This window comes from Stegostoma tigrinum, chromosome 38, assembly GCF_030684315.1.
Source record: "Stegostoma tigrinum isolate sSteTig4 chromosome 38, sSteTig4.hap1, whole genome shotgun sequence".
NCBI lineage: Eukaryota > Metazoa > Chordata > Chondrichthyes > Orectolobiformes > Stegostomatidae > Stegostoma > Stegostoma tigrinum.
In genome coordinates, this window is record NC_081391.1 from 16,485,841 (window position 1) to 16,630,019 (window position 144,179).

Consider the following 144,179-nt stretch of genomic DNA (forward strand, 5'->3'; position numbering starts at 1 on the left):
ATAACTGATGACCGAACTTCAAAATTGGCTTTGTTGATTGCAAAGCATTTAAAGAGGCCCTGAAAACATGATGCAGCTTTAGATAAACCCAAATTCTTTATTCCTCCTGGCGTAAAATATGTGGGATTTCTGCTTCATATATGCTCAGCTTTTTCATTGTGTTTTGCAGACCTTGAAAGGGCTGAAGTTGTAACTTCGCTCAATTCAGGTCAAAGAACTGCATTAACCTCCCATAAAGGGTTCATGACAGAATGAGTCTGACTAAGAAGAATCTGATCTGAGGCTGAGGTGCATCATCAGGCTAATGAAGAAAGAATGATGAAAACGGCTGGTCTGTCTACTTAGCAAAGCCAAGAGACGCATTTGTATTGTGTCTGTCAACTTTACTAACCATTTGATTGAGCCTAAAGGACAGTGAGTGTTGTCACCAGTTTATTTCTTATGGAGTGCCAATTTACCATGAGACAAATTGCACTTAGGCCAGTGCACATCTTGTGAGATGTTCTTAATTTGCCACTTCAAATAGCTTTGTTAATAGCATCGGTAGCAGACCTGAACAAGCCCAGCAGTGCTGCGCATTTCTCTTATTCTGCTTTCTTGTATAACCCCAGTCCATCATTCCAAGCTGTGCCCAAGCTAAATAAAACCCATGCTATGAAATTGCCTCCCTCAACCCTCACACTTCTTCACTTCCCTCCCTTCCCCCTTCAAGATCTTCCTTCAGAACTCCTTTTTCTCCTGTTTTAAAAATCGATACCTAGTGCTGCCAACATTCTCATAGAAGCCCACAGCACAGAAAAAGGCCCTTCAGTCCTTCGAGTCTGCGCCAGTCTAAAACAAATACCTAACCGTTCTAATCCCGTTTTCCCAGCACTTGGATCCATCGTGTGCTTATTTTTCAGTAACAGTAGTGAGGGGCCTTGCCTCTATCTGGCTTTCTCAATGAAAGAAAATACTACGTACATCTGTTGTGGACGTCACTTTGCAGTTGACACAGTGGCAAAGAGATATCATAATTACAGTTCTCTACTCCTGTACATTTGGAATCCTTGGGGCAAGTCTGCACAATCCACGCACTGTTGAAAGTTCAGAAACTATTATTTTCTTGAAGACGTAATGCTTCTGGCTCAAGATCTGATTGGCTCATCCTCAGTCGTTTGGTAAGTTCATTTCTCAGCTCCATATGGCCTCCCAGAAGGTAAGATGCTTTAAAATACAGAGATCAACAAACAGTAGAGTCTGACATTTACAATAACCCTCTGAGCAGGAGGGTTTAGCACCATGCTTATGAGGATTAGAGATTATTTTGCAAGTATTTTTAAGTAAATCATACAGGCTGCTTGTTTAAGATGCCTCTGAGGGTGGATTCTATGGTCCATATGACTGTTTCTCTGTAGAAAAGGCCCAGTGTCGCTCTCCCAGGCTGCAGATGAAATTGGATGCACATTCCTGAGCTAATTCAGCACTCCGTACTGCTGTGACCTTCACCTCCTCTGTGTAGGCTTTTAATTAGCGCGGATTAATTTCATGACTAATTCAGAGTTATTTAAATGATTGATGGGGAAAGGAATCATCTAAGTGTTCTGATATTTAACTCTCTGGCAACTAAGCATCCTTAATAGCCCTGGCCATGCTTCCTACTGTGATGACAAAGCAATCAGTTTGTACCCTGTTATTCAAGACCTAGTGTGAGTACATACATTTAAAAAATCTGAGCATGGACCCACAATGTTCAGGGTTATTTTAAACATAACATATGTGGAGAAGAACAGGCTACTCAGCCCATCTAGCCCAGGCTGTCATTTCTTCTCTTCTTGGTCTGTTGCTATTTCCTCCCACAGCCTATATTTTCTAATGAACCTGTTCAGAGACGTTATTATACACCGCTGGGGAAGCTGGCATTTGAACTCAGACATCCCAGCTCAGAAATATTGGCACTACCACCACACCGCAGAGAGCTCCAAAATTACATTAATTTTTAGCTAACAAGTGGGGACAATGGACCTTGTCCGGATAATAAGACAGTAGTGCCATTTCTCCCTGGTTTTGAACCAGGGACCTTTCATGTGTAAAATCTACATGATAACCCCTCCCACAGTCTATTTAGGTTATGTGGATTGCCCATTGTGTCCAGGGATATGCAGCTTAGGTGGGTCAGCCATGTTAAATTGCCCATTAGTGTCCAGGGCTGTGCAAATTAGGTGGGTTAGCCGTGTTAAATTGCCTATTAGTATCCAGGGATGTGCAGCTTTGGTGGGTTAGCTGTGTTAAATTGCCTATTAGTATCCAGGGCTGTGCAGATTAGGTGGGTTAGCCGTGTTAAATTGCCCATTAGTGTCCAGGGATGTGAGCGTTAGGTGGGTTAGCCGTGTTAAATTGCCCATTAGTGTCCAGGGATGTGAGCGTTAGGTGGGTTAGCTGTGTTAAATTGCCCATTAGTGTCCAGGGATGTGAGCGTTAGGTGGGTTAGCCATGCTAAATACAGGGTTATGGGGATAGGATAGGTTTGGTGGCCTGGGTGGCATGCTCTTCAGACGGTTGGTGCAGACTCAATGGGCTGAATAGTCTCCTATTCGGGGTTCTGTGATTCATGCAATTGAGAGCAGTTGGTCTTACTCCATGTCAGCGGTTTTTGAGGTGTCTGAGAGTTCAAAGCACAATTTGCAGACTCTGTGAGAGGTGGGGCAAAAGGATGCGTGAGAGGTTGGATTGAACAGCAATTGGGAGGTTGTATGCACGCTTCACTGGTCTGACTTTGCCTTTCCATTTTCTCAATGTGTTCAGTGCCTTCCTGAATGAGTCAACAAGTTAGGGATTCATGTGAGTGACCTCTTCAGCGATGGTTTGAGGACATCCCTAAAGCATCTCCTTTCTCCTCCTGGGAGTCTTCTACCATGATTGAGTTCCAATTAGGGTAGATCCTTTGGGATAATAAAAGCAAAATACTGCAGATGCAAGAAATCTGATGTAAAAGCAGGAAATGCTGGAGAAACTCAGCATGTCTGACAGCATCTGTGGAAAGAGAAATGGAGTTGACATTTCAAATTCGATATGACTGGACTAGATCTGGTAATGTGCATCAAAACAGAACTTTTGAATGATCTTGTGGTAAAGGTTCCTCCAGGTAACACTGATCATAGCATGATTGCATCTCACTTTCAGTGTGAGATCTAAGACTAGTGTTTTAAACTTTTATAAGGACAATATTTAAGGGCATGCAGATAGAGCTGGCCAACGTGAACAGAAAAGTTAGATCCAGGGATAGTTTAGTAGAGATGCAGTAGCAGACGTTTAAGGAGATATTTCATAACACGCAACAAAAATACATTCCACTGAGAAAGAAAGGCTCTAGGTGAAGGATATAACATTGATGTGTTTAGAAAGAAGCTGAAGAGAATATCAACTCGAAAGATAAAACATACAATTCCACAAAGATTAGGGGAAGGTCAGAGATCGAAAAGAATATAAAAACACAGCAAAACAAAACACAAAATGGAAGAAATTACAGTATGAGAAAAATCTGTCTAGAAATATAAAAACAGATAAGAGTTTCTATATGTATTTAAAAGCAAATCAGTAAATAAAATGAATGTTGTTTATTTACAAAGTAAGTGGAGGGAATGAATAATGAAAAATTAGGAAATGATGGATGAATTGAACAGATACTTAGCAATTAAAAACAGAAAGCGCTGGAGATATTTTTTGCCTGTCTTGATTTTAGAAGATGCAAATAACCGACCACAGAATTAGTTGTAAATCAAGAGAAAAAGGGAGGGAAGAACTTACAACACTTATAATCACTGGGGAATGGATACTTAGAATATTATTAGAACCAAAACCTGAGAAGTCCCTAGCTCCTGAAAGATTTCACCCCCAAAGTCCCAGTTCTCTAAAATAAGTGGCTGCTGGGATAGTAGGTGCAGTGGTTTTAATTCTCCAAACAAAAATCCTTAGATCTATCAGATTGGAAGGCAGTGAATACAATGCCTCTGTTCAAGAAATGAAGGAGAGAAAGTAGGAAATTATAGGCCAATCAGCCTAACATCTATCAAAGGCAAAATAGCAGTATCCATTGTCATAGCAGGGCATAGAAAATCTCGGTATAATCAGACAAAGTCAACATAGTTTTGCAAAAGGGAAATTATGTTTGATGAATGTGTTAAAGTTCTTTGAGGAAGTAAGAAACAATGTGGATCGAGAGAAGCCTGTAGACGTGGTGTAGTTGGATTTCCAGAAGGTATTTGACAAAGAGCTATGTCAAAGATTATTGCACAAAATAAAAAGCTCATTGTGCAGAGGTACAATATTGACTTACCTAGTGGATTAGTTAGCTAACAGGAAGCAGTGAGTAGGCATAAATGGGCTATTTTTAGATTGGCAAACTTTAACTATTGGAGTGCCAAAGAGATTAATGTAGAGACCTTAGCTAATTACAACTTATATCAATGATGTAGATGAAGGGACTGAATATATGACCGCTATATTTCTTGCTGATGCTGAGATAGACCGGAAAGTAAGTTGTGAAAACGACGTAAGGCACTGGTCATGACAATTTTTAAGCCTTGATTTCTTTTTATTCAGTCATGGGATGAAAGCCTCAGCATTTATTGCCCATCTCCAATTGCCCAGTGGGCATTTAAGAGTCAACCATTTTGCTTTGGGTCTAAAGTCACATTGTAGGTCAGACCAGGTAAGAATGGCAGTTTCTTCCCTAAAGGTCATTAGTAAACCAGATGGGTTTTTCCAACAATCAGCAATGGATTCTTGGTCATCATTAGATTCTTATTCCAGATATTTAAAAAAATTGGATTCAAATTCCTCCATCTGCCGTGGAAGGATCTGAACCCAAGTCGACAGAACATTATCTGGGTCTCTGGATTAACAGTCCAGCAACAACAATACTAGACCATCACCTCCCTGTGGTATAAGGACATAGTGGAAAAATATTTGGGAATTCTTCAGTGTTGCTGGATTACTCTCTCCAACGGCATTATGCGTCTAGCTACAGCATATGGTCTGCAGTGGTCTAAGGTAACAGCTCACCACCACCTTAGAATCCCTATAGTGTGGAAACAGGTCCTTTGGCCCAACAAGTCCACACTGAACCTCAGAGCATCCAACCTCATCTACACACCCCTGAACATTATGGGCAATTTAGCATATCCATCCACCTAATCTGCACATCTTTGGACTGTGGGAGGAACCCCATGCAGACACAGGGAGAATGTGCAAACTCCACACAGATAGTTGCCTGAGGCTGGAATTGGACTTGGGTCCCTGGTGCTCTGAGGCAGCAGTGCTAGACACAGAGCCACTGTGCCACCCAATTCTCAAGGGCAACTGGGGCAGGACAGTAAATGCTGGCTCAGCCAGTGAGGCCCACATCCAATGAGTGGAAAGAAAACACTGACATAAGGATGCTGCAATGTGATGGGATAGATAGAGCAAAAAAAAAATAAAGGGAATGTAATGCAGGAAAATGTGAACTTTTATGCTTTGGCAGGAAGAAGAGAAAAGCAGTATATTATTTGAGTAATGAGAGCTTGCGGATCTTGAAGGTACGGGGGATCGCCTGGTACATGAATTACAGAATGTTAGTATGCAGATACAGCAAGTCAATTGGAAGGTAAATGGAATGTTGTCATTTATTGCAAGGAGAATGGAATATAAAAGTAGAATGTTTTACGACAGTATATAGATTAGACCACATCTAGCGTACTGCATAGAGTTTCAGTCTCCTCAACTAAGAAAGGGAATCATTGTGCTAGAAGGATTCAGAGAAGGCTACTGGATTGATCCCTGGCATGACATTCATACAAAGCATATGGTAAAAGGGCAGAAACATAATTAGATTTGTCAATAATACCATGATCATGGCTGACCTCCATGTCTCAAATTCCACATTCCCATCTACCCCCAATAACCCTTCGAGTATGAGGAAAGGTTCAACACGTTGAGTTTGTGTCCATTGGAGTTTAGAAGAATGAGAAGCGATCTTATAGAGATGTGTAAGACGCAGGGGGGACTTTGCCGAAAGGTTGCTGAAAGGATATTTCCCCTTTTGGGAGAGACTAAGGGCCACAGGTTAAAAGTAAAGCGACTTTCATTTAGGATTGGGATGAGGAGAAAGATCTTCTCTCAGAAAGTCATGAATTTGTGGAATTCTCTGGAGATCACTGAAGGCGGGGTCATTGAATATTTTTAAGACAGAGGTAGATAGATTCTTGACTTACATGGGAGTCAAAGGGTTTAGAAAGGTAAGGATGCAGAGACATGGGAGTAACACCATCGGAGAGCTCCCCTTCCAGACACACAACATACCGATATGGGAATATATCACTGTTCCTTCACTGTTGCTGGGTCAAAATCCAAACAGCATTGTGGGTGTATCTACACAACAGGGGCTGCAGTGATTCGAGAAGGCAGCTCACCACCACCTTCTCTTCAGCAACCAGGATGGGCAGCAAAAGCTGACCTTGCCACTAATGTTCACGTCCTACAAAAGAAAAGAAACAAAAAGGCATCTTTTCAAATTGGTTTTCAGATGACCCCACTATTTGGAAGGTGTGCACAGTTTTTATTTAAGACCAGAAGATGTAGGAGCAGAAGTATGCCATTCAGTCCATCAAGTCTGCTCTACCATTCAATGAGATCATGGCTGATTGATAATCCTCAACTCCACTTTCCTGCCTCTTCCCCATAATCCCTGTTTCTCTTCCCAGTTTACTATCTAACTATCACAGCCTTGAATATACTTAATGACCCCACCTCAGCAGCCCTCTGTGGCAAAGAATTCCATGGATTCTCTACCCTCTGAAAGAAGAAATTCCTCCTCATCTTTATGTTAAATGTGTAACCCCTTATTCTGAGATTATGCCCTCTGGCCCTAGGCTCTCTTACAAGGGGAAATAACTTCTTTGCATCAATTCTTCTAAGAAGCTTGTATGTTTCGATTAGGCTGCCTCTCATTCTTCCAATCTCGAATGAGGACAGGTCCAAACTACTCCAACCTCCCCTTATAAGACAGCCCATACCCAGAATCAACCAAGTGAACCTTCTCTGGATTGCCTCCAATGTATATTTTTCCTTAGATAAGGGGCCCATAAATGTTCACAGAATTTCAGCTATGGTCTGACCGTGCTTTGTGTTGTCTTAGCAAAACCTCTCTATTTTTATGCTCTATTCCTTCGAAATAAAGGCTGACAGTACATTTGCCTTCCTTAGTACTTGGATGTAGGCTTTTTGTGATGCATGGTTAAGAAGCCTCAAATTTCACTGTTCTGTAGCTTTCCGTAGTCTTTCTCCATTTAAGTAACATTCAGCTGTTTTATTCTTCCTGCCGAAGTTAAGCATAACCTGACAATTTTCCATATTATATTCCATGTGCCATGCTTTTGCCCATCCACTTAACCAGCCTACGTCCCTCTGCAGACTCCCTGACTCACCACTTGCCTTCCCACCTGCTTTTGTACATGCACTTTCCTCATCTAAGTCACTGAGATGTATCGTAAATAATTGTCTTGTAGGAGCCGTGATCTCGCCTAGCGCATGCCCCGTGCAATGTAACCTGTATGCCTCTGCCTAAGTTATTTTGAACTGTACAACTTTGCTTGCTGTGATCTGCTTCTACCGCTCATAAACAATGCTTTTCACTCTATTTCAGTACATGTGACAATAAATTAATTAATCAATCAATCAATCAATGATAGAAAGGCCTGCATTTGGTCACTGCCTGTCACAACCTCGGGTCACCCCAGTGTACTTTCTACCCCAGCCAATGCAATGTGTCACAGAGACCAATACTGTCAGCCAGCTTGTGCACAGCAAGATCCCACTTGGGCTACTGTCCAGATGCTTTGCTTCTAAAATGTCAGTTGAACAAAAGCCGTTGGCTAGGATGCCAAAGAAACTTGGTGTCCTTCTCTGGTTTGTGGTTTGGTTTGGGTTTCTTGTCTTTGCATTTGTGAAAGAGACCTCATTTTCCACCCAAAAACCTGCACTTCTGACAGTGCAGCACTTTCATGGTGGTGCCTCTGGCCTGAATTAATGACTGACTATCTCTGGAGTGGCCTTTGGACCCATTACATCCTAATTGAGAGGTGGAAGCGCTGTCAACTGAGCCACGGCTGAATCCTAAGGCTCTGGGCACAGCCACCCTAAAATTGTTTCTTTTTGCTTGTGGTCCTAGATTGCTAAACTGACAGCATTCTTCTGGGATTGAGGCCAACGCCATAACCACAGGCGCTATGAGCTTCACCAGATTCTGCAAATTTGTAATTATGAATTGCATGACCCCAATAGCTGATACGAAGTACCTCATAATCTGTCAGAAATCAGTTCGTTTCTGACAGCTCTGAATGGATTGGGTTTGAACATCGCCTCAGGGAGAACAGAACACCTAAACAGCGCAGTGGAATTCGATAAACACAAAAGTAATTTGTTAAAATATTTTATGGTTGGATAAGGTTTCCTGCAAACCTCAGATTAAAACTAACCAGTTGTTAAATCTTTGACCCATAGAAGCCCTGCTCTAATCTAAAGAGAAATCAGAGATGCCAGATAGATTGGTGCGAAAAGGGACGTTTTTTTTGTAGAGATGTAAAGTCAAGTTGACATTTTGCAGTGCAGCAGTTATATTTACAAAACAAATGGTTTAAAAATGTAATCAGTGTTGTTTTACAGCTGTACCAGGAGTACATTGTAATTAAACCATAATTGGGAAGGGCTTCCAACCATTGGACCTGATGAGTGAAAGGAGATGGGAAGAAAGTCAAATCTATCAGAACCTTTTACAAAAGCAATAAATTGAAATGGCTTTGGCAGCTAAAAATCTGTATGATGTCAATGAAAGATTTCCATTGGAATTTTAAACAATAGCTAACAGGGGTGGCACGGTGGATCAATGGTTAGCACTACTGCCTTACAGTATCAGGGATTTGATTCTACACTTGGGTGGTGGTGTGGAGTTTTCACATTCTCCCTGTATCTATATGGGTTTCCTCCCGTAGTCCAAAGATATGCACCTTAGCTGGATTGGCCTCGTTAAATTGCTCATAATGTCTAGGGATGTGTTGGCCATGGGAAATGTTGGGTTGCAAGGACAGGATTAGGGGAGGTGAGTCTGGTAGGATACACTTTGGAGGATTGGTGTAGACTCAATGGGTCAAATGGCCTGCTTCTGTACTGTAGGGATTCTATGATTCTATTCTATGAATAATTGGTTACATGTCAACTGAAATTTTTTGCTGTATAGTCAATTATTAACAAACTTACATTTATATAGCATCTTTCTCAGTCTAAGGATGTCCCAAAGTGTACAATGAAATACATGATGTGTTCTCCCTGTTGCAGTCCCTTTAACTTCCACTTGGCCCATTTTGCCTGTGTTGGCCAAGAAAAGAGCTGCCCAGCCTAATCTCACTTTTCAAACTTTCACCCCATTTTCCTGGGGGGTTGTGGCACTCAAGATACAGATCGTGACCTCTTTGAAATGAATTGAGGGTTTTTGCCTCTCTGGCAGTGAGTTCTAAACACTGACCAATCTCTGGGTGGAAAACCTTTTCTGCATCTCCCCTCTAATCTTTCCACCAATCACTTGAAATCTAGCCTTCCTATGTGGCTGATTCTCAATTAAGATAAATGGACCCCACCCTTCCACTCTATTTCGAACCCTTACACATGCCAAGCAAATCTCTTCTCAGCCTCTTCAACTTCATGGTCTACAGATACCTTCCTACATGGATCTAAGGTATGGATTATGGATAATAGGCATCTCACTACCCTGGGGATATACCACCAGCACTGTCTCTGTGAGCCCAGTTGGCAAAGCACACACACACCAAAGTTAGCTCTCTTGCTCAGGCCAAAACCCCCCAGCATCAAAGCCATGTCCACATTAAGGCAGCTCTGTTGGCTATTGTCTGCACACCTGACAAGGGACGCTCAAAACTAACACTCAACTCAGAGCTTTGATGGGCCAAGTGATCACAGAAGTGCAGTGGAAACTCACTAAGGTAATCCTCAAGGCACCATCCAGCATCCATTAGGGTGGGCTAGTGGGACAGTGGCTCAGTGCTTAGCACTGCTGCCTGGCAGCACCAGGGACCTGGGTTCAATTCCACCCTTGGGCAACTGTGTGGAGTTTGCGCATTCGTCCCGTGTCTGCATGGGTTTCTTCCCACAGTCCAAAGATGCACAGATTGGGTGTACTGGCTGAGCTAAATTGCCCTATTTGGGCTCATGTTTGAAGAATGACTCATTGACCCAAAGTGCTGCAAGGCGTACAAAATGATCAGAGATGTAGACAGCCAGCGACTTTTTCCTAAGGTGGAGGTACATGTTACGAGGGGGCATAGTTTTAAAGTGAGTGAAGGTAGATAGAGGGGAGATGTCAGAGAAAGGTTTCCTAATCAGAGAGTGGTAGGGGTGTGGAATGCATTGCCAGAGAGGGTAGTGGAGTCAGCCTCATTAGGGACATTTAAACCACTATTTGATAGGCATATGGATGATAGTATAAGGTAGGGGTGGAGATTAAATAGACCTCAGGATTAGTGTAAAGCACAACATTGTGGCCCAAAGGGCCTGTACTGTGCTGTACTGTTCTATGTTCTATATTTCCAGGGATGTCCAAACTAGATGGGTTAGCAATGGAAGATGTGGGATTATAGAGATAGAATAGGATGTTGGATCTGGGTGGGATGCTCTTCAGAGGATCAGTGTGGACTCGATGGGCCAAATGGTCTATTTCCACAATGTAGGGATTCTGGTCTATTCTGTTCTATCCCCATCAATACCTGGAAAACTCTGATTCAAGATGAGCCAAAGTGGAGGGAGAACATTTGGGAAATATCTGAACACCTTAAGTTCATTGCCAACAGGCAAGCTGCAATCAAGAAGCAACAGAGAAAGGAGGTAGTGGAAAAGCTGGCCTTCCCCATCCTCTGTTACCTCTTACTTCCCAAACCCCCATCTGTACAACCTGTGACTGAGGTTATAGGTTATGCCTTGGACTCATCATTTATTTCAGAAAAAGTAGAAAGAAGACAATGTTGACCATGCAGGATTGTCTGAGAAAGAGAAATAGAGAAGACAACAGCAATCGTCTTCAGTATCAACCATGCAGTTAGTATTTGTATGTTCTGCAGCCCCCTTGATAACGTCCCTTCATTTATATCAAAACAATTGAAATACAAGACAAAAACTGAGGACCTAGTCCTGAGCCATGTGGAGCACAGCTATTAATAGCCTTCCAGTCACAAAGTACCTATTAACAACTACCTTCGTTTCCGGATACAGAGACAATTTTGTATCTATTTTGTATCCATTTCTGGAAAAGGATCCCGACCCAAAACGTCGGCTTTCCCGCTCCCCTGATGCTGCTTGGCCTGCTGTGTTCATCCAGCTCTACACCTTGCTATCTCAGATTATCCAGCATTGGCAGTTCCTACGATCTCTTTGTATCTAGCTTGCTAAATTCCCCTGGGTCCCATGGGCTTTTATTTTTTTAACCAGCCTGCCTTATGGGACCTTGTCCAAAACCTTATTAAACTCCATACAGACCACATTGTCTGCATTCCCCCCATCAACCCTCCTTGGTACAATGGGACTAAAGTAAGAGAAGTGTATAAAATCCGCAGTATGTTGGCTGGGAGTGAGCACGGTGGCAATGAAAAGAACTTATTGAGAATTAGCACACCCTAACTGCTTGACAGCTAAAATATGCACATTAATTGCATAATAAAGCAGTACATTAATGCAAGAGCAAATAACAAATGTTATAAAGTTAATTAATTAATTTAATTAATGGGATAAGAAAAACCAAATTTCCATCTAATTCACCATAAAAGGGATGACCGCAGTGTGGTCAGTGCTGAGAAGGAACAGAATAAATCAGGTGGACACCCTGACAAGGGGCTGGGTTTGTCATGTACCAGTGAGTTGAGGGAAGTGCAGGGTGATCTCAATGTGAGAAAATAGAGATCGCCGCATTTAGAAGTTGGAAAGGCAGGCTTGTTAATCTTCACAATCCTCCAGAGTCATTTTAAAATCCTTAATTTGGAGTATTTTCAACTCTACAAAGCTTCTCCGTCTGTTAAGCCAGAGCACCATTTGGTTGAAGAATGTTCTAATTAGGTTCTTATAACAAATTGTTGGCAGGGTTTGTAATTACTGGAGCTTAGTTCTGATCTTCAACAACTTGTGTTTTATATGCCCTTACCTTCAAGTTAGTCTCCAGGGGCATTGCAGGAGCATAATGGATTAAACCTGACATCTGACCAAAGAAGGGAATCGGGGGGCTGTGAATGAGGTCCCTCAAAACAAACATAGAAAATAGGAGGAGGCCATTCAGCTCTTCGAACCTGCTCTGCCATTCAAGGTGATCATGACTGATAGGATCCAATTCAGTATTTGTTCCTGCTTTCTCCCCATACCCTTTGATCCCTTTCACCCTAAGAACGATATCTACCTTACACTTGAAAACATTCAATGTTTTGGCTTCAAATCCTTTTGTGGCAGAGAATTCCACAGGCTCACTACTCCCTGGGCGAAGAAATTTTACCTCCTTTCAGACCTCAGTCCCCATCTCCTTACACTCTGACGGCAGCTGACTAGGGAAGGGAATGTCAGAGAAGCAGTCTGATAGCATCGAAGCCAATGGGAAAGTTGAGTGTGGTGAAGGGTGTCACTGTAGTACCATGTTGTGAGGCTCTCCATGGGTTTTGATGCTGTACCACAGGTGATGTGGCTAGGAAAAACATTGAGATGCAAACTTGGATGCACCAAGGATAAACCCCTTGAGAAATTCACTGTGTCCTATTGTAAGGGAGAAGGGACACAACAACACAAGTCATTGCAGGTTTTTCTGTGGCTCTGTCTGTGTTAGTTGTAGATGCATAGAGTCATCGAGCCATACAGCATGGAAACAGACCCATTGGTCCAAGCAGTCCGTGCCAACCATTATCCCAACGAAGCTTGTCCCACCTGCCTGCACTTGGCCCATATCTCTCCAAACATTTCTTCTTTATGAACTTACCTAAATATCTGTTAAATGTTGTAACTGCACTCTCATCCGCCATTTCCTCTGGGAGCTCATTCTACACACAAATCACTCTCTGTGTAAAAAAAGTTGCCCCTCATGTCTTTTTCTCCTCTCGCCTTAAAAGTATGCCACCCCCTTGTCTTGAAAACCCACACCTTAGGGTTAAAAACACTTGCCACTCACTTTATATATACCGTTCATGATTTTATAAACCTCAATAAGGTCACCCCTAAACCTATTATGCTCTAGTGATAAAAGTCCCAGTCTATCTGGCCTCTCTTTACAACTCACACCCTTATTCCTTAGACACAGCCAATGCATCCAACTGGCCAAGAGAGGTACTGGGGGAGGATGGCATAGACAACTGTATGAAATGCTACAAAAAAGATCAGGAGGGAGAGTGCATTATATTACCATGACAAAAGAAGGTAGTTTAGATTTTGATTCCGACTCTTTCAGTGCTGTGGAAACCTTGGGAACCTGACGGGGACTATTTGGCCCAGATTTGCCCTTTTTGGTGAATTGAGTAACTAGAGAACAAACACAAAGGCATTAACCTTTGGTAACAAAGGTATTGTGCTTAATGAAGCCTTCTCTAAGAATAGCTAAGATAGTGGTGTAAAGATGAAAAGTGTTGGGTTGGTTTTCTAGAATGACTCAGTGTTAAATTACGAGAAGTTGAACAATCTGGTGTTGCGTTCCCTGGAGTCTATAAAATTTCAATCGAAGTTTTCAATATTTTAAGAAGAACAAATAGAATAGACAGTGAGGAACTATTTTTGCTGGTTAGGATGAAGGGTAATAGTCTGAAAGTGAAAGCCACCTCTGTCAGGAGAGAGACTAGAAAACAGTTCTACACACAAAGGGTGTTAAGAATTTAAAATATGATTGATGCTAGATTAATTGTTTTTGAAACTGATATTTTGTTATCAAAGATCTTTGGGGATGGGAATAAAGAAGAGCAGGTCATAGATCTGTCATGGTATGAGTTCATCATATGGCCACTCAACTCCTGACCTCATTACAGCCTTGGTTCAAACACGGATGGAAGAGCTAAACTCCAGAGGTGGGTTTAGAGTGACTGCCCTTGATAGCAAGGCGACATTTGACTGAGTGCGGTATTGAGGAACCCTGGCAAAACTGGAAGCAAAGGCAATCAAATGGAAAATTCTCTGCTGTTTGGAGTCATACCTGGCACAACGGAAGATGATTGTGGTTGTTGGAGAGCAGTCATTAACAGGTACCTTACCTTCTGATTCTGCAAAACCTGTACAACATCTACAAGGCACAAGTCAGGAGTGTGGTGGAATACTCCCCACTTGCCTGGGTGTGTGCAGCCCCAACAACACTAGGAAGCTAGGTGGTGTGTAACGTCTATAAGATGAATTACAGGAATTCACCAAGATTCCTTAGACAGCAGGGAATGGCAATAAATGTTGGCTTGGCCTGAGATGCCTACATCCCATGAATGAATGTCAGATTGATTTGAAGGGTTGAACTGTTCCCTTCTGTTTCTATGTTAGTAAGTTCAAATAGATCCTTCAGTTCAACCAGTCCATGCCAACCATAATCCCAAACTAAACTAGTCCCACCTGCCATCTATCACTTGTGTTTCCCCTCGTGTCTTTTTTAAAGCTTTCTCCTCTCACTTTAAACGTATACCAAGCTATATGATTTTATTTTTCTTGTCTCCTTTTTAGTTTTAAGCATAAGGTTAAAACCTTTGAGGTTATGGTACAGCATTCCTGAGGCAAAGAGTGCAGAATACATTGCCAGGCCTTTGGTAATTCACCCAGGGTCACCCCCAGCCGAGAGCTAGCGCTTCCCACTTGGATCATTACAGCCCAAATCCCCATCTCTTTCCAGGGGCACCCAGGTATAGCTGCAACCAAATGATGTGATAAACACTGCAATAGGATGATTTGCTCTTCTGACTTTGTTTGATGTTTCACCTTCGATCCTTCAGCCATGAAGGGAGAGGCTGAATAATCTGGGACTTTTTTTTTCCCTGGAACTTTGGAGGTTTATAAAATCTCGAGGGCCATGGGTAGGATGAATAGGCAAGGTCTTTTTCCTAGGAGTGGAGGAGTCCAAAACCAGAGGGCATAGGTTTAAGATAAGAGGAGAAAGATTTAAAAGGAACCTGGGGAGAAACTTATTTATGCAGAGGGTGGTGCGTGTGTGGTATGAGCTGTCAGAGGAAGAGGTGGAGGCTGCTACAATTACAACATTTAAAAGACATTTAGATGGGTATCTGGATAGAAAGGGTTTAGCAGGATATGGGCCAAATGCTGGTAAGTGGGACTAGATCAGTTCAGTATACCTGGTCAGCATAAACGAGTTGGACAGCAGGGTCTGTTTCCGTGCTGTATAACTCTATAACTATGTTCCTCAATTCTGAGGCAGTGACTATACAGTAGCAATTGTCACAGACAGATAGCGCTGTTCTCTCTTTAGAGACAACTGGTGATGGTTTAACCTGAGATTCACCTTGCCTCAGATGAGGGGCACCATTTGAAGAACAGGAAGAATTCTTGGCTAACTTGGCATCATTTACCATCCAGCTGTATCCATCAGAGCTGGGTGTTTTTCTCCACGTCCTTTGGGAGCCTGTGTTTCCCTCTACAGCAATATAGGGACATGTTGTTAATTTTTTGGAGGGTGCGTAATTTTTTGGAGGGTGCGTGGTTTATGAGTGCAGTCGACCCTTTGTAAGCAATTTTCCAAAGGTTTATTGAGTTTGTGAAGAAGCAGCAGCTTAGATACGATGCACTATTCAATTAGACACAGAAAGGAAATATATGGCCCGTGACTGGCAAGAATGCTGTACCAATCCGAAAGCTGTTCAGTACAAAGCATGTGTGCTGGGCCCCTACAGTTTGGGAGTGCTGGAGTGCCATCCCTGATGTTTCAGAATCTTTAGTGTTCGCCTTAAATAGTAACAGTCTTTGTCCCTCCCTTGGGGTGATATAGGGGAACTCCTGGCCTTTCCCCGAGAAGATGATGTTTCATTCCCCTGTCTGAGTCTCTCTCTCTCTCTCTCTCTCTCTCTCTCTCACACACACACACACACACACACACACACACACACACACACACACACACACACACACACACACACACAGACACACACACACACACACACCCTGTTGGTGTACATTATATTGCAGACTGGCAATCTCTGCTGTGTCAATCTCCCGTTTAAACTCTCTTGGCCAATGACCGTAGGCAGCTACTCATGGTGCGAGGATGACCATTAACCCCTTGTCTGCCATCATCTGTTGATTAGTTTCTAAGAACAAATAGTTCTTAGTTTCCCAAATAATACACTGATAATCGGGTACATGTGTGCACCCACTTAATGAAGGGAGGTGGTCGTGTCATTAGATTTGTAATCAGAAACTTCAGCCTAATATTCTGATGATATAAGTGGAAATCCCAACATGGCAGTTGGTGAAATTTGAATTTCATGATTTTAAAAAACTTTCTGGAATTAAAAGCCAGTCTAGTGATAACTGCTGTTAGTTGTTTTGAAATTTCCATCTTGTTCACTAAGGTCCAATAAGGAAGGAGATTGACCATCCTTACCCAGTCTGGCTTCCATGTGACTCCAGACCTACAGCAATATAGTCAGTCCTTAATTGCCCTCCGAGTAATGAGGAGTTGTCAATAAATGCTGACCCAGCTAGTGATGCCCAAAGTACATGAATGAATATATTTTTTAAAACAAAGGTTGGCTTTATCTCAATGAGACTTTGACTTTTGTTTCCATGTGCTAGAAATTTGGAAAGCTAATTCCCGCTGTTGTAGCAGTTAAATAAAATCTCATGGTACATGATGAATGCAGTTCTAAAGGGATCCCAATTTCTAACAAGGCAGAGGGTATTCAGACATAGATCATAGAATCCCTACAGTGTGTGGAAACCGGCCCTTCGGCCCAACAAGTCCACACTGAACCTCAGAACAACCCACCCAGACCCTTCCACTGATGTCACCTAATCTACACATCCCTGAACACTATGGACAATTTTAGCACAGCCAATCCACCTAGCCTGCACATCTTTAGACCGTGGCAGGAAACCAGAGCACCTAAGAGGAAACCCACACAGACATGGATAGAATGTGCAAACTCCGTACCGACAGTTGCCCAAGGGTGGAATTGAACCTGGGTCCCTGGTGCTATGAGGCAGCAGTGCTAACCACTGAGCCATTATGCCACACCCACATTCTTCTTTGATCAATTAGATCTGCTGTGTGTTAGAATCATACAGTGTGGAAACAGACCCTTTAGCCCAACTCATCCATGCTCACCAGGTTTTCTAAACTGAACTAGTCCCATTTATTAGACAACATGGTTTTGTGCAGGGATGGTCATGTCTTACCAACTTAATTGAATTCTTTGAGGATGTGACAAAGTTAATTGATGAGGGAAAGGCTGTAGATGTCATATACATGGACTTCAGCAAGGCGTTTGATAAGGTTCCCCATGGCAGGCTGATGGAGAAAGTGAAGTCGCATGGGGTCCAGGGTGTGCTAGCTAGATGGATAAAAAAACTGGCTAGGCAACAGGAGACAGAGAGTAGTAGTGGAAGGGAGTTTCTCAAATTGGAGACCTGTGACCAGTGGTGTTCCACGGGGATCTGTGCTGGAACCACTGTTGTTTGTGATATACATAAATGATTTGGAGGAAGGTATATGTGATCTGATTAGCAAGTTTGCAGATGACACAAAGATTGGTGGAATAGCAGATAGTGAAGGGACTGTCAGAGATTCCAGCAGAATACAGTGGGATTGGAGAGTTGGACAGATAAATAGCAGTTGGAGTTCAATCCAGGCAAATGCGAGGTGATGCATTTTAGAAGATCTAATTCATGAGCAAACTATACAGTAAATGGAAAAGTCCTGGGGAAAATTGATGTTCAGAGAGATCTGGGTGTTCAGGTCCATTGTTCCCTGAAGGTGACAATGCTGGTCAATAGAGTGGTCAAGAAGGCATACGGCATGCTTTCCTTCATATACAGTTGTATAAGACTTTGGTTCGGCCACATTTAGAGTGCTGCGTACAGTTCTGGTCGTTACGTTACCAAAAGGATGTGGATGCTTTGGAGAGGGTGCAGAGGCGGTTCACCAGGATGTTGCCTGGTATGGAGGACAATAGCTATGAAAGAAAGGTTGAGTAGATTAGGATTATTTTCATTAGAAAGACAGAGATTGTCGGGGAACCTGATTGAGGTCTATAAAATCATGAGGAGTATAGACAAAGTGGATAGCAAGAAGCTTTTTCCCAGAGTGGGGGACTCAATTATTAGGGGTCATGAGTTCAAAGTGAAGAGGAGGAAAGTTTAGGGGAGATATGCGTGGAGTGTTCTTCACGCAGAGGGTGGTGGGTTCCTGGAACGCGTTGCCAGCAGAGGTGGTAGACACAGACACGTTAGTGTCTTTTAAGATGTATCTGGACAGGTACATGGATGGGCAGGGATCAAAGGGATACAGACCCTTAGAAAATAGATGACAGGTTTAGACAGAGGATCTCAATCAGCGCAGGCTTGGAGGGCCAAAGGGCCTGCTCCTGTGCTGTAATTTTCTTAGTTCTTTGTTCTTTGTTTGCGTTTGGCCCATATCCCTCTGTCACTGTGACCCAGCCGGTCCTCTCCAGTAAGAGAGACAAAAAAAAGCACAGGGCCAAAATTTCTTTTGCAGTTAAACTTCAACGTTTCAGTTTCTTGGGATGCTTGTTCTCAGTTCATGCTTATCTAACGATACTACGATTGTCACGTTCCTGACAGTGGCTTCTACAAAGTACGTTTCTGTTCTTCAGACTTGCAGTTATTTCTCTAGAGAGGTTGTAGAAGCTGATTGTGGTTTGGAAACATGAAGATATCTTGTTTTGAGCAATGTTAGAATCTGGCCTGGTCCTGTGATAGGCTTAATGCGTCTTTCAGGAGGAGCTATTAATGTATCATGGGCATCTTACATATGCAGAGAAACTTTGAGGATTGCCAGCTATAGACGAGGAGTGGAAAGGTCAGAATCCTCGATATCAGAGTCTTGGCACAACCCGATAGTCCTCAGTGTAAACAACAATGACAGCAATTCTGACGGCTTCACACTGGGCCCTTCATCACTGTTGAGAATTCTATATCTCTTAACAGCTTGGCTCAGTTGGGTATCTTCTATTCTCAATTGATAGCTGTGGGTTTGAGCGAATTATCGAAAGCCTGGTTTTCAGTTGTGCTGGGTTGGGGTGGTGGTGGAGGGGGTCGTGGTTGGTGCTGCTGTGCCTTCGAGGGTGCTGCGTTTTGAATGGAACATTGAACCAAATCTCCTTTTGCCAGTTTGAATTGATGTAAAATGTGCCCTTGATGTTTGGTTTCCGTAAACGAGCAGACAATTCACCTACAAAGAACAGCCATACCAGACCCAAAATGTTCATTGTGTTCTCCCTCCCAGATGCTGCCAGACCTGCTGAGTTTCTCAAGAATTCTCCGTGTTCGTTTCAGATGACCACAATGTTTTACTTTTAATTCCCTTAGACAAGAGGCAACCTTATAGAAATTTGTGAAATGCTGAGGGCTGTAGATAGGGTTAATTATAGATGTCTTTTCCTCAGGGCGTGGATTTCAAGTCTGGGGGTACATTCTTAGGGTGAGAGGAAAGAGATTTAAAAATTACATGAGGGACAAGTTTTTTTATACAGAGTGCGATTCACATTCACATGAGGAAGTGGTGGATCTGGGCATCGTTACAATGTTTGAAAGACATTTGGATAAGTACACAAATAGAAAGGTTTGGAGGGATATGGGCTGGGACTAATTTATTTTCAGATTATGTTCGACATGGACTGGTTGGACCAAAGGGTATGTTTCTGTGCTGTATGGCTCGATGACGCGATGACTCAGTACCAAAACAGGCTAGTCAGTCATTTTTCTCATTGCTACTTGTGGAATCTTGCTCTGATGAAATGACCTGCCACATTCCCTGACACGATTGCAAATGGCACAGCTGGTTTAGCTGGTTTGCTGTGAAACAGTTCAAGGTATTGCACTCACAGGTTGGGAATGCACTTGGTGTGTGAGCGTTTCGTGCTGGCCAGGAAGCCAGAAAACCTCTCCTGCTTTTCCTTGAGTTGTGGCCTTGGATCTTTCACATCTGTCTGAGACGACAGAAGGGGGGAATCCATTTAATGCCTCATCCAAACAACAGCACTTTGGATAGTGCAGCATGCCTTCCGTTCATACAGAATTATTCAGCCCAGTTGTATCGCTCATCTCTCAGACTGTGAGGTGTGGTGCAGTGGTAATGTCACAGGGGTGGTAATTCACAGGTACAGGTTGATCCTTTTGGTGTCTCAGGTTCAAATCCCCTTCCTCCCCCACTGCGGAAACTGATGTGTTTTAAACTCAGTTAATAAATTGCTCCCAAAGTAATGGTGAACAGGGCAGCTATCCCTGATTGTCATCTAAGAAAGAAATTATTTGGTTCACTAATGCCCTTTTGGGAAGGGAACCTGACTGCCCCAGCCTGATCTGTTTTGCAGGCAGAGGGTGACTTCAGATCCATTGCAATGTGGTTGTCTCTTAACTGTCTCCAGGCATGGCCCGAACAAGCCACTCAGTTGAAGGACAATTAGGGATGGAAAACCAAGCCTGACTATGCTCCTGAAAGAATTGTGTTAAACAGTGGGGAAACTTACGACTTTACAAACATACAAATTAGGAGCAGAAGCAAGCCACTCAGTCCTTCTCAGCATACTGTTCTGGCTGATTTCTCCACATTGACTACAAGATGTACGAGATGATGAGAGACATAAATAGAATGGATACCCAGGGCAGAAATGACTATCACGAGGGGGCATAATTTTAAGGTGATTGGAAGAAGGTACAGGGGAGATGTCAGAATTAGGTTCTTCGTACAGGGAATGGTGGGCATGTGGAATGTGCTGCTGGCAGTGGTAGTGGAGTCAGTTACTTTAGAGACATTTAAGCAATTCTTGGATAAGCACATGGATTAGATTAGATTCCCTACAGTGTGGAAACAGGCCCTTTGGCCCAACAAGTCCACACAGCCCCTTGAAGCATCCCACCCAGACCCATCCCTCTATAACCCACACACCCCTGAACACTACGGGCAATTTTGCATGGCCAATCCACATAGCCTGCACATCTTTGGGCTGTGGGAGGAAACCAGAGCACCCAGATGAAGCCCATGCAGACACAGGGAGAACGTGCAAACTCCACACAGACCGTTGCCCGAGGCTGGAATCGGACCCGGGTCCCTGGTGCTGTGAGGCTGCAGTGCTAACCACTGAGCCGCTGTGCCATGCTAGTATAACATAGGGTATGTAGGGTAGTTTGATCTTAGTAGGATAATAGGTCGGCACAACATCATGGGCCGAAGGGCCTGTACCGTGCTGTACTGTTCTGTGTTCTATGATTTTTATGACCCTTCTGACTGAGAGGTGAACACGATTACTGAACCATCGCCAATGTGCTGTACAGAATGGGAATCCTGTATTCAAAAAACTCGGGCCAGCTGCTTTTTGGATAAATGATATTATCGGATACGCTTAGTCTTATAAATCTGTTCAGATGTGTTTGGGCCCTTTGGAAAAATAGCTTTGGGTCTAAGCAGACTGAAAAGCCAAATTTATTTTCTCCGGATAGCCCAAGACCTCAACGTCTCAACAGGTGTGTTCAGCTTCATTTTCAAGTTTATGTTCAGATAAAGCATTGCTGAGCTGTATGTGAAGGTATCCTTCATTACCCCACTCAAAGCCACCTGAATGGATTTGTTGCTTAAAGTCCTGCATCCAGCATCTTGTACTGCTGTGCTACAACTCCGAGTGTGCTTCTGTTGTGCGATGGTCAGAATTCAGGGTCTTTTTCGAGAGGGCTGGACTTCAAGAGCAGATAAGGTTGTGCTGAACTTAGTTTGAGCCATCATTGAGTACTCTATACCATTCTGGTCTCCTTAATTCCACGTACGACACAGAGATGATGGCGCAAAAGTAACCTTTATGAGGAGAATTGAAATGTTCTGCCCATTAGGAAAGATTATAAGATATTCTCACTAGAAAAAAGGTGAGCTGTAAACTGGAGGCAGCCATAGAGTCATAGAGAGGTACAGCATGGAAACAGACCCTTCGGTCCAACTCGTCCATGCTGATCAGATATCCTAAATTAATCTAGTCTCATATTCCAGCATTTGACCCATATCCCTTTAGCCCTTTCTATTCATAGAACATAGAACATAAAACATTACAGTGCAGCACAGGCCCTTCGGCCCTCGATGTTGCGCCGACGAATGAAACCAATCTGAAGCCCATCTAACCTACACTATTCCATTATCATCCGTATGTTTATCCGATGACCATTTAAATGCCCTTAAACTCGGCGAATTCATCCAGACGCCTTTTAAATTTTACAATTATACCAGCCTCCATCGTTACGTCTGGCTGCTCATTCCATGCACGCACCACTCTCTGTGTGAAAAAGTTGCCCCTTAGGTCCCTCTTAACTCTTTCCCTCTCACCTTAAGCCTATGCCCCTCTAGTTTTGGACTCACCCTACCCTGGGGGAAAAGCCCTTGGCTATTCACCCTATCCATGCCCCCCATGATTTTATAAACCTTCATAAGGTCATCTCTTAGCCTCTGACAGTCCAGGGAAAATAGCCCTGGCCTATTCAGCCGCTCCCTATAACTCAAACACTCAAACCCTGGCAACATCCTTGTCAATCTTTTCTGCACGCTTTCAAGTTTCACAACATTTTCCCCATAGCAGGGAGACCGGAATTGAGTGCAGTATTCCGAAAGTGACCTAACCAATGCCCTGCACAGCCACAACATGACATCCCAACTCCTATACTCAATGCACTGACCAATAAAAGCCAAGTGTATAAAAGGGGAAGGATGTAAAAGAGACTGAAGGGGCAACTTTTTCATGCAGAGGGTGGTGTGTGTGTGTGAAATGAGCTGCCAGAGGAAGTGGTGGAGGCTGGTACAATTACAACATTTAAGAGGCATCTGGATGCGTACATAATTAGGAAGGGTTTAGAGGAATATGGGCCACATGCTGGTAAATGAGACTAGATTGATTTAGGTTATCTGGTCGGCATGGATGAGTTGGACCAATGGGTCTGTTTCTGTCGAGCTGGAGGAACACATTAGGCCAGGCAGCATGAGAAGAGCAGGAAAGCTGATGTTTCAGGTTGGCACCCTCCTTCAGAAATGTGGAAGGGGAGGGGAAGGGGGCTCTGAAATAAATATAGAGGGGGGGTGTTTGGTGATAGCAGGTAGATAGTGCAGCTGATGGGTGGGAGAGATGTCGGACAGGTCAAGGAGGTGGAGATGAAGCTAATGAAGGTGAGTGTAGCTAGGTGGTGATGGCGATTGGCCAGTGAGATAAGAGGAGTGGATAGTTGGGAGAGAAGACAGATGGGTCAAGGAGGCTGGGATGAGAGGGGTCTGGTCGTGGGATGAGGTCATGGGTGGGGAGACTTTGAAGCTCGTAAAGTCCACATTGAAACCATTAGGTTGTAGGCTTCCAAGGCAGAATATGAAGTGTTGTTCCTCCAGTTTCCGGGTAGCATTGTTGAGACATTGGAGGAAGCCCAGGATGGACATGTCGCCCAGAGAGTGGGAGGGGGAGTTGACGTGGTTTGTGACTAGGAGGTGTTGTCGTTTGTCGCGAACCGAGCATAGGTGTTCCACAAAGCATGCTCGGAGCCTCCGCTTGGTCCCACTGCTGTAGAGGAGACCACATTGGGATCAACGGATACAATAGCCCACATTACCAGATCCACAGGTGAACATCTGTTTAATGTGGAAGGTTATTTGGGGCCTGGGCTGAAGGTGAGGGGGCAGGTGTAGCACTTCCTGCTGTTGTAGGGAAAGATGCCAAGGGTAGTGGGAGAAGATGCGACAAAGGCACAGGAATTGGGAATAGGGAATTGCATTCTTGTATGAAGGTGGATGAGAGGAGATGTAATCTAGGTAGGTGTTGGGGGCTAGGGAATCGGAAGTTTTGGAGGAGGTGGAGATGTGAGTGGTGTCCTGGACGTAGGCGGGGAGTTCCTGGACCAGTGGGAGAAGATAGAGTTGAGATAAGTGGAGATAAGCTCGGTGGGGCAGGAGCAGGCAGGGACAATGGGTCGACCGGGGCAGATGGGTTTGTGGATTTTGGGAAGGAAATAGAAGCGGGTGGTGTGGGGTTGGGGAACGGTGAGGTTGGAGGCTGTGGGTGGGAGGTCACCTGAGTTGATGAGGTTGTGGATGGTTTGGGAGATGATGTTTTGGTGGTCGGGGGTGGAGTCACGATCAAGGGGGTGGTAGGAGGAGGTGTAAGAGAATTGGCGCACTGACCTGTACATCGCCGAGGCCATGTGCCGACTCTCTGACACCTCCTCCTACCACCCCCTTGATCACGACCTCTGATACCTCTCTCTCCTTCCTGGACCTCTCTGTCTTGGTCTCTGGTGACCACCTTGAAATTTATATCTATTTCAAGACCACAGCTACCTAGACTACACCTCCTCTCATCCACCTTCCTGCAAGAATGTGATCCCCTATTCCCAATTCCTTTGTCTCTGTTGCATCTGGTCCCAAGGTGAGGCATTCCACTCCCAGATATCCCAGGTGTTCTCATTTTGCAAGGGCCACAATAACCTTCCTCTCAGTAGTTGAAAATGCCCTCGACTGCATCGCTTGCACTTCCCGCACCTCAGCCCTCACAGCCTCTCCCTGGAATAAAAACAAAGACAGAATCTCCCTGACCCCCCTGTCTATTTACTTCAGATCCCCCTTCTCTTCCCCCATTTCTGAAGAAGGGTCCAGACCCGAAACGCCAGCTTTCCTGCTCCTCTGATGCTGCCTGTCCTGCTGTGTTCCTCCAGCTGCACACTGTTATCTCAGACTCCAGCTTCGGCAGTCCCTACTACCTCTGTTCTGTTTCTGTGCTGTGTATCTCTATGACTGCTGCCTGATTGCAGCTCACTGCTTGGGCGGATGTAGGGGAGATGGTTCACACTTGTCGTGGAGACCAGACTAATGGCCTTGAATGTAGAATAACTAAAAATAAATCCCATTGGGAATTCAGAAGCAGCCCCTTTTATCCAGCAAGTGGTGGGAATGTGAAGTTCACAGTCACAGGGAGTATAGGAGATTGAGTAGAGTGGAAGTATTCAGGAAGGTGAATGTACACATGGGAGAAAGACATAGAAGGAAATGGTGATAGAATTAGATGAAAGGAGGCTTATGCAGAGCATGAGCACTGGGAAGGAGCAGTTGGACTGAATTACCTGCCTCTGTAGTTCGCATTCTGTAATTTATTATTTAGCATGAATACTTTGTTCATTTATTGAAATCTGTTTTTCTCAGTGTCGTGGCATGGAAGCTTTTCACCCATCATCTCTGCACTAATACCTTTTTCATTTTAGCCTAATCCCACTCTCCTTCAGGGATTTAATCCTACTCTTTCTTGAGCAAATATAAAGTAATTGCTGCATTCCAGGGGCCTTTTCCTCGATTTCTTCCTCTTATTAAATATTCCCCAGATTGTGAAACAGCCCTGTGTGCAACATTTTTATTTTCTGTTGAATGTAGCAATCTTTTTATCTTACTCGTCATCATTTTAATACATTTCTGCTGAATGTGGCATATTTTACTGTCGCCTGTGGTTCACCCCACACTAAGGCAGAGATTCTGCATGCCCACATCCCTCTCGAGATGGTTAGTCTTATATTAATTGCTAATTGGGATCAAGAAAGATAATATTCCAACTCATACCAAGCTGCTTTGTCCATCACCTCAACATGCATTGATCTTGTGTCTGAGTCCAGCAATATATCCTTTTAAACGTTCTCCTCCTCGCCATCAGATTCTTCCATGGAAAGGTTACTTCCTACTCATGTAATCTGCAGAGCCCTACAGTGCATGCCCACATTCCTCCAACTCTAAGCTGTGTCCATGGCCCACCTCCTTTACCCCACCTCGATGGCCGGTGCTCAGCTGTCTAGGATCTAAGCTCTGGAATTTACTAACTAACCCAGTACACCTCTCCATCTCTCAACTTTGGCAGCAAATGCCATCCTATCATCCTGGCCCTGCTCACCCACATTGACTCTCTGTCAAGAGAATCATAGAGCTGCGCAGCTTGGAAAAAGATCCTTTGGTCTAACTCATCCATGCCCACCAGATATCCTAAATTAATCCAGTCCCATTTTCCAGCATTTGGCCCATATCCCTCTAAACCCTTCCTATTCATATACTCATCAAGATGTCTCTTCAATGTTACAATTGTACCAGCCTCCACCACTTCCTCTGGCAGCTCATTCCACACACGCACCACCCTCTGTGTGGAAACATTTGCCCCTTAGGTCTTGGTAAAATCTTTCTCGTCTCACCTCAAACCTGTGCCCTCTAGATTTGGACTCCCCAACCCCGGGGAAAATGACCGTGGCTATGTGCACTATCCATGCCCCTCATGATTTAAAAAATCTCTATAAGGTCACTCCTCAGCCTCCAACACTCTAGGGAGAATAGCCTCAGGCCATTCAGCCTCTCCCTATGTAACATCTTGATTTTAAAATGAAGACCTTTGCTCTGCTTCACGGCTGCACCCCACCGAATCTCTGAAATCTCCTCCAGACCTACAACTATCTGTCCTCCTCTAATTCTGGTTTCATGGCTGTCCCTGATTTTAATTGTTCCACCATTTGCGGTGTGCCTTCAGTAACCATCCCCACGTTCTGAAATTCCCACACCACACCTACCTACTTCTCTCTCCTCCTTTGAGGCACACTTTCAAATCTTTGCTCACCGTAACCTTTATTTCCTTTACTGTTCAAAAATCTTTTTGCCGTAAAAATATTCAACAAGGCAGCCTCAGCTGCTTCACTGAGCAGGGAATTCCACAGATTCACAACTCTTTGGCTGAAGAACTTCCTGCTCAGTTCAGTCCTGAACCTGCACGCCAGCTTACTTTGGGGCTGTGCTGTCTACTCTCGTCTCTTAAGGTCTGACTCTTTGACCAACCTGCCTGAAAGCAAAATGGGATTTTTCTGCTTGATCACGTTCCTGTGAGGCACCATAGATATGTTACTTAGTTAAAGGTGCTATGTAAAGGCATGTTGGTGTCAACCTCTGCCTGTTTTTCCTGGTTTACATCATCCAGTCACCCTCAGGACCAAACCTTATACCGGGGGCACTTTGAAGCTACCAATCTCAGATTACTGTCAAGCCATTTCACATAATGCCTCACTCAGGAATTAAAGCACACAGCTGCTTAAAACCCTGTCAGTGAAGCTGCTCAGCTGGGGCACCTTGTTCAGATCACACCTTAAGAAGGATGTTAGGAATTTCGATTGTGTTACCCCCACTATCAGCATCCTGGGGAGTTACCATTGACCAGCAACTCAACTGGACTCACCAGTGTCTACAAGAGCAGGTCAGAAGCTAGGAATACTGCAGTGAATAACTCATCTCCTGACTCCCAAAGCCTGTCCACCATCTACAAGGCACAAGTCAGGAGTGTGATGGAACACTCCCCACTTGCCTGGATGGGTGCAGCCCCAACAACACTCAAGAAGCTCGACACCAGCCAGGACAAAGTAGCAGCTTGCTTGGCACCGCATCCATAAGCATCCACTCCCTCCACCACCAACGCTCAGCCACAGCAGTGTGTACTGTCTACATGATGCACTGCAGAAATTCACCAAAGATCCTCAGACAGCACCTTCCAAACCCAATGAGATGCTGCATTTTGGAAAGGCCGATTATGGCAGGACTTACACACTTAATGGTAAGGTCTTGCTAAACATAGAAACCTTGGAATGCAGGTTCATAGTTCCCTGAAAGTGAAGTTGCAGGTCGATAGGATAGTGAAGAAGGTGTTTGGTATCGCTGCCTTTATTGGTCAGTGCATTGAGCATAGGAGTTGAGAGGTCATGTTATAGATGTTGGTCAGGCCACTATTGGCATATTATATTTGATTTTGGTCTCCCTGATATAGACAGGCTATTGTGGAATTTGAAAAGATTCAGAAAACATTTACAAGGATGTTGCCAAGTTTGGAGGGTTTGAGCTACAGGGAGAGGCTGAATAAACTGGGGGTATTTTCCCTGGAGTGTTGGAAGCTGAGGAGTGACCTTAGAGAGGTTTTAAAATCATTAGGGCATGGATAGAGTAAATAGACAAAGTCTTTTCCTTGAATTGGGGGAGTCCAAAACTAGAGGCCATAGGTTTAAGGTGAGAGGGCAAAGATTTAAAAGGGACCAAAGGGGCAACTTTTTCACACAGAGGCAGTGCGTGTATGGAATGAGCTGCCAGAGGAAGTGGTGGAGGCTGGTACAATTACAACATTTAAAAGGCATCTGGATGGGTATATGAATAGGAACGGTTTACAGCGATATGGGCCAAATGCTGGAAAATGGGACTAGATTTATTTGGGATAGCTGGTTAGCATGGATGGGTTGGACTGAAGGGTGTTTCCGTGCTCTGGCTGTATGGCCACTTCTGTCGAGAACGACAGGAGCAGCAGGTACATTCCTTCAGTGTTACTGGGTCAAAATCCCTAATGGCATTGTGGGTCAACCCACAGCAGTGGTTCAAGAAGGCAGCTCACCACCACCTCCAGGGCAAGTAGGGGCAGGCAATAAAATGCTGGCCCACCCCGCTATGTTCACGTTCCATGGGTGAATAAAAGAAAATTTGGAGAGGTTACAGAAGGAAGTTTCCCATAACTGAATTGTGGATGAGGGATTTGGGTTTTGAAGCTGGCATTTATCTCCAAGTTTACAAGGATGAGAGAAGATTTGACAGACACACTCAAAATCAGGAAGGGCTTCAGATAGAGTGAATAAGGAGAACCTGTCTCCACTGACAGAAGGTTCGGGAACCTGAAGATTTAGGTTTAAAATGATGACAAAGGAATGTGACATGAATTCAGGAAACAATTACAGGCAATTCCCCAGTTGCAAACAGGTTCTGTTCTTGAGGGCATTTGCAAGTTGATTAATAATTGGAACACAATACAGGACAATCTACACTGGCTGTAAGTACAAGGAAGTATTTATATATCAGATCTTTAAAATTATTATTAACATATCCCTGCATGGGATCACGTTTGTAAGTAGAAATGTTCGTCAGTGGGCTATACGTAAATCAGGGACCGCTAGCATGATGTGTACAATACTTGATCTTAAAATCACTGCCTGAAAGATTAATAGAAACAGATTGTTGTTTTATTTTTTCACAAGATGTGGATGTTACTGACATGACCAGCATTTGTTGCCTGTCCCTAATTGCCCCTGAAATGAGTGACTGTCTTGGCTATCTCAGAGAGGCAGTTAAGATTCAACCATGTTGTTCTGGAGTGAGAGGTAGGCCAGACCAGGTAAGGACTGCAGATTCCCTTTCCTGCGAGGTACCAGTGACCTGAATGGAAAAACAAAATAAAATTATGAGAGGCATGAATAAAGTAAATAGAAGGCAGTTGCTCCCCTTAATCAAGGAGTAATTAATGAGAGAAGATCATTGTAAAGTGGAAGTCAGGAGGTTTTGATGGGATTTGAGGAAAACCTTCTCACCCAGAGGGTGTTAGGGGTTTGGAATTCATTGCCTGGAGCAGAGCTGAGGCAAGAAGCCTTACAACCTTTAGAAAAGGCTCAAGGTTGAGCCTTTGAAGTATAAAAACATGTGGGCCAAGTGATAGTATATTTTTGGCAGGCTGAAGGGCATCCCCTGTACTGCACATTTCTATGAATGATTACTTCCACCAACATGCTGCTTTGGGATTTGAACCCATGGTCCCAGAACATAAACAGCTAGATAATGAGCCCAGTGACATTGCACTCTGGCACCATCATCTCTAATTCATTTGGAGCCTGCAAAATGGATACAGATATATAAATACTTGAAGGAAAAAAAGCATCAGGAGTGGGATGAATTTAATAGCTTCCCCTAAAGTACAGCATGGGTGCAAAGGGCTGAACGACCTCTTTTTGTGCTGTCGATTCTATATTCCCAGAATAATGGGTCTATGTAGCAATACCAAATCGTTTTGGTGGTTCACGAATCAAAAACTCAAATCCCCAAACTGAGCAGGCAGTGGTGTTCAACATTTAACCAATGATAAGAAAATAATAGCATTGCTACAGATACTAGGGAGGAAGATGCTGATGAGACCATTGTTAACAAGGAGGCATTCAATAGTGCATGACTCAGCTGGGACAGAGTGGAATAAATGTCAAATGCTTATGATAAACTACTGGAGGAACATATTGTGTGGCAATAAACCTTACTTCATTCTGGGCACAGTGCCTGTGTTTGGCTTTCTCAAAATACGTAGAACATGCCAGCTTGACTAATTTGAAAGTTGATTGCTCCAATTATTGCGTTAATTGATGTTTTCAGGCAGCCCATTGGGGCTCATTCATGTAGGAGATGCTGCAATTGGTGGGACGACATGCCAAAAGTGGTCTCACCATCAAAAATGCCAGAATGCCAACTACAATTTGAGCCTGATGGTCTCCCAGCCTGGCAAAATGAAAGCGGGCTCTGCCAGTTTGAATCGCTTGCCTGGTCAGGTTTGTATCTGTCATCAACAATTGCTGTAAAATTAACAGAAACCTCCATGTATTCAATGACCCGATGAAGCTGAAGGGATTCGATGTTGGGCCTTTTGCGATTGGGTCCTGGGTTCAAATCCAGTGGCACCCCAGCATCGCAGTGAAGTAACTCCACAGAAGCTGGTATCCCTTCGCCAAGTCACCACACAAGCATGGTACTTGACACTGGTCCTGCTCCCTCAGAGCCTCAGACACTCCCATTTACCTCTTCTTTTCTTTCTACACCAGTAGTGCATGTTTTTTTGGCCACATCACCCGTGTTGTGTGTGTGTGTAAGTGCAGAGGCTCAGCAAAGACACCATGTGCCAACAGACTTCATTCAATATTTCCACCACCAGGACAACACCCATGTGGCCAGGGAACTGGTAACAAGCAAAACTTGATAAAGTCAGTGCAACAGGAAAGAAAAAAGTGAAGGAGAGGCTATGGATTAAATCCAAATAGAATTGGAGGGGGAAATAAAGCATTCAATCCCCCTGTGGTACCCAGCTCTCCCTAAAGGCATCGAGAGCACTGGTGGAAGACAGCCCTGTTTATATCTGTCAGCCAGGGCTCCCTGATTGTACCGGGTTAACAGCCCCAATCAGGGAGCTCATATTCTATGATGCCGTCTTGGCTGACCTCATTACAATCGCTACACCCACCTCATGAAGCAAGAAAGTTTCACTTTGTTCATGCATTCATTTGAGGCTCTTAAATGTTCACTCCAGGGCTTCATTCTACCTCCCCTGCCAAGTTAAGTGTGGCAAAGGAAATGGAGGCCATAAGACATAGGAGCAGAAGTAGGCCATTCAGCCCATCGAGTCTGTTCTGCTATTCAAAGGGACCTGATAACCCTTAACTCCATTTCCCTTCCTTTTACTCAGAAGCCTGGAATCCCTTTTTGATGATATGATTTCCTGATTGTGTCACAAGCATTTCTGTTGAAGGTCTACTCCAGGGATGGGGCACTGGCATTACGGTGTGACTCTAAGGAAGTGTGACATTGTTGGAGGTTCTATCTCTAGGCTGAGGTGTTAAACCAAAGCTCCAGCTGCCTGCTCAGGAGGACAGAAAAGATCCTTTTGCACTATTATTGAAGAAGAGGAGGAGAGCCCTACCTGGTGTCCTGGCCAATACCAATCCTCCAATCAACATCCTAAGAAGCTGTTGGTCCTTATTGCACTGCTGTTGCTATGTGCCTCACTTCTGATACGAGGGGTGTGTTCACTGTGGTGCCAAAAGAGAGTGCTCTCCATAGAGAGATGTGGAAGTGCAGGTGTTGGACTGGGCTGGACGAGGTCAGAAGTCACACAACACCAGGTTACAGTCCAACAGGTTTACATGAAAACACAAGCTTTCAGAGCCTCACTCCTTCTTCAGGTGTTAGTGAGAGAGATAGTATTTCTTGCAGAATTTATAAGTAAAATATCGAAAGATTACACCACTGATGAGGATGTATTAAACAAATCTTTAATCAGCTGGAAGGTTTTAATTGAATAATGTGTATGTGTAAATCCTCGAATTTCTTTCAAGTCACTGCCCTGAGAAAACTAAATGTTTTGTCAGCGTAAAGAGGAGATGACATTTTAGGTCAGATAATGCATGTTAGGTTTGAGGCCTTGTTTAGAATCTGTTTGTGTTTTGGTGTTGAGTCAGACTGGTTTTATTTCTAAAGTAGGAATTTTTCAAGTACCACATTGATTGAGGAGCTATAAATTTTGTGCTTTTTGAACAAAGTAGAATGTATCTGCAAATACAAATTGAGCCCATAGATTCACGTGTGTGTATGTGTGTTCATGTGTGTGCGCACATGTGTGTGTGAGGGAAAGAGAGAAGGTGTATGAGGGAGAGAAAGAGAGAGTGTGTGTCTGTGTGTGTGTGCGCGCGCACGCACGCATGAGAGAGAGACGGAGGGAAAGAGTGTGTGTGTATGTATGTGTGTGTGAGTATGTGTTTGTGTGTGTGTGTGTGTGTGTGTGTGTGTGTCTCTGTGTGTGTGTGTGTGTGTGTGTGTGTGTGTGTGTGTGCAAGTGCGTGCACACACAAGAGAGAGGTGGAAAGAGTGCGTGTGTATGTGTGTGTGTGCACGTGGGAGATAGAGAGAGGGAAAGAGTGTGAATGTGTGTGTGTCTGTGTGTGTGTACAGTGTGGTGGGGTCACCTGTAGTGTGACATGAACCTCATGGGGGCTGATCGTGGCTATCAGTCTCTGCTCGGTGACTCTGCATTGTTGTGTATCTCAAAGTCTGCACTGGAGGACGTTTGCCCAAAAATCCAAGGCCGAATGTCCTTGACCACTGAGGTATTCCCCAACTGGGAGGGAACAGCCCTATCTGGCGATTGTTGCGCAGCGTCCATTCATCCGTTTTTGTAGCATCTGCATGGTCTTGCCAATGTACTATGCCTCAGGATATCCTTTTGTTCAAAAAGCATGCAATTTATAGACACTCAGCCAATGTTCTGTTTTTTAAACTCCTACTTTAGAAATAAAACCAGTCTAACTCCAAACCAAAACATAAACAGATTCTAAACAAGGCCTCACGCCGAACATATATTGTCTGACCTAAAATGTCACTTCTTCTTTTACAGTGCTGAAACCTTCAGTTCTCTCAGGGCAGTGACTTGAAAGGAATGCCAGGATTTACATATATAAACTAAATTAAACTACTCACTGATTAAAGATTTAACAGCATCCTAGATTTGTTTAGTCATCAGTGGTGTGACCCTTTGATCTTTTAGTTATGAATCCTGTGAGAAGTACCATCGCTGTCACTAACACCTGAAGGAGGAGTCAGGCTCCAAAAGCTTGTGATTTCAAATAAATCTGGTTGGACGATAACCTGGCGTCGTGTGATTTCTGACCTCATCCACAGATGGCGGTGAGTTTAACCTCAGTCACCGTGCCTCAGATTGGGGCTGAGATTCAGAAAGTGGGAACTTCATGGTAACCCCCAACCTGTATGGGAATTGAATCCACGGTGTCATCCTGCACTCACAAATCAGCTTTTCAGCCAACAGAGCTCCTACTATTACTCTTCAAAGCACATAAGTTGCTGTAAATCGCTTTGAGACGTACAGGTTGGTCATGATGCTACATTTGTTTTCCTCTTCAAAGATTTTGGAAGTACAGTACACTAGATAAGCAAACATTTATTCTGCTTGTATCTGATTTGTTGATGGGGATGCACTCATTTTGTGAAAGAGGTCTTGATGATAATTATTCTGAGGTGTTGGGATCACATTCCTGGAAGGAGGAGGGTCTGTTAATAATATACCCTTCTTTGAAAAGCACATGAATCCCAGTGCTTTCTTATTAGAAGGAGAGACCCTAGGGATATCACACCCACACTGAAAGGAACCCTTGTGAGAAGCTCTCATTAAAAGGGGCTCTTGTGGTGAGACTGGCTTGTTACAGGTGAGGCTGCCTTGTTAAAAGCTAATCTGAGTAGTGAGACACTCTTGTTAAAAACAGGGTCGATGGGGAGACTCCCTGTGTCGACAAATGGTGAACAGAAAAGGAACAGGCTTTAAGGCACAGGTCAGAAAAAAACTATCAAAACGTACAAAATATGAGCAGAAAACAAACATTTAACCCCTTCCACACTGATCTTGCATGGCATAAAGTCGAGAAAGCAAGGATTTTACATGAGACAATAATAGGGACTGGCCCAACAACCCAATCACTTCAGTGACTAACAATCTCACTCTACCCATCCTCAGTTGCTTCTGTACTTACCTCCCTCATCTTGTTGCACAACCCTGGCAGCTTTTCACATAGTGAGGTTCCACTTTGATTTCCCTTCTTGATCCCAATGGGGTCTTGCTGTGCACCACTTGGCACTGGCAGTTTGCCAGCAGTCAAATGCAAGAAGACTGTTTTGTCATTTATATAAGTGATTTGGATGTGAATATATGAGGATTAGTTAGCATGTCTGCAGACGACACCAAAACAGGTGGTGTGGTGGACAGTGAAGAGGGTTACCTCAGAGCTCAACGGGACCTTGATCAGATGAGCCAGTGGCCTGAGGTGTGACAGGTGGGGTTTCATTTAGATACATGCGAGGTGTTGCATTTTGGAAATGCACACCAAGGCAGAACTTATATACTTAACGGTAGGGCCCTGGGGAGCGTTACTGAACAACAGGAGACCTTGAGGATAACAGAGTGCGGAGCTGGATGAACACAGCAGGCCAAGCAGTATCTTAGGAGCACAAAAGCTGATGTTTCGGGCCTAGACCCTTCATCAGGTGCTGCTTGGCCTGCTGTGTTCATCCAGCTCTACACCTTGTTACCTCGGATTCTCCAGCATCTGCAGTTCCCATTATCTCCGATACAAGAGAACTTGGGGTGAAGGTTCATAGTTCCTTGAAGGTGGAGTCACAGGTAGACAGGGTGGGGAAGAAGGCATTTGGTATGCTTGCCTTTATTGGTCAGTGCAAGGAGTATAGGAGCTGGGAGGTCATGTTGCAGATGTACAGGTCATTGGTCAGGCCCCTTTTGGAATACTCTGTACAATTCTCAGCTGTAGGAAGGACGTTGTTAAACTTGGAAGAGTGCAGAAAAGATTTACAGATAACACAGTGTGGAGCTGGAGGAACACAGCAGGCCAGGCAGCATCAGAGGAGCAGATTCTGAAGAAGGGACCCGACCTGAACCTTCCCGCTCCTCTGATGCTGCCTGGCCTGCTGTGTTCCTCCAGCTCCACACTGTGTTATCTTTGACTCCAGCATCAGCAGTTCTTACTATCTCTGAGAAAAAATTTACAAGGATGTTGCCAGGGTTGGAGGGGTTTGAACTATAGGGAGAGGCTGAATAGACTGAGTCTATTTTCCCTGGGGCATCAGAGGCTGAGGGGTGACTTTATTGAGGTTTATAAAATCACGAGGGGCAACGATAGAATGAACAGCCAAGGGCTTTTCCCCAGGGTGGAGGGAGTCCAAAGCTAGAGGGCAAAGGTTTACGGTGAGAGAGAAAAGATGTAAAAGGGACCTAAGGGGCAACTTTTTCACGCAGAGGGTGGTGCGTGTGTGAAATGAGCTGCCAGAGGAAGTGGTGGAGGCTGGTACAATTAACATTTAGAAAGGCATCTGGATGGATGTATGAATAGGAAGGGTTTAGAGGGATATGGGTCAATTAGGACTGGATTAATTTAGGATATCTGGTCAGCATGGACGAGTTGGCCTGAAGGGTCTGTTTCTGTGCTGTATGACTCTATGACTACAGAAGTTAGAAATCTGAAAATGGGAATATGAAGCCATGTTCCTGGGATGGAGGAGTGGGGAGATGGGAAGGCAGAGCTCAGCAGGTCTGGCAGCATCTGTGAGGAGAGGAGCAGACTTAATGTTTTCACGTTCAGAACTTCTTTCCTTAGAGCTGCAGAGAAGTCGAAAAGTAAAAGATGTTCAGCCTCTGAGAAGGGGAAAGGGGGACAAAGAGAAACTTACTGATAGACTTGGGGAAAAGAAGATGGAGAGAGTATAGGTGGGGAGGTAGGGAGGGGATAGGTCAGTCCAGGGAAGATGGACAGGTCAAGGAGGTGGGATGAGGTTAGTAGGTAGATGGGGGTGTGGCTTGGGGTGGGAGGAAGGGATGGGTGAGAGGAAGAACAGGTTAGGGAGGCAGAGACAGGTTGGACTGGTTTTGGGATGCAGTTGGTGGAGGGGAAGAGCTGGGCTGGTTGTGTGGTGCAGTGGGGGGAGGGGACGAACTGGGCTGGTTTTGGGATGCAGTGGGGGAAGGGGAGATTTTGAAACTGGTGAAGTCCACATTGATACCATTAGGCTGCAGGGTTCCCAGGCGGAATATGAGTTGCTGTTCCTGCAACCTATGGGTGGCATCATTGTGGCACTGCAGGAGGCCCATGATGGACATGGGCCCTATCTTCTTTTCTCTCCACCTTCGGTCCGCCTCCCCCTCTCTCCCTATTTATTCCAGAACCCTCACCCCATCCCCCTCTCTGATGAAGGGTCTAGGCCCGAAACGTCAGCTTTTGTGCTCCTGAGATGCTGCTTGGCCTGCTGTGTTCATCCAGCCTCACATTTTATTATCTTGGATTCTCCAGCATCTGCAGTTCCCATTATCACTGGGACTAGTTTAGTTCAGGATTGTGGTTGGCATGCACTGGTAGGACCGAAGGCTCTGTTTCCATGCTCTGTGCCTCTGTGACTCCAAGCCTGGAGGTAGGGACGCTACCATTACACTACAATGGACCAAGTGGTAATGGATAGAATGAAGAAACAAATTCTATTGCCAATTAAGGTATGAATGTCTGCACAAAAGAATTATTTGAATTCAGCCTGTTACCTGTCCCTCATTCCACAGTAATATATTTGCACCTGAAGCATGTCGAGATTTCTTTTAGCTGGGAGAATTGACAGGGCATGATGTATTTGTTTGTTTTCTTCCTTGCTTTTGTCTCCAGTCATGTGCTCCCCCGCACCCAGTGAGCCATTTGCTTGGATCAGCTTATGATTACTTCATGATATTGAAAGTACAAGTGGGAGGGTGACAAACATTTGTGGGAAGCAGGGGGTGTGGGTGGGGATGGAGGGTTGAAGGCATGATGCTGCTACAGCAGTGTAGAGCCGGAGTGAACGATTCTAAGCTGAAGTGTATAATTTCCACCGTCTTTCGTTGTTTGCCAGACTTGCTGAGCATGATATATCGGTGCAGCTCGTTCCCTGAATGCTCCTGGTTGTTATGACAAAACATCCACCAGTTTAGAAATGAAGACAGTTCATCGAGAGACAAAAGGTTCTCTTTGTCCTTCCCGTCACATCGGGCCAGCTTTATCTATGTAGATCTGTCACATAAGATGCTGAAAACAATGAATTTACTTCACTGCAAATAACATCCTGAGATTGTCTCCAAATCAATTTAAAGCACACAGCTCCCCTTGAGAATTGCTGACTTGTCGCTTAACCCTGTGTTGACTTCTGAATCAAAGAGCCAGTACATTGAATAATTACCCTCCTCCCTCCGGGCTTTACTGATGAAGGATCTAGGCTCAAAACATCTGCCTTCCTGCTCCTAAGATGCTGCTTGGCCTGCTGTGTTCATCCAGCTTCACACTTTGTTATTACATTTAATAAGGTTCCGTTTGCAGTTATGTCGAAGTGCCCAAAATGGGGAGAGGAGCTTCCGGGAGGTGTCCAGCATCTCAAGACTTGCCATGGGGAAGAAGTGGAAGCTAGGTGGAAACAGTGGAAGGAGTACGCTGCCATACCGACGCCCCACCCACCCTTTCCCACGGCCACCCTCTGCCCCTAATGGGACAGGGGCTGTGGAAGCCGCATTGGTCTGTACAGCCACCAAGAGACTCATCCTGAGAGTGGAAAGCAGTCATTCTCCTCTGCAATGGACTGCCATGTCATATCATGTAGACCTCTCTTTACCTGTTCCTGCTCAGCCACCAGACCCCTCATGTCATCCCCCTCAGTCTCCCCTCCCCCTCCCCCCTGGACTGAGTATCTGACCACCACCAGCCAGTATTGACCAGGTTGTGAGTTTACACAGAATTGTTTCCCACAAAGATCGGTATACCCAGAGACTCACATCCTGCTGGGACAATTCGAAATGCATAGGGAACAGAGATTAATACTCTGAAATGGGGAGCGATCAGGATAGTGGAGCTAGTTTGGGATTGATAAGGGTTGTGAGGAGGAAGCAGGGCAAGTGTGAACAGTTGAAATTGATAGGGCTGAGAGAGAGGAGAGTGGGATTACTGCGGAGATTAATGCACAGCTGTGGGGACAGACTGGGGCAGTGGGATTTTTAGTGAGGTTGGAAACAGGTCTATGGAGAGAAAGTGGGAATTGGGATACGTATGAGGTTTGATACAGGGTTTAAGGGAGAGAGCAACACAGTGAGATTAGTGTGGAATTGATGGAGGGCTGTGGGATTATTAGGGTTAGTTTGTTATTGTCACAGGGCTCTGGGGAGAGAGTGGGGCACTTGAATTAATTTGACATTGATACAGGTTATGGGAAGAGAGTGGAGCAATGAGATTTCTGTTAGGTTTGATACAGGCTGTAGGGAAGGGCTGGACTGCAGGATTGTGTGGGATTGATACAGGGCTATGGGGAGAGAGTGTGACAATGGGATTAGTAATAGGTTTGGATTAAACTGAATTAGGTTTATTGTCAAATGTACTTAAATAAGCATAGTGAAAAGTTTACACGTTGCCACCTACAGTGCCATCTTAGAGAGTGAGAGAGTGGGATTTTTGTTCTGGGTGTAATTGGACAGTTTGAATTCCCTCCGCAGCCCTGGGCACTTGCCAACACCTCAATTGCTACCATTAGCACGGGGTGAATGTAAGCCTTTCTGCTTTGTTCGGATCAATGTGACTCTGGGTGGCAACTTACCTTGTAATGTCACTGTGAGAGTTCAGAACTGTTAGGAATCAACCGACCTCTGGTTCTGTGCCACTGTACTTGAAAGTTACTCCAACTAATACCTTTTGCCAGTTTACGGACAAGTCTTTATTTTTATTACAGTTATTATACTCTGTACTCACTCATGCTAATTGTTGTAGTTTTGCTTTATTGGGCAGCTACAAACTAAGGATAAAAGCAATTTCCTCCTGCCACCTTGAATTTGCATGCCCTCTCAAATGTAATCTACATCTTGCAGGAACTATCTGGACATGAGCCAAGAACAACAACAGACAAACAAGTAGAGTTGTCATTGAATGCTGCCACCTTTAACCCAGTGAGTGCCTTTTCCAAAAATGACACTCATTGCCAATTTTTAATTACCTTTGTGTTATAGTTTTTCATTTATTTCTCCACCATTACCTGAAGGCATTCAACTCTTGTTGCAGTGTAATTCTGCCTCAGCTTTGTACTTCAGCTTAATAACCATTCTTCAAGTGATAATATTGGACTAGAATTGTTAGTAATGCCGTTCTACCATTTTACTACGTTCGTGTGTATGTGTGTCTGTGCGTGTCTGTGTGATATCTGTGTGTGTGTGTGTGTGAGAGACAGAGAGTATGCGTCTGTGTACGTGTGTCTGTGCGTGTGTGTGTGTGATATCTCTGTGTATATGTGTGTGTGAGTATGCGTCTGTGTATGTGTGTGAGATATCTCTGTGTGAGTGTGTGTCTGTGTGTGTGAGTATGTGTCTGTGTATGTGGGTCTGAGTGTGTCTGTATATGTGTGTCTGGGTGTATGTGCATGTGTCTGTGTGTGTGTGTGTGTGTCTCTGTGTGTGTATGTGTCTGTGTGTGTGTGTGAGTATGTGCCTGTGTATGTGTATCTGTGTGAGTGTATGTGTGTCTATGTGTATGTGTCTGTGTGTGTGTGTGTGTGTGTGTGTGTGTGAGTGTATGTGTCTGTGTGTGTGTCTGTGTGTGTGTGTGTGTGTGTGTGTGTGTGTGTGTCTGTGTGCCTGTGTGTGTGTGTGTGCCTGTGTGTGTGTCTGTGTGTGTGTGTCTAAATAAGGTGTCTGTGTGTGTTTGTGTGATTTTTTTTAATCTGCGTCTGTGTATGGTTGGTGTGTGTGTCTGTGTATGATGCATGCCTATACATGTATGTGCGTGTGCCTGGGGCCTGTGTGTACACACGTGTGCATGTGTGCACATGTGGGTGTGTGTCAATTAGAATAGAATAAAATAGCCTTTATTGTCATGTGTACTCCATTACAGAAATTCAGAAGTACAGTGAAATTTTTTTACAATGGTTGCCTCTAATGGCACTATAAAAAGCTAACTACAAATCTTCGATACAAAAGAGGAATACAAATATTAGTGGTTGTGTCACTTACAGAGTCTAAAAGAGTTAGAAATTAGAGAGTTGTAACATAGTTTAAGGATTCGCACCAGGCCCCAGTCCAACAACCGTACTGCTCTGCTCCAAGGTTCCAGTCCACTCCGCACCGGCACTGAGCTGCACTAAGGTAAGTTGTGCTACTCCGGGACCCGCTTCCCCTCGCGCTGCACCGGGACCCACTTCCCTTTGCACTGCACTGGGACTCATTTCCCTTTGTGCTGCACTGGGACTCACTTCCCTTTGCGCTGCACTGAGACTCTCTTCCCTTTATGCTGCACTGGGACTCACTTCCCTTTGCACTGCACTGGAACTCATTTCCCTTTGCGCTGCACTGGGACTCACTTCCCTTTGTGCTGCCCCAGGACTCACTTCCCTTTGCGCTGCACTGAGACTCTCTTCCCTTTATGCTGCACTGGGACTCACTTCCCTTTGCGCTGCACTGTGACTCACTTCCCTTTGAGCTGCACTGGGACTCGCTTCCCTTTGTGCTGCCCGAGGACTCACTTCCTTTTGTGCTGCACTGGTGAGATTTTATTGGGTTAACATCCCATTGATTTCTATACTTCTATAAATTAATGTCCTTTATCTGCCGACACATAGGTATTCAGGCACTGCCTTAAGCTTCCTGACTGAATAAAATTAGAGTTAAACTGTCTCAAATAAGGTTAAGTGAGGAACATTTGTAAAGGTGTGAGACTTCTGAAGTATGTAACTTCTGTCACTGACAAAGGGGCCAGTGCACTGACTTTGTTCCAGCCAGGCACATCGGCAACTTGAAATTACAATCTGTCCCGCTAACAACTTGAAATTGCCTCCTGCCATTAGCAGCCACTTCATGAACGATCGATACTATATCCTGGTCTTTTATGTTCTTGATGTAATAATTGTTTTGTATCCTGTCTTTATCTGTTGTAATAATTGTTTCATGTATCATGTTACTGTGAGATATGAAATTGTTTTATGTACTATATACTTAGTAAAGTATAAAAAGCGGGCACTGTCCACTGCTCAGGGAGAATTAGTTGCGAGACTCTGCACTCTGTGCCGGGTTGAATACAGTGATTCTCCACGGCTTGTACTTGCTCTGTAATAAAACGATCTGTGTTTTTCTAAACAGGACAGTGTCTTGTTATTGCATCAAGTCCATGAGGGTCTCTGAAAACGAACATGACACTGGGACTCGCTTCCCTTTGTGCTGCATTGAGACTCACTTCCCTTTGTGCTGCACTGAGACTCACTTCCATTTGTCCTGCACTGGGACTCACTTCCCTTTATGCTGCACTGGGACTCACTTTCCTTTGTCCTGAACTGAGACTCACTTCTCTTTGTGCTGCACTGGGACTGTCTTCCCTTTGTCCTGCACTGAGACTCGCTCCCCTTTGTGCTGCACTGAGACTCGCTTCCATTTGTGCTGGACTAGGACTCACTTCCCCTTGTGCTGCACTGGGACTCACTTCCCTTTGTGCTGGACTAGGACTCACTTCCGTTTGTGCTGCACTGGGACTCACTTCCCTTTGTGCTGCACTGAGACTCGCTTCCCATTGTCGTGCACTGGGACTCACTTCCCTTTATGCTGCACTGAGACTCTCTTCCCTTTGTCCTGCACTGGGACTCACTTCCCCTCATGCTGCCCCAGGACTCACTTCTCCTCACGCTGCCCCACGACGGCTGAAAAGGGAGAGACGAAAAGAAACAAAAAGATCAGATGGAGCAGAGGAGCTCCTGGTGGAGCTTCCTACTCTGCCACCATTGTGCTGGAAATATATGTACATGCATGGGTGTGTGTGTGCATGTGCATGTCTGTGTGTATCTGTGTATGGTTCGTGTGTGCATGTGCTTGTGTATACATGTTTATGTGCGATTTGTACTGTGTGTGTATGCATGTATATGCATAGAGCTCCAGGATTTTTCCCAGCAACACTGAAGGAACAGTGATATATTTCCAAGTCAGGACAGTGTGTAGTTTGGAGGGTACCTTGGTGGGGGTGTTCCTAGAATCTGCTGCTCTCATTCTTTTAGATGGTAGAGGTCTTGGATTTTGAAGGGTCTCCTAGAGGACACTTGCTGAGTTACTGGATTGTATCTTGAGGCTGGTACGTACTGCTGCTACTGAGGATCAGTGGCGCAGTTACTGGATGTGGTGCCCAACAAGTGGAATGCTTTGTCTTCGATGATGTCAAGTTTTTCAAGTGCTGTTGGTTCCACATCCTTCCAGGCAAGTGGGGAATGTTCCATCACACTCCTGACTTGCGCCTTGTAGACAGTGCTGACTTTGGGCAGTCAGGAAGGGAGTTACTGCAGAATTCCAAACCTCCAATCTTTCATGTAACCATGGCTTTTGTGTGTCTGATCCAACTCAGTTGGTGGTGTAGGAGAGCACATATTTTCAATGTTTTGGAATTATAAACTGAAAGGAAGTTGGCCAACTATGCCTGAAAAACTCAGGAACGTTTTGCAACTTGAAAAATCATCATGTCATACAATGTTGCTTTTTGGAAGCAAAAGAAGGGAGAATGCTGGGCTGAATGGTGCCAAGGATCTTTCAAGTCAAGGAAAATTCTGCCTGGCAAAAGCCCTCTGATTGGTTGAGTTGCAGAGTATAAGGAAGCTGTAAAACATCTAGAGCCTGCAGACATAGAGCATGCCTCAGACTCTATGTATGTAAAGAAAAGGACAGAAAACCTAAGAGAGCTGAGAAGAAGATGGATATTATCAAGCTGGAGAGGGTTCAAAAGAGTTTTACCAGGATGTTGCTGGGTATGGAAGGTTTAAGTTATAAAGAAGGGCTGAATAAACTGGGACTATTTTCCACCGGAGTGTAAGAGATTGAGGAGTGACCTTATTGAGGTTTATAATATCATGAAAGGTACAGATAAAGTGAATGGCAGGTGTCTTTCCCCTAGGGTGTGGGATTTCAAGACTACGGGCATGTTTTTAAGGTGAGAGGAAAGAGATTTAAAAAGGACACGAGGGGCAAATATTTTACACAGAGGATGGTTCACGTGTGGAATGAACTTCTTGAGGAAGTGGTGGATGCAGGCATGGTTACAACATTGAAAAGGTACTTCAATGAGTACATGAACAGGAAAGGTTTGGAGGGATATGGACCAGGAGCAGGAAGATGGGACTAGTTTAGTTTGGGGTTATGTTTGAAATGGGTTAGTTGGACCAAAGGGTCTGTTTCTGTGCCGTATGACTCTATAAGGTAAAAATTCCTACAAGAAAAGGCCTAAGTTCATTTGATCAATCACTGAATTGAAACGTGAACATCATTGTACAAATGACAGTATCTCCTCGTTACAAAAATCCAAAGAACTAGGCAAGCAAACAATCTTTCTGCCTTGTGGTCTGGACTCTTGATCTTTGGTCTCTGACTCTATGTTCCTTTTTCACCATTGTATATATGTTAAACTGGCTGTCTTCTGTTTGCTTTAATCGTGATTGAATTGTGTGTGTGTGGACGGGATGAATAGGTGAAGGGGTATCGTTTAAGTTGCTTAAATTAGAAATCCTTTCCCTCGGCTGTTCTTGTTAAAGTTACGTGTGTTACAATAAAAAATCTTTAACTGTTATTGAAAAAACATGGAGTGAATTGCTTTTGTCCTGGGCTGTAGAGCGTCAGGCAAACTGCTCTTTGTTGGTGATCACATCGGCTTTCTCTCCATTTATACAATTTGATGTAGCTCATTGGACAGTCAGACATGATTGTTGGTACATTATCCCCAGTTACGTTGTGACAATAGCGGGGGTTCGGTGACAGAATACCATTCAAAGGGAACGAGCAACGGTTGGAGACTGGCACTACCTGGCACTTGCATGTCCCTTGTCAGCATTTGACCCATATCCCTCCAAAACTTTCATGTACCCATCCAGATGCCTTTTAAATGTTGTAATTGTACCAGCCTCCACCACTTCCTCTGGCAGCTGATTCCATACATGTGCCACCCTCTGTGTGAGACCCTTAGGTCCATTTTAAATCTTTCCCTTCTAACTTTAACACTATGCCCTTAGTTTGGACTCTTTCACCCTGGGGAAAAAAACCGTGGTTATTCAACCTATCCGTGCCCCTCATGATTTTATAAATCCCAAAAGGTCACCCCTCAGACTCTGACAATCCAGGGAAAAAAGCCCCAGCCTATTCAGCCTCTCCCTATACTGAAACCCTGCAGCCCTGGTAACATCCTTGTAAATCTTTTCTCTACCCTCTCAAATTTAACAATATATTTTTGATAGAAGGGCGACCAGAATTGTATGCAATATTCCAAAAGTGGCCTTACCACAGGGGCAGTTATGAATCAACAATGTTGTTGTGGGTCTGGAGTCACATGTGGGCCAGACCCTAAGGGACACAAGTGAACCAATTAATATTAGCGATGCACACATTCCATTAACCAATGTTAAAATAATGCCTTTGTGCAACAATTAATAGTAGTTTCATGATCACCATCACTGAGACTAGTTTCCAATTCCAGATTTGTTCATTTTTAGCCCAATTACATAAACACCACGTTATTACAGATTATAACTAAAAATTTACAAACAAATGCAATGTTTGATGTAATAGAGTGATCTAACTGAAGGAAGGTTCTAAGTTTGGCTTTAGGTATAACACCATCATTATGTCCAGCTTCTGAATCTCAAGACTTAATTTCCTGTTTGCAATTTCAGAATTACAGCGCAGTGCTTTTGTACGATGTAGGTTATATCAGTATTAGTTGTGGATTGCATTTTGGTGCCTAAAGAAATTACTTCTTGAACAAATTTGCAGAATTTTATACCGTTGTTTACACCCTAGCTGGTGAGCTGTCCCTTTCAACTCCTCCTTCCATTTCTCTGCATGACCCTTCCCACTGCAGCAATGAAAGAACTTACATTTATATAGCACCTTTAACAGCCTAAGGATGTTCAAAAGCACTTCACAGTCAAATAATCACTTATGAAGTATAAGAAATACACCTGCATACAGCCAGCTGCCCAGAAAACAGCCAGAGCATCTTGTCTCAGTGTTGGTTTGGGGGTAAAATATTGGCCAGTACACCGGAGAAAACTCTCCTGTTCTTCTTTGAAACTGTGACCTCGAGACCTTTTATGTTCAGCTCAGAAGGCAGGCAGGTCCTCACTTTAACATCCTATCCAAGAGACAGTCCATATAACAATGTAGTACTCCCTCAGTCTGTCCACTGGATGGTCAGCTTGGTTTCTCTGCTCCAGACTTGAGGGGGGTTTGAATCCACTAGCTGTGGTGACTGATCATCTAAAAATTCATCTACATTACATCTGCCCTCAGCTCAGAATATTATATTGCAATGTGCTTTTAGACCAAATGTGGGCATCCTCAACTATATGTGAGTTTCTGTAATCAAAGGATGGGACAATGTCCTTTTTTAATACCTGGTGAAAAGCCCGGAGGAGCAATGGGCTGAAGAGATTTGGGAAACTGTTTTTTGTGTAGACAAAGCCATCAGATCCTGTTTTGAGTATAGAAAATCGCTACAGTGTGGAAGCAGGCCATTCAGCCCATTAAGCCCACACTGACCCTCTAAACAGCAATCCAGCAGATCCACCCTATCCCTGTAAACCTGCATTTCCCATGGCCAATCCACCTAACCCGCACACCTTTGGACTCTGGGAGGAAACTGGAGCACCTGGAGGAAACCCACGCGGACACGGGAGAATGTGCAAACTCCACACAGACAGTCACCTAAGGGTGGAATTGAATCCCAGACCCTGTTGTTGTGAAGCAACAGTGCTAACCTCTGAGCCACCGTGCTGCCTGTATTACATTGCCTTCTGCGCATTGCACTTCCCAAAAAATAGATTGACCTTTCATTGACCAGAATGTTGCCAGCCCCAAAGGATTGGATTAAAAGGATTAGTCTCACCAATGTAGCTTTCATTCCTTGATATTAGACAGTTGAGGGCAGATCTCACCTTTAACATGATGAAGGAGTCCATGAAGTCAACACAGAGAAGGTATTTCTACAAGAGAGGCAACTACAATAAGGAGGCATAATCCCTTAAGGCAGGTCATTTAGGAGTGAATTCTGGAGCACTTTTTCACACAATATTGGATGCTGAGTAATATAAATATTCAGAAGTCAGATCAATAATATTTTGCTAGGTAATGGGGAAAAGGGTATAAGGCAGATGTTTGTAAGGGCCTGGACCCTCAATCCTTTGTCAAGCCACATTCCTGTCCAAAAAGGGGTATGGGAGTAGGAAAAGCTGGTATCCCACAACAATCTCTTACTTATGATTCCCAGGTAGCTGGTTGTGGGTGCCAGATCTAGACTCTGGGATGCCCAGGTGCCAGTTGTGCAAATTGGTTAGTGTGCCATTTAAAATGTACGTTCAGTGAAGGATGTACATGAATTGAATTGAATTGAATTAGTTTTATTGTCACATACTCAGCTGAATGCAGTGGAAAGTTTACAAATCTCCAGACACGGTGACATCTTAGGTACAAGATGCTTAGGTGCATTCTTCAATACAAGTTCAGTACAAAATTGGCTAGGTGGCTTGATCTGGTTTGATTTAGTATGATCACGTGCAGAGATACCGTGAAAAGTACTGTATTGCATGCTACCCAGACAAATCATACCTTATAAAAGTGCATCAGGGGAACAGAACAGAATGCAGAAGTGCAACTGTGGGTCACCAGACTGAACTCTTTTGGAATTCTCTTCCAAATGGACTGAGGAAGTGCTGTCATTATCAATAGGTTTTTACATATTAAAGATGTCAGGAGATTTGGGAATAGTACAAGAAAATTCCATCAAGAGTCAGCCATGATCTTGCTAAATGCTGGAACAGGTTCATTGAGTCAAATGGCTTATTTCCTATGTTATGATGCATAAAGTTTGGGAATGGCAGATGTGCAATGGATCATAGGGGAGACGCCAGCAAAACATGACCCATCTAGGGTACAGCCATGATATGCAGGAAAGAAAGTGACCAATGACTTGTGCCAAGAATCCGGAACTTTAAATGACACAGGCCCCTTGGTTAATCTTGGAAAGGCTTTGACATATCAGAACAGCAGGTCTCCAGGCAGGGGTGTCTAAAATCATAACAGGGGGAAGGGATGGAATTAAGATACACATTAGCCATGGACAAATGACATGAGAGAAAGAACTGAATGGTCTCTCCCATTCTTAGTATGATGTATTTTAAAGATTAGACTGCATGTGTAGATATTTGAGGGTAAAGTTTGTGAGGCTGCATCGTGGAAGTGCAGGCTGGAAATCAGGCAGAGACTAATGCTCATAACATGACAGACTTTCTGATCAATATTTAGAAAACTGGGATCACCTGAAATGCTCTGATCTGACCTCGATTCCTATTTTTCCACTCTGCTTTGTTAGAACTTTTGGTGTTAGCAAAGCCTCACACAATTTCTCCTCCAATGTTAGTTTTACCTTTTGGAAATATTCAGGAAGTCCCCTCAAGAACCAGGCTGGTATTGTGCAATGAGGATTTAGAGGCGCCTTTGTTAATCTTGCTGGCATTGTGGTTAAGTCCAAAACATTCCTGGGATATTCCGTAACTGAGGTGCGTAGGAATTTCCACATTCATGAGTCAGCGAGATCACTTCATATCATTGCTGCCAGCTGAGGAAGGGTTAACTCAATGTCTGAACCTCTGCGTGTATTTACAGACTCCAAGCTTCTTCCCATCCATAAGCTTTCTGTCCAAATTTGTATGTCAGTCTCCCATCCACACGTTCCAGGATTCCAGTTTTGTAGTAGTGTCTAAGGCAGAGGAGTTAAGTGCATTAAATTTAATTCAAGTTAAGTTTATTTTTATTAAAGCTAAAATAGTAGAAGTTTTGGAAAGAAGAAAAGTCTCACAGCTATATTGTAACACACCTTCTCACAACCAGATGTCTCTTTCCCTCAATGAAGTTAGTTCTGAAGGGTCCACCCTGTTGTGGGAGATGTGGCAGCCAAAATAGTGCACAGCAAGATCCCACAATCTATTTTTGTGATGCTTATTGCGGGAATTTGCCTGGAATCCCAGATACCCCCACCCCACCCCTCACCCCCCAAACCTCTTGAGAATAACATCCTGAAATGGGATTCCAGGCCCTTCCATATCTACCCAAGGAGACAGATGAGATTTGGCTAAACATTTCATCTGCAAGATGGCACCTCTGACAGTATAGCATTCCCTTGGCACTGCACTATACAGTCAGCTCTTACTATTGTACTCAAGTACAATTATTTTTCTACGTTTGTCCTTCAAAGATGTTCACCCCTTATTTTCTCTCTGGGTGTCACAAGAGCTTTAATATACAATGTTTCCATTCATCATGTATGAGCCTTGGGTACCTGTAGGCCATAGACTGGAGGCTGGGGTGCAAGTTCCAGGAGAGATTGGATATCTTCATAGTCATTTCTGGTTACATGACATCGTTAACCTATTCTCCTAGTAAAGTGTCCCCAGGAACACAAGCTAGATTTGACATCGAGTTACATAAACAGAAAATAGGATCGTGGGGTTTTATCAAAGAGGTAGCTCTTAAGTAGAGTCTTAAAGGTAGACAAAAGCAGTGAGGTTCTGAGGGGATAACTTCAGAGCCTAGAGGATGAGACAGAGAAAGATAAAGCCACCAATGATGGGGGCAAGATAATCAGGTCCTGATTGGATGGCGTAGTGGCTCAATCGTTAGCACTGGTGCCTCACAGGGACCCAGGTTCAATTCCACCCTCAGGTGACTTTCTGTGTGGAGTTTGCACATTCTCCCTGTGTCTGCATGGATTTCTCCCAGGTGCTCCAGTTTCTTCCCATAGTCCAAATATGTGCAGGATGGGTGGACTGGTCATGCTAAATTTCCCATAGTGTCCAGAGATGTATAGTCCAGGTGGATTAGCCATGGGAAATGCAGGGTTACGAGGTCAGGGTAGGGTGGTGGGTCTGGGTGGGATGTTCTTCAGAGGGTCAGTGTGGATTCAGTGGGCTGAATGGCCTGTTTCATTGCTGTAAGGGATTCTATAATTAAGCAAGTGGGCAAAATTGGAGGGGTGCAGAGTCTAGAAGGCACAACACTGGCTAACTGCATGGCGCAGTGACAATGAGCAATGGGTTCTTGGACCAATTGTATTTGTGTTTTGTTCTAGTTTTGAGCAAGGGGGTAGCAGAGTTAAAACTGAGGAATTACTTCTCTCAAAGGGTCATGAGCCTTTGGAATTCACTTTCCCAGAGTGCGGTGGATGCCGGGATGCAGAATAAATTTATGGAAGGAGATAGATTTTTACTTAGTAATGGGTTGAAAATTTATGGGGAGCAGGTGGGAAAGTGGACCTGATGCCAAGATGCGATCAGCCAGGACCATATTAAATGGTGGAACAAACTCAAGGGGCTGAATGGCCTACTCCTGCTCCTAGTTCTTACGTTCATTAAGTGAAACCAATTTCCCCCATAGCTACGGAATTTGAAACTCACACTTTGTTAGGATCGACCCTAGTTCAGGAGCATAACCATTATGCTACTGTGCCCCAAAATTCTGCAAAGTTGGTGAGCCTTATCAAAGATGGAGATGGGGCAGCCATTGGGAATTCAGCCAAAGGGAGGGACAATGTTTCTGAGCTTCTTTGCTCAGATTCTGTCTCAGGAATGTCAGCATCATTTTAAAGGCCAGAATTTTGTGTTGCATTGAACTGAATGGCTGTGCCATTTGAAAGGATAGCATTGCTGTGGGTCTGGAGTCACATGTAGGCCAGACCAGGTAAGGCTGTCAGATTTCCTTCCCTCAAGGTCATTAATGAACCAATTGCTGATAGATGTTGATGTCAAGATCAATGGCAAGCTTTCAAATCTGGATTTTATTTGTTGATTTGAAATTCTGCGTGGCGGGATTTGTACCCAGGTCCCCACAACATGAGCTCACTAGTCTGATGACACTACCACTATGCCACCGTCTTCTGCTTCCTGCTGTTTACCTCAGTGCTCGGCTCAGCTTCTCATAGTTCATTCCTTTATTGTTTTTTTTGCTTCCCCACAGCTGGGCAAAGGCGTTGGATTTAACTACACGGAAGATTCCTGCTCGCCGGTTCTCCCATCGCAGGATCTCACTGTTTTCCGTGGGGTTCAGCAACAAATCCCGGATAAACTCCCACAGGTGAATGCTTTGGCCTGTTTGGATTGAGTTTTACATTCACAGTAAATAACTGTTAAACTAAAAGAAAGAATGAAACACGGCTCATTTTTATCTAGCCTCAGGGACCTCTGCAGCCGATCATGTCTTCAAAGTGGAGTAGCTGTTGTAATGCAAGAAGTGAGGCAGCTAATATCTGTAAGCAAGGTCCCACAGTTTGTGTGATGGAACACTCCCCAGTTGCCTGGAATGGTGCAGCCCCCCCCCAACAACACTGAAGAAGCTTGACACCATCTAGGACAAAGGAAGCTGCTTGACTAGCACCACATCCACAAACATTTCCTCCACCCAGCACTAGTGCACAGTAAAAACCAAAAGAACTGCGGATGCTGTAAATCAGGAACAAAAATATAGTTGCTGGAAAATCTCAGCAGGTCTGGTAGCATCTGTGAAGGAAAAAACAGAGTAAACGTTTCGGGTCTTCCTCAGAACTGGTGCACAGTCATACTATGTACAAGATACACTAACACAACTCACCCAGATTCCTTCAATAGGCACCTTCCAATGCCACAACTTCTGCCAACGATAACAACGAGAGCAGTGATGGCATTGGCACATTTCTGTCCCAGCCAGCCACCAAGTGACCGAACTCTTTTAAAAATTCATTCACGGGATAAGGGCATTATTTGCTAGGCCAGCATTTCTCGCCCATCCCAGAAGACAGTTAAGTGTCAACCACTTTTCTGGGGGTCTGGAGTCACATGTACGCCAGACCAGGTAAGGATGGCAGTTTCCTTCCCTAAAGGGCACGAGTGAATGAGGGTTTTGCTGACAATCAGCAATGAATTCATGGTCATTATTAGACTCTTAATTCCAGGTGTACTGGGGGTTGATTTAGCTCAGTTGGCTGAATGCATAGCAGAGTGAAGCTGACAGCGTGGGTTCAATTCCTACACGAGTTGAGATTACTGTGAAGGACTCTCCTTCTCAACCTCTCCCCTCACCTGATCTGTGGTGACCATCAGGTTAAGCCAGCATCAGTCATTGCTCTCTGATGAGACAGTAGCCCTATGGTGGCATAATACCAAATTCCAGATCTTTACTGAATTCAAATTCCACAACCTGCTGTTGAACCCAGGGCCCCAGAACATAACCTGGGTATCTGGACTAATGTAATAAAATGTGAGGCTGGATGAACACAGCAGGCCAAGCAGCATCTCAGGAGCACAAAAGCTGGTGTTTCGGGCCTAGACCCTTCATCAGAGAGGGGGATGGGGTGAGGGTTCTGGAATAAATAGGGAGAGAGGGGGAGGCGGACCGAAGGTGGAGAGAAAAGAAGATGGAGAGAGTATAGGTGGGAAGGTAGGGAGGGGATAGGTCAGTCCAGGGAAGACGGGCAGGTCAAGGAGGTGGGATGAGATTAGTAGGTAGATGGGGGTGCGGCTTGGGGTGGGAGGAAGGGATGGGTGAGAGGAAGAACAGGTTAGGGAGGCAGAGACAGGTTGGACTGGTTTTGGGATGCAGTGGGTGGAGGGCAAGAGCTGGGCTGGTTGTGTGGTGCAGTTGGGGGAGGGGATGAACTGGGCTGGTTTAGGGATGCGGTGGGGGAAGGGGAGATTTTGAAACTGGTGAAGTCCACTTTGATACCATTGGGCTGCAGGGCTCCCAGGCGGAATATGAGTTGCTGTTCCTGCAACCTTCGGGTGGCATCATTGTGGCACTGCAGGAGGCCCATGATGGACATGTCATCTAAAGAACGGGAGAGGGAGTGGAAATGGTTTGCGACTGGGAGGTGCAGTTGTTTGTTGCGAACTGAGCGGAGGTGTTCTGCAAAGCGGTCCCCAAGCCTCCGCTTGGTTTCCCCAATGTAGAGGTAGCCACACTGGGTACAGTGGATGCAGTATACCACATTGGCAGATGTGCAGGTGAACCTCTGCTTAATGTGGAATATCATCTTGGGGCAACAACTTCTCTTTTGACTCCTCCCACTTCCTACAGACTAAGGGGGTGGCCATGGGCACCCGCATGGGCCCCAGCTATGCCTGCCTCTTTGTAGGTTACGTGGAACAGTCCCTCTTCCGCACCTACACAGGCCCCAAACCCCACCTCTTCCTCCGGTACATTGATGACTGTATCGGCGCCACCTCTTGCTCCCCAGAGGAGCTCGAACAGTTCATCCACTTCACCAACACCTTCCACCCCAACCTTCAGTTCACCTGGGCCATCTCCAGCACATCCCTCACCTTCCTGGACCTCTCAGTCTCCATCTCAGGCAACAAGCTTGTAACTGATGTCCATTTCAAGCCCACTGACTCCCACAGCTACATGGAATACACCTCCTCCCACCCACCCTCCTGCAAAAATTCCATCCCCTATTCCCAATTCCTCCGCCTCTGCCGCATCTGCTCCCATGATAAGACATTCCACTCCCGCACATCCCAGATGTCCAAGTTCTTCAAGGACCGCAACTTTTCCCCCACAGTGATCAAGAATGCCCTTGACCGCGTCTCCTGCATTTCCCGCAACACATCCCCCACACCCCGCCCCCGCCACAACCGCCCAAAGAGGATCCCCCTCGTTCTCACACACCACCCCACCAACCTCTGGATACAACGCATCATCCTCCGACACTTCCGCCATTTACAATCCGACCCCACCACCCAAGACATCTTTCCATCCCCTCCCCTGTCTGCTTTCCGGAGAGACCACTCCCTCCGTGACTCCCTTGTTCGTTCCACACTGCCCTCCAACCCCACCACACCCGACACCTTCCCCTGCAACCGCAGGAAATGCTACACTTGCCCCCACACCTCCTCCCTCACCCCATCCCAGGCCCCAAGATGACATTCCACATTAAGCAGAGGTTCACCTGCACATCTGCCAATGTGGTATACTGCATCCACTGTACCCGGTGTGGCTTCCTCTACATTGGGGAAACCAAGCGGAGGCTTGGGGACCGCTTTGCAGAACACCTCCGCTCAGTTCGCAACAAACAACTGCAACTCCCAGTCACAAACCATTTCCACTCCCCCTCCCATTCTTTAGATGACATGTCCATCATGGGCCTCCTGCAGTGCCACAATGATGCCACCCGAAGGTTGCAGGAACAGCAACTCATATTCCGCCTGGGAACCCTGCAGCCTAATGGTATCAAAGTGGACTTCACCAGTTTCAAAATCTCTCCTCCCCCCACCGCATCCCATAACCAGCCCAGTTTGACCCCTCCCCCCACTGCACCACACAACCAGCCCAGCTCTTCCCCTCCACCCACTGCATCCCAAAACCAGTCCAACCTGTCTCTGCCTCCCTAACCTGTTCTTCCTCTCACCCATCCCTTCCTCCCACCCCAAGCCGCACGTCCATCTCCTACCTACTAACCTCATCCCACCTCCTTGACCTGTCCGTCTTCCCTGGACTGACCTATCCCCTCCCTACCTCCCCACCTATACTCTCCTCTCCACCTATCTTCTTTTCTCTCCATCTTCGGTCCGCCTCTCCCTCTCTCCCTATTTATTCCAGAACCCTCACCCCATCCCCCTCTCTGAAGAAGGGTCTCGGCCTGAAACGTCAGCTTTTGTGCTCCTGAGATGCTGCTGGGCCTGCTGTGTTCATCCAGCCTCACATTTTATTATCTTGGATTCTCCAGCATCTGCAGTTCCCATTATATCTGGACTAATAGTCCAACAATGATTCCACTCAACCATTGCCTCTCTGTTAGAAATATATCACCGTTCCTATTGCAGGGTCAAAATCCTGGAATTCCCTTGCCAACAGTGCAGTTGGTTTCCCCACAGTCCTTGGGTCAAGGCAGCACCTTCTCCAGTAATAAAGGTTAGCCCAACCAAACAGTCACATCCCATGAAAAAAAACTTTAAAAATGAAATAACCAAGTAACTTGTCTTAGTGGTATTCTGTATTTAAAGGAGAATTGGATGAACAAGTTTGAGGAGGATATGATGGCATGGTTCCACACTGTATGATTCCATGAGACCTACATTTCTCAGACAGCAGGAAAGAATAAGGTTAGAGGAGGATATTATGCATTGTATATTTGAATGCAGAGGTGAAGCAGGGAGAATGAAACATGTAGCATTGGGCTTTGGGAGCTGTGAAGGAACCGGAGAAGTACGTTAAAGAGAAATAACCGCAATGGAATCAATACCTTTTTGTGAGATCGTGTCAGAATTACTATCCATTGCTGAGAAAAGGCACATTTTGTTGAAGATTTTCATCTTGCGCACATCAGGAACCCAATGTAATGTGGGATGACATGTTTACACAGTATGAGAAGAGAATGCTGATTGGTTGGCAAATGGACTGTGATTGACAGATGCATTTCCATAAAGAATGTACCTGATGATGACTAAGGAATAAACCATATTGTCTGTCAGGCTTGCTCTGTGATACACTGGTGTGTACAGAAAGCTACATATATTAATACACACAGCCCTTTTTGTTCGTGGAATCCTTCCAGTGTAGAATCAGCTACATGGTCCATCAAGTACATATTCACCCTCCAAACAGCATTCCACCCCTTACCCTATCCATATGACCCTGCATTTCCCATGGCTAATCCACACAGCCTTCATAACATTGGCCAATCCACTTAACCCATACATCTTTGGACTGTGGGACGAAATCAGAGCACCCAGAGGAAACCCACATAGCCCCAAGGTGAATGTGAAAATTCCACATAGATAGGGTGGAATCGAACCCAGGCCCCTGGCACTGGGAGGCAGCAGTGCTAACCACTGAGCCACCTGACACCCAAAAGAACAGCTAAACAGGTACAGATATGTCACCTGTTTCAAAACAAGAAAATATTCTCTCGTGCATTCCTTGGGATAATGCCTTGACCAATCAGAGTCAACTTGCCTGGCTTAAATTTAAGCAAAGCTTGACAGTTAATTGTCAGTCACCATCAACTGCATTCTCCATGGCAACATCTTTCCCAATCAAAGTCTGCTTGCCAGCTAATCAGCAATCCCTCCTTGTACTGTATAAACATACTGTTATTCTATTTGATATTCATGTTCTTACGAATGTTTTGATGGAATCAACGTGGACAGTTTTGACAGACTATGTTATTGTTCAGCAATGTTCAAGCTCTGTGCCACCAAATGACTATTTATTAACAAATTTATTTTTTAGCCACCATTTTCTGCCAGACTGTTGTAAAAAGGACACAGGAAACAGGAGTAAACTGGATGAAAGGATGAGCAGGTTGGGGCCTGTCTCCATTGGCATTTTAGAAAAATGAGAGCTGATCCTTCCAGTCAGAAGACACACGACACCAGGTTATAGTCCAGCAGGTTTGTTTAAAATCACAAGCTTTTGAAGCGCTGCTCCTTCATCAGGGCCCTTTTTGGTGATGAAGGAGCAGTACTCCAAAAGCTTGTGATTTCAAACAAACCTGTTGGACTATAACCTGGTGTCATGTGATACTATTGAAACACACAAGATCTTGAGGTGACTTGACAGGTGAATGTTGAAAGGTTGTTTCCCCTTGTGTGAGAGACTAGAACTAGAGGATAGAGTTTCCAAATAAAGGGTCATTCACTTTAAACGGAGATGAAGAGAAATTTCTTCCTTGAGTCTTCTTCATGAGTCTTTAGAATTCTGACTCTCACAAAATGGATGCAGAGTCATTGAATACTTTTGAGGAAGAGGTCATTAAGTTATTGAGTCAAAGTATATGAGGCATGTAGGAAAGTGGAGTTGAGGCCACCACCAGACCAGCTATGATATTTTTGAATGGCAGAGCAGGGTGTGCAGCGGAATATACTACTCTTGCTCCTAATTCCTCTTTACGTAGGAGCAAGAGGAGGCCATTTGGCCTGTGAGACCTGCTCCAGAGTTCAATAGGAATACAGCCTATTTTCTCCATCAACTCCATACTCTTGCGCTATTCCAACATCTGCTTGATTGCCTTTCTGTCCAAAAATCCAGTTTTCTCAGCCTTGGATCTATTTCAAAGATTCCCAACCCTCTGAATGAAGACATTTCATCTCATCTCAATCCAAAATGGCTGACTCCTTATTAAGAGACTATGGCCCCTGAGTCTTCAGCCAAGGGAAAGCACTTCTCAGCATCTAAGTACTTAAGATGTTTAAACAGGATCATCTCTGATTCTTATAACCTTTAGAGAATCTTTGTGTTTTTATTTAATCGTGGGAATGTAGGCATCGCTGGTGAGGTCAGCGTTTATCGCCCTCCCTGATTTCCCACAATGCTCTGAGTCCATTGTTACATGATCCAGTAAAGAGCAGAGTTTTCATTCCTGAAGGATATTAGTGAGCCAGCTGGGTTTCTTTTTAATGATAATTGACAGTGGTTGTGTGATTGCCATTAGACAGGCTTTTCAGTCCCACATTTTAAAACAAAACTGAAAACAAATTTCACCAAATTCTCTGGTGGGATTCAAAGCCAGCACCTCAGAACAATAACTCAGAGTTCTGGATTACTACCCAGTGACATTACCTCCTATACCACCACCTCCTACCCGATCAGCTCTTACACAGTCAGAATCATACAGTGTGGAAAGAGACCCAACCAGTCCATGAGGACCATGTTCCCAAACTAAACTAGTCAGACCTTCCTGAATTTGGCCAATACTCCTCCAAACCTTTCCTATTCATGAAATTATCTAAAAGTCTTTTAAACATTGTAATGGTGCCTGCATCCATCAGTTTCTCTGGCAGTTCATTGCACGCATTGAACCACTCTCCCTACAAAAATGTTGCCCCCCCACGTCCTTTCTAAATCTTTCTCCCCTCACCTTAAAAATATCAGCTCAAGTTTTAACTCCCTCACCCATGGGAGAAGATGAATTCTGTATTTTTTCAACTCCTCCTAAAAGTCTTTTGTTCTTTTTTAAATTCATTCATGGGATGAGGGCGTTGCTGACTATGCCAACATTTATTGCCCGTCCCTAATTGCCCACAGGGCAGTTAAGAGTCAACCATATTGCTGTGGGTCTGGAATCACATGTTGGCCAGACCAGGCAGGGATGGCAGTTTCCTTTGCTACAGGGCATTAGTGAACTGGGTGGACTTTTCCTGACAATTGACTTGTGGTTATCACTAGAATCTTAAGTCCAGTTTTTAAGAATTGAATTCCCATGCCACCATCTGCCGTGGCAGGATTCAAACCTAGGTCCCAGAACATTAAGTGTGTCTCCAGGTTAACAGTGCAGTGAGAATACCATCACCCAACTTTCTCTCATGTATTTTGTTTTGCTTACTGTGCCACATATTATGTATAAAATTGTTTTGTGGGGAGTCTTGGAGCACAGGAGCATGATGTCACTGAAGAGAGGTTACCATGTCTAAGAAGTCCTCAAAGTAACTGTTTATTCACATTATACTAATGATAGATGCTAAAGCTTAAAATGAGCTGCAGACTGTTGCCTCTCTCTTCAGAATCTCCACCATTATTACTTTACTCCTGACAGAACTTTCCTAGTTGCACCCTTTGCTCTAACAGTACCATTATTAATTCAACTTGATTGGACCAACATTTCCACTCACCTCGCCTCTGTGGATTCGTCCTGCATTTTGGAAGTTTCTCATGCTGTTTGACATCAGTGCTGCATTTGATTTTATTGGGAGACATCACTGCGAAAAGAGAAACATGTAGAGGGACCACGTTATGCCGAATGTAATCCAAATTATGCTGAAGGCCTGTGTGTAATTGGACAGGGTCTGCCTGAACTCATTATGGGTCTGGGTGATATAAAGGGTGAGGTAAAATGGAGCAATTGAGTTGTTGAGGACATTTGACCAAATGTGTAAGGAACAGGTGTAGGCCATTCAGCCCCTCAAACCTGCTCTGTCAGTTGTTAAGATCATGACTGATCTAATTATGGACTCAACTTAATGTTCCTACCTAATGTCATAACCTCTCACTTGCAGGAATACTTGGAAATCGACATGCAAATAGTCTTCCATTTGAGAGTTGGACCAGTATGTCTCATTCCTAAGTTTGACTGGTTTTTCCAGAGAGGTACAATGGAAAGCGGTGAGTTAGGGTCATTGAGTACTAGTTAAAAGTAGTCCCAATTCCCTGCGCTTGGCCCATAGGGCAGACAGATCAATGGCTGAAGAGATGGTGCAATGTTCAAGGATTCAGATTTTTGGATTATTGGGATGTCTTCTGGGGCAGAAAAGGCCTGTTTAAAAGGGATGGGCTTCACCTGAACTGGAAAGGGACCAATATCCTGGTGTGGAGTTTCCCTGGTACTGTCTCGGGAGCCGTTAAACTAGAAGAGAGGGGAGTATGGGATTTCCTAAATAACAGTAAAAGTAGGAAGACAGGTGGGGGTGATTCTGAATCAGAAAAGAGCAACATAACTTGAAAAGGCAGACAAGTGCAAGTCAGAATGAGGCAAATCTGAAGATTTAAACTGCATTTATTTCCATTCAAGGGGTGTTACAAGTAAGCCTGATGTACTTAGGGCATATATGGGAACATGGGACTGGGACGTCATTGCTATTACAGAAATTTGGCTGAGGGCAGCTTGGCAGTTCAATGCTCTGGGTTTTAGATGCTATAGGAAGGTTAGAAAGGGAGGCAAGAGAGTGTGGGGAGTGCTGCTTTTAATTAAGGAAAACATTACTACTGTAGTAAGAGAGATTATTTCTGTGGGATTGTCGAGTGAAACTCTGTGGGTAGAAATTGGAAACAAGAAGGGGATGATCACCTCGATGGGATTGTACTATAGGCCCCCCTATAGTCAGAGGGAAATTGAGGAGCAAAGAGATCCCAGATACATGTAAGAACAATAGGATTGTAATAATAGGGATTTTAATTTTCCAAACTTTGACTGGAAGTGCCCCATAGTGTTTCTTATCAATATGGAGGAGCTAAACTTCACCTTCTCTTGGGAAATAGGGCAGGCAAGTGACTGAAGTGTTGGTGGGGGAGCACTTTGGGACTCATAATCATAATTCTATTAGCTTTAAAATATTTAAGAAAAAGGATAAACCTTCCATAAAAGTTAAAGTTCTAAACTGGAGGAAAGCAAATTTTAATGGTATGAGACAAAAACCTACAAAAGTTGATTGGAACATGGAACGTAGAACGTAGAATGGTACAGCACAGTACAGGCCCTTCGGCCCATGATTTTGTGCCGAACTTTTACCCTAAACCTAAGGTCTATCTAACCTCCATCCCAACCTCGTACTATCATTTAATTGGATTGGAGTAGCATGTTCCCAGGTAAAGAGGGGACTGACAAGTGGGAGACTTTCAAAATGTGATAATGAGAATTCAGTGGTATTGTTTGTTTCAAAATGGCAGTTCCTTTTCCTTTTTCTTTCTTTTTTTCTTCTTTTTTTGCAGTTTTTCTCCCTCCACCCAACTTTGAACTTCTTAAACTTACCCGAAGGGAATGGAGGAGAGTCTGATTCCAGCCTGGCGCAGGAGACGAGTCAGAGACCACGCTGCATGGGAGGTGAATCCCGGTGGTAAGCCACAGGCGGCCAAGAGCTTGGAGCAGGAGGCAGTCCGGGCCCAGGTTGGGCCAGGAGACGGGTCCTGGAGGCAAATTGTGGGATGGAGCGGAAGGCAGTGTGTACCTGGGCAGCCCAGAAGACAGGTACTGGAGATGAGTAACAGCCAGACCTTGGAACAGGAGGTAGTCCGAGTCCAGGAGACGGGTCGTAGAGGCAAGTCACAGGCTGGAACCCGGAGCAGGAAGCAGTCCCAGTTCAGGCCAGCCCAGGAGATGGGTCCTGCAGGTGAGTCATGGGCCATAAGCCCAGAGCGGGAGGCAACGTGAACCTGGGCAGCCCAGTGAATGGGTCCTGGGGGCGAGCTCCAAAGGCAAGTCCGGGCCACAGCACATGGAGGCAGAGAGGCCTCGTGTTCAGAAGCCCAATGGGCATGGATCCAATGAAAAGAACTAAAATTTGAGTACTGTCTAGATACTTTTATTCTTATTATGGACTTTCAGTAAGTCGAATACTTTTTAAAACTTTGTATCCTATGTTAAACCTTTTCTTTAATCTTTCAATTTTGTAACAAACACTTCAAGTATCTGTACTGAGGTATCCAGTATCTAAGATGGTGCCAAAGTGGCAACGTTGCAAATTTTTCATTGCACATGACAATAAAGGCTATTTTATTCTATTCCAATGTGTTCCTACTAGAGTGAAGGGTAAGGCTGGTAAGAGTAGGGAACAATGGATGAATAAAGATATTGAGGTTGTGGTCAAGAATAAGAAAGAATCATGGATGTCGACAACTGAGATCAAATGAATCTCTTGAAGAGCATTCTTAAGATGGAAATGACCAAGGCAAAGATGGGATATGAGATAGCCTGGGTTGATAAGGTTAAGGATAATCCAAAGAGATTCTATAAGTATGTTAAGAGCAGAAGAGCAACTACAGAGAGATTTGGGTCACTTAAAGATCAACGAGGTCATCTTCGTACTGAACCTCAGGTGATGGGGGAGATACTAAATGAATATTTTGCATCAGTTTTTACTGTGGAGAAAGAAATGGAGGCTACAGAACTCAGGGAAATAAAGATTGATTCTTTGAAAACAGTTCGCATTACAGAGGAGGAAGTGCTGGAAGTCTTAGAGAACATAAAAGTGGATAATCTCCGGGACCTGATCAAGTGTATCCCAGGAGATTGTGGGAAGTTAGGGAAGAAATTGCAATGCCCCCAGCATAAATAATTGTTTCATCTATGACCACAGGTGAGGTGCCGGAGGACGGGACTGTAGCTAATGTCGTGTCTTTATTTAAAAAAAAAGGCTGTAAGCTTGGGAGCTATAGACCTGTGAGCCTGACATTGGTAGGTAAGTCATTGAAGGTGATTCTGAAAGATAGGATTTACATGCATTTGGAGAGGCAAGGACTGATTAGGGACAGCCAGCATGGTTTTGTGCAAGGGAAATCATGTCTCACAATTTAAATGAATTTTTTTGAGGAAGTTACCAAAAAGATTAATGAAGGCAGATTGGTAGACATTGTTTACGTGGACTTTAGTAAAGCCTTTGTTAAGGCTCTGTGTGGTAGACTAATTAGTAAAGTAAGATCACATAGGATTCAGGGAAAGCTTGCCAACTGGATATGAAATTGGCTTGCCGGTAGGAGACAGAGGGTGGTGGTGGAGGGTTGATTTTTGGACTGGAGGCCTGTGACCTGCAGTGTACAAGGATCACTACTGGGTCCACTTTCATTTGTCATTTATATAAATGATTTGGATGAGAATATAGGAGGCACGGTTAGTAAGGTTTTGGATGACAGCAAAATTGATGATATAGTCGACAGTGAAGATGGTTGTCTAAGATTACAAAGAGACCTTCATCAATTGGGTCAATGGACTGATAAGTGGCAGATGGAGTTCAATCTGGATAAATGCAAGGTATTGCATTTTGTAAAACAAATAAGGACAGGACTTATACAATTAATGATAGGGTCCTGAATAGTGTTATAGAATAGAGAGACCTAGGGGTTCAGGTACATAATTATTCGAAATCTGCGTGACACTTAGACAGGGTGGTTCGGCAGATGTTTGACTCACTTGCCTTCATTGCTCATACCTTTGCGTATTGGAGTAGGGAGTCATGAGAGGCTGAAAAGGGCTTTGGTGAGTTCTCTTCCGGAGTACTTTGTGCAGTTCTGGTTGCACTGCTATAGGAAGGATGTTAAAAAATTGGAGAGGGTTCATAAAAGATTTACCAGGATGTTGGCTGGAACAAAGGGTTTGAGTTACAAAAATAGGCTGGATAGGATATGAGTTTTTCCACTGGAGTGTAGGAGGTTGAGGGGGTGACCCTTTGGAGGTTTATAAAATGGTGAGGGGCATAAATAAGGTGAATTGCGAGGGTTTTTCCCTAAGGTAGGGGAAGTTCAAAACTATGAGGTACAGCTTTAAGGTGAGAGGGGAAAGTTTTAAAAAGGATAATGGGAGCATCCTTCTTACACAGAGCATGATTCACGTGTGGAATGAACTGCCAGAGAAAATGGAGGATGCAGGTATAGTTACAGCATTTAAAAGACATGTGGACAGGCTCATGAATAGGAAAAGTTTGGAGGAAGCTGTGCCAAACATAGGCAGTTGGGATTAATTTAGTTTGGGAACATAATGGGCATGAACGTGTTAGACCGAAGGGTCTGTTTCTGTGCTGAACAACTCTGTGACTACATAAATAAGTTGTGCTTTGTTTGGTTGGACAAGTGTTTCTTGTGCTATGTTTCAGGAAATGCATAATTATCTGCAGAGGGGAGTAAAGGTCAGGGCTGTTGGAGAAAGGGTGGTGGACACCAGGACAGACTGAATTGCTATTGGAGAGAGCTAGCATGGACATGACGGGAGAAATCACCTCCTGTGCTACACCGATTCTACAAGTTATTGTTGGATGCTGTAAATCCCCTGACTCATGGCGTTTGGCTACTTACAGAAGTCGATGCTGGGTAGAACCTGTTTAACCGGAGGGCCCACTTGCTCAGGATTACTATGGTACGTTGTCACGGTTGCCAACAAGCCTGAAAGTGAAGCAAGAACAAACAAGTGTCATGTTACAAAGCTGCTGAGCAGCTTAATAGCTGGAGATAATAAGACAAGCTTTCACAGCCACTGCCCTCAGATCCACTGCAACTGTGACATTGGGATCCACCACAGCAGTGGTTTCGGATGTACTGTAACTGGGATCCACTGAAACAATGCGTTGGGATCCATGATAACACAGTGTGGAGCTGGAGGAACACAGCAGGCCAGGCACCATCAGTGAAGCAGGGAAGTTGACGTTTCGGGTTGGGACCCTTCTTCAGAAATGGAGGGTCCTGATCCGAAACATCAACTTTCCTGTTCCTCTGATGCTGCCTGATCTGCTATGTTCCTCCAGCTCTATACTGTGTTATCTCTGACTCCACCATCTGCAGCTCTTGCTGTCCCCATTGGGATCTGCTGAAAGAATCCATTTTGATCCACCAAAACAGTTTTGGGACCAACAGTAAAGTGTGGAGCTGGGTGAACACAGCAGGCCAAGCAGCATCTCAGAAGCACAAAAGCTGACCTTTCGGGCCTAAACCTTTCATCAGAGAGGGTCTCCACCACCTTTCTCTCTGATGAAGGGTCTAGGCCTGAAACATCAGCTTTTGTGCTCCTGAGATGCTGCTTGGCCTGCTGTGTTCATCCAGCTCCACACTTTGTTATCTTGGATTCTCCAGCATCTGCAGTTCCCATTATCATTGGGACTAACAGTGACTGTATTATGGGATCTATTGCACTCATTTTGTGTGATGCACTTCACCAGGGCTTCAATTAACTACTAAAGTGTATTGGGATCCACTGCAACAATGCATTGTGATCCACTGCAACCATACATTGGGAAGCAATGTAATCAGATCCACTGAAATTGTTCTAGGAGCCATGGAAGCAGTGATCAGGCTTTACCAAAACTGAACACTGGGATCCACTGCAACAGTGCACTAGGATCCACTGCAACCTTGTACTGGAAACTGCTGCAAAAATGCAGTGGGTCCTACTGCACCTGTGTTTTGGGATCCATTTCAACAGTGCAATGGGAACCATGGAAATAGTGTATTGGGGTCCACCATGATATTGCATTGGGATCCACTGTCACAGTGCATTAGGATCAAAAGCAATGTTAGACTGAGGATCTCTGCAGCATGCTGAATGAACTCGGGTTCCTCTGCAACCCTGTCTCTGGAGTTCTCGTAATATTTCAATGGGAGGCAATGGAAGGCCCCTTTCAACTGAAGAGTAATCAACTCTTATGGGACAAAACATGTGAACTGGACAGGGTGAAGTGAGGATGCTAGTGGTTATGAGTACAGGACACAGTAGTGGCATTGCTGGAAAGTCTGACAGGCTGGTTGGGAAATCAATAGGAGAAGTGGCGGGCACGGGCATCTTAGAACATAGAACACAGAACAGTTCAGCACAGTACAGGCCCATCTTGAGATTATAATTGTCAGCGTTGGGATGGGTGAATATTAAAATGAACTAAAACCTACAACTTGTCTTGTTGATATGCGTAACGCTATTGTTTCTCTGCTGGCCAACTGACTGACTTGTAGTCCTGCTCAAAATCCCTCAAACTGGCCCTGGAGATGTCATAGGATCAATCTCCCAGAAGTGGAACAAAATGACAAAATAAGAGATTAGATTAGATTAGATTCCCTACAGTGTGGAAACAGGCCCTTTGGGCCTGCAAGTCCACACCCAGAACCATTCCCCTATAACCCACACACCCCTGAATGCTACAGGCAATTTACCAAGGCCGATCCACCTAACGTGAACATCTTTGGACTGTGGGAGGAAACCGGAGCATCTGGAGGAAACCCACGCAGACACGGGGTGCATGTGCAAACTCCACACAGTCACCTGAGACGGGAATTGAGCCCGGGTCCCTGGTGCTGTGAGGCCACTGTGCCGCCATTAATGATGATCCCTTAAAATACAGAATAGAAGAGCATTCTGTTCAGTGGCAAGGTATATGACTGGAATTGATTGGAGCCATTATTGATAGGGGAGGTAGAGAGAGATTCACCAAAGGGGGAGAGAAGTCATAAGGAAAGAGAGGGGGAGCAAGGAATATCCATTCCACACCCTGCAGTGGCCCCCCAATATCTAGCATCTTTCCGAGATCCTCAATATACTCATCAAGCCAAACATCCACTTGTTTCATTCGCTTCTTTTCCAATTACTGGTCATCTGATTGAGCCTCTGTTTACCTTGGGGAAGAGATCTGATAGGACAGTTCAAAATCATGAGGTCCAGACTGTGTAAGTTACTAGGGAGCAATATATTCTTTCTCATGAAAGGATTGAGAACTGAGAGGGCATGTAGATTTAAAGTAATTAGGAAAAAGAAAAGCAAATGGGATGTAAGGAAAGTTTTTTCAGGTTGTGAGTGTTGAGGGTCTGGGATGCACTTTCTGACAGCATGTTGGAAACAATTACAGTTTGAAAGGGAATTTGATGGTTTTCTGAAAAGCGAGAACATTCTGGGTTACAGGGAGAAAGCAGGAGAATGGCACTCAGTGAATTGCTTATTTGGAGACCCAGTGTCGAGGCGATGGGCTAAATGGCCACCTTATGCACTATGGCATTTCTGTGATTCACGCTTCCTCAACCTGCCTCTCCTCTGTCGCCCATTGCTCTGACCTACTGATCAACCTCCACCCCACTTCTCTTCACCAATGGCATCTAAGCTTACTCCAATTTCTCCCATGACTCATTACAAATTGGAGTAGAAGAAGGCTATTCAGCCCTTTGAGCCTGCTCCGCCATTTAATAAGATTGTGGCTGATTTGGTTATAGCCTCATCTCCACTTTCCTGCCTGTCCCCACATAACCCTGACTCCCTTATCAATCAAAACTCTTTGAATATATTCAATGATCCAGCCTCCACTGCCCTTTTGAGAAGAGAAATCCAAGGGCAAATGACTGTCTTAGAGAAGAAATTCCACCACATTTCCATCTTAAATGGGAGTCCTTTCAGTCTTTAAACTATTTCCCCGAGTTCTAGATTCCCCATGAGGAGCTCATTGCCTCAGCATCTTTGTCTGATTCCCTCTATCTCTCCCACTAACAGTGCTGTCATTGGACTGCTCCAGTTTGGATGCAGCTTTCCAACTGTCCTCACGCTCTGTCTTCCTTCTGGTGAAGTCATGGCAAGGGTGGATAGATATCAGTTCCAACGACCTTCCCTTTGGTGCTCAAAAGCCCTATGTCTGTGATTCACTGTAGCACTGGCAACCGGTGCTATTGCTCTGCTCCAAACTCTGACAATGTCAAAGGAACATGGGATATTGGAAGAGGAGCAGTCATTCTGTCCCATCCAACAAATTCTTCTAATGTTGCACAAACACTTCTGAACTCCATCAGCTGTACACTACCATTTGGAAGTCCACAACCAACTCCCCACATAATCCATCAATGCCTTGGTCTATCTTTTACAGCTCCGCACTGGTCCAGAGGGTGCATCGACAAGGCCAAAAACACATGGCATCGGATCCTGCATCTAGGAGCCATGAATCACCTCAATGTAGAAATCCAGAAAATTCAGATTATTGGGAAATGTCAGGGAATCCACCTGATATTAAAAGATGTTGTTAAACTTGAAACAGCGCAGAAAAGATTTCCTTTATTCATAGGATGAGGGCATCACTTGCTAGACCAGCATTTACTGCCCATCCCTAATCAGCTAGAGGGCAGTTAAGAGTCAACCACATTGCTGTTGGTCTGGAGTCACGTGTAGGCCAGACCAGGTAAGGATGGCAGTTTCCTTCTCTAAAAGGCATTAGTGAACCAGATGGGGTTTCCCCCCGACAATCAACAATGGATTCATAGTCATCATTAGATTCTTAATTCCAGGCGTTTATTGAATGCACATTTCACCATCTGCCATGGCAGGATTTGAACCCAGGTTCCCAGAACATTATCTGGATATCCTGGATTAATAGTCCAGTGATAATACCACTAAGCCATCGCCTCCCCATAAGGATACAAGGATGCTGCTGGGTTTGGAGGGTTTGAGCTACGGGAGAAGGCTGAATAGGCTGGAGCTATTTTCTCTGGAGTGTCGGAGGCTGAAGAGTGACCTTACACAGGTTGGTAAAATCATGAGGGTCATGGAAAGGGTGAATATCCAAAATCTTTTTCCCAGGGTAGGGGAGTCCAAAACTAGACAGCATTGGTTTAAGGTGAGAGGGGAAAGATATAAAAGGGACCTGAGGAGCTAAGTGTCAACCTTAGCCCCCTCAGGTCTTTAATAGTGGGGGGTTTTCCACACCTGATGTCTGGCTCTGTTGTAGACTTTTTGAGAACAAACTGATAGCTGTGGTTAGTCAAAAGAAGAACTCTATTATTGTTACTCTATTACTCTATTATTGTTACTCTATTACTCTATTGAACTCTGTTACTGCTAGTGACTACCAGGATGGTAGAAGGTTAACCATGTGGATCTTCTCATTTATGAATGGGTCAATGCTTACCTTTGAAGATGCTGTGTTCTGCGTAAAGATGTGAATCCCTCATCTCTGGAAAATCTGTTTCTATTGGATGAAATGTGGTGGGAATGATTGGAAGGAAGAATTCTGTATCTCTGCTTCCAAGAAAAATATCAGACCGTTCAGACATTATAGGTTTGGACAGCATGGCCAGTTCTGTGGAGAAGACATGGCAGATGAGATGGAGAATCTTTGTTTTGCTCCCTGTGTCTTCCTTTCTCCTCAAGGTGCTGCTCATGTTGATATTCACTTTTGACGGAGGGTTGCTGGGGGGATTGCTGTTGTGGTGGAGACCTGGGTTCAAGTCTCACCTGTTCCACAACTGGATCATAACATAGACCAATTAAAAATATTCATCTGTCTGAAGCCATCAATCTCTCTTTCAAGTGGCCACTCTCATTAGTTTAACAAATGTTGTTAGACCAATTGTGGTTGCTTCACAGAACAGGAATTGAACATGGGATCCTCTGTTTTCCTTTCACACTATCTCATCTGGGTATCAGCTCTGAAACAGGCCAGGCAGCTCCCATTGGACTGTTTATGCTCCACAAGTCTCATTTCATTGTTTTCAATAAACCACAATCGGTATTCCATTGTTTATCCAACCCAAGACAATTCCTTATGTATGAAACTGTAATAGGTTTACTCAGGGAATATAGCATTCCATATGTCAGAGTCTTATTTACCAACCATCCTGCCCAATGTTCCAGGTTCTTTATACTATCTCTTTTATCACATTAGGTCACCCCTCACTTTTACTAATCAGCCTGTTCTGACATGTTATGACACACATCTGGAGCAGATGGCACTTGAGCCCCAGTTTCCTGACTCAAAAATAGGGTTACCAACACAGCTACAAGAGCCTTATTACCTCACTTTATACTATTTAAACAATCAATTAAGCCAAATTAAATTGGTGAAGGCCCCTTACAGTGGCTCTGTAACACAAAGTTAATAATCAAGCCAAACTTACAAAATATTAACTTATTGTTTTTAGTTTTCATTCAAGCTATTTTAGATAAATAATTGAAACTGATGAAAGAAAATTAACCAAATTGAAACAAATGACAGGTCCTTATTATTGTACCTAAAGTCAAACTCAAAGGAAATGTTACTTAGATTTAAAACAGAATTTCATTTTGGGGTTATGATGCACTCCAGCCCCTGTGGTGTCCATCAGCTGTGGAGGCGTGTGTCTTTATACACTTTAGAAATTAAACTAAATTAGTCCAAAAGAACTGAATTAGCCCTTATTAACAACTCTTTAAAGGGCACCATAGCTAAAGACAAAGCCCCTAAGGAAATTTACAAATTTAAAATTACAATGTGGCTTTGGGGACTGATGATCAATCTCTCTTAATTAATCCACTAAGTGCTTGATTAATTAATGCCCTTCATTCATGTATCCTAACAATATAATTAGCATAGAATTTTACTGCTTTCTTTCTGATTTTCTTATGCAGTTTCAACATAAATGATATTCACTTCAACTATTCCTGTGTGGTAGAAAGTTCTGTATTCTATCCATAGTCTAGGTTAAGAGGTTTCTCCTGAATTCCAGTTGGATTCATCAATATTTTTATGAGGCCTTAATTCTGTTCTCACTTTCAAATGGAAACATCTTCTCTAGATCCACATATTCAAACACTTTTATGATCATAAAGACTGCCATCAGAGCCCCCTAAGTCTTCTCTTTACTTGAGAAAAGTGCCCCAAGTAGGTGTTTTTACGGGGCATAGGATATTAATTGGAAATAATTCTCTGGTAGGTCAGAAAATAGGAGACAACCTTTTGAACCGGAAGCCCTGTTGTGACCTTTTCATGTAAACTCAACACTGTCTAGGACAAAGCAGCTCACTTGATTGGCACCCCAACTACCATTCACTCCCTTCATCACTGACTCACTCCATCTACAAGGTACACTGAAGCAACTCACCCAGATTGTCCTGCTGTTGCCTTGTAACGTCTACCAACCTGAACAGTGTTTCCCAAACTTAATGTCTTCTGTGACCCCGTTTTGAGGCTTTTTTAATTCATGCACAGGATGAAGGAGTTGCTGGCCAGACTAGCATTTATTGCCCATGCCGAATTTCCCCAGAGGGCAGTTAAGAGTCAAACACATGCTATGGGTCTGGAGTCACATGTAGGCCAGACCAGGTGAGGATGGCAGTTTCCATCCCTAAAGGACATTAGTGAACCAGATGAGTTTTTCTAACAGTCATCATTAGACTCTTCATTCCAGAAGTTTTTTGTTGATTTTTTAAAATTGAAGGTTGCCGTGGCTCCTCAGGGAGAGCTGGGGCACAGCTGTACAGCTATTATACCTTTCGCAGAGCTTCTCAGCACCTTCCTGCCTCAGGTCTCTTGGCTTTGAAATTTCAACTTGTGACCCCGGATGGGGTCCTGATCCATGCTCTGGTGGGGGCAGTGGCTCTGACATAGAAGGACAAGGGCAGCAGATGCATGGGAACATCAGCAAGGTGCATACCATCCTGAAGACATCACTGTTCCTGGGTTAAAATCTGACATCTGCCTGTCAGTGCTCTGGCTGTCTCAACACCCCAGGAACTGCAGCGATTGAAGACAGCAACTCATCACCACAACCTTTTATTTTAAAATTAATTCATGGGATTCAGATGTCACTGTCTTGCCCAAAGGGTAGTTGAGAGTCCTGTGGCAGTAGATCTGGAGTCACATCCAGGCCAGACTGTTCTTCCCGAAAGGTGATTAGCAAACCAAATGGGGTTTAACAAAAAATGCCACTGGTTACATTAAGCTGGCTTTTTATTGAATTCAAATTTCACCAACTGCAGTGGGAGGATTTCCAAACACATGTCCCGACACCAGTGGCTCACCTCCCCTACTTCATTCCAGTAAATGCTGGCCTTGCCAGTGGCGCTGAACAAGTAAAGAGAAAACAGGCGCAATACGTTGCAAGAGAGGTAATGATTTGGAAGTGGATCACTGAATAGCTACAGAGTTCACTCAATGTACGGGCACATGCTGCGTACCTCATTAATGTCTGCCGTATTTTACAAAGTCACTTGCAGTGGTCTGTAAATAAAAACGTCACGACTAATACCACTCTTACATATTGCAATCTGACCATCATCTTTTCTTGCTCTCGTGAGCACTGGTTCTGAATCAGGCCTCACTTTCTATCAGCACATGCAAATTAGATGTTTGCTTTCTGTCTAAGCAGTGGATTTAAAACCGATTTTCACCAGCAGTTGGCCAGTTACGGTGGTTGGCTTCACATTAGGACATGACCTTCACTTCCTTGTTCATAGAGGTCTCGCCTCAACCAAGATAGGGGAGGAGTCAGTGGCAATGTGGTTGACTCAGCAACCATGATGATCAAGTTTATATGTCATGGTGAGAGTTGAAATCCCACCATTACAACTGATAGAATCTGAATTAATAAATTTCAGTTTCTAATTTAAAAATAAAACTTGAAATACAAACTAAACAGAGAATGCTGAAGAAAATCAACAGGTGTGTCAGCATTTGTAGGCAGAGAAGCAGGGTTAATGTTTTGAGTCCAATATGACTTCTCCAGAACTGAAATATTCTTTGGATCAGGAATATAAACCTAGTCTCATTAATGGTGACTGTGGAGCACTCATTGTTAGTTATAGCAACCTATCTGCTTCACTAACAAAACCTACCTGCTTCACCAACGAAACCTATCTGCTTTACTAACGAAACCTACCTGCTTCACCAACGAAACCTATCTGCTTTACTAACGAAACCTACCTGCTTTACTAACGAAACCTACCTGCTTCACTAACAACCTATCTGCTTTACTAACGAAACCTATCTGCTTTACTAAGGTCCTTTGGAGAATGAAATCTGCCACACTTACTTGGTCCAACTTAACTTTGGCTCCAGACTTCCAGCAATTTGGCTGAGTGTTTAACTGCCTTCTGACGCAGCCTAGCAAGCTGCTGAGTTGGAGGGTAATTAAGGTAGGGCAATGGAAAACAAAAAATGCTGGAAATCATAGCACGTCAGGCAGCATCCGTGGACAGAGAGCGAGCTAATGTTTTGAGTCTAGGTGACTCTTCATCAGAGCTGACTCGAAGTGTGGTGGGGACAATCACTGCCAGAGATACCTTCATCCTTCAATGAATAACGAAAGCTATTTAATTCAAATTTAAGATTTAAGTCGAGCATAACTATTGACGTCAGTAATTTATTTAAAGAACTTGAAATTATATAAAATTTCAGACAGCTTAAAAATGCATTATAACCAGTGAAGTAACAACCAGAAACGTTAACTCTGTTTCTCTTTCCAGATCTGCCGAGTTTCTCCAGCGATTTCTATTTTTCTTTCAGATCTCCAGAGGCCACAGATATTTGGTTGTATAAAAGAAATACGAGTTGTTTTACCTGTTCCGTTGCTTGTGGTGGCGGTACTGTCATAATCCCCCAGTTTGCAGTGAATGGGGATCACTGGTGGCTGTTGGAAATACATTTCAGCTTCTCAGGTGGTCCCAGCCCACACAGGTTCTCAGTCCCGTGAGATCAAGAGAACACAACAGGCAGAATTCAACTCTTACTCATTCCACAAGAGACGCAGGAAGAAAAAAATGGGCTTCTGGGTGCCAAGACCTGATCTCTGGGCGACAATCGTCAAAAGCTTTGGGAATATCCTTACAGCACAGGTGACCAGGATAAATTGACGAGTGTCTGTGCTTGTGGGTATGAAAGACAGAGAGAGAGAGAGAGAGAGATAGAGAGAGAGATAGAGAGAGAGAGAGAGAGAGAGTGAGTGACAGAAAGAGAATAAAGCATATGTTTCAGGTTTTAGTCGATTTATTTCCCTGTAAGTCTGAGGTATTTGTGGACCAATTCCAACTCACCTTTACTAGGAACAGGTTTAACATCCCTGTCATTCCTGTCCCGGCAACTTGACGCCACCATTTGGCATTCAATTTTGAAGGGGTCACTTGGGGGGAAAGCTGTTGGCATGGTCCTGGCAATCAATGTCCACCACTGAGGAGGTAGCTGGTGGGTAAGATTGTAAAGAGAGAAATAAAATACAATTTTATTCAGACTGTTCTTGGTATTCCTTTGGCTCCCATTAGTGACAACAGTGCTGTCTCATGGGTGGGGTAAATTCACCTCCCAACAGAAAGTCAACTTGATTAGATTGCCAAAAGTGACATGGCTCAAAAGGCCATTTAGCCCGTCATACCAGCTCTTTCCTTATGCTATATATAATTCAGACTCTATCTAGGTTTTAACCTTCGCTTAACTCCCTCAATGAAATGTGAACAGGGACAGTATCTGACTACTAGAGGTCATTAAGTGAAGCTACAGTTTATTTTCTCCAACACAAAAATTGTTGAAGAAGCTCAGCGGGTGTGGCAGCATCTATGGAGAGAAAGCAGAGTTAATGTTTTGAGTCTGGTGACCCTTCCTCAGAACTCGCTCACCTAGTTTTTGGTGAAAGTGAGACCGAGAGTTACAGAGATGCTTAACAGTAGATTTTTTTTTCCTCTGGAGGGGCAAAGGGGAGACGATAGTGAATATTCCCTAAAGTTGGGGGCCAATGAAACGTATGAAAGAAAATTCACCCACACAATTAAGTTGAAGCATAAAAATAAACACAAAGAACTGCAGATGCTGGAAACATGAAACAAATGCAGAGAGTGCTGGAGAAACTCAGCAGGTCTAGCAGCATCTGTGGAGAGAAGAGTTAACATTTTGACTCCAGCGATGAAGGTTCATTGGACTCGAAACATTAACTCTGGTTTTCTCTCATCAGATGCTGCCAGGCTTTTTTAAATTCATTCACAGATGTTGACATCAGTGGCCAGGCCAATATTTATCACAATTAAGAGTCAACCACATTGCTATGGGTCCGGAATCATGTGCAGGCCAGAACGGGTAAGGATGGCAGTTTCCTCCAATAAAGGAAATTAGTGAACTAGATGGGTCTTTCTCCCAGCAATCGACAATGGTTTCATGGGCATCATTGGACTCTTAAATGCAGATTTTTAAAATTGAATCCACTATCTGCAGTGGCAGGATTTGAACCGAGGTTCCCAGAACATTATCTCAACAGATGCTGCCAGACCTGCTGAGTTTCTCCATTAACGGTCCAGTAATAATACCACAATGCCATCATCTCCCCTTGGGTCATGCTTTATGGGCTGATTGGACTTCTTTTTTTGCTTTGTATTTTCTTGCTGTTTTCAGTGATTTTTCCCAGTCTCTGGAGATCAATGGCAAACATTCATCTTCACTTGATTCAAGGATGATATCTACTCATGGTCACAAGCTTACCCTGGTAGAGACCTGCATGTGATTTGCTTTAACCTGGGAATCTTGGGGCATCATCATGGTCTGCTCAATCTTGGCAGGTTGGTGGTCAGTGTTTGGTGGCCACAGTGACCAGGCTCACCCTTGATGCTGCAGTCAACACCTGACATCCTTTTTTCCTTTGCTTTGTGTTTAGACTGTGGACTAAAATGAACGGAAGATACAGTTTTAAGCCAAGATGACCGTGTAAAGAGTTGGCTATAAACATCGTGTTTACTGCAGCACGTTGTAAGTTTTAGACAATGATGTGTTTTTCCTGGTCTCGTGAGGGCAGAATCCAACACTGTGGGTTCTGTACTGAAGGAAAATTGCTTGACAACTGCATTCTGACTGTCTCCTGGCCAGTTTACCACAGCTTGTGTGCAACAGTGCAAAGAACCACCAAGCCTACAAAGACAAAGCGTCAGAAAATCTTTCTTGTGTGGAGGCACCGGAAAGTCTCGGGTAAGAGCTAGCTGCTGCTATCCACTCACCTTTCACTGAAAATCCTGCCAAAGAAGGAATAAACACCTTTAAAGACAGTGAAAGGGCAAATTTGCAAGCAGCAAATGAAAGACAGGATCTGTGTGTGAAGGTTAAAAAGGCAGAACCATTACAAGGATAAGTTCCAGGTATTTTTCCATCTTGCGTAAATATCACCCAATAGCTGAACAAAAAAACCATTTCCACAGGCAGACGTGAGAGTAATTGAAATGTTACTTAAGGATCTTATAGAGTCATACAGCACCGATACAGTGTCTTTGGTCTAACCAGTTCACATTGCCCATGCTCCCAAACCAAACTAGTCCCACCTGCCTGTGCATGGCCCATATCCTTCCAAACCTTTCCTATTCATAAACTTACCCAATGTCTTTTAAATGTTCTAATTGTACCCACATCCACCACTTTCCCAGAGAGTTCATTGGCCCTCTGTGTAAAAAATTGGCCCCCATGTCTTTTTTAAATCTCTCTCCTCTCACCTTAAAAATATGTCCCCTAGTCTTGAAATCCCCCACCCTAGATGGCAATGCCTGTACACCCCTGTATCTACTACTTTCTCCGGCAGTTCATTCCAGGCAAGAACCACTCTCTGTGTAAAACGGTTGCCCGTCGTTCCTTTTTAAATCTTTCTTCTCCCACCTTAAAAATACACTCCCTGGTCTTGAAATTCCCCACCCTTAGGAAAAGACCCTTGCTATTCACCTCATCTGTACCCCTCATAATTTTATAAATCTCAGTCAGGCCACCCCTCAACCTCCTATGCTCCAGTGAAAAAAGTCCCAGCCTTTCCAGTCTATTTTATATCTCAAAACCCCCATTCCTTGCAACATCCTGGTAAATCTTTTCTGAACCCTCTCCAGCTTAATAAAATCCTTCCTATGGCAGGGTGATCTGGACTGGACACAGTACACCAGAAAAGGCCTCACCAACGTCCTGTACAACCTCAACATGACATCCCAACTCCTTTACTCAAAGGACTGAGCAATGAAGGCAGGCGTGCTAAATGCCTACTTAACCACCCTGGTTAATGTTAGTTGTCTTTTCCCTAGGGTGGGGGATTTCAAGACTAGAGGACACATTTTTAAGGTGAGAGAGAGAGAGAGAGATTCAAAAAAGGCATGAGAGGCAAATTTTTTACACAGAGGAATGAATTTCTTGAGGAAATGGAGGATGTGGATAAAATTACAATGTTGAAAAGACCTTCAGATAAGTACACGAATAGAAAAGGTTTGAAGGGATACGTGCCAGGAACAGGCCGGTGGAACTAGTTTAGTTTGGCATTATGGAAGGCATGGACTGGTTGGACTGAAGGGTCTGTTTCCATTCTGTGTGACTCTATGATTATCATTGTAGGAATGCACCACTGCATCAATGTACAAGTTATGAAGTAGTCAGCTATTCAATGATACTTACAACTTGCAACTTGTAAATGAAAAGGAACTTTGAAGTTTAAATCAACGCAACATTTTTAATGAAGAGATAGTAATCTGGCTGATTGGTTGCTTGCGCATTGTAGAAACCGCCCCATTTTCATTCCGTTTGTCACGGAAGAATGAAAAGTTGAATGGTTCTTTTACGGGTGAGCCATCAATCCGCTCAACTAACTGAAAATCTTTGTCCTTCATGTAGATTTGTGATGACTATCTTCTAATCACATCAAAGCTGACATGTTAAATTTAACATTTTCTAATAGTTTGCATATGGGTAATACAAAGGAAGTATTTGGCATGACTTTGTTAATTAAGGCTCGGAAAGTAAATCCTGCGTTAAATAAGTTAGCTGAGGCTATTTGTACTTAAGCTGAGGCTGAAAGAGTTCTGGAGTGCTATTACATTAAAAAAAGAGTGCTCACGGGGAAGTGGAAACATCCTCACAGGCCTGTGGACAAAGAATGCAAGATTGTCCATTGGGTAGTGGTACCACTCAGGTATTGTAAGATATTGTGAGTAGTTCATGAGATTCCTAATGCAGAAAAACTCGACCATCGATAAAGTCAGCATTTTATCTGGCCCAGACTTCATAAGAAGTAGGGCAATTCTGCAACATTTACCATTTCCCCCAAAAGCCTCAACATATGATTAAACATGATATGGAGGTGCAGATGTTGGACTGGGCTGGACAAGGTCAGAATTCAAACAACATCAGGTTATAGTCCAACAGATTTAATTGAAATCAAACCTGTTGGACTATAACCTGGTGTCATGTGACTTCTGACTTTAAGATTCAACAAAATTAAAACAAAGAACTGCTGGAAATTTGAAACAAAAACAGAAATTTCAGGAGAAACTCAGTAGGTCTGGCAGTCTTCTGTGGAGAGAAAGTGGAGTTTAAACCAGCTTCTTTAGTACACATACCTGTTCTTGAAGAATCATTCAGTTGAGTGTTAGTAGATTGTTCAGGATTATCATCCAAAATTAAAGCAAGACCCAATTTCTTCATTAGATGATTGTATTGACACAGCTAGAAGTACCTCATTTCTTTCTAAAATTGATCTATTGAAGAGGTACTGGCAACGGTGTTAACATCAAGGACTAAGGAGATCTGACTTTGTCATACCAAATGGCTTATATCAATGTCCAGTCATGCCCTGTAGGTTTAAAAATGTCCTAGTTATATTTCAAAAACTTACGAATCAGGTTGTAGCTGAAGTACCTAACTTACTAATGTTGTAATTTACAGTAGTGCATAGGAAGAACGTGTAAAACAATTAGAGGACACGTGTAAGCATTGCAATTAGCTGGCTTAGTAATAAATCTAAGTAAAAGTGAAGTTGCAAATGCAAGAGTAACTTATCTACAACATATCATAGAACAAAGGCAAGTGTTGCTAAGAGAGCAGAAGTGAAGGCGCTGATAGAATTCTCCATTCCTAAACTCAAAGGGAAATCATGGACTTTAGGAATATGTGGGTTTTTTTAGGAAATTTGTGCCTAACTTGAACACAATCGCTGCACTGCTCACACATTTGTGACAAAAACAGACAAAAGTGGAATGGTCAACAGAATGCCAAACAGTCTTTGATTGAAAAACCAATCAACAGATTGTCTGTGGGCAAAACTGTCCTGAACACACATCTATCATGGGTGCTACCAACACTTCATTGGAGGTCAGCCCTTTCATAACTCAGGAATTGTGAAAAGTACTTTATAAATGCCAGTCTTTCAATTAAAAACCGTTTTAATGAAGAAAAACACAGATTTCACAGTAGTAGGATCAAATGAAATTTGGCACTGAATCACAATAGGAGCTATCAGAATAGATGTCCAAAAGTTTTGCCAAAGATTTTAATGTCTTAAAGTTGGTGAGAAATATAGTATATAGGGTTTTAAAGGGCTCTTGTGGTTCAGTTGCAATGTCCTCACCTGTGCGCTGGAGCACCTGGGTTCAAATCCCAACTGCTCCAGAGGAGTCAATAACACATCTGAATAGGTTAATTCAAAATAATTGTTGGGTTGAGGGAGAAAATTGCACTGCTGAGGCAGGGATAGGGGTGCCAACTATGATTAAATCTATTCCCAGAAGTTTCATCACATGACTCGCGCCATGCTCCAACCGACAAATCCATCCTCGTCAAAAACAGAAATTGCAGGTCTGGCAGCATCTGTAGAAAGAAGGCAGTGTTAATAATTTGAGTTCTGCTGACTCGTCATCACAACTGACTTTCTTCCCACACCTGCTGCCAGATCTACTGAGTTTCACCAGAAATTTCCGTTTTTGTTACACATCTCTAGCATTCACAGTTCTTTGTGTTACATCTGTCCTTGTGTCACACTGCCTTCTGACATGAAGTGGACAGCAATGAGATTCACCAGTTAATTGGATAATGCTTGGCTGTCATCCAAGCAGCCTATTTTCAGGGTTTTTTTTATATATTATGTGATGATAAGTGTTCAGATAAAATTATGGCATAATCCTTTTCGATTGTCCCAGTGATATTTCTACAGGATTTGTGCACAGTAGTATCCTGCAGAAATTGATGTTCAGCTCCCGGACACACCACGCCAACACTGGAGGGCTGGAACATTTTGGTGTTCTTACGGTTAAAAAGCAGGGCAAGAAGCTTGGACACGTGGAGGGCAGGTCTTTCATTTTTTAAAATGCATTTATTGCTTACCCCTAGTTGCTCTTGAGAAGCTAGTGCTGAGTTACAATCTTGAAGCAGTGCAATCCATCTGCTATAGACAGTCCTTCAGTGCCATTTAGGAGGGCATTCCAGGATTTTGACCCAGCAACAGCTCAGGAACAGTGTTATATTTCCATGTCAAGGTGGTGAGTGGTTTGAAGGGGAACTTACAGGTGATAGTGTTCACACATATCTGCTGCCATTGACCTTCTAGACGATAGTGGCTGTAGGTTTGGAAGGTGCTGTCTAAAGACCCTTGGTGAATTTCAGAAGGGCATCTTCTCGATGGTATATGCTGCTGCCACTGGGCATCGATGATGGAGGGAGCAAATATGTCATAGAATCATGGAATCCTGCAGCGTGGAAACAGGACAAGCCCACACCGCCCCTCTGAACAGCATCCCACCCAGAACCATTCCCCTACATTTCCCACCTAACCTAAACATCCCTGGGAACTAAGGGCAATTTTGCATGGCCAACCCACCTACCCTGGCCATCTTTGGACTGTGGGCGGAAACCAGAACACCCGGAGGAAACCCACACAGACACGGGGAGAATGTGAAAACTCCACACAGACAGTCGCCTGATGGTGGAATTGAACCCGGGTCCCTGGAGCTGTGAGGCAGCAGGGCTAACCACTGAGCCACCGTGCTGCCCTGTGGTGCCAATTACATGGGCTGTTTTGTCCGGGACAGTATCAAATGTCTTGAGTGTTGTTGCAGCTGCACTCATCCAGGCAATTGGAGAGCATTCCATCACTCTGCGGACTTCGGAGCAGGGAAGAGGGTGGGGAGAAGGGGTTGATGAGTGGGGGGGAGGGGCATGCAGTTGGATCCTGCTGTGCAATGGAGGTGAGAGAGTGGAACCTTTCATTGACAGTGGAGGGAAAGTCCATTCTTCCGACCTATTGTTGCCAAGGCTGAGAGTGGGTGGGAAAATGGAGACATGGTTTGATTCAAACTTCCGGTGTCCCCAATCGATTTCCCCACGCCTACCGGTGGTCCCGCCCCCTCCGATTGGCGGCTGCCCGGCCCAATCGGCGGTGGCGACCGGGAGGAATCAGCACTACGATTGGTCAACAATATGCCAATCAGCGGAAGGTGAGCAGGATCGTAACCTATTGGGGGATAGCTGCGTCAATCGAATTAAAGCAGCCAATGGAAGCGACGAAACATGGGAGGGCGGGACGGGTATCGACTTGTGGAGAAAAAAATCCGATAAACGAGACAGAAAAATAAAAATTATTTAAATCGGAGACAGTTTAAACCCAGAGGCCAACGATTCTCGATCTGCCCCTCCTTACGATTTATCAGGTAATATAACCGCCAATACCAGTCCGATTAGAATCGGTTCGCTTCCCGATTATTAGCGATTATCAAAACCTGGTCATGGCAAGGATCCGATTAATCGGAATCGTTTAACTAATCGATACTCCACCGATATGGGGCAGTTGTTGGGGTCCGGAATCGGACCGATTTTCACAGACTATCGACGCAACTCCCGCCCACCGTCATGGGAGAAATAATCGATTTGTTTTGATTGTCGATATTGGAAAGATTTGGGGTGTTTACAGACGATTATAAATATAAAATCGAATGCTGGGCCGCGACTTGTAGCGTTTTTTAGGTCTTGGAACCGGCTCCGTTTGTGAATAATCGATTCTTGTTGGGGAGGGGGCAGGAAGATGTGAGAAAACCGTAAAAAGAGGACAGGTTACACTTCTCTCTAATTCAGTGAGAGACTGGGATGTAAAATGAAAATAAAATATATAGATTTATTCTGAATTAAACGTATTTAATTATGAGACTTTTCTGTTTCTGTGATCATAACCTTGGTTTATTAAAGATTTGATAAATTGCCCAGAAATTGGCAAATGAAAGCAGCAATCGGAAAGGTTCAGCTGAGATTTGAACTATAGATCTTGTTCACCCCTCCTCTCTTTCCTCTTCCCTCTCTCCTCTTCCCTCTTCCCCCTCCAGTCTCCTCCATCCCTTCAAGTCCCCTCCTCTGCCCTCTCTCCCATTCCTCCCTTTTGCCTTTCACTTGCTTCAGACCCTTTCCCTCTCCTGTACCCTCTTTCTTCCCTGTCTCTTTTGATTTGACTTGCTTTGTTTTTGTCACATGTACCGAGATAACAGTGAAAAGTACTGTTTTGTGTGCTCCATGGGCAGATCATTCCTTACATAGATACATCAGAGCTCTCTAACCCCTTCTATGTACTCTGTCTCATCGTTGTGTCAGATCCAACACAATAACGGTGGTGTCATTGCCTTCCCTCTTTCTTTCCTATCCCCTCCCTATTTCCCCCGCCTGTCTTCTATCACTGCCCTCTCACCTCTCTCTCTCGTTGCCTACCCCTTTCTCTCTGTCTCCTGCCCCCTCCCTCCTCTGTTTTCCCCACTTTCCTCCCCACTCCATGCCAACACCTTGACCTTTCAGATTTGACTTACCAACCAACGAACTTTCTTTGTCAGTGCAATATAATGTCCCTTTCTTTGAAATTTTGCCATTCTTGCATCTGTCCTGATGCATGCAAGACAGAAGGTTTCACAGCGTTTATTCAGCAATTGTCAAGGCCTCTCCGACCAGTTAACTCTCAGTTGATAAAGGTTTGTATCAGAGGCACCTGCTAGGTGCAAAGCCTTTGAAAAGAACTGTGCATTGCATCATATAGAAAGTATTGTTGATCTAGAGGGCATGTCATCAAGAAATGAACAAATGTTATGATCCCAGCCACTGTTCCCTCTAAGATGTTAAGCCACTTGGAAGTGCTGTGCTTTACAGTTGCTATGCCAACACATTGACTTAAGGTTTCAGAAGCTGCTGAGTGCACCTATGTTGGAGGTCCTTGTGAACATAGAACATAGAACTCTGCAGCACAGTACAGGCCCTTCGGCCCACGATGTTGTGCTGACTTTTACCCTAAACCTAAGGTCTATCTAACTTCCACCCCTACCTTATACTATTATCCATTTGCCTATCTAATACCCACTTAAATGCCCCTAATGAGGCCAACTCCACTACCCTCTCCGGCAATGCATTCCACACCCCTACCACACTCTGAGTCAAGAATTTAGATTGCTTCTTGTGCCTGTGACCTGATCTCATACTTCTAACGAATAGGAGCCATGTTGGTGTGTGGTGGCAGGAAAATTTAGAAGGCCCATCCATCCCAGTGGATGATACTACCTGACCACATTGATCACATAATGAAATCTGGCCTGAAATATTACATGAATATTTAAGAAATTGAGAGCTTAGTTTTTCTCAGCTTGTAATAATGTTAACTACACTTCTTGTAAACTACCCTGATATATACTGGACTAGGTCACCATTCTGTAAGAATGGTCCAATCTAGGTTATCTTTAGGGGTTTTAAAATAGTTGCATATGGGTGTTGGTTGAATTCCAGACTCTCAAAATGTATTCATCACATACCTTTCATCATGCACAGAGGGTCCAGCTCCAGTGAACCCTTGCAGATTTGGAAGGACATTGGGAGATGAGCAAGCTAATGTTTCATAACTGACAATGCCACACAGTTAAGTGTCTGTAATATGTGTAATATAGAGTTTACGCAACATTACAGAAAGTCTACAGAACGCTTCATGCATGGATGGCTTGATAACAAAGGTAGAGATGCGTTTTGTCTAAGGTAATGTAGAGCCAGAGATATGTTAAGCATATGGCAACACAGATAATGCATCTCCATTTCTGCAGATAATGGAGAGAGGGGGTTAGCTGTCACATGCGATGGTATAGAGTATGAGTTTGAAATTACATGTTGGTTGGAAAGAACAGAAATTTATAGACCAACAAGGTATAATGTGGGATGACCGATAGAAAGATCCTTTGGCACAGGAGATTTTCTCAGTATGCAGAATCTCTAATTCAATTTGACAGCATTGTATGTGGCACATAGTCATCTGGTTTGAGATGTAGGCCCCTTGCAGAAAGCAAATATAGCAGCTATTCTTGTCCAGTGGTCAGGAGAATTTGGACCCATTCTCTGCAAAAGTAAGTTCCCTATGGCTGCTGCTGTTATTGTCGTGACTTCAAAGTCTCAGAACACTCCCTTTAAATGCATTTGACGTGCGCATCCTGTGTTGATTTTTCTCCGGCACAACCACAGTCAAATGGGGCAGGGTAGGAGTATATCAAATTCTATTCTGTGGTTTCATGACTTGCAACCTTTATGAAGAATCCATGAAATGAAGCATTGGTAATTGGACATTGCAAATGTACTGAACGCAACAAAATATCCTTTGCTAAGATGGGGAGGAGTTTTACTTTGGATGTGCTGTCAGTGAAAGGGTATCAGAAGCAGATTCCGTAGAAACTTTTAAAAAGTAATTTAATAATTGTTGAATGGTGACATTTGCAGGACTGTGGGGCTAATTGGATGGCTCTTTCAAAGGGCTGGCAAACATATGATGGTTTGAATGGCCTCATTCCATGCAGTGTCATGCTATGAAGTCCTGTCAGTCTGGGTCCTGAGTTGAGCCCTTGGGCCAATTCTTGTTTTCCACAAACTACTTTATATTGTGTTCTTCCAGTGTCTATGCCAGTAATAGGCTGGGGATTAGGGATTAGCAACCACTCAACACCAGGTTTTCGAAACAGGGCCTGGGCAGGCCCCTCCTGACTCTGTAGTCAACACTCCTGTCGGAACAAGCACATCAGGCCTGTTTTGTGTAAAATTTCCCAAGTGCATAGCAACAATTTACCAGGTTCACTTTGATTGTGCCCTCCAGCCCCGATATCTTACATTGATAAAGGCAAATGCATCAGGGGAACCACCATCTCCCAATCACACAAAATCCTAACACAGAGATGTTTTTTGAGAAGTCTTTCGTGCGATATTATGTCATTATCTGGACCATCATTTATTTCCTATTCCTGATTGCCCTTGAGAAGGTGATTGTGAGCTACCCTCTTAAACTAGTGTAATGCATGGGATGGGTATCCATTGTCAGCTTGGGGAAGCCCAGCATGGACTCCTGACCTCAAAGTGAAGCCCAGCGTGGACTCCCTGCTTTAGAAAGACTGTAATGCTGAACTTTTACCTTCATTTCTTTATTTTTCTAATTTATGCCTGAGATTTTATACCTAGGTATCTTTGGACCTGAAATGGCTCTGGAAATGAGAGCTTAGATTTTCTTGGCTTTGAATAATGTTTACTACACCTTTTACAAACTGCCATAGGGTAAATAACTTTCCATTAACATTACATGGGAGACCTTGTTCTCAGATATATACTGGATTAGGTCACTGTTTTGCAAGAACTGTCCAACCTAGGTTATTTTTAGGGGTTTTAAAATAGTTGCATGTGGGTGTTGGTTAAATTCTAAACTCTCAAAATATCTTCTATATGCATTAATCACAGACCTTTCATCATGTATAGGGGCTGAGGGTCCAGCTCCAGTGAGCCCTTGCAGATTTGGAAGGGCATTGGGAGATAAGCAAGCATTGAGACAACAATATCACACAGTTAGGTGTCAGTATCATGTGTAATGTAGAGTTTATGCAGCATTACAGGAAGTCTACAAAACACCTGATGCGCGCATGGCTGGATAATGGAGGTAGAGATTCGTTTGTATAAGGTAATGTAGAGCCAGGGATGCGTTAAGCATGATGCAACATAGATAATTAATCTCCATCTCTGTACACTCTTCGCTGTACTCCTGTATCCCTGTACTTGCGTACTGTGACAATAAATCTAATTCTAATTCTAAATTCAGGATTTTGACCCAGTGATAGTCAAGGAACAAATGATATACTTCCAAGTTAGGACAGTGTTAGTTTGGGAGAGAGCTTGCAGGAAGTAGTGTTCTCACATATTTGCTACCCTTGTCTTTCTAGGAGGTAGAGGTCATGGGTTTGGTATGTCCTTAGTGAGCGACAATCTTGGTGTGCTAGCTGCATTCTTTTGCCCCTTGTTTCTGTGTGTTCCTTCACTTTCATTGGATCAGTACATTGTAATTCCATGTCTAACATCACTGAGAGCACCATCACCATGAAGAAAGCAGCCACGAAAGGAGTGGATCCACTTATGCCTTGGTCGAGCAGTGAAGGATGGGGCATTATTTTGACATTATGAAACTTAGGAATCAGAATAGGCCATTCCGTCCATCGAGTCTGCCCTGACATTCAATACGTTCATGGCTGATCGGACACTTCAATGCTTTTTACTCATTCAATTTCCATAACCCTGCACACCATTGGCAATCAGAAATCTATCAATCTCTATTTTAAATATACTCAAAAACTGAGCTTCCATAGCCCTCTGTGGTGGAGAATTTCATTCCTCTCATTCTTTGATACTCCAGAAAATACAATCTGTCTATTCCAGCCTGAAAATTATTCAGTGATGGAGCACCACAAGGGTCTGGAATAGACAATTCCGTAGATTTTCAACGCTTTGAGTAAAGACATTCCTCTGTACCTTATTTCTAAATGATTGGCCCTTTATCCTGAGACCAAACCCCCTTGTTTTCGATTCCTCAGCCTGTGGAAACAATCTCTCAATGTTTACCCCATTAAATTCCTTCAGAATTTTGTGCTTTTAAATAATATCACTCTAATTCTTCTAAACTCCAGAGAATAAGCAAAGAGGGGAATTCTGAAACGAAGACCTTTGACCTGGAGCCAGTGTTGGTCAGGCTGAAAGGGGTAATGGGACTCAGTACAAGTTGAGAGCCGGGCAGCAGAGCTTTGGACGAAAGACAGTTTAGGAGTAAAATTGGAAAGCACAGAAAAGAGAAATCTGAAATCTGCTTCCCTGAGGCTGTGAATAGGAGAGGGCAATTAACATTTTGAAGTCTGGGATTATTCATATTATTAAGGAACGTGGGATGGAGGTGGGTAACTGGAGTTCAGATCATCAGTCATGATCGAATTGACTGGGAGAACTGAGCTGGAAGATTTGAACAACCAAATTTATATTCTTAGTTAAAAAAGTTTTTAAATTGCGTGTTGAATGCTCGATCACTTTGGTGGAGGTAATCCTTTTATGGGGGCACAAGGTCTTTCGGGAGAGTTGGGATCTGCACTGATAATGGTTAAGGCCAAGAAAGGATTGATAGCCCTGTGCAAATTTAAATAACTCACATAAGATCATCAGGCTGCTGCTCATAACTTGGGCTCTTGTTGCAGTTTCAGTAAGTCTAAGAAGTGTTTTTGACTTTGACTTTTACTCAAGTACAAAAGTACAGGAGTACGGTGAAAAGTGAATAATGTCGCCATGCAAGGTGCCATCTTAGGTACAGGTGCCTAGGTACAGAATCCTAAGAATAAAATAAAAAGAAAGAACAAAATTAAAAGTTAAACATTGCAGTGATTATAGTACAGCCATGTACCAAATGACATGTCCACTGCTTCACACTTTGAACATACCCAAGGTACAAATTAGGAGTAGCTCTGAGTTCTGTGGCCCTTGTAGCCTGCACCTTCACTGAATAAGATCAGACCTTATTTAGTTCTGGCCTCAGACTGACTTTCCCACCTAACCTGAATGCTCTTTGACTCCCTTGCTGGGAGAAATTATCTACTCCTACCTTAAAAATGTTCAGTGACTCCCCTCCTCCATCACTGTCTGAGGAAGAAAACTGCTCAAACTCATGGCCTGTGAGAAGAAAAATAACATTGGTCAGTGGTGAATGTTCGCATTAGTGATCTTCTGCAACAAGAACATGTCTCTGTATCTCTTGTGCAGCATCAGAATAGGAAAAAGCTATTCAGCCCCTTGAGCCTATTCCATCTTCAAAGGCTCTGGTTCTGCCACCTTTTGAGGCAGAGAGTTCCAAAGACTCATAAACCTCTGTGGATAAAATTCTGTTCTTAACTCTGTCTTAAATGGACGACCTGTTATTTTGAAACAGTAACCACTCGTTCTCAATTCTCCCACAAGAGCAAACATCTTCTTACACACATCCATCTTTCTTAGACCCCACAGATCTTATATATCATAATCAAATTGCCTCTTAACTCTTCTAAACTAGGATGATACCAGTTATGGATGGATTGACTTACGAGGAGAGGTTGAACAGATTGGCCCTGTTCTCATTAAATTATAAGAGAATGAGAGGAGACCTTATTGAAACATACAGGATTCTCACAGGACTTGATTGGATAGATGTGGGAAGGTTGTTTCCCCATGTGGGAGAGTTGAGAACCAGAGGGCATAATTTCAGAATAAGGGGTTACATATTTAAGACATAGATGAGGAGGAATTTCTTCCATCAGAGAGTTGTGAGCCTGTGGAATTCTACACGACAGAGGGCTGTCTAGGCTGGCATTAAATGTATTCAAGGCTGAGATAAACGGATTTTTAATCAGTAAGGAAATCAAGGGCTACGAGTGGGGTTAAGGATTGTCAGAACAGCCCTGATCTCACTGAATGGCAGAGCAGACTCGATGGGCTGAACAATCCAGTTATATTCCTCCATCTTATGAGATGAAGAACATGCTTGTGCAGCAAGTGGGAATGGCCTGGAGCTCACCGCCTAAGAGAGCAATAGAAGTGAGTGTACTGAAAAATTTCAAAAATATTCAGTGGGCTTCAGAGGGAAGTAGACTTGCAATGGATGTTGTAATGTTTATTTGATTCTATAGGAGTTGGACAGCATCTTCGTGATAAAACAGGTTAGTTTTCCCAAAACCTGCTAAGTCTGTTACTTGAACATGGAGAGACCATTAAAAATTGAGGAAACAACGAACTAATTAAAAATATTCTTGCACTCTCTCTCCCTGTACCACTGAATGCATTTGCAGTAGTCCCACTCTTCAGTGTTCTGCCACACTGAATCCTCTGTCTCTGAGCTTGCATCTCAAACAATCCAACAATCCGCCTTCTCATTACATTCTCACATCGCTGTATCCTTACGCTGTGAGTTAATGGCTGATGTCCTAAACAGTCCTCACGCTGTTCTCTTGTGTTTCAGCCAGTGGACACGCACTACAGGGAGATGCAGGTCGCTGAAGAGGCATGTGCTCAGCTGGAGGATGAGCTGCTCTGTAAGTCAGTGTCATTTCCGCATGAGACAAACTGACACAACCCCACCCCAGCCACACATGCACACAGAGGGACGTGTACACACATCACTCCACCTCCACCTCACTGTGGGTTGAACCATGTCAGAGTTTGCTATCAGAATCCTAGACTGTGGAAGCTGCCTTATTCATTTTGCAAAGCCAAGGCAATGGTTAGCTTTCTAAATTAGAGTAGAGCCTCAATTATCCTTCCCAAATTTACTGCAGAATGTTCACAGAGTTGAGCTTTATTTAAGTGAATAAGAGATAAGAGTTCTGGAGAAACTCAGCAGATCGGCCAGCAACTCATAGAGTCAGAGAGGTCTACAGCACAGAAAAAGACCGTTTGGCCCATTGAGTCTATGCCAGTCAGGAAAAAAAGAACTTAACTATTCTAAGATAACAAGGTATAGAGCTGGATGAACACAGCAGGCCAAGCAGCATCAGAGGAGCAAGAAAGCTGATGTTTCGGGTCTGGACCCTTCCTCAGAAAAAGAAACTACTCCTCTGATGCTGCTTGGCCTGCTGTGTTCATTCAGCTCTACACCTTGTTATCTCAGATTCTCCAGCATCGGCATTTCCTACTATTACTTAAATATTCTAATCCCATTTTCCACCACTTGGTCCATAGCTTTATATACCTTTGCATTGCAAGCATGTGTTAAATACTGCTTAAATGCTATGAGGATTTCTGCCTGTACTACCCTTATAGACAATGAGTTCCCAATTCCTACCACTATCTGAGTGAAAGTTTTTTTTCCTCACCCCTCCTCTAAACCTCCCACCATTATTCTAAATTTTGTGCTCCACTTGTCATCGATCCTTCCACAAAGGGGAAAGTTTCTTCCTGTCTGCCTTGTCTGTGCCCCTCTTTAAGTTGGACATCTCAATCATGTCTCCCCTCAGTTTCCTCTGCTCCAAGGAAAATAACCCCACTCTATCCAATGTTTCTTCATAGCTAAAACTCTCCAGCCCAGGCAGCATCCTGATAGATCTCCTCTGCACCCTCTCCAGGGCTATCGAATCCCTTCTATAATGTGGATTCCAGAACTGCACGCAATACTCTAGCTGTGGGCTAACCAACATTGTACACAGTTCCTGCATCACCTCCCTGCTGTTAAGCTCTGTGCCTCAGCTAATAAAGGCAAGTATCCCATATGCTTTCTTGACTTTATCTACCTGTCCTGCTGCCTTAAGGGACTGTTAGACATGAACACCAAGGCCTCTGTGATCCTCGGTGCTCCCCAGGGTCCTAGCATTCATCATCTATTTCTTTAGATAACAAGGTGTAGAACTGGATGAACACAACAGGCCCAGCAGCATCAGAGGAGCAGGAAAGCTGACATTTCGTGTTGGGACCCTTCTTCGGAAATGGGGGAGGGGAAGGGGATTCTGAAATAAATAGAGAGGGGGAGGCGGATGGAAGATGGATAAAGGAGCAGATAGGTGGAGAGGAGACAGACAGATCAAAGAGGTGGGGATGGAGCCAGTAAGGGTGAGTGTAGGTGGGGAGTTAGGGTGGGGATAGGTCATTCCAGGGAAGATGGACAGGTCAAAGAGGCGGGATGAGATTAGTAGGTAGGAGATGGGGGTGGGGCTTGAGGTGGGAGGAGTGGATGGGTGGGAGACAGGATGGACATCTAGGGAGGTGGGGAAGAGCTGGGCTAGTTATGGGATACAGCAGGGTGTGGGGAGATTTTGAAGCTGGTGAAGTCCACATTGATGTCATTGGGCTGCAGGGTTCCCAAGCAAAATATGAGGTGCTGTTCCTGCAACCGCATCTATTTCCTTCCCTGTTTTGTCCTTCCCACAAGGAGCCAGAAACAAAGTTAATGGTTCAGTGCAATAGGACTTTGCATCAATTGATGGGCAAAATGTCATACTGGACTCGAAACATTAACTTCTGTTTCTCTCTTGATGCCAGACCTGTTGATATTCTCCCCATTCTAATTTTATTTCAAATCTCCAGCACCTGCAGGAGTGTTTTATCTTGTGGAAGCTAGCTTCACCAAGCTCCTGCATTGTAGTCCAGCAAAGGCTAAATTTCTTTTACGAACGAAAGTGCACTTGTCATCAATGTGTGTGAGAAGAATAAGGAAATAATAGTCGAAATCTGGATACTAATTGTGTGGTTATATTACGTAATTGTCAGGATTACAGAGCTCAACGAGATGGAACTGGGTATTTTTATTTTCTTATAATAATTTGCTACCTTGCATTGCCAGTTTCCATTACATCTTGTTAACTCCCCACATCCATTCTGCAGAGTTGTGGTGGTTCTTGTTGAGAGCAGAGACTGTTGTTGACTCTGTGCTGACTGAATAATGAAGTCCCGGAGATACCACCAAAGTTGGGAAAGAATAGATGCAGTGTTGCCAGTATTGCACTGCAACGGATAGGTGACCCAGTTTTTATTCAAATCTTTTTTTAACAGCAAGTCTGTGGTGAGAATATTTAATTCATGATCATTTTTCCAGCCGTCGGATCTTGTGGATAGCCCACTTCCGCAATTCCATGATTGACAGCCATATCTTCAGCTGTCCAGCACTAAACCTTAAGGTTTCCTCATTGTTGCTTTCAAGACCTTTCTAAAAACTTAACGTTTTGACAAAGCTTTTGGTCATATACTCGTACTTCCCATTGACTAGGGTAATTCTCTTTGTGAATCATCTTGAGATATTTTACTATATTAAAGGTCCCATATTGGGAGAGGTCAGTGGTAATGTCACTGGTATAATAATCCAGGGGCACAGGTTGAAATCCCACTATGGCAGCCACTGGAATTGAATGCACTTAAAACTGGAACGTAGAGCTAGTCTTAGTGAAATTCTTCCACTCTCTCACTGCACCATCCAACCTGCATGCAATCACAACAGCCCCACTCTTCAGTGTCTTGCTACATTGACTACCCTGTCACTGCGCTCACATCTCAAACCATCTGCCTACTCTTTACATTCTCACATAAATATCAATGATTGTTGTAAAAGCCCATCTGGCTCACTTAGAGTCATAGAGTCCTACAGCACGGAAGCAGACCCTTTGGTCCAACCAGTCCCTGCCAACCATAGTCCCACCTGCTGGCCCATATCCATCCAGACACTTCCTGTTCAGATACTTATCCAAATGTCTTCTAAACATTGTAACTGTAGCCGCATCCATCTCTTCCTCTGGAAGTTCATGCCATACATGAACCACTTGCTGTGTAAAAAATTAGTCCCATGTGTTTTTAAAATCTTTCTGCTCTCACCTTAAAAATATGCCTCCTAGTCTTGAAATCTCCCTCCCTAGGGAAAAGACACTACCATTCACCCTATCTATGCCCCTAATGATTTTATAAATCTCTATAAGGTTACCTCTCAACCTCCTGCAATGCAGTGGAAAAAGGTCCCAGCCTATCCAGGCTCTTCTTCTCACTCAAATCCTCCATTCCAGGAAACATCCTGGTGGTGTGTGGCTTATAGGGGAATGGGTCTGGGTGGGATGCTTCAAGAGGTGGTGTGGACTTGTTGGGCCGAAGGGCCTGTTTCCACACTAGGTAATCCAATCTAATCTAAACCTCTTCTGACCCCTCTCCTTGAGAAGGAAGTCTTTGTGTGACTGCAGGCTCACCTCAATGTAATTGAGTCATAACCACAGCTCATTGACTGTGGGAGCTTGCAATGTTTATCAGATACTTATACGTCCTCAGTTGAAATGTCTGGGCACCAGATTGGATGGGAAAGCATAAGAGAGGCTACAGGAAAGGTTCACAAGAACAGTTTTGAGAATGAAGCACACCAGCTTTGTAGATTTGAGAAGTTGGGACTGTTTTCTTTGGAGAAGAAAAGGTTGAAATGTAATTTGGTATCAGTCTTCAAGATTAAGAAGTCTAGACAAAGTAGAGAGGGAGACATACTTCCCATCATTAGAAGGGTTGAGAATAGTAGAGCACAGATTAAAGGTTGATGTAGAAGTGAGAACATGAGAACATTTTGGTTAGGATTTGGAAGGCACTGTCTGAGTTAGTAGTGGACGTGGCTTGATTTTAGGGAAATGATGGGACTGGACAGTCTAGATGCAGGTAGAACATTTCTGATATTGGGAAGTCCAGAACCAGGGGTCAAAGTCTAATAATAAGGGATAACCCATTTCAGGTCTGAAATGAAAAAGAATTTCTTCACTCAGATTTGTGAACCAGTGGAATTCTCTGCCACAGAAAACTGTTGGGGCCAGTCCATTAGATATATTCAAGAGGGAGCTGGACGTGGCCCTTGTGGCTAAAGGGATCAAGGGGTATGGAGAGAGGGTGGGAATGGGATACTGAGATAACATGATCAGCCATGATTGTATTGAATGGTGGTGCCGGCTTGAAGGGCTGAAGAACCTACTCTTGCACCTATTTCCTATGTTTTTATGTAATGATAGTCATTGGAATTATAATTCAGCGGCCCTGTCTAATGCTGTAAGGATACAGATTCAAAGTCCATGATGGCAACTAGTAGGATTTTAATTCAAATAATAGATCCAGAATGTAAAGCTAGCCTCAATAATGGTGACTATAGAACCACCATCAATTGTTGTAAAAACCCATCTAGTTCACTAATGTCCTTAGGGAAGGAAATCTGCCATCCTTACCTGGCCTGGTCAGCATGTGACTCCAGACCCACAGCAATGTGGTTGACTCTTAACTACCCTCTGAGATGGCTGAGTAAGCCACCTTGTTCACAGGCAGTTAAAGATGGGCTGGTCTTCCCAATGATGCCCATGTTTGGTGAAAGAAGAAAGGAAAGAATTTGGGAAGGATCTGAATTACTACCTGAGAAGAAGAATGTGCAAGGTTACATGGAGTGGCATTAGGTGTTTTGCTCATTCAGAGAGCCAGTACAGAAACAATCTGAATGGCCTGTTCCTGTATGGTAATAGTCCTGTGACAATGGGTGTGACTTTTTTTTACAATGCAACAATGACTGCACTTCGGGGACTTCTTGAAGCCCCTTGTCGGTACAGTCCTTTCTGCTCTTGCGTGTGTTTCCTCAATGGAAATTGTCTTTAACGTGCTCGATAAATAGGTGAACGCTCTTTGTAAAATGCAAACTTTCGCGTACATGTGTTGGTAAGTACACAGTTCCATCCCCAACACTTTTAAGTGTCATAATGTGCACAGGAATGGCAAAGCAGCAAAAACTGCATGCCTTTTTTAAGCCAACCTCCAAGAAACAGTGAGAAGACAATGAACCATAGCCATCCACTTCTGGATTAACTATTTTTTGTATTAACCACAACTGCACCTGAAGATGATGATGATGATCCTGATGACCCTCTTAACAACACAGCAACCTCAAAACCACCTTCCTCCCCCATCAAGTCATCTTCAAATTTTTTTCAGGGTAAAGTATTAAATTTGCAGTATTATTTCATTATTAGACGTGAATTTAACATTGATTTAAGTTGTGCCATCCTTTTTGTTAGGCTACTAGATTTGTTTCGATTTTGAGTAATATTTTTGCTGGCCGGCCCCTAACCCTATTTTTTCAATAAGCCCTGTTATTTTTATTGTGTGATTTTCTATAGCACGACATCGCACAAGAATACACCTATCGCATTATAACAGGAAGGACCATACAAATTCTCCCACTTGTTTTTAATTAGTTCATGGGGATGTAGTATTACTGATGAGGTTGGAATTTATAGCTCATCCCTATTGCCCCTAGAAAGAAAGGTGCTTTCTTGAACCATTGCAATCTGTGTATTGAAATCCATGTCTGCTTTGCGAGAGTGTTTCAGGAAGTTGACCAGACATGAGAGTCTTTGCTTTTACAACTAACCTGCGCGCTCTGTTCCTCTTTCAGTTTGCGAGGACTGCCGGCTCTACTTCCGAGATTCCTGCCCACAACATGGCACACCAACATTTGTGTCTGACCGGCTGGTACCAGAGCGCATTCCCTCACGGGCATTGTTGACCTTACCTGAGGGCCTTGCCATCAAAGAGAGGCTGCAGGGTGGGCTCGGTGTCTGGTGCACACTGCCTGCCATCCCGCGTGGTTGCATCTTTGGACCATTCGATGGGGACATCTTGACCGAAAAGAATGATTGTACTGTCTTTTCCTGGGCGGTAAGAATGTCATCAGTTGACCTTTCCTCCTGAATTCATTGCCATTAAGCCAAATTCTGGATGGTATAATGGCTTGATGTGCCACAGAAGGGAGGCTGTTACGTTCATCAAGGCTGTGCCAGCTCTGTGAGCTATCCAAGTTATTTTACTCTCAATGCTCCTATCCTCCATGGCTATACAATTGTTTCCATTTCCTATATTTTACCAAATTCCCTTTTGAAAGTTGAATTAGCAACCGACACCCTTTCAGGAATGTTTGAGATCATACCAACTCATCATGTGACAAAACAAGTTCCTCCACATCTCACCTCCAGTTCTTTTGCTAATTAACTTGAATCAGTTTTCTTGGCCAGTGGAAGCTCTACCAAAACCTCTTACAATTTTAACATCTATGTGAGGAGGCTGCAAGAGCAGACTAGAGATATTGTGTTCAGATCACACCTCAGGAAGGGTGTTAGGAATTTCTGTGGCATTACCATCACTGAATCCCTCAGTGACAACATCCTTGGGGTTACCATTGATCAGAAATTCCACAGGACTCACCACATATACACAATAGCTACAAGAACAGGTCAGAGGAATACTGCGACGAGTAACTCACCTCTTGACTCCCTAAAATCTGCCCACCATCTACAAAGCACAAGTCAGGAGTGTGATGGAATACTCCCCACTTGCCTGGATTAGTGCGGCTCCAACAATACTCGAGCAGCGCAACGCCATCCAGGACAAAGCTGCCCACCTGATTGGCAGCACATCCACAAGCATCCACTCCCTCCACCACTGATGCTCAGTAGCAGCAGTGTGTACTGTCAACAAGATGCACTAAAAAGAAATTAATCAGAACTCTTCAGACACCATCTTCCAAACCCATGGCCACTTCCCTCAAGGAAGATGCATGGGAACACCACAGCTTGTAAGTTCCTCTCCAAGCCACTCACCATCCTTACTTTGGAAACATATCACCTGTCCTTCACTATTGCTGGGTCAGCTAAGGATGGGCGATAAATGCTGGGCTCAGCCAGCAATGCCCACATCCCATGACTGAATAAAAGACATCTCTGTTTAATCTACTGTTAACTTTCCCAGATCTTGGTTTCTCTAGTCTCACCACCTTATCGAACATGTGGCTAGTGGTGAGTGAAAATGTCACCGGATTAGTAAATCCTAGACCTAAGCTAGTGTTCTGGAGCATGGGTTAAAATCGCAGACTGAAATCTTAATTCCTGTAATAAATCCATCATCTAAAGCTAGTCTCAGAAACAGTCACCATGACAGTGTCAATTGTTGTAGAAACCCGTCTGGTTCACTGATACCTGTTTGGGAAGGAAATCTGCTATCCTTACTTAGACTGGCCTAAGTTGGACTCCATGTCCACATCAATGTGGTTGACTCTGAACTGCTCCCTGAAATGCCCTAGCAAGCCACTTTGTTCAAAGGCAAATAGGCAATAAATGCTGGACTTGACAGCGAAATGCACATCTCATGGAAGCATAAGATGAAATATCCTTTGTCCCTGGTATAAGGCTGCAAGATGTAGGAGCAGAAGTTGGCCATTCAGTCCATCAAGTCTTCTCCCATTCTATAGGATCGTGGCTGATCTAATTATCCTGAACTCCACTTTCCTACCTTTTTCCAATAACCTTTGATTCCCTTACTGATTAAAAAACTGACTCACACAGCCTTGAATATATTTAGTGACCCTGCACTGACTACCCTCTGTGAGAAAGAATTCTGCAAGTTCACCTCACTCTGGGGAAAAAAGATCACCCTCATCTCTGTCTTAAATTGTCCTGAGATTATGGCCCTGGGCCTAGACATTCCCACAAAGAGAAACAAGCTTTCCACTTCAGTTCTGTCATTTGACCTCCTCTGGACCCCCTACCAAAGCCTCGTCAACTTTTCTCCGATGTGCTGATCCCTCCTTTTTGAAAAGTTATTGGAAATGTTTACATTTGTTATTTTCTTCTATTGCAGCTGCAAGAAAATGGATCCTATTATTACGTGGATGCTTCCGATGAATCGAAGGCTAACTGGATGAGGTACCAGAGAGAGCTCATAGCACAGAAAGAGACCCTTTGGCCCATTGTGTCTACGCCAGTCATCAAGCATCCATTTATTCTAATTCCATTTTCAGTACTTAACCTTGTATGCTATGGCATTTCAAGTGTTCATCTAAATAGTTCTTAAATGTCTTAATGGTTCCTGTCTCTACCTCCCTTTCCAGGTACTCTTAACCATCTAAATGAAAACATTTTTCCTCTAAACCTCCTGCGCCTTACCTTAAAACTGTGGCCCCTGGTTATTGACCCCTATACCACAGGGAAAGGTTTCTCTGTCTATTTCTGTCCTTGCCCCTTGGAACTTTGTACAGTGCAGTCAGACCCTACTTCTATCTTAAGGTAAAGAATCTGAGCCTAACTGGTCTCCCTTCACATCTGAATTGCACCAGCCCAAGCCAAACGTCCTGGTGAATCTTTTCTGCACCCACTCTATTGCAGCCACATCCTTCCTATAGTGTGGCAACCAAAATTAAACACAGAACTGTGGCTGTGGCGTGACTAATGTTGTTGCTTCAGCAACTTGCTATAACTCTATCCGCTCCAGGCAGGGGATGCGGGGAGAAGCAAAATGGTGGGACAGTGAATTGTTTCTGCAGAGGGACAGTGTAGACACAATGGGCTGCCTCCAGTGCTATCATTATATGAGGAAGGCAGATATAATGGTGACAGAGAGAAGTGAATCAATATTAAGATGTGAGAACTACTTTGGGGACACTGCGCCTTGAGATGGCACTGGTAGTGAATCTGCCATATGTTGTAGAGAATTGTTCATTGAAGGATCAGGATATGTGAGTCAAGTTTTATGACAAAACAATTTATTCATGCATGGAGTCTGACTGCAGTGATATGTCACTGTGTGCTCTGCTTCACTGAATTATATTCCTGATAATTTAATCTGGCAACATTTTTTTGACAGACAGATTATTCTGGAGTTAGAGATGACTGCCCTGATATTTCAGTGTCACAAACGCTTTGCTTTCTGCCTTAGAATTAGCAATGCAGTGCCCAGGCTGGTAGGGTTGGTATGAATCTCTACAGCAGTTTGTACATAAAAAATGTTCCAGGGCATTTCATAGGGGTGTAATTTACACTTCTGCTGGTACATCTACCAGCCCTCCCTATCCATAATTCTTTTCTTCCAATTACCACCTTTTTGTCACAAATCTTTTGTGTCTTCTTGTTGTTACAGATTCCTATTTCCACATCACTTACAGTGAATGCCAATGTAAATGTGTCACACTATAATTACACTCTCTTGACACTACTGCTCCTGCATTTTTTATTTTCCATCTCTCAACTCCTCGAACCTTACCACAGAGAAACCCCAGTGCTCCTGTATGCCTATCATATCACTATATCTTGATCTGTCCAGGTTTTAGCATTTACTCTTGATTGAAATATAATTTTCTGAGGGATCTTGACGGGATGGATGTGGAAGTGATGTCTGCTGTTGGAGGAGAATCTTGAGCTAGGGCTTACTGTTTAAAAATAAGGCCATTTAATACAGAGATGAGAATTTATTTTCTTCCAGAGAGTCATAACTGTTTAGAACTCTCTTCCTCAAAAGGCTGTAGAGACAACATCTTTGAATATTTTTACGGCAGAGGTAGATAAATTCTTGACAATTAGAATTAGTTTTATTGTTACATATGCTGAAATTGTACAGTGAAAAGTTTGGAAATCGCCACTTACATCGCTATCTTATGTACTAAGGTACAGATTCATAAGTACCAATTCTTAAGGGAAAAGTTAGAACATTAAGAATCATAGAATCACTGCAGTATGAAGTCAGGCCATTCAGACCATATCGACCATCTAAATAGCATCTCATCCAATTCATGTAATTCCTTTGGCCAAGCCACCTAACCTGCACACTATGGATAATTTCCAATGGCCAATCCACCTAACCTGCACACTATGGACACTTTCCCATGGCCAGTCCACCTAACCTGCACACTATGGACACTTTCCCATGGCCAGTCCACCTAACCTGCACACTATGGCCAAGCTCCCATGGCAAATCCATTTAACCTACACATCTTTGGACTGTGGGAGGAAACCAGATCACCTGACAGAAACCGGGACAATGTGCGAATTCCACACAGACAGTTGCCCAAGGCATGAATTGAACCCAGATTCCTGGTGCTGTGAGGATTGTAGCCACTGAGCCACCATGCCACCATAAAATAAAATGTCCAGCAATAAGTTAGAAGCATAGAGAAGTAAGAGTTCAGATAAGCAAAAGGGCGAAAGGTCATGGGGCTGGACAGCAACGTGGAATAATCAGATCAATGATCAGATCTTACTGAATGGCGGAGCAGACTTGAGGGGCTGAGTGGCCTCCTGATCCTCAATATGTTTATATGTTCATAAATGCAACAGCAAACTGCTGCACCAAAAAAAAACTGAATGTGGGTTTGAGTCACATTGGCACATCTTAATCCAGTTATTCTTACCCTCCTGTCCCACTTCATTCAACAATTACTTTTGGTCCTGAATTACTGAGGGGTATTTTCAATTAACCACCCGTTATGCACGCATAATTTTTAACTGGTGGAAGGGATCCTGGAATGGGTGTATGATGCGCAGCCAGTATTCAGTTTAGTGTTTTGGTTGATGTTTCTGACTACCCTGACCGACTCCATATGCAAAATGAACTGGCTGTCTAGTAGTACCCTGTTTTTGACCTACAGGTATGTGGCATGTGCTTCAAGCGAAGAGGAACACAATCTGACTGTCTTTCAGTACCGCAGTAAAATTTACTACCGGGTGTGCCAGACAATTACTGCTGGAGCTGAGCTGCTGGTGTGGATTGGAGAGGAATACGCTAGGACCCTGGGGCTAAAACTGGGTAAGGACTGATTGGGATATCTGTCCTAGTGAAATGTTCAAGCTAGAAATCAGTAATTAGAGGACGGCTGAAAGTTGTGTTCTTCTCCCCGTAGGTGAACACTTCAAGTATGAGTTTGGGGAGAAGGAACTGCTGATGAAGCTGTTTCAAGACCTTCAAAACAAAGTTCCCGATGGGATCACGAGCCACGTTAACTCCCGTGAGCAATACAACTGTAGCGACTTAGTGGCCTCCATCATCCATGCCCACAAGGTCAACCTGCAGAACGGTGGCATCTGCCACATGAACAGGGATGCCCCGAGCACCATGTTGGAAGGAACCCAGAACCTGGTGAGTCTGGGGCGGGCGCAGAGCCGCTATTGGACCTTCTTTGGTTTCCAGGGAGATGCTTTGGGACGTATCCTTGACAAGACTAAAATTATTTGCAAACTGTGTGGTGTCCGGTTGTCATATAGTGGCAACACGACCAACCTGAGGCAGCACCTGATCTACAAGCACAGGCATGAATACAATGAGCTGGTTGGCGGCACCTCTGAACCGCAGAAGAGTGTAGATCCGTACCCACAAGATCTTACATCCAGGACTGTGAAAGGGGTCACACCTCCGATTGGGAGAACAACCAAGGCCATTTCGGAGTTCATTGTGACTGATCTACTGCCATTGAAGACCATCGAGGGGGAGGGTTTTGTCCAGATGATGAGTGTTCTGGAGCCCACCTACAAGATTCCCACTGTTAGTTTTTTTGCTCAGTCTGTCTTGCAGGACAGGCACAACCAGGCGAAGCTGAGGGTGATGGACTCCATGAAGCCACTGCATCACTGCTCGGTCAGCATTGACCTGTGGAAGCATGAGTGTGCTTGCTCCTATGTAACAGTTATTGTCCACCACATTGATGGGGCCTTTGACTTCAAGCATCAGGTGCTGTCCAGCCGCCCTGTCATCGAGGAAACCACAGCGGAGAACATCAAGGTGGCCCTCCTGGAAATAGCCAATGAGTGGGGCATCCAGGAACGAACCTCGTACTCTGTCATGGTCAGCAATGTTGACGTCAAGCTGGCTGCCTCCAAGATGGGTTGGAAGACCCTACCGTGCATTGGCCACGTGTTGCAGAACTGCGTTGACTCAGCCTTGCAGCAGCCCTCGATCCTCAGGGTGCTGACTCGGTGCAAGAAGCTAATGGAGTCCATCATCTCCTCACCTTCCTTGAGGGACAAGCTGGGCTCCAGTGAGCCTTTCCTGAAGATCCAATCCAAGATGCTCCTCAATGGCAACATGAAGTGGTACAGCACCCACAGTGTGCTGCAGAGCCTGCAGGAGCATCGGCATTTCCTTGACGGACTGAGCGAGAGCCTCCAGGAGAAGGGCTTGGCGCTGAGGCTGGATGACTGGCAAGTGGTCCATGATATAGTGGACATCCTTAAGCCCCTGGCCATTGCCACGTCCACCTTTACCAAGGAGCGTTTCTCCAGCCTGTCGCTAGTGAAGCCAGTGATTACCAGCCTGGTATACAAGCACTTGGCTGCCAACGAGAGCGACTCAGCACTGGCCCACGATATCAAACAGACCATCTGTGCCGACCTCAATCAGTGGTACTCTGACCACGAAGTCAACCAGGTCCTCAACCTGGCCTGCGCACTGGACCCACGTTTCCGAGGGCTGGACTTCCTCAGCCAGGCTGAGCGGGTGGAGACCCTTCACGCTCTCAAACGCGAGGCCTCCGAACTGGCACGCCTACACCCGCCGACCAGTGGGCGCTCCGGCCCAGAACTGTCCAGCATCAGCCCCAACCCGACCAAGAAGCCCAAGCACGACTCAGGCATCGAGTTCCTGCTGGGAGACCTGTGCAACGTGAGGAGCGTGTCGGCCAACTCTGTCCACCAGCAGGCCGAGCAGGAGATTAGCAACTTCCAGACCAGTGAGGCATCCTCCCTCTGTCAGGACCCGCTCCAGTGGTGGAAGACACACCATACCCAGTACCCACTCCTCGCCAGTGTAGCAAGGAAACTGCTTGCTGTACCAGCGACTGTGGTGCCAGCCAGCTGGATATTCACAGAGGCGGGGCATGGCATTTATAGCAAACGCTCAGCTCTTGCCCCTGAGCATGTGGACATGCTCGTGTTTATGCACGGAAATGATAAAACTCCTTAATGTGTGTCTGTGTGTGGAAGGGAAATCTCATATATTCCTGAACCTGTCTCTCCTTCTGGCTATGAAGGGTGGGGAGATGTCTGCCAGTGTTTGCTGGTGTGCTCCCTGGTCCATCTGACTTGAAAGCAGGAAAAAAACCTAGTTGTACCTGCATGTTCGCAGCTGTTGAGAATGTAACGGCCAATTCTAAGGAGGGATAGACCTCTGTTTGTAGAATCAGTTAGTGGAGCAGAACTTGAATATTACTGAAAAGGGGCACATGTTGCCAAAGGTTTTTCATCTTGCGCCCACCAGGACAGACTCAAGAATGCCAAATGTCAGATGATCACAACAGTTTATTCTATGACATGTTGATTTGTTGGCAAGCTGACTCTAATTTCTGAAGGTGTTGCCATTAGTGAAAGGAACGGCGAGCTTCTTCAGCTCCTGGTTATATTAAAGAAGGAACAAAGCTTGAACATATTCCTCCTGTTTGCAGAGAATGGTCACAGTGTCAGAATGTGTATGGCTTCCAGTGAGTATAAATGAATCATGTTACAAGCTTGAAACTGCTTTAAATTGGTTATTAATTTAGCCATTAGTGCAGTTGAGACTGTTCAGCAAGTGCTGCCCAGCCATATCTAACAGGAGATAAAAAGCTTCATAAATATGTTTCACCTTCTCAACAATATTCAAGTTCTGTGTATGTTATGGTCCTTGGAGTGTCTCTGTCCATATTTCTCATTTCAACGGGGTGGGTCCAGAACAGTTTCTTACTTCACCTTCCAGCTTTGATGAGTCCTTTCATGTGTTGTCCATTCCGTTACTGCATTTCCTAATCCATCTACAGTGAGGCTGTCTGCAGTCTCTCCTCGTGCACTGGATTTAAAATGAAACCATATAACAATGGACCAGAGTGCAGGGCAAGTCATGCTCGGACTGCTTCCAAAGGTCACATCACTTTGTTCATTTACTGAACACAACATCTAATATATTGTATTTATTTACATTATTTATTAAATATATTTATGTTCAGGTCAAATGATTGAACTCAGAAATGTGATCAAGTGAAAGGGGCCAGTGCAAGAATGATACAAAGGTTTATCATAAGAATATAAAACTAAGGCAAGCAGCAATCATAAGTAAGAATGAACTGTGGGAAGTGAATTGGCTGCTGCAGTGTTCACCAATATGGTCCAAAATGGCTGCCATTCCAATGAAATAACCTCACGTTTTTTTAAACTCCAATGAGTACAGACCCAACATTTCTATTCCCCTTCCTAAGTACTAGCTGTACCAACATGTACAAGGAGAGACATACCTCACTTAGACATGGCAAATGCTTCTGGACAAAAAGCATACCAGAAAACTTTCTTGCAGTAAGCAGCAGATCCTGTCTTAAATAATCATTGAAATCTGAGTGATTTTGTTTTTGCTAGCCCAGGATCTAAAAGGATATGTGACCAGGACAGGTGGATGGACAAGCTCTGCTGGGTGGAACAGCCTCAGAGGGGTTGAATGGCTTACTCCACCTCTTTTGGCCAGTAACTCTTGTAGAAGGAGAGAGTTGTCGAAATGAAATGACTCTGATAAACATTTAGAATTTTAAAATTAATATTCCATTGTTGCTGCCCGTTTTAATCATTTATGCTGCAATGTCTTCAATTCAGTGAATAAGAATCTGAAATTATTTAGTGACTGTGTCTCTACAATCAATTGTCACAAAAATCCATCTGATTCACTAAATTCCTTCAGAGGATGAAATATGTTGCCCTTACCCTGTGTAGTTTGTATATGACTTAAGACCAACAGAGATGTGGTTGACTCTTAAATGTCCTCTGAAATAGACTGGCAAGTCACTCAGTTCAAGGGCAATTAAGGATGGACAACAAATACTGGCCTTGCCAGCAACACCACATCTCACAAAGGAGTAAATAAAAATGGAGTAAAAGAAGATTAAACACAGCCCAAAATGTAAACAGGGAGCTGCTTACGGAAGAGATTTTGGGAGGCCGTATTCACAATGGACTGGTGGTCTCTCTGGAGGTGTGGGCTGTTGGTTTAACATCATGCTGAATAATGCAGATCAAAAGGGCCCTTGCATGGTTTGGTCCCATTTAGAGAGGGCAAAACTAATTTTGAAATTCAGGGGAGGTTCATTCATCTCGATTTCTAGAGTTATAAGGAATGACTGAGCTTTGGAGTTCAGAAGATGAAATGCCAGATAGGGTAGATGCTACGAAGGTGGACCCCCTCATGAGGAGGTTTTGAACTGGAGGCTACAGTTTAAAAGGTAGGAATCTCCCCATTTAAGATGGGATGAGGAGAAACTTGTGAGGGTCATTACATTTGGATTCTGTACTCAGAGAGTAGTGATGGTTGACTCATTGGCTAAATTAGACAGATTTTTAATTGACAAGGAAGTGAGGGTTATGGTCTGACGGACATGGGGTCGTAAGTGGGAAAGTGGAGTTGAGGTTACAGTCAGGTCAAGCTCAAGGACCAAATCTCATAATCTTCCAGCTCTTGTGAATCAATGTACATGTGCTAATTCCCTGAAGTATCAATATGATATAACCATACCTTCTTGTGACTCAGGCTGAGTCCTGACAGAAGCACATCACTAGCTGTCAAAAAAAAATTCTGTCCTCCTTGCCTGAAGATGGTGTTTCATGGGCTCTTTCCAGAGTGACAAAATGAGGCTGCTCAGCCCTTCAAGCCTTTAATGCCATTTTATCCCATCATGGCCTCAACTCAACTACATTTACCTGCTATGACTTCAGTAGACCTCCTTGGGAGAGAATGTTCTGGATTTCCACAACCAATGCTGCAAGACAGAGAGAGAGCTTCTTGATTTTGTGCCTGAATGGCCTAGCTCTAATTGTACTCCAGTTGTTTTAGGTTGTCTGGAAGAAATAGTTTGTCATTATTCACCTCATTGGCTTCCTTCGCATATGAAAAGGGATTCATTGACATTGCGCCCTTCCCATCAACCTTCTGGAGTGCTGGAGGAAACTATAGCCTCCTCCCTCAGCCCCGCTGTACTGTACCTTGTTCACTGCCCTGCTGCTTATGGTCGTTGATAGTGTGTGGTTATTTGAATATTGTTAGCAGGATGGTTTTAAACCGCTTGCATTTTAACTGGTGTGAATTAATGGAACTGAAGATTCTGGTCTGGTTGAACAGCAGGGCAGCTGCACAACTAGAGTTATAAATTGGCCTGTTTCTTCCAGTCAATAAACCAAACATTACAGACACAAGTGCCAGTATTTTCTTACAGCCCCACGACTATAGCTCCACAGTTTGTCTTGGATAAAAGTCACTTTGCAACGGGACTTCTTGACTTGTGTGTCAGCTGCTGCAACATCAGGGAGCTTTAGTGAATTGTGGGACGGATGTATTTACAAGGGTGGGAACAGCAGTCAGACGATAATGCACTTGAAAAAGATTTGTGTTTTTGTAGTGCCTTTTACAACCTCAGGACATCCCAAGGTGATTCATAGCCAATTAATTATTTCTGGAGTGCAGTTTGTGTTGTAATGAAATGCTAAAAGGAAATCTTGTGTGACACGTGGATAGCAGTTTTATTTTGCATTGAACCTCCCCTATAACCTAACCTGGGAGAACTTGTTCAGATCAAACAACAACTTGAATTTATTTAGAATCTTTAATGTAATTAAAGCGCAAAGAGAAAAATGGACACTGAGCCAAAGATTACAAGAAAGAAACACTGAAAGCTTTGTTAATAAAGTGGGTTTTAAAGAGATTTATTAAAGGCAGAGAAGGAAATAGAAAGAGATAAAGGTTTAGGGAGGGAATGCCAGTACCTGGGACACTGGAGACCGACTGCATAAATACAATGGCTGCAAGGGCTGGTCAGTGCCTAGGAATACTGTGGCAAGTAACTCACCTCTTGACTCCCCAGAGCCTGTCCACCGTCTCCAAGGTACAAGAGTGAGCTGGAATAATTGCTACTAGCCTGGATGGGTGCAGCCCCCAGCAACACTCCAGACGCTGGACACCATCCAGGACAAAGGAGCCTGTTTGATTGCCACCACATCCACAAACAAAGCAAGGGCAGACCCAGTGAGTTGGTGAAGAGAGGAGAACAGGTGAATGAAAATGGTGGGATCAGCTAGGAGTTGGCTTTCTTTTGCAACTTACAGCCTGAAGCTGGTTACTGAAAAAATGGCACTTTCCACATGACTCTCAAACAGAGGAGTGCAGCTTCTGCTGAAATGAAACTATTGCTTCCTAATGGATAATTTGCTTTGTGAAACACAGTTGCATTCCCCATAAAATTGGGGAACGGCACTGACGATCAATGAGGTTTGATAGATCTGGAGCTGTGATGACTGCAGGAGAGACAGCAACAGACCAATTTCAGCATTAAACTGCTGGTTGCTGTGGTTAACCACAGTGGCCTAGTTTCCAAGCTGCCTGCGCTGATTCCCTGAGCATTGGTTATACTACCTTGTCTGGCAGTGCCTGTATTGATCATCTCAGCCAATGGTCTCATTGTATGCTGGCGCATAACTTTGGATAAACATGCTCCAGTTATTTGCAACATAATTTGGATGCAGAGTGAAGCTTTTTTAAAACTCTCTCCTATTGAGTAGTCCTAGTTAAGGCACATCACATAAAAGACATAGTGCAAAACTTCCAAGTTCTGCAGGGGACAGCAGACTTGAATTCCATATTAATCAAATGCATTATCTGCTGAACACTGGTTAGATACAAAATAAAACTCCCTCTAAACTCCTATTAAGCATTTAGAAACCAGCACCAATTAAATAGCGTTTAGTGTGATGATCAGACGGGAGTACCCAATCTGGTGTTCTGCTCCCAGCTTCAGAATGGCAAGCAGTTGACAGAGGAAGTGCTTCAGTGCACAGTGTGAAGCTGGAGGAACACAACAGGCCAGGCAGCATCAAAGGAGCAGGAAAGCTGACATTTTGGGTCAGGTCAAGCAGTGTCAGAGGTGTAGGAACCTCCTTCAGAAATGGACAAGGGGAAGGGGGCTCTGAAATCAAGAGGGGAGAGTTGGGCTGGGGGAAGTAGGTGGGATGGTGATAGGTGAGTGCTGGTTGGTAGTGGTAGAGATTGGTCTGTGGGGTGGGAGGAGCGGATAGGTGGGAGAGAAGATAGACAGGTCAAGGAAGCAGGAATGAGAGGGAGGGTTGGTCTTGAGATGAGGTCGGGGTGGGGAGATTTTGTAACTAGTAAAGTCCACATTGAGACTATTGGGTTGTAGGCTTCCAAGGCGGAATATGAGGTGCTGTTCCTCCAGTTTCCGGATGGCGTCATTGTGACACTGGAGGAGACCCAGAATGGACATGTCGTCCAGGGAGTAGGAGGGGGAGTTAAGTGGTTCGCGACTGGAACTTATTGTCGTTTGTCATCAACCGAGCACAGGTGCTGTACAAAGTGGTCTCCAAGCCTCTGCTTGGTCTCCCTGATGTAGAGGAGGCCACATCGGGAACAGCAGATGCAGTAGACCACACTAGTGGATATACAGGTGAACATCTATCTGATGTAAAAGGCTATTTTGGGGCCTAGAATGGAGGTGTAGGGGCAGCTGTAGCACCTCCTGCAGTTGCAGGGAAAGGTGGTGGGGCTAGTGTAGAGTGTGGAGCGGACAAGAGAGTAGGGAGAGAGAGAGATGTCCCTCCGGAAGGCAGATAAGGGTGGGGAGGGAAATATGTCCTTTGTAGTGGGGTCAGATTGCAGGTGGCAGAAGTGGCGCAGAATGATGTGTTGAACCCAGAGGTTAGTGGGGTGATGCGTGATGACAAGCGGGTTTCTGACTTTGTTTTTATTGTTGGGGGAGTGGGTGTGTGAGGGCAGATGTGTGGGAAAAGCAAGAGATGCGGTTGAGGGCATTTTCAACCACTGAGAGGGGGGAGGTTGCGGTCTTTGAAATATGAGGACATCTGGGATGTTCAGGAGTGGAACACTCATCTTGAGAGCAGATGCTGTGGCGGCAGAGGAATTGGGAGTAAGGGATTGCATTCTTTCAGTGAGGTGGGTGAGAGGAGGTGTAGTCTAGGTCATTGTGGGAGTTGGTGGGCTTGAAATATATATCAGTTTCGAGGTTGTCACCAGTGATGGAAATGGAGAGGTCCAGGAACGACAGAAAGGTATCAGAGATGGTCCAGGTGAACTTGAGGTTGGGGTGGAAGGTGGTCATAAAGTTGAGGAAGTTTGCAACCCCCACGAGTTTCAGTGATATATCTTCAAGGCCTCAATGGTGAAGTGCAGCATTCTCACAAATACCTGGGAATCACTGGCCCAAGACCATACAAAGTGGAGGACGAGCATCTGGGAAGGCATTGAGGACCTCGAGACTTACCGTTAGGAAAATAAATGGAAGCCAGACAAAAACAGTAAAGGAGTGTACCACACCAATACTCCAGCCACCCCTTCCCGCAACCACCCTCTGTCTCAAGTGTAACAGATCCTGCAGTAACTGCACTGGTCTGAACTGACACCTACAGACTCACCCTGAGAGTGGAAGAGAGTCAATCTTGTCTGTGAGGGACTACCAATGATGATGAGTGCGATGAAGCCCCTCAAGTTGGTTTACAAGCATTTTCAGAAACTTTGAGCCAAGGAGGTAAGTCAGGAGACCAAAAGCTTGGTCAGAGGTGGGTGTTAAATAGGGGCAGAGGTGGTGGTTTTTAGATAAGGAATTCCGGAGCTTAAGGCCATGGCTGCTGAAGTTATGACTGTTAATGTTGTGACAATTACTTTTGTAAATGTTCAAAGAGTCCAGAATCAGAGAGCATGGAGATTCTGGGGAGGATCAGTGTGGAATTGTTGGGCCAGAGATAGGGAGGAAAGGGGTAGGGCCATGGAAATATTTGGATAATGAAGAAAATTTTAAAATTACGGTGTTTAGCTTAATTTGGAGGAAAAGTAGGTGTCTGAAGAAAAGAGAAGGTTGCAATTATCCAGCTTCGTTGGATACCTCAGAATGTCCCGAAGTGTTTTGCAGCCTGTGAAGTACTTTTGAAATGCAAACATGGTTGTAACATGGGGTAATGCAGCAGCTAGTTCATGCACAGCAAGACTACACCATAGCAATGTGATAATGACCTGACAACCTGTTGTAATAAATCATAGATTAAGCCATAGAATCCCTACAGTGTGGAAACAGGCCCTTCAGCTGAACAAATCCACAAGCCCCCCAGTCCTCAAAAGCATCCCATCCAGACCTGTCCCCTTGTAACCCACCTAATCTACACATCCCTGGACACAATTTAGCAAGGCCAATCCACCCTAACCCGCACATCTTTGGACTGTAAGACGGAACCAGAGCACCCAGAGGAAATGTAATGATGTTGGCTGGATCTCTAGGGAATGTCAGGGTGCCAGTTAGAATGGGTTGAAGGCAGTGTCTCCTGCTGGGATGGTAGTTACATCAGGATTGGCAATGAGTACTGACAAAGATCTTCCCTGGGACTTCGCTAACTTTGACTTTTAACTTTTCCCACTGTTGAGACTACTTACTACCCGAAATGGCAGTGTTCTATTTACATCATATTTGAAGGTGCTTATTACTACGAACAAGTAGAATCTTTGAACACTCAATAGCAGATCCCTTCAAAATCGCAGAGTCAGCAACATGTTGTTTATTGGCTCTGGTAACGTTACTGACAATTTTTTTTTAAATAAGTAGAATCCATACAGCATGGAAGCAGGCCATTCAGCCCACCAAGCCACACTGACTTTCCACAGAGCATCATACTCAAACCCGCCTCATCCCTGTAACCCTACATTTCACATGGCTAATTCACCTAGCCTGTACATCTCTAGACAATTTAGCATGGCCAATCCATTTAACCTGCACACCTTTGGACTGTGGGAGGAAACCAGAGCACCCTGAGGAAACCCATGCAGAAAACATGCAAACTCCACAAAGACATTTGCCCAAGGGTGGAGTCAAACTTGGGTCCCTAGTGCTGTAAGGCAGCAATGCTAACCACTGAGCCACTGTGCACCCCAATTCGAAGCTGTTAATCCCAGGTGGAGAAGTTGATCATCAGCTCTGTGAATCTTAATTGTTTGCGGGAGTGGCTGAGTAGTTGCATCGAGTTGTGTGAAAACAGCAGTCATTCAAGATGGTAACCCCTTTCAGGGTAACTAGGGTTGGACAAGAAATGTTGACTGTCCCCATCTTATGCCTCAGAGAAGTCAGATTGTGAGCAAAGCCCTTTGGCTCGTCATGACCGAATCAGCTCTCTGTAAGAGTGACTCACTTTGTCCCACTTCCCTGCCTTCTCTCCATAGCCTTTAAAATTTTCCCACTTCATATAATTACCCACCTTTCTTTTGAAAGAAATGATTGTACCTGACTCCACTCTCAGGTCATGAATTCTAAAGCCCAAACAGTATCTGCATTAAAAAATGCCTTCTCCATGTTTTGCTGTTGCTCCTTATACCAACCACTCAAAATCAGTGATCTCAAGTTCTTATTTCAAAAAAAGTGCGGAGAAACTCAGCAGGTCTGACTGCATCTGTGGAAAGAGAAACAGAGTTAATGTTTCGAGTCTAATATGAGTCAGATATTTTGGCAGCATGGGAAAATGCCATTTGCTCATTGTGTCCATTCTGGTCCCCAAGCATCTATTTATTTTAATCCTATTTTCCAGCACATGGCCCAGAGCCTTGAATACAATGACATTTCACACGTTTGTCGAAATGTTTCTCAAATATTTTGACGGTTCCTGCTCCGACCACCTTTTGAGTCACTGAGTTCCGGATATTGACCACTCTCCAGGTGAAGAAAGTTTTTTCATGAATCTCCTCTAAACCTGCTACTCCCTACCTTAAAACTGTGTCTCTGCTTATTGACCCCTTTGTTAAGGTTAAACGTTTCTCCTTATTTATGCTCCTCAGAAATTTGTATACCTCGGCTTTATTTTTAACTACAGACTCAAAATGTTAATTCTGTTTCTGTCTCCACAAATGCTTAAAGACCTGCAGAGGTTTTCCAGCACTTTTGCTTTCCTTTCAAATCTTCAACTTTTATCTCCCCACATTCTTAGCACTCACATCAGTGGCAACAGTTTCTCTCTATTTACCTCCACCAAGGTCCGCTCATGACTTTGAGCACTTCTGTCAAATGTCCTTTTAATCTTTATTCAAGAACAAGCTCAAGTTTCTCATTAAAATAGAACAAAGAACTGCAGATGCTGCTGATCTGAAACAAAGATAAAAAAAGATGCTGGAGAAACTCAGGAGATTTGGCAGCATCTCACAGAGTCATAGTCATAAAGCTGTACAGCATGGAAACAGACCCTTTGGTCCAACTCGTTCATGCCAACCAGATATCCTAAATTAATCTAGTCCCAGCATTTGGCCCATATCCCTCTAAACCTTTCCTTTTTATGTACCCATTTGAATGATAATTGTGGAGAGAGAAAAAAATTCACTGGACTTGAAATATTATCCCTGTTTTTCTTTCGTCAGATCCTTCTAGGTCTGCTGAATTTTTCTAGCACTTTCTGTTTTAGTTTTAAGCGGTTATTTTTTCCATCTAATCACATATGTGAAGCTCAATTTCCCCTTTCTAAAGCATGTGCTCTACATTGCCTTTCTGAGCTATCAAGTGAGAGCAAGGGGTTCTTGAGGATGAGATTGTGGTGTACTTGGTCATGCATGGTAAAATATAAATGAGTCAGTATGGCTTTGTCAAGCGGAGGGCATGTTATAATTCTTTGAGGATGTAACAAGCAAGGTAGATAAAAAGGAGCCAGTGGACATGATCTATTTGGATTTTCAGAAGGCCTTTGACAAGTTGTCACACAGGAGGCTGCTAAACAAGATAAGAGCCTATTGGTGTTAGAGACAAGTTACTGGCATGAGTAGAGAACTGGGTGATGGCAGAGAGTGGGATAACGGGGTGTTTTTCAGGATCACAGCTGGTGCCTGAGGTTTGGCATGGTCAGTGTTAGGACCACAACCATTCATGACCCTGGGTGAAAGAATTGAGGGCAATTGTTGCTACATTTGCAGATGACACAAAGATAGGTAGAGGTAGTGTTGAGGAAGCAGGGAGGCTGAAGAAGGACTTGGACAGACTAGGAAAGTGGGAAAAAAGAGGCAAATTCAATACAAAGTGAGAAAGTATGACGTTATCTACTTTGGTAGGAAGAACAGAAGTGAGACTGTTTTTTAAATGGGGTAAGTATTTGGAAATATGAAACACAAAGGGAGCTCAGGATTCTCTTCAAGTTAACAGGCAGGTACAGTAGGCAGTTAGAAATGCAAATGCAATGTTGGCATTCATTTCAAGAACAGAGAAGTACTGCTGAGACTGTATGAAGCTCTGGTCAGAGCGCATTTAGAATATTGTGAGCAGGTTTGGGTCCTGTACCTCAGGAAGGATTTGCTGACATTGGAGGAGTCCAGAAGAGGTTTACAAGAATGATCCCAGTGATGAAGGACTTGTCATATGAGGAGGGGGTGAAGACTCTGGGTCTGTGCTCAATGAAGTTTAGAAGGATGAGAGGGACCTGACTGAAACGTAGAGAATACTGAGAGACCTGCACCAGAGTGGATGTGGAGAAAATGTTTCCATTGTTAGGAGAGACCAGGACCCAAGGACACAGCCCCAGACTGAAGGGTTGACCCTTTAAAACTAAGATGAGGAGGAATTTTTTTTAGCCAAAGAGTGGTGACTCTGTGGAACTTATTGCCTCAGAGGGTTGTGGAGGCCTAGTCATTGAGTGTCTTGAAGACAGAGATACATATGTTCTTAATTGGTAAGGGATTCCGGGGTTACAGGAGAATGGGATGGAGAAATGTATCGTGCATGGTTGAATAGTGGGGCAGACTCAGTATGCCAAATGGCCTAATCATCTTCCTAAATCTTACGGTCTTGTAGACAGTGGCAATGTCCCTGTACCTTGACCAGAAGGTCTGCCTTCAAGTCCCACCTGCTCCAAAGACATCAAAAAGCAGCACTAACCAGACTGATTAGAAAGCATCTTGAGTGTTTTTGGTTCAGCCCAGCTGATTCAAAGCTGCATCTGAGGATCAAGCCTGTGCTGTGTATGCCTGAGGTATACACTAGGCTGAGCCTTTTTTTTGTAATTAGAGTCAAATAAGTATTTTTGAGGTGTAGTCCCTGTTGTAAGGTAAGAACCTTTGTCAAATTTTCAAGACAGGCTCAAGTTATTTATAATCATTTGCAAATGTTGCTATTTTCTGGGAAGACAGTATTTTCTAGTTCCTTGTCTCTGTTTTAATTTGGTCTTCTGATTGCCTCCCACGCACTACAGGGAAGCTGCAAAGACTATCATTTTATACCTTTTCTCCACCTTGCTTACCATTTTCAGATCTTGGGAGCAGATTCTCATTTAGCTCCCAATGTCGAGGCTAAAGAACAAAGCATTTTAACAATAACAACTTTTACTGAGCCATAGCAAAAAAAAACAGCAGAGATTAAACATTAGAAATCTAAAATAAAAATTAGCTGCTGGAATCGAGCTGGGTCATTAGAAGAGAGAAATACTAATGATTCAGGTTGATGAGCTTTTATCAGAACTGGAAGAATATGAAAGGTTTACACGATAAAAGCTCCTCAGTTGCTTTAGTTACTAGAAAGATTCCAGGGTGACCCAAAGATGTAGGTGCAGAAGTACATCATTCATTCCATCGAGTCTATTCCACCATTCAGTGAAATCATGACTGACCTGACAATCCTCAATTCTGCTTACCCATCTTTTGCCAAAGTGACCAAAGTCAGGGTGTTTGCTTGAAATACCATGTTACTGATGATTTGAGATGGATTTGCCATATTACTAAAGGAGTTGCTAAGTAACCTTTGCACCACAAAAGCATCACACAAAGACCATCTCCAATACGAGAGATTCCAACCATCTCCCTAGACATTCAATTATTCTCCATTGCTACACCTCCAGGATCAACATCCTGGAGCCTGTCTTGAAAATTTGACAAAGGCTCTTACCTTACAACAGAGACTACACCTCAAAAATACTTATTTGACTCTAATTACAAAAAAAAAGGCTCAGCCTAGTGTATACCTCAGGCATACATCCTGGAGATTACCATTGAGCAAAAACTGAACTAGACCAGCCATATGCATACTGTGGCTACAAGAGGTCAGAGGCTAGGAATTCTGCAGCAAGTATTTTTTAAAGGAATCTTGTAAGGATAATAGACTTCCTTACCTAAAGGGCATTAGTGAACCACATAATGTGTTTACAACAATCAACAGCGGTTGTACGGTTGCCATTGAAATAGTTTTTAATTTCAGACCCATTTTAAAATTGAATTTGAGTTTCAGCATTTGCCACAGTGGTTTTGAATCAGTATCCCCAGAACATTAGCCAGGGCCTGTAGATTACTAGTCCAACAATATTAACATTACATTCTGCCTCCCTAAACCCAGTGTAAATGAGTAGGTTAGTCCTTTGCAAGCGCTGCTTGATCGCACTGATGACAACCCCTTCCATCATTTTGATGATAATTGAGTATAGACTGGTGAGGTGTTGATAGCTAGGTTGACGTTGTCCTGCTTTTTATACACAGGACATAACCTGGGCAATTTCCCACATTGTTGGATATCTGCCAGCGTTATAGCTATATTGGAACATTACATTTCAGGCAATTTCAGAGGGCAGTTAAGAATTAACCACATTGTTGTGGGGTTGGAGGGCAGAGGGCAACGAATTTGATTCCCTAAAGAATGTTGGTGAACCAGATGTGTTTTAATGACAATATAACTTCTGGCTCTAGATTTGAATGAATTCAAATTTCACTGTCTGCCTAGGTGGAAATGGACTCATGTCCTAGAATGTTAACCTGGAGTTCTGGATTACTAGATCTGTGACATTACTCCTGCATCGCTATCACCTCATCTCCTGACTTTTCAAAAGCTATCCACCATCTGCAATGCACAAGTCGGGAGTATGTTGGAATACTCTCCACTTTCCTGAATCAGAGCAGCTCCATTGTCGTCAATGTGGAAAATCGCCCAGGTATGCTTTGTACATGAAAAGCAGCTCAAATCCAACCCTGCCAATTATCACATCGTCAGTCTACTCTCAAATATCTGTAAAGTGATGGAGACAAATGCAGCGCTGTAAAGCAGCTCTTGTTTAGCAATAACCTGCTCACTACACTCAGATTGGGTTCTGCCGGGGCAACCTAGCTCCTGATCTCATCACAGCCTCAGTTCAAACATTGACAATAGAGCTAAATTCCAAAGGGGGAGTGAGAGAGACATCAAGGCCACATTTGACCAAGTTGGCATTGAAGAGACCAAGCAAAACTGCAGTCAATGGTTTAGAGACAAAAAACTGCAAATGCTGGGATCCAAGGTAGACAAACAGGAGGCTGGAAGGATACAGCAAGCCAGGCGACATTTGGAGGAAAGGAACCGTCAATGTTTCGGGTATCACCCTTCTTTAGGACTCCTGAAAAATACCCAAAATGTTGATTGCTCCTTTCCTCCAGATGCTGCCTGGCTTGCTGTGTTCTCCCAGTCTCTTGTTTGTCTACCTTGGAGTCATTGGGTATTGGGGGAAACCTCTCCAATGGTTGGTGTCACGCCTGGCACAAAGGAAGATGGTTGTGGTTGTTGGAGGTTAGTGATCTCAGCTGCAGGGTATCTCTGCAGGAGCTTATTGGGGTAGTCTCCTAGGCCCAACTATCTTCAGCTGCTTCATTAATGACCTTCCCTCCATCATAAGGTCAGAGGTAGGGATATTTGTTGACGCTTGCACAATGTTCAGCACCATTTACAACTTCTCAGATATTATAGAACATAGAATAATACAGCGCAGAACAGGCCCTTTGGCCCTTGATGTTGCGCCGACCTGTGAACTAATCTAAGCCCCTCCCCCTACACTATCCCATCATTATCCATATGCTTGTCTATGTCCAAATGTAGCAAGACCTAGACAATATCCAGGTTTAGGCTGAAAAGTGTTAGGTAACAAAGTACCAGGGAATGACCATCTCCAGCAAGAAAGAATCTAACCATTGGTCTTTGATATTCAATGGCATTAATTGTTGAATGCCTTATTATCAAAACCTTGGAGGTTATTATTGATTAGATATTTAACTGGACTAGTCATGTAAGTATAATGACCACAAAAGCAGCTCAGAGCCTTGCCATTCTTCAGAGAAAAATACTCCCTAAAGCTCATCTACTATCTACAAGTCACAAGTCAGTATTGGGATGGAATAAACTGCTTAGATGGATGCACCTACAACACCACTTATGAAGCTTCACACTTGATTAGCACTACATCCAAAATAATCTTCTGGTAGTTTTTAAATGAACCTGTTTGGATACAACTGCAGGACACATTGGACTCAAACCTGGACCTTCCTCTGATGTGGGCCAACAAAGAGCTTCATTTTAGCCAAATCACTCTCAGGTCAAGAAAAGGGTGTCACCTTTCCAGGGCGATAGATTCTAACCTTGCTGACAATGTACATGTCTCAAAAACAATGAGGAAGTTGGAGTCGATGCAGGCTGTCTCCAGAGGTGAGATAATTAAGCTTTTTAATTGTTTTTTTTCAAGTCAAAATAATACATATCATGCATCTTTAATGCAATCCATTAAAATAGATTATAATGCAGTCCCATTTCTTCCAGTAATGAACATAATCCATGTCTTGTAACTGTGCTTTAAAAGGCAAACATACCATTTTGATGCATAATTTATTCTACAAATTCTAGCTTTCAGCAACATTTAGTTAAGACAAAAGCTCCTCTTCCTTCTTAGATAATAAAATGTGAGGCTGGATGAACACAGCAGGCCAAGCAGCATCTCAGGAGCACAAAAGCTGACGTTTCGGGCCTAGACCCTGAAGGGTCTAGGCCCGAAACGTCAGCTTTTGTGCTCCTGAGATGCTGCTTGGCCTGCTGTGTTCATCCAGCCTCACATTTTATTATCTTGGAATTCTCCAGCATCTGCAGTTCCCATTATCTCCTCTTCCTTCTGCTTAGTTGTAGGTGTGCCATGCAAAATGATTTAGGGTGGCTTCCATCCAGTTATTAGTTGCGTGGCCGATAGAACAGAACTGACCTTTAGTCTGAACTGATTGACACTAAATTGGCAATATCTTTCAGGGACTTGGGAAGAAGAGGAGACCATTTAGCCCTGATTCTGCTATTCAATTAGATCTTGAAACTGATCTTTATCTTAACTCCATCCTTCTGCCTCGATTCTGTAACCTTTGCTTAACAAAAAAAACTATCAATCTCAGCTTTGAAATATTGATCCATTAGCGTAGGCGTATCTCACAGACAGACTCTATGAGAGAGATTTCAGCCTTGCCTGATAAATATCATGTCTGAACTGCCCTCATCCTTCTCAACCTCTTCCAACAGCTCTAGATTATTTATTAAACAGACCAGCATCTGTCCAGTACGCCAAGTGTGGTCTAACCAATGTTCAGTACAAATTTAACATAACTATCCTGTTTCTTCAGTTCTTTTCCTTTGTGGATGTTGGTGTTGCTACCAAAGCTATTGATAGCTTTATTGACCGATATCGATACATTTAGTGATTTGCGAATCAGCACCTCCATTTTCTCTCTGTATCTCTGACTTGTTTAGAATCTTCTAGGCAGCAAGCAGTCTCCTCCTTCTTCTAAAAGACACCACCTCAACTATTATCAATATAAAAATTAATTTACCAATTTTCCTCTCGCTTGTAAGATTTTACAAAATTTATTCTATCATAGATTGGCAATGTCACCGGGAAAGCTAACATTTAAAAAGTCAGTTCAGAGTTGGCCATGTTGTTGCACGTCTGGAGTCACAGCAATCATGGTTACCATCACTAAGACTGGCTTTCAAATGCAGATCTTTGCCAATTGACATTAATTTTCACCACATGTCCCAAGAACAATCACCTTAGCTTTAGGATTACCTTCCTCCTCTCAGACTGCCACTTGGGATCAAATATGACTTTCTTCCACTTTGGTGTTGTGGTTCCAGAGGTGGCTAAATAGTCAACGCGAGGGGTATGGAGCCTGTGGATGGGATCCTTGGGTTTTTATTGATTGTAGTTGGATTATTAGTCCAGTATAGTCATCATATTCCTACTGGACCATAGGGCTGATTCGAGAATGAAGACTAGTGGTAGAAATTTGACCGAAGCATCACCATGCCTGATGCAAGGGAAGAGGCTGAGAAGAAGGGTCCTTTATGGTAACCTCAGTTGTTGTGAGAATTGACTCAACATTGTTGGTGTCTCTATGCATTGCAATCTATAGTCGTATGCTGTATTCCCCAATGTGTTATTTGTGTGAAAAAGGAATCAGGGCCCTGACCCTATGCCCAGAGACACAAGCTTTTAAGCAGGCACTGAAGCTGAAAGACCACACCTCAGACTTGGTTGAGATAAAGCCAATACAGCATGGGCTAACTTTGGACCTGGAACTTTTTTAAAATTGCAATGTTTAAAGATGAAAAAGGTTCCCAATCCTTTGAGCACATGTCAAATACTCCCTTGTGACTGAGATAGTGAGTTATCCCAATTCTTCCATTTGACCTCAGGCTTGCCAGCTCTCCAACAGTGTCCTTACAATGGCCACTCAAACAATTTTGTGTTGGATATTCTGATTTGTGGCCAGCCTAGCAACTGTCTGGTTCTGGAGGGCTTTATCAGCCTCTTAGAAATCTTACCATGCAGAAGGAGGCCATTTGTTCCACTGTGCCTGTATTGGCTTTTCAAATGTACATCATTACCTTGTGGAAATCTCTCTCTTCTTTCCCATACCAAGAGCACATTATTTTTATTCCACTAATTAGGGAAACCATTATTGACAATATTTAAACATCGAACAGAAAGAGGTATCTTAAGACAAAATAGCGTCCACCAGAAACATTGGGATGAGTCTACTCACAATGCCTCTAATAATGAGACAATCCCAAGTCCAATTGGAGCAGAGCGGGGCAGCATTAGGCTTGGAGTGATAATACCAAGAACCAGCTGTGGCATATCAGTGCCAGGTAATTATTATCTTTGACAAAAGAGAATTGAATTTTCTTTTGATATTCCATAGTATTAACGTCACTGAATCTCCCACCATCAATGTTCTGGGGTTTACCATTGACCAGAAACTTATCTAGACCAGACACATAAACACATTGGCTACAAAAACAGCTCAGAGGCTGGGAGTTACAGCAATTAGCTCTCCGCTCCACAAAGCTTGCTCACCATCTACAAGACGCATGTCATCAGTGTGATGGAACACTTGCCTGATTGAGCGCAAATCTTACAACACCCGAATAAAAGCAAAGTACTGTGCTACAGATATGAAATAAAAACAGAAAGTGCTGGAGAAACTCAGCAGGCCTGGCAACATTTGTGTAGACTAAAAGAGTTAACATTTTGAGTCCAATGACTGTTCAGCAGAAGGGTCAGATCGAATTTAAAATATTAACTCTGTTTCTGTCTGCACAGATGCTGCCATGTCTGCTGAGTTTCTCCAACATTTTTCGTATTTTCAACACTTCTGGTTTGGCACCATCAGGAGAAATCAACTCGCTTGACCAGGACCCACCTTCAATATTCATTCTTTTCACCACTGATGTTTAGTAAAAACAGTGTTTATCGTTTGCAAGATATCCACACCAAGTCACCAGAACTCCTTCGACAGCACTTTCCAAAACCGGTGACTCCTACTGTGCTCAGAAATACCACCTCCAGCAAGCTACTCTCCAAGTGCTTACATAAAACATAAAAGAAATAGGAGCCGGAATAGGTCACCTGGATCTTTTAGCCTGCCCTGCCATTCAATGAGATCCTGACTGATCTTTTCATGGACTCCAGAAACTTATCTGGACCAGATACGCAAACACCTGGGCTACAAGAACAGACCAGAGTCTCCTCATTCTCCTCGTCAGCTCCACATACCCACCTGCTCACTGTAACCCTTAATTCCTTTACTGTTCAAAAATCTATGGATCTTTGCCTTAAAAACATTCAATGAGGTAGCATCAACTGCTTCTGTAGGCAGGGAATTCCACAGATTCACAACACTTTGGGTGAAGATATTCCTCCTCAAGTCAGTCCTAAATCTGTGTCCCTTTATTTTGAGGTTATGTCCCCTGGTTCTATTTCACCTGCAGGTGGAAACAACTTGCTTGCTTCTATCTTATCTATTGCCTTCATAATCTATATGTTTCTATATGGAACTCCTTCACTCTGAAAGTGACAGACTTCCCTTCCTAACCATGGTTAAGGGTGTATAACACAAACTGCAGATGTTCAAGAAGCATGTTCACTTTCTGTGTTGTCCCCAATCTCTCCCTGTGGGCCAGTGACATCCACGTGTGGCAGCAGCTAAAGAGTTTGGAGGTGAATGCATTGGCAAGGTGTGCACAGACGTTTAGAGTGATGGTTTGGTAGAACATTACTCACCATTTCCTTCTCAAGGGCAATTAGGAATGGATGAGAAATGCCGACCTCTTCAGCGATGATCATATTCCCACGAATGAATTTGAAGAAAATTACTGACCAATCAGTAAGCACTTGAGTATTGTGTCACTATAACTCTAATCAACTGGATAGTCCCAAAATATACATTTCCTAAGATATGCTGTTTTTTTTGGTTCACTTGTGTATCGTAGGCATAGCTGGCCAGGCCAACATTTATTGCCTATCCTGAAGTGCCCTGAAAAAGGTGGTGCTGATCTGCTTTCTTGAACTACTGCAATCCACATGCTGCACATCACTGGAGTCTTGTTGTCTGAGGAGCATTGAGGTGGTTTCCCACACTATGCCAACAGAGGGGGCTCTTGATGAGTTTGAGGCCAATATTCCCAGGAGGACTTTGGAAATGAATATTGTGAATTAGGCATTCGACCTGTTCCCCAATGTCAGTGCTAGCAGCACAGATGAAAAAACCTGGGAATAAAATTTCCCTAAAATGTTCAAAAGAAAGACCAAGCAACAATACACAGAAACCAAAAGCCTGAAGGAAAACAAGTTAGCCTCTGTACAACAGACTAAGTACTGAAGATGTTTGTAACTGATGTCCATTTCAAGCCCACCGACTCCCACAGCTAACTAGAATACACCTCCTCCCACCCACCCTCCTGCAAAAATTCCATCCCCTATTCCCAATTCCTCCACCTCCGCCGCATCTGCTCCCATGATGAGGCATTCCACTCCCGCACATCCCAGATGTCCAAGTTCTTCAAGGACCGCAACTTTCCCCCCACAGTGGTCAAGAATGCCCTTGACCGCGTCTCCTGCATTTCCCGCAACACATCCCTCACACCCCGCACCTGCCACAACCGCCCAAAGAGGATCCCCCTCGTTCTCACACACCACCCCACCAACCTCCGGACACAACGCATCATCCTCCGACACTTCCGCCATCTACAATCCGACCCCACCACCCAAGACATTTTTCCATCCCCACCCTTGTCTGCTTTCCGGAGAGACCACTCTCTCCGAGACTCCCTTGTTCGCTCCACACTGCCCTTCAACCCCACCACACCCGGCACCTTCCCCTGCAACCGCAGGAAATGCTACACTTGCCCCCACACCTCCTCCCTCACCCCTATCCCAGGCCCCAAGATGACTTTCCACATTAAGCAGAGGTTCACCTGCACATCTGCCAATGAGGTATACTGCATCCACTGTACCCGGTGTGGCTTCCTCTACATTGGGGAAACCAAGCGGAGGCTTGGTGACCGCTTTGCAGAACACCTCCACTCGGTTTGCAATAAACAACTGCACCTCCCAGTCGCAAACCATTTCCACTCCCCCTCCCATTCTTTAGATGACATGTCCATCATGGGCCTCCTGCAGTGCCACAATGATGCCACCCGAAGGTTGCAGGAACAGCAACTCATATTCCGCCTGGGAACCCTGCAGCCCAATGGTATCAATGTGGACTTCACCAGCTTCAAAATCTCCCCTTACCCCACCGCATCCCAAAACCTGCCCAGTTCGTCCCCTCCCCCCACTGCATCACACAACCAGCCCAGCTCTTCCCCTCCACCCACTGCATCCCAAAACCAGTCCAACCTGTCTCTGCCTCCCTAACCTGTTCTTCCTCTCACCCATCCCTTCCTCCCACCTCCATCTCCTACCTACTAACCTCATCCCACCTCCTTGACCTGTCCGTCTTCCCTGGACTGACCTATCCCCTCCCTACCTCCCCACCTATACTCTCTCCACCTATCTTCTTTTCTCTCCATCTTCGGTCTGCCTCCCCCTCTCTCCCTATTTATTCCAGAACCCTCACCCCATCCCCCTCTCTGATGAAGGGTCTAGGCCCGAAACGTCAGCTTTTGTGCTCCTGAGATGCTGCTGGGCCTGCTGCGTTCATCCAGCCTCACATTTTATTATCTAAGTACTGAAGATGCTGGAATTCGGAATTATAAACGGAAAAAGCTGCTAATTCTCAGTAGGCTAGGCAGCAACTGTGGAGGGAGAAACGGCACTTATGACCTTTCATCTGAACTGGAAAAAGTAGAGATGTAGATAGATTTTAAGCAATTATGGAGCCAAAGGAAAGGTTTGGAAAAAAGAAATTAAATGAGAAAAAGGTATAGAATATGGTGGAAGAGACAATTCAGCCCTTTTGAAACTCTTCATCCTGATTGGCGATTGTAGCTCCACAAATGGGTTTAATATGTTCCCTTCATACTTTGGCTAACAAAAATCTAACAATAAAAAATACCAAAGAACTGCAGATGCTGGAAATCTGAAACAAGAACAGAAATTACTGGAGAAACTCAGTAGGTCTGGCAGCATCTGTGGAGGGAAAGCAGAGTTATCGTTTTTATTCCAGTGACTCTTCAAAAAATCTATCAATCTTGGATTCAAAATTAACAACTGATGGAGCAGCAGTTGCCGTTTGCAGAAGAGACTTTCCAAACTTCTCCTACCCTTTGCAAGAAGCAATGTTTTCTAATTTCGTTGAAAATCTAACCTTTAGCCTCTGTCCAATGCTTCTATTCTGACACCTGTTTGGGGCCTGGGATTGAGGTGAGACCCAGACGCAAGTGAGTGATGGTATGAAGGTGGGGAGCAGGGATTTCTGGGTGGATCGGGCTGTGTCTAGGTGGGAGGGATGGTGAGGTAGAGGCATCAGCCAGATCAGGGCAAGGGGCTCTTGACCAGGCCTCCCATTTCCTGATGCTTGATCAGACCCTGAGGACCTTTGAATGATGTTCTCTTTCCCCCTCCCCCAAAATCAGAAGTGCACAAACAAATATATCAGAATCTGCTTACTGAGCTCATTGCACAGACATTGGGTTAGATATTCTTTAATCAATCTGTTCAAAGATGCTATTACACACCTCTGCACTTTATTACACACCTTTAGACTAGGTAGGGCTTGTATCTGGGCCTCCTGGGCCAGAGGTAGGGACACTTACCATTGTGCCACAAAAGCCACATCAGTTCCACCAGTTGTCATTGGTGGGACTTGAATCCACACTCACAGAGCTTTATTGAAAGATCCTCTGTTGCTCATCCAATGATATTGCCAATACGACTCTATAGGACCTTTGGCTAAATCCAGAAAGTTTGGGGTGAAACCTTTAGTGGGCATTCATTGCCCCATCAGGACTGATGAGCTACCCAAAGTCCAAAGGAAGGCGATGGAGGCCCCCCCTTCCATCTGAATGAAAACCTCCCACCAACAAACTCACTGCAGCAGTTGAAGGGGGTGCAGGTGCTTGGCAGAACTTTCTGTCTTCTACAATGTATAGTTTGTCTGTGGACTCTGGTACAGAGTAATTGGTGATACATTTCAAACTCTGCCTGTTTGCCTAGCATTTTCCTTTCTCATCATGGGTTCTCTGCTGAGGGAGGATTTGAGGGGTGAAAATTATGAGAAAACCTGGACCTGAACAGCTGGTCCCGTCAGGTCAGATTGCAATCTTTACCAACAGAGTTGAAGTTCATTGATGAGAGGCCGAGAGTGATTTATGCATGCTTGTAAATCCCCTGAAATGTGGAAATTTATCTCATATTGGTTCTTTTCATTGACAAATTAAGCTTTCTTTTTAGATTAACCTCAAGAATTCCTGGTCAGCCCCTTTTGGTCCTATTTCATAGACACTGACCCTCCAAAGAGCATCTCACTGCATCTTGTAGATGGTACATGCTGCAGCTACTGAACATTAGTGGTGGAGAAAATTAATGCTTAAAGTCATGGTCATGTTAACTGAGTAAGACCACCTGAGTGTGGCCATGGATACACACATGGGCCACACTTATCTCTGTCTCTTCGTGGAGTAGGTGGAACGATCCTTGTTCTAATCTTACTTGGGTTTCTCCCCACATCTTTTCTTCAATATATCAATGACATCATCAGTGCTGCTCCCCTCTATCATTTGGAAATGGAAGAATTTATCAATTTCCTTTCTAATTTCAACCCTGCCCTCACCTTCACCTGTTCTATTTCTACCTTCTCCCTTTCTGCCCTTGACATCTCCATTTCCATTTCTGCAGATTGGCTGGCCTCTAATATCCACTACAAACCCACTGACTCCCACAGTTACCTGAACTATACATCCTCACGCCATGCTTCCTGTAAGGACTCCATCCCATTCTCTCAGTTTGTCCACCATCACATCTGTTCTGATGATATCAACTTTGACAAGGGTCCTCAGAAATGTCCACCTTTCTCCTCAACTGACAATTTCCTGTTACCATGGTCGACAGGGTCCTTAGCCATGCTCGACACCCCTTCCCTTCCCCCTCAGCACAATGATAGAGTCCCTCTAGTCCTCACATACCACCTCTGCATCCACCATTTCCATCACCTCCAACCAGACGCCATGACCAAATACATATTCTCTTCCCCTCCCCTGTCAGCATTCCACAGAGACTGTCCCCTCTGGATACTCTGGTACACTCCTCCTCCTCGTCAATTTTCAACATCTCCTCGCACTTCCATGTTACTTTCCCAAGCAATTGCAGAAGCTGTAACAACTGCCTGTTTACTTCCTCCCCCGCCAGTATCCAAGACTGCAGACATACCTTCCACTTGAAGCAGTGACTTACCTGCAGATCATTCAGTCTAGTCCACTGCATTCACTGTTCACAATGAGGCCTTCTCTAGACTGCAGAGATTATGCTGAGTGACTGGCAGTGTTCCAGTAAAGCTCAGCTCAAGCTTGAGGAACAACACACTCTTTAATACATCACCCTGTTCCCTGGCCAACACCTCTGTCTCTGGCTTGCCTGCAATGTTCCAGCAAAGCCCAATGCAAGCTGGAACAACACCTGATTTTCTGCTTGGGGATCCTACAGCCGTCCAGAGTCAATATTGAGTTCAATAATTTGAGTTCATTAAACTCTCCCATGCCTTGTTACCACATAGCCTGCCATTACACACCCCCTGTTGTTAGTCACCAACAGCCCCCATTAACAGCATTTCTGAAGAAGGGTCTAGACCCAAAACGTCAGCTTTCCTGCTCTTCTGATGCTGCTTGGCCTGCTGTGTTCATCCAGCTGTACACCTTGTTATCTCAGATTATCCAGCATCTGCAGTTCCTACCATGTCTGATCCCATTAACAACAATTCTCCCTCCCAGCCTGATCATTACCAACTCCTTTGTCTGTCCAACTGTCTTTCTCTCTCTTTGGGCTCTATCCTATCGTTTACTCCCTACCCCACCCACCTCCCTATTTTCTGCATACAAACTGATGTTTTCCCAGCTACCATCAGTTCTGAGGAAGGGTCACCGGACCCAAAACGTTAACTCTGTTTTTCCCTTCACAAATGCTGCCAGACCTGCTGAGCTTTTCCAACAGCTTTGTTTTTGATCTTGAAGAACAACATCTCATTTTTCACTTGTGGACCCTGCAGTCTCCAAGACTCACCATTCAGTTTAATAACTTTAGAGCCTGATTCCATCCTTTCATGTTTTTTACCCACCCGACACACAGTCCTGTTATGACATGGGTTGCTTTTAGCACAGTCACCTGTTCCCACCTACTCCTAAGCCCATTATCAGGCTATATAAATTGAATTTATCACAACTAACCCATTTTCTCCTACTGTTAGGTCTTATTATCACTTATTCAGCTTTTCTTCTGTTCTGAGCAAAAACAAAGTGCTGGAAAAGTTCAGCAGGTCTGGCAGCATTTGTGAAGGAAAAAACAGAGTTAACATTTTGGGTCTGGTGACTCTTCCTCCGAATTGACCCAAACTGGACCCAAAAATGTTCTTACCATCACAGATGCTGCCAGACCTGCAGAGCTTTTCCAGCAACTTTGGTTTTGTTCTTGATTTACAGCATCTAAAGTTCTTTCGGTTTTTCTTCTGTCCTGGGCTGCTATTTATAAACAGCTTGTTTACCTAGACCTTTCATGTCTCTCTCTCTCTCTCTGGGATCTTTCTCCACCTATCCACTCACATGTCCCCTTCCCCCACCCCTCCCCCAACTGTGTCTTCATAATAAATACCACTTTTTCCTTGTTACTAACAGTTCTGATGAAGAGAAACTGGACTTGAAATGTTAACTCTGCCGTCTCTCCACAGATGCTGCCAGACTTGCTGAGTTTCTCCAGCAATTTGTTTTTGTTTCAGAATGAAATGCAATATCTCCAAGTTTGCAGCCAAGATGAAGCTGGATGGAAGAATGAACTGTGAGATGGATGCAAGGATACTTCAGTTCAATTTGGGACAAGTTGAATGATTGGGAAAATGTGTGGCAGATAAATTACAATGTCAATAAATGTGAGGTTATCCACTTTGGGAACAAAAACAAGAAGGATGATTATTACCTGAATAGCAATGGATTGTGAAGGGTGAAGGTTTAACTAAATTTTGTATACCAGTTGCTGAAAGTAAGCATGCAGGTGCAGCAGACAATAAAGAAAGCAGATGGCATGGTGGCCTTCACAGTGAAAGGATTTGAGTACACAAGCAGGAATATCTAGCTGCAAATATATTGGGCTTTGGTGAGACCACACGTGGAATATTGTGTGCAGCTTTAATTTCCTTATCTGAGAAAGATGTTTTTGCTATAGAGGGAATGCAGCAAAGGTTTACCAGTTTGATTCCTGGGATGGCGGATCTCTGTCCCGCAGGCCCGACCAGTCCCCCTCCACCGACACTCTCATCCGCCTAGCTGAACTCGTCCTCACACTCAACAACTTCTCTTTTGACTCCTCCCACTTCCTACAGACTAAGGGGGTGGCCATGGGCACCCGCATGGGCCCCAGCTATGCCTGCCTCTTTGTAGGTTACGTGGAACAGTCCCTCTTCCGCACCTACACAGGCCCCAAACCCCACCTCTTCCTCCGGTACATTGATGACTGTATCGGCGCCACCTCTTGCTCCCCAGAGGAGCTCGAACAGTTCATCCACTTCACCAACACCTTCCACCCCAACCTTCAGTTCACCTGGGCCATCTCCAGCACATCCCTCACCTTCCTGGACCTCTCAGTCTCCATCTCAGGCAACCAACTTGTAACTGATGTCCATTTCAAGCCCACCGACTCCCACAGCTACCTGGAATACACCTCCTCCCACCCACCCTCCTGCAAAAATTCCATCCCCTATTCCCAATTCCTCCGCCTCCGCCGCATCTGCTCCCACGATAAGACATTCCACTCCCGCACATCCCAGATGTCCAAGTTCTTCAAGGACCGCAACCTTCCCCCCACAGTGATCGAGAACGCCCTTGACCGCGTCTCCCGTATTTCCCGCAACACATCCCTCACACCCCGCCCCCGCCACAACCGCCCCAAGAGGATCCCCCTCGTTCTCACACACCACCCTACCAACCTCCGGATACAACGCATTATCCTCTGACACTTCCGCCATTTACAATCCGACCCCACCACCCAGGACATTTTTCCATCCCCTCCCCTGTCAGCTTTCCGGAGAGACCACTCTCTCCGTGACTCCCTTGTTCGCTCCACACTGCGCTCCAACCCCACCACACCCGGCACCTTCCCCTGCAACCGCAGGAAATGCTACACTTGTCCCCACACCTCCTCCCTCACCCCCATCCCAGGCCCCAAGATGACATTCCACATTAAGCAGAGGTTCACCTGCACATCTGCCAATGTGGTATACTGCATCCACTGTACCCGGTGCGGCTTCCTCTACATTGGGGAAACCAAGCGGAGGCTTGGGGACCGCTTTGCAGAACACCTCCGCTCAGTCCGCAACAAACAACTGCACCTCCCAGTCGCAAACCATTTCCACTCCCCCTCCCATTCTCTAGATGACATGTCCATCATGGGCCTCCTGCAGTGCCACAATGATGCCACCCGAAGGTTGCAGGAACAGCAACTCATATTCCGCCTGGGAACCCTGCAGCCATATGGTATCAATGTGGACTTCACCAGTTTCAAAATCTCCCCTTCCCCAACTGCATCCCTAAACCAGCCCAGTTCGTCCCCTCCCCCCACTGCACCACACAACCAGCCCAGCTCTTCCCCTCCACCCACTGCATCCCAAAACCAGTCAACCTGTCTCTGCCTCCCTAACCGGTTCTTCCTCTCACCCATCCCTTCCTCCCACCCCAAGCCGCACCCCCAGCTACCTACTAACCTCATCCCACCTCCTTGACCTGTCCGTCTTCCCTGGACTGACCTATCCCCTCCCTACCTCCCCACCTACACTCTCTCCACCTATCTTCTTTACTCTCCATCTTCGGTCCGCCTCCCCCTCTCTCCCTATTTATTCCAGTTCCCTCACCCCATCCCCCTCTCTGATGAAGGGTCTAGGCCTGAAACGTCAGCTTTTGTGCTCCTGAGATGCTGCTTGGCCTGCTGTGTTCATCCAGCCTCACATTTTATTATCTTGGAATTCTCCAGCATCTGCAGTTCCCATTATCTATGAAGAAAGACTGGATCTGTTTTGGACATTCCGAGGCCATGAAAGGCATGATATAAATGCAAATATTTATATTTTGACCCTGTAAGGAGTAGCTGGACTGTAAACTATGTTCTGTCGAGCAATAGGGATGAGATTAGGAACTCAACAGACTGGAGTGTCCCTCACTTTTCAGCACCAAACGTCAGTCTTATCTCAACCAGAGGTCCCGAGTCACAGCACTTCCTCATCTCCCCCTTTTCAACCCCTGCCCCCGCTCCCCAACAATTTCTTGTTGGCCAGGCTTTTGGTTGTCAGACTTGACACGCACCCCAGCATCAACATTTTTGCTTAGTCATCACCCTCTTGAAGGGCCTTGGGGACATGCCACAGGAATGGAGTGGGTTTTAGAAAGGTGATATTTAACTCCAACTTTACTCTCCAGCTGTAAGTTTGTGATCAATCTGAAAAGCAGAGTAGTGACTAGGGAGGGAACAGCATTGGAATGGGTAGGCAGCCACTTATAGATAGACAGATAAATAGATAGATAGATAGTGAGTCACACAGCACGAAATCAGACCCTTTGGTCGAACCAGTCAATGCTGACCATAATCCCAACTAAAGCAGATCACTTGCCTGCATCTGGCCCGTATCCTTCCAAACGTTTCTTATTCATCCACTTATCCAAATGTCTTTTAAACACTGTAACTGTACCCACATCTATCACTTCCTCAGGAAGTTTATTCCACACGCGAACCATCCTCTGTGTAAAAAAATTGCCCCTCATGTCTTTTTTAAACCTCTCTCCTCTCACCTTAAAATATGTCCCCTTGTCTTGAACCCCTCATCCTAGGGAAAAGACACCTACCCCTAATGATTTTATAAACCTCTGTAAGGTCACGTCTCAACAGCCTACAGAAAAATGTCCCAGCCTATCTTTATAACTGAAACCTGGCATTCCTGGCAACATCCTGGTAAATCTCTTCTGAGCCTTCTCTAACTTAATGATATTTTTCCTATAATAGGGCAACCAGAACTGCACACAGTACTTGGGCACTTAGTACCATAGTACTGCTACTGTGTGGAAGCAGGTCATTTGGATCCACAAGTTCACACTGACCTTCTGAAGAACACACCTTGCAGATCCACTCTATCCCTGCAACCCTGCATTTCCCATGCTAATGCACTGAACCCACACATCTCTGAACACTATGGGCGATTTAGCATGGCCAATCCACCTAGCCTGCATATTTTTGGACTGTGGGAGGAAACCAGAGCACTGGAAACCCATGCAGACATGGGGAGAACATGCAAACTCCACACAGACAGTTGCCCAAGGGTGGAATTAAACCTGGGTCCCTGGTGCTGTGAGACACCACTGAATCACCACACCACTCCTTGAGAGGTGACATCACATTGTGGGGCAAGGAATGAAATATCCAGATGTTCTTGGAATGTATCAGTATTAAGAAGCCGGGCACGTGTCCTAGGACATACAGGATAACCTACAGGAAGGAAGGAAGAAGATAATTGAAGTGAAAATGCTTGAATTAAGATTGATTACAGTGAGCAGAGAGTCTCACTGCAGTCAATGCCAATATTTAAATATACACCATCAGCTTGAGTCGTTTCCAGAGAAAACAATTTTCGGAAGGACTATGAAGATATTTCTGCAGAAAATAATATAGTTGAAACTTAGGCATCAATTTTAGGTTTTGCATAAAAGCTCTGTCATGTATACAGATGGCTAAGTAAATATTGTGGGCATTTTGTGCATACGGAAAGTTGCAGCAGACTGTAGTATTGTGTTAATGTTTCCTGGTAAACCAGAGGCTTGGGCTAATAGTCCAGAGTCATAAGTTCAAATCTCATCAGAGCATCTGGGGAATTTGCATTCAATTAATTAACTTAATCTAGGCTGTAAAAAATACAGTATCACCAGTTATGGTCGATATAATTTTGCCTCTGGTACAGTATTTTACCTGATGTGGCAACTTTTTTTATACATTCAGGAATGTGGGCATCACAGCATTTATTGCCCAACCCTAATTGTTAAGAGTCAACCACATTGCTGTGGGCCTAAAATCACATGTAGGCCAGACCAGATAAGGATGGCAGTTTCCCTCCCTAAATGACATTCGTGATGGGTTTTCCCTGACAGTCAACAATGGATTCATGGGCATCATTACTCTCTTAATACCAGATTTTTATTGAATTTAATTTCCACCATCTGTCGTGGCAGGATTAGAATCCATATCTCCAGATCATTACCTGGGTTTCTGGATTAACAGTCCAGTGATAATATCATGAGGCCATTGCCTTCCCCATTACGTCATCTCCGGTAACATGAGTATTTTGGTATGGATATCATGCTGTTGAAGGATCTAATGTGTTTATTACAGCTAGTTATTGTACACAGCTAAGGGGTTGATTAGTTCAGTCGGCTGGTTTGCAATGAAGACCAACAATGTGGGTTCAATCCCCATACTAGCTGAGGAAACCATGAAGGATTCACCTTCTCAATCTCTCCCCTTGTCTGAGGTGTATTGTCTCTGTCTCTGATGAAACAGCAACCCTCTGGGACTATTGGCAACTTTCCCTTTATTACACACCCCCTTATTGCACACAGACATTAGGTTACAACAAAAAGCATTGAACATCACTCTTCCGGCTGCATGTCATACTTCAAGTGATTTCTGGGTAAGATGGAGTATCAGATCTCTGTTCCACCAGGTCAGATGTTATGGTGCAGTGATGATTCCTTGAACATAATTCTTAAACATAACAAAACAATGGTGAGCAAAGAACAACTGGTCTAATGTTAAAAATACCCTAATGTATGTCCTTCATTTGTTCAAGGGATCTGGGCATTCCTAGCTTCGGAATGCGCATTTTTAAAATTCATTCATGGGGTTGTAGGCATCACTGGCTAGCCTATCCCTAATTTCCAAGAGGTCAAGAGTCAACCACATTGCTTTGTGTCTGGAATCACGTATATGTCAGACCAGGCAAAGATAACAGTTTCCTTCCCTGAAGGATATTCGTGAACCAGATAGGATTTTCCAATAATCAACTTTTGGCATTTGTTGCCTTTCCCTAAATGCCCCTTGAGAAGATGGTGGTGAGATGCCTTCTTGGACTATGGCAGTCCTTGAGGGGTAGGGACACCCACAGTGCCATTAGGAAAAGAGTTCCAGGATTGTGATACTAGTGACATTGAGGGAGAAATGACCTATTTCCAATGGATGGTGTATTGCTTGGAGAGGAACTTGCAGGAAGTGTATATCTGTTGTCCTTGTCCTTCTTGGTGGTAGAGGTTACGGGTTTGCAGGGCGCTGTTGAAGGAGCATTGGCTAGTTGCTAATACCCTTCACAGAAGAAAATCTGACGTCTTTTATTTGTTTGGCTGATGTGTGGCTCTAGATCCATAACAATTTGGCTATCTTGTAAGTGACCTGGCAAGCCAATCAGTTGCATTCAACAGGTGGGACAAGGACATTGAGGAGTAGGCATGGTGGCCTTGGCAGTGGTGCCCACATCCTCTGAATGGAGTATTAACACCAGTTGCATTTGTCTTTTCGATGAGATGTTAAACTGAGGCTCTGTCTGTTCTCCTGGGCATACATGGGAGATTGCACCATTTCAATGAAGAGCCTAGGAGCTCCAGTCAACGTTTATCAATGAAGCTGGTTATCCGATTATAATCACATTGCTGCTTTTCAGATCTTGCAGTGCACACATTGGCTGCCACATTTCCTACATTGCTTGAAGTCACTACTCTTCAAAAAGTATCAGATATAAAGCCCTTTGGGATATCTTATGGTTGTGGAAGGATTCATCCCCCTCCTCAGGCATTTGCAATTCTATTGATGTTAGTTGTAGTCTAGAAGGTCAGAGATAAGTGATAATTTAAGGAATGGGACCCAATGGGGTCAGTCATCTGGATGGAGTCCAGATGGGAGTCACCATCCTGTTGCAGAACAATATTGGCAAAGACTGGACTCAGGTCAACAGTGGAACTCAGTGGAGCTAGTGCCCCACAGGTGATGGAGAAATTTGTTTTGGTTGCACCTCTGGAGGTAGCAAATATGGTGCCATTATTTAAGAAAGGTGGTAAGGAAAAGTGAGGAACTAGAAACTAGTGAGCCTGACATCAGTGGTGGTTCAGTTGTTGGAAGGGATTCTGAGGGACAGGATTTATATTCATTTGGAAGAGCATGGACTGATTAGGGATAGTCAACATGATGTTGTTTGTGGGAAATCAAGTCTCACTAACTTGATTGAATTTTTGGAAGAGGTGACAAAGAAGATTGATGAGGGCAGAGTTGTAGACGTTGTCTATATGGACTTCAGCAAGGCCTTCAACAAGGTTCCATGTGGTAGAATGAGTAGCAAGGTTAGATCATATGGAATTCAGGGCAAGCTAGCCAAATAGATTCAAAGTTAGCTTGAAGGGTAGGAGACAGAGGGTAGTTGTGGAGGGTTGCTTTTCAGATTGAAGACTCTGACCCAGTGCTATGGTGCAAGGATTGGTGCTGGGTCCACTGCTTTTGGTTCTTTATATAAATGATTTGGATGTGAATATAGGAGGAATGGTTAGCAAGTTCGCAGATGACACCAAAATTGGTGGTGCAGTGGCCAGTCAAGAAGATTATCTCAGGACAAGGTGACCTTGATCAGAAGGGCCAAACGGTGAGGAGGGGGAGATGGAATTTAATTTAAATAAATGTGAGTGTTGCATTTTGGTAAGGCAAATCATTGCAAGACTTACACAGTTAATGGTAAGGCCCTGAGAAGTGTTGCTGAACAAAGACGCCAAGGGGTGCAGGTGCATTATTCCTTGAAAGTGGCGTTGCAGGTATCCAGGGTAGTGAAGAAGGTATTTGGTCAGTGCATTGCATATAGGAGTTGCGACATCATGTTGTGGCTGAACAGGACTTTGATAAGGCCATGTTTAGAATACTGTGTTCAATTCTGGTCTCCCTGTTATAAGAAATAAGTTGTTAAACTTGAGAGCATGCAGAAAAGATTTACTCGACTGTTGCTGGGAGTGGAGGATTTTAGCTATAGGGAAAAGCTGAATATGTTGGGCTTTTTGTCCCTGGAGCACCAGAGGCTGAGGGACAGCCTTTAAATGTTTATAAAATCATGAGAGGCATTGATAGGGTGATTAGCCAAAGTATTTTTCCCAGAGTAGGAGAGTACAACACTAGAAGGCATAGGTTTAGGGTGAGAGATTTAAGAGGAACATAAGGGGGAACTTTTTCATGTAGAGGTGGTGTGTGTATGGAACAAATTGCCAGACGAGGATGTGGAGGTCGGTTCAATTGCAACATTTAAAAGGCATTTGGATGGGTATATGAATATGAAGGGTTTACAGGGATATGGGCCACATGATGGCAAATAAGACTAGATCAGTTTGGGATATCTGGTCGGTGCTGGATGAGTTGGACCGAAGGGTCTGTTTCTGTGCTGTATTACTCTGTAAAACAAATTGGGATGCTACTCCAACTTAATGGTGCTATACAAATGCAAGTTGCAAGGTGGTCTTTTTTGAGGAAGTCAAAACTGCAATGGGTAGTGCAGAAGCTGATTGGCAGAAGACTACCAGGAATTTTGAATCAGAATGAGTTCAGCACTGGGGTATGGGGTTCAATAGTATTGATAATGTTTGAGTAGAGTTCAGATGGGAAGGTCGAAATGGGTTGAGTGATGTGTTCCTCAGACAGAATGGGCTGTGTGTCTTTTTAGACCCACCTCCCTCAATCATGCTGGCTGTCTCCGCCCATCAACACTAAAGAGAAATGGAGAAAAGATCATAAAAGTTAACACAGAGTCAGCCACTTGTCAGAAAGGAGTGACAGAATAGTTGAAGACCTTGCATTGTTGGTTGAGCTGCCAAACACCAAAGAAGCTGCTGCAGATACACCTGAAGCTGTGCTATATTTCAATTCTGATACATAAACATCATTGCCATTGCATGAAATGGTGATCAATCTCCCTCTGATGTTTTAAACATGACGTAAAAGGCTGACATTTATAATTTAAATTTATCGCACTGTCTTCAATTTTCTAGAAGGTCTTTTGCATCAATGTGGAGGGACAAGAACACACAGGAGCAGACTATTCAGCCCCTTGAGACTGTTCCACTATTCAATTAGCTCACAGCTGATGCTCATTAACTTAATCTCCCCACGTTGATTCCAGAATCTTTAGTAATTTTGCTTAACAGAAGTCTTGCTGTTGGCATTGCTACTTAACCCTTTCCCAGCCTCAAACCTTTAGGGGAAAGAGTTCCAGAATGTAACTGCCCTGCATCTAGAAGCATCTGGCTCTTAGAACATGTAGGAGCAGAAGCAGGCCATTCAGCCCATCGAGTCTGCTCTGCCATTCAATGAGATCACGGCTGATCTGGTAATTCTCGATGTGGTGATGACAGGCTTGGACTGGGGTGTCCAAGGTCAGAAGTCACACCTGACGAAGGAGCAGCACTTCAAAAGCTTGTGATTTCAAATAAAACTGTTGAACTATAACCTGGTGTCATGTGACTTCTGACCCGATAATCATCAAAACCACTTTCCTGCACTTTCTCAATAATCCTTGATTCCCTTCCTGGTTAAAATTCTATTTATCTCAGCCTTGAATATATATAATAATCCAGCCTTGACAGCCCTGTGCAGTAAAGAATTGCACATATTCAAATCCTCTGAGACAAGAAATTCCTCCACATCTCTGTCTTAAGCCCGTGACCATGCTCTCTCCTCCTCAACTTTCCTATAAGGCAAAACTATCTATCTATCCTTTGGAGCCACCTAAACATCTTACACATTTCAATAAGGTTGCCTCTCATTCTTCAAAGCTTCAATGAGTACAGACCCAATCTACTCAACTTTTCCCCATAAGAAAATCACTCCGTACACCAACCAAGTGACCTTTCTTTGGACTGCCTCCAATGCCTATACATATATTTCCTTAGAAATGGGGACTATAACTGTTCATAGTATTCCAGCTGTGTGCTGATTAGTATCTTGTATTGTTTTAGCAAGACTTTCCTATTTTTGTGTTCCATTTCCTGCAAAATAAATGTCAACATTTCATTTAAAAACTAAAGAACTGCAGATGCTATAAATCAGAAACAAAAACTGAAATTGCTGGAGAAGCTGAGCAGGTCTGGCAGCATCCATGGAGAGAAATCAGAGTTAACGTTTCAGGGCAATTGATCCTTCTTTCTAGAGGCTAAGAACCTGTTGAATATTAACCCAGAATTTTGAAGAGACTTTGCAGGGGTCTGGTGTTGGCCTTGAACTCTTCACCTTCTGAACTAGAAGCAGGAATGTTGGTACAGGCTCACTACAAATCCATCTTGGGAAACTAGAAATTGGCATTTTTTTGAAGATGGCTGCAGTCAAAAGGATAAATCATGCAGGAAATGATAGGGCTAAATGCACAATGGGGGTCAATCTTCTGACCTTGATGGCTCAGGTATTGTGGAACCTTGCAGGAGCTCTGATATTGAGTCATAGAGTCATAGAGTTTTACAGCACGGAAACAGAGCCATTAGTCCAATTCATCTGTGCCGATCAGATATAATAAACTGATCTGGTCCCATTTGTCAGAATTTGGTCCATATCCCTCTAAACCCTCCTATTCATATACCCATTCAGATACCTTTTAAATTTTGTAATTGTACCTGCCTCCACACCCTCCTCTCGCGTTTCATTCCGTACACATCAGTCTCTGTGTGAAAAAGCTACCCCTTCGTTCCCTTTTATATCTTTCTCCCTCACCTTACACCTAGTTTCCCCCTTTAGTTTTGGACTGCCTCACCACAGGGAAAAGACCTTGTCTATATACCCTGTCCATGCCCTTCATGATTTTATAAGCCTCTATAAGGTCACCCCTAAGCCCCGTGCTCCAGGGAAAATAGTTCCAGCCTGTTCAGCCTCTCCCTATAGCTCAAACCCTCCAGTACCAGCAACATCCTTGTAAACATTTTTTGCACACTTGTTCATCTAAACTGTGGGTAATTGAGGGGGTATTGTTATTAGTAGCAGGGATGTCAACAATAAGAGGACTCAGTTGAAAGGACTCGGCAATTGGACAGGAGTGGTGATTAGAAGAGTTTTTTTTCATGCACATAGGACCAGGAATTGCAGAGGTCCCCTTGATCTTGCTTCACCATTTTGGTGCCCTCTCTTTGTGTCCCTCATTTCCTTTAGCATTCAACTTAAACATGATCTGGATGTATTGTCTGAATGGAGAGCCAATACAGGTTCAAAAAGGAACTGGACTAGCTTGTAAACAAAAACAAAAATTATGCATGACAGTGAGGGATCAGGGATGTGTGACTAATTGGATAAATATCAACGAGACAGCACAGGAAAGACTTGCAAGTGACCTGATACTGTGCTTTATAATTCTATGCTGTATTCAGTCTGGGAGAGTTTGTTTGATAACATTAAAGTAAACTAGAAGGAATCAGTATATTGACACCGATTAAAATAGCAGATTGCCAAGATTCTAACAAATGATATCTTTTGCATATACCATTTTGTCACTGTGATTTCCAGGTATCACGACTTGAACTTACTTGTAGAAGTATGTAGAATTTATACACAGAAGTGGGCCATTCAACCCAACTGGTCTAAGCCGTTGTTCCTTCTCTATTTCATTCAAACATACCATTCTAAACTCTCCAACTGGGAATACCCTCTTGGACAATTCACTTCTCATATGTATTTGGAAAGGCAAGGACTGATTAGGGATAGTCAACATGGCTTTGTGCTTGGGAAATCATGTCTCATGAACTTGATTGAGCTTTTTGAAGTAGTAACAATGAGGATTGATGAGGGCAAAGTGGTAGATATGAATTATATGGACTTCAGTAAGACATCTGACAAGGTTCCTAGTGATAGAGTAGTTAGCAAGGTTAGATCACATGGAATACAGGGAGAACTAGCCATTTGTAATCAGAACTGGTTTGAAGGCGTATAAAGGTGGTGGTGGAGGGTTGCTTTTCAGACTGGAGACCTGTGACTAGTTGTGTGCCACAAGAATTGGTGCTAGGTCCACTGTTTTTTGTCATATATATAAATGATTTGAATGTGAACGTGGGTGGTATGGTTAGTAAGTTTGCAGATGACACCAAAATTGGAGGTGCAGTATTCATCAAAGAAGGTTATCTCAGAGTACAACAGGACCTTGATTTCATGGGCCAATGGGTTGAGGAGTAGCAGATGAATTTAATTTAGATAAATGAGAGGTGATGCATTTTGAAAAGGCAAATCAGAGCAGGACATATACATTTAATGGTAAGGCCCTGGGGGGTGTTGCTGAACAAAGAGACCTTGGGGTGCAGGGTCATAATTGAACATGGACTCCCAGGTAGATAGGATTGTGAAGAAGGTAATTGGTATGCTTACCTTTATTGGTCAGTGAATTGAGTATAGGAGTTGGGAGGTCATAATGTGGCTGTACAGGACATTAGTTAGGCCACTTTTGGATACTGTGTGCAATTCTGGTCATCCTGCTATAAGAAGGATGTTGTGAAACTTGCAAGTGTTCAGAAAAGTTTTACAAGGAGGTGGAGCTGGACAGTTTAAAGTATCGGGAGAGGCTGAATAGGCTGGGGTTATTTTCCCTGGAGCATTGAAAACTGAGGGATGACATTACAGAGTTTATAAAATCATGAGGGATATGTATAGGGTAAATAGACAAGGTCTTTTCCATGGGGTGGTGTAGTCCAAAACTAGAGGGTGTAGGTTTAAGGTGAGACGGGAAAGATTTAAAAGGGACCTAAGGGGAAACTTTTTCACCCAGAGGGTAGTGTGTGTGTAGAATGAGCTGTCAGGGGAAAGGGTGGAAGCCGGTACAATAACAACATTTAACAGATGGGGGTATATGAATAGAAGGGTTTAGAGGGATATGAGCCAAATGTTGGCAAATGGGACTAGATTTATTTAGGACATCTGGTCAGCAAGGATGAGTTGGACTGAAGGGTCTGTTTCCGTGTTATACATCTCTATGACTATATTTAAATAAAATGATTAAGCATTCATAGATTCATGCAAAGAAGGGGATTCTCTTTGAGTGTAATGAACATTGCCTGAAAGCTCCAAAACTCAGAGAGAAAATAAAATCACAATGTGCTCTCCTGAATATCATTAACTTCCAATTGTAATTAATCTCTTGGCTCTTCAACACTAGTGATTACTCCTGGACTCTTGATGTTAATGAGCCAGAGTTTAAAGGCTACTTTGGCCTGAAATGCTTTGGAGTGCTGCAATGATTTAGGCTGAATACTCTTCCTAGTTAGTCTGAAGATGTCCTGTGAAACCCTACCTGAGAGATTCAGCCTGTCAGTGACTTAAATCATGGAAAAAGAAATTAACGTATACCTGGGACCAACTCAAAGGATTTGCTATCTTCTCAAAGATCTTAGAAAGTTTGGGAATGTTGAAACATAGGAATAGGAGAAGGCCCTTCAGCCCCTCAATCCTTTTCTATCATTAATGAGATCATGGCTGATTTGCAACCTATCTCCAACTGAGCATTTTTGCTCTGTTTCCTCAATACCTTTGGCTAACAAAAATTGATCAATCTCAGTTGTAAAGTTAAAAATCGATCCAGCATTATTTGCCTTTTATGGATGGGAGTTTCAAATGCATGCCACCTTTTGTGTAAATACATATTACTTAATTTCATTATTGAAAGATCTGGCATTAAATTTTAGACTATAGCCCCTGTTCTGGAGTCACCAGCCAGCAGAAATAGTATCTTCCAACCCTCTCTATCAGTTCTGAAAAGCTCAGTTTGATAAACTTTTAACCCTCTATGTTCCAGTGAATATATCCCTTGTACACCTGATCACTCCTTTTAGCTTAACTCTTCCAAGACGAATATATACTGGTATGGTCTGAACTACTCATAGGGCTCCAGCTCTGGTCTAATGAAGACAAGCAAAACAGAAAGTGCTGGACAAACTCAGCAGGTCTGGCAGTGTCTGTGGAGAGAGAAACCGAGTTAACATTTTGAGTCTGGTGTGACTCTTTGGCTCCCATGAAGAGCCATATTAGACTCAAATGTTAACTCTGCTTTCTATTGGAGGAGATGGTTTATATACAGAATAAAATATACCTGTGAGCACCTGTCACAGGTTTAAACCTGAGTCAAAGATATTAATAGATCAAATGTTGCATAATGGGTACTTGGGATTTCATTATAACATGGAGTTCTGGTTATAGATAGAACCATGGATAGACAGCTGTCCTTAAACAAGTGGTTGGGAATATTTATATGTGGAATCCAAATAAAATATAAAACGTTGATTGACAAAATTGAGACTTGTGGATTAGAAAAATCAGTGTGCCAACAAATTTCGGCTTAAGGGCAGATAACAGCAAGAGGTGGTAAATAATTGCTTTGCCATCTGAGAGATGGGAGATTCTGATATTTCTCAGACTTCAGTGCTAGAGACAGTTTTTTTTATTGCTGTGTCTAAATGACTAGGATATTATCTATATCTTTCATTATTTTATAAACTTCCATAAGATCACCTCTCAACCTCCGATGCTCCAGTGAAGAAAGTCCCAGCCTATCCAATCTTTCTTTGCAACTCAAACCTTCCATACCTGGAAACATCCTGGTAAATAATGAAGCCAAACTTAGAGTCATTGACCCCTAAAGCTCTTTGCATCCCCATCTAAAACAATGCCCTAACTATTCTAATCCCTTTTTCCAGCACTTGAAGATATGTAAAACACTAAGGGCAAAGCCAATTGATTGTCACATGACATGAATAGCTTTGCAGAAAGGGCATACAGGTGGCAGCAGCTGGAAGTTTAATAATGTGTGTGGGATGCATTTTAGTAATAGGGAAAATGAGGTGAACTGTATACTGATTGGCACATTCTAACAGTTGTGCAGGACAGAGAAACCTGGTGTTTCATGCATGTGCACCTATGAAGGCGTTATATATTTAGAAATTGGTTTGCATAAAGGATAGAAAACTGCTGGTTCCAGAGTGCAGTGGAAAGACATGGTGTGGAGCCAAAATCCACAAAGGACGATTGCCATAGGTTTGTTTTCAAATCTGCCCATGACCCTATGACTCCCTGTCTCTTCTGATCTCGTCCACCCTATATCTGTGTTGCTCCAATACTAGCCTCGAATATCCTTCCACCATCTCTTCACCAGCTTCCACTATTTACTGATCCTGATTCTCCTCCTCATTGTCTCTTTCAAAATGCTCATCAAAGCCTAGATAGTGTAGGTTCTGAAAATCTGAAATGAAAACAGGAAGTGCTGGAGAAACTCTGCATTTGTGGAGAGAGAAACAGAGTTGACATTCCATATCTAGTATGGTTCTGCTTCAGAACTGAACAGAGGTGGAAATATGCTCCTGAAATGGCAGGAGGGAGCAAGTGGAACAAACAGGAAGACGAGGAAAGGGTTAATGCATGAGGAAGATTAAACATGACCTCCTTTTTGATATTTTCTTCCCCTCCTCAACCACTGTACCCTGCTTTCATGTTTTTGTTTTCAGTCAGAGTTGACCTTTACTCTGATATTAATACGTCCTCTTGATTTACGCTTTATCTCTCTTCTACAACTAGAATGATTCCCTTTGTCTTTTGTTCCAATAAACATTTGGTCTGTAATCTCCTTTGCCCTCTAAATTTCTACCGATGTTAAATTGTGTTTCATGTGCCTCCCCCACCTTGTTCTAAAGGAGAAATCCATTCATTTTTCCACCACTCTTCAGTTCTGAAGAAGAATCATATTGAACTCAAAACATTAACCACGTTCCCCTATCCACAACTGCAGCTTTACCACAACGTTTGTTCGGCCTCAGTTGGTGTACTGTGTGCAGTTCTGGTCACTACACTATGGAAAAGATATGGTTGCACAGGGTGCACGGTGGCTCAGTGGTTAGCACTGCAGCCTCAGAGTGCCAAGGACTCAGATTTGGTCCCATCCTTGGGCGACTGTCTGTGGGAAGTTTGCACATTCTCCCTGTGTCCTGTGTCTGCCTGGGTTTCTGCCAGGTGCTCCGGTTTCTTCCCACAGTCCAAAGATGTGCAGGCTAGGTGGATTGACCATGTTAAATTGCCCATAGTGTTCAGTGATGTGTAGATTAGGTGTGTTAGCCATGGGGGAAATGTGGGGTTACAGGGATAGGGTATGGGAATGGGCCTGGGTGGGATGGTCTTCAGAAGGTCGGCGTGTACTTTTTGAGCTGAATGTCCTGTTTCCAAACTGTAGGGATTCTATGACTATGACCTTTGTTCTAAGAGATTCACAGAGATCTTGCCTGGGCTGGAGCGATTTAGTGATGAAGAGAGACTGGACAGGCTGAAGTTGTTTTCCTCAGAGCGAAAAAGGCTGAGAAAGGATCTGATTGAAGTGTTCTGAGGGACATATACAGGTTAGTTAGGGAGAAATGTTTCCCTTTGGTAGCGGGGTCAATAACAAGGGGCTTAGTTTTAAGGTAAGGAGCAGGAGGTTTAGAGAAGATTTGAGGAAATAAAATTTTACCCAGACGGTTGTTGATATCTGGAACTTGCTGCCTTAAAGTTTTGGGGGGGATGGTGGTAAAGGTGTGAACCCTTAATATATTAAAGATGAACATTCAAAATGCCAATAGCATGCAAAGCTATGGGCCAAATGCTGGAAAATAGGATTAGAAAAGATGGATAGCTGATAGCAATGCAGACATGATGGGCCAAAGGGCCTCTCTCCACGCTGTAAAATCTCTGTGACTTGGTGAGTTCCATCAGCATTTATTGATTTTATTTTTGATATCTCCTATGGCTCACTGTCATAGTTATGTCTGATAACAGTCGTGAAAGTACCTGGGATATTTTTATGATGTTGAAAGTGCTATTTGAATGTTGTATTAGCTGAAGAAGAAGGAATGTGAGACCTCCAATTGCAACACAGATACATTAGTTAGAAAATTGCTTCCTCAATCATGTTAGTTCCTGGTGGAGTGTGTCAAATTCATGCCAATATGGGTCATCCTTGTTGCTAAGCTGATGACGATGTCATGGTAAGGACATCACTGTTGTCATGATCTCGTTAGCCACAGGCTATTCTCGTTGCTAAGCTGATGATCGTGTCACCAATGTACTTCCTTGTTGCTAAGCAGATGTTGCCATAGACCATTCCTTGTTGCTAAGCAGGTGTTGCCATTGGCCATTCTGTATTGACATCGCTGTCACATGCTTCTGAACTGATGATGTTGCTACAGAGTCTCAAAGCATTGCTTGATCATGAATTGAATCTTATTTTCCATTTTCATTCAGAAACTGTCTTTTTCCGCCTGCATAACATTAGATGTCCTTTTTGATCATCTCTTAGTTACTCTTTGATCCCCAAAGACCCAACATTTTGGATGCTGTCCTGGCTGAACACCCCACATTCACCATCCAGTAGTCCATCTAGGAAACCGTAGCTTCTATTTTGGCCTCTTCCTACTTTAGATCTCTGTCCAAAGGCAGGAATGATCCACAGTGCTGTGACCTCCAATCTAGGAGTGGCAAGGAGGCATGTCCTAAGTACGCCCAGATATGGTGAGCATTAAATCTTGCACTGTTACATCCACAATGGTCACTGAGACTCGACGAAAGAATCTGTGTGGCTGTGGCAACACATAATTTTACATACATGTTGTGGTATCGAGGTATTAGTAGTGATGATAGAAGTTCCAATTCTTTCCATTATTCCGCTGACCAGAAGTGTCTCCTGCTCTCACTGTCTGCCATTGGCATGTTGTAAGGAATTGCAGGTTTGGCAATCAACATGCTTGGCCATGTCACAAACACACCTTCCTTGGATGTCAATTCCTGGAAGTGACTTGAACCCGGAGCTTCTGGTTCAAGAATGGGGGCGTGACCTACTGCATCACAAGGCTTCCCTCTGATCTATTTAAAGACGTATACTTCCATTTCAATATTCCTAATCAGAGCCCTTTGACTACTTGTGTCCCTAAAGCATAAAATTATAACTCTCAATCTCAGGTCTTGGCCCTTGTTGCTTTTGACCTCTTGCACTTGTGATTTTTTTTTAGCATTGGTACTGCATTGATTATCTTTCCCGCCCTCTTCCATTGACCAGCATACTAGAAATAACATAGATGGTGAGTGGCTTGGAGGGGAACATCATCACCTCAAGTTCCCTTCCAAGTCACTCAGCATCCTGACTTGGAAATATGTCACCGTTCCTTTGTTATCACTGGGTCAAAATCCTGGAATTCCCTCCCTAAGGGCATTGTAGGTCAACCCACAGTAGGTGGACTGTAGTGGTTCAAAAAGGCAGCTCACCACCCCCTCCTCAAGGGCTAGCCAGTGACGCCCACATTGCACAAATGAATAATACAAAAACGGTATTCAAACACACTCTTGGGAGGTATCCAAAATACTAAGAGTTCATCATCTCTTTACCTTTCATTTTTTTTTCTGTTTTCCAATATTTCGCATTTCCCTTGGCTATTCTTGCATGTCCATGAGAAAATCTGTCCTACTTATTGTTTATCCTGTGCTTTTTCAATCAAACTCAGTAAGGGGCTTCTTTCCAAATTGCCTGTTTACACGAAGTCATCATTTTGTAAATGTCATTCAGTCTATTCCTGTTATTAAGTGATGTTGTAACATCACGTTAGATACAATCAGTAGATTATCATCCATGCTCTGAGTGAGAAGAGGTTTGAGGGTCAAGCCCAAGTCCAACTCAGGCATAAAATCGAGGCTAAAATTGTATCAGAGAAAATGGGAACTGCAGATGCTGGAGAATTCACGATAACAAAGTGTGAAGCTGGCTGTACACAGCAGGCCAAGCAGCATCTCAGGAGCACAAAAGCTGGCGTTTCGGGCCTAGACCCTTCATCAGAAAAGGGGGATGGGGAGAGGGTTCTGGAATAAATAGGGAGAGGGGGGAGGCAGACCGAAGATGGAGAGAAAAGAAGATAGGTGGAGAGGAGAGTATAGGTGGGGAGGTAGGGAGGGGATAGGTCAGTCCAGGGAAGACGGACAGGTCAAGGAGGTGGGATGAGGTTAGTAGGTAGGAAGTGGAGGTGCAGCTTGAGATGGGAGGAAGGGATGGGTGAGAGGAAGAACAGGTTAGGGAGGCAGAGACAGGCTGGGCTGGTTTTGGGATGCAGTGGGGGGAGGGGGTGAGCTGGGCTGGTTGTGTGATGCAGTGGGGGGAGGGGACAAACTGGGCTGGTTGTGGGATCCGGTGGGGGAAGGGGAGATTTTGAAACTGGTGAAGTCCACATTGATACCATTAGGCTGCAGGGTTCCCAAGCGGAATATGAGTTGCTGTTCCTGCAACCTTCGGGTGGCATCCTTGTGGCACTGCAGGAGGCCCATGATGAACATGTCATCTGAAGAATGGGAGGGGGAGTTAAAATGGTTTGCGACTGGGAGGTGCAGTTGTTTACTGCGAACCGAGCGGATGTGTTCTGCAAAGCGGTCCCCAAGCCTCTGCTTGGTTTCCCCAATGTAGAGGAAGCCACACCGGGTACAATGGATACAGTATACCACTTCTTCAAGGACCGCAACTATCCCCCCAACAGTGGTCGAGAACGCCCTTGACCGCATCTCCCGCATTTCCCGCAACACATTCCTCACACCCCGCACCTGCCACAACCGCCCAAAGAGGATCCCCCTCGTTCTCACACACCACCCCACCAACCTCCGGATACAATGCATCATCCTCCGACACTTCCACCATCTACAATCCGACCCCACCACCCAAGACATTTTTCCATCCCCACCCT

At 44.0% G+C, this 144,179-nt stretch overlaps 2 protein-coding genes across 4 annotated transcripts; one reads left to right on the forward strand and one right to left on the reverse strand.

Annotated features, from left to right (window-relative positions):
- Nucleotides 1-46,789: 46,789 nt before the first annotated feature.
- LOC125447258 (ETS-related transcription factor Elf-5-like) lies at nt 46,790-72,308 on the reverse strand. 3 transcript variants are annotated; one of them, XM_048521543.2, is made up of 6 exons: nt 71,900-72,308; nt 67,493-67,663; nt 62,928-63,014; nt 58,043-58,129; nt 50,359-50,551; nt 46,790-48,168 (listed from the first exon to the last, which is right to left on the reverse strand). In XM_048521543.2, exons 1-6 carry the CDS (start codon nt 71,982-71,984, stop codon nt 48,069-48,071), a joined length of 723 nt encoding a protein of 240 aa, XP_048377500.1. In that variant the 5' UTR covers nt 71,985-72,308; the 3' UTR covers nt 46,790-48,068. The 3 variants fall into 3 exon arrangements, with proteins under 3 accessions (XP_048377500.1, XP_048377501.1, XP_048377502.1); XM_048521544.2 differs by lacking the exon at nt 71,900-72,308 and adding an exon at nt 71,373-71,492; XM_048521545.2 differs by lacking the exon at nt 67,493-67,663.
- On the forward strand, nt 72,100-103,757 carry LOC125447257 (E3 SUMO-protein ligase ZBED1-like). The gene is made up of 7 exons (XM_048521542.2): nt 72,100-72,174; nt 74,183-74,281; nt 87,381-87,453; nt 93,297-93,559; nt 95,534-95,598; nt 98,313-98,470; nt 98,565-103,757. Exons 1-7 carry the CDS (start codon nt 72,100-72,102, stop codon nt 100,616-100,618), a joined length of 2,787 nt encoding a protein of 928 aa, XP_048377499.2. The 3' UTR covers nt 100,619-103,757.
- Nucleotides 103,758-144,179: the final 40,422 nt, after the last annotated feature.

What these genes read in the sequence shown, in the direction of transcription:
- LOC125447258 (XM_048521543.2), bottom strand. Translation starts at nt 71,984, where the DNA reads ATGTATTTCCAACAGCCACCAGTGATCCCCATTCACTGCAAACTGGGG. An exon ending in GACGAATCCACAGAGGCGAG is followed by an intron (nt 50,552 to 58,042) that starts GTGAGTGGAAAT and finishes CAATCCAAACAG; the next exon opens with GCCAAAGCATTCACCTGTGG. An exon ending in AAGCTGAGCCGAGCACTGAG is followed by an intron (nt 48,169 to 50,358) that starts GTAAACAGCAGG and finishes CCTCTGCCTTAG; the next exon opens with ACACTACTACAAAACTGGAA.
- LOC125447257 (XM_048521542.2), top strand. Translation starts at nt 72,100, where the DNA reads ATGGGCTTCTGGGTGCCAAGACCTGATCTCTGGGCGACAATCGTCAAA. An exon ending in GGAATATCCTTACAGCACAG is followed by an intron (nt 72,175 to 74,182) that starts GTGACCAGGATA and finishes TCTCCTGGCCAG; the next exon opens with TTTACCACAGCTTGTGTGCA. An exon ending in GTACTGTCTTTTCCTGGGCG is followed by an intron (nt 93,560 to 95,533) that starts GTAAGAATGTCA and finishes CTTCTATTGCAG; the next exon opens with CTGCAAGAAAATGGATCCTA.